Source organism: Sarcophilus harrisii, chromosome 4 (genome assembly GCF_902635505.1).
Source record: "Sarcophilus harrisii chromosome 4, mSarHar1.11, whole genome shotgun sequence".
Classification (NCBI taxonomy): Eukaryota; Metazoa; Chordata; class Mammalia; order Dasyuromorphia; family Dasyuridae; genus Sarcophilus; species Sarcophilus harrisii.
In genome coordinates this window covers 452,400,027-452,544,205 of record NC_045429.1, presented here as the reverse complement: position 1 = coordinate 452,544,205, position 144,179 = coordinate 452,400,027, and the positions used below count along the sequence as shown (strand labels likewise).

The following is a 144,179-nucleotide window of genomic DNA, read 5'->3' as shown; positions in this document are numbered from 1 at the left end:
GGAAGGGAAGAGTGTTTGTGCTTAATGAGTCTTTGACACAGAGATCTGGCTTCCTGGGGACCAGCTCTGGGGAGTCAGAGTGGGAGGCCCTTAATGAGAATGAGAGAAGATGGTCGGGATTGGCTGCCTCCCCTGGGGATCGTTAGTTAGCCTCTAAAAGCACAGACTCAGGGTCAATAGGATAGGAATATTCAAGAATTTAAAAGATTGTCATGTGGAAGAAGGATTAACTTTATTCTCCCTGGCCTTGTTTGGGGAAAAGGTGCAAAACTAGAAGCACTGGGAGGTAGTTGCTAAAATGTAGATCTCTTATTGATATGGGGAGGTGGGGCAACAACAACATCTTAACATAGTCCAGTGTAAAAAAAAGTCTGATTCTGAAATCAGAGACGCTGAGAGCCAATCTTATATCTGCCGTTCCCCATCTGAAAGACTTAAGACAAGTCTTCCTTGGTTTTCCATTTCCTCATCTGTAAAATGGGGTTGGATTAGATGGCTTCTAAGGATTCTTCTGGTTCTAGTACTCACTTCTTTCTGTGCCTCAGTTTCCTTGTCTGAGGGATGAGAGGGTTGAATTAGATAATCATCCCTTAGCAGATAGAGAGGAAATTCTGGTGAACAATGTGTCTCTCCAAAAGATATTAATGTTTGGAACTGTGCAGACCCTTTGACCCAGCAGTGTTTCTACTGGGCTTATATCCTAAAGACGTATTAAAGGAGGGAAAGGGACCCACGTGGGCAAAAATGTTTGTGGCAGCCCTGTTTGTAGTGGCCAGAAACTGGAAACTGAGTGGATGCCCATCATGAAGAATGGCTGAGTAAGTTATGGTGTATGAATGCTATGGAATATTATTGTTCTGTAAGAAACAATCAGCAGGAGGATTTCAGAGAGACCTGGGGAGACTTAGATGAACTGATGCTGAGTGAAATGAACAGGACCAGGAGATCATTATACACAGCAACAGTAAGATTATACAATGATCATTTCTGAGGGATGTGGCTCTTCAACAATGAGGTGATTCAGGCCAGTTCCAATTGTTCAGTGATGAAGAAAGTCATCTACACCCAGTGAGAGAACCATGAGAACAGAGTGTGCATCATTACATAACATTCTCACTCTTTGTGTCATTGTTTGCTTGCATTTTGTTTTCTTTCTCAGTTTTTTCCCCTTCTTGATGCAATTTTTCTTGTGCAGCAAGATAACTGCACAAATATGTATACATATAGTGGATTTAACATATTTTAACATGTTTAACATATGTTGGATTACTTGCCCATCTAGGGAAAGGAGTAGGAGGAAGGAGAAGAAAATTTGGAACACAAGGAACATATGCATGGGTAATTTTTCAACATTGCCCCTTGCAAACAAGGGGCAATGTTGAAAAATTACCCATGCATATGTTTTGTTAATAAAAACCTTTAATAAAAAAGAAAAAACGAAAAGATATTAATGTATCCCTACAAATCTGTGATAAGGCTCATCTTTGGCCACCCTGCAAACACAGTAGGACTATAAGATCAGGACCACACGGCACCTCAGGAGTCTGAGTCCAATCCCTTATTTTACAAAGGAGGAAACTAAGGCACAGAGAGAAGGGACTTGTCCAGAATCACACAGCAGGTAGGTGAGGGAGCCATGGTTTGGACCGACAACTTCCGATTTCAATCCCGTCTCCTTTCCATTGTATCTGATGACCTCGTGTTACAATACATTTTATTAATTCCCCTGATTTGACTATTTGTTGTCTCCTCTCTGCCACACTAAGAATTTTCCTTGAGGTTAGCTCTAACATCAGCATTTGTCTTGTCCCTTTATCCTTAAAGGTAATTCATAACACAAGGACTAATTGATACATGTAGTGAGTGTGAGTGTGTGTGTGATTGTGAGTGTGCATATGCGATTGTGTGTGCGAGTGTGTGCGTGTGTGTTTTCCCAGTCTTCCCTGTTTCCAAGTCAGCATAAAACCTCCTTTCTAAAGCAGGAGGCATAAATGTCCTGGCAAGGCTGGTAGTTTCCCAGAGCCCTTGGCCACCGATGTTCCATCCTAACAGTAGAGAGATATGATTGTTGTTTGTCCGTCATTCTCAAAGTCCACCCCATCAAGGAGGCGATGACATGAGGTACGAGTGAGGACGGCCTGTGCAAGGCCACCGGCTCACTCTCACTGCCTGGGTCCAGTGGCCAGATCTCGATCAGGAAGACTACAAATGGCCCAGGATCATTGGGAGACCCCGGCCTTTCTAAGCTAAAGTCTTCAGGCTTCAGGCAACACCCATTCAGTGATAAGGGCTGGGTAAGAATCAGAGGCAGAGGATGGCCTCTTATCTTAGTGGGGAAAAAAAATATATCAATCTGAGAAGAAAAGACAGTTTCTGGCCCAAACAGAAACATTTGCTGTTTACATTCATTCTGAGTGAATCCCGGGCCAATTTGGGTATATATTAGAGGATTAATAAATGTGTTTATTGCTTTATTGACCTCAAATAAGCATTTATTAATCACTTACTCTGTGCCAGGCACTGTGTTCAACTCTGGGTCTACAAAGAAACAAACAAAAGGTGAAAGCAAGCCCTTGCCCTCAGGGAATTTATATATTAATGAACACACAATTCTCTCTTCTTTGACTATACTTCTGATTGTTTACCTTGGGCAGGAGGTAGAGGTTGGGGGCAGGGAAGGAAAGAGAAGTGGAGGAGCAAGTGGTAGGAAACGCTGCTCTGCTGGAAAGGTCCCCAAAGCACAAAAGAGCTCGAGGCAGTTGCTAATCCTTCTCCTTCCCTCCCTTCCTCCCCTCCCTCCCTTTTCTTCCTTTCTCTCTGTCTCCCTTCTCGCCCTCTCCATCCCTCTCCCTTTTCCTTCTCTTCCCCTCCTTCTCTCCTCCCCACCTAAATACTCCTCAAGCTTTGTTGCTATGAAAGGAAGGAACCCATTGTGCCCAGGTTGCTAAGGGACAGCAGCTTCGTGTTACCAACTAGATTTTCCAGGATGCTCAGGGAAATGCTCCCCCTCCTTTCCCCATTGTGGTGCTCATGCTCGCGTGTTCTCTCTCTCTCTCTCTCTCTCTTCCTCCCTCCCTCCCTCCCTCCCTCTGTCTCTCTCTCTCTTTCTCTCTCTCTGTCTCTCTCTCTCACACACACACGTTCAACCATAGACAGATACACTCTGATATACCTGCATGTTTGGTGCTCGTCCCCACCCCCCACAATCCTTACACATGTTTACACAGAAACACACATTCACAATCCATGTCCTCCAAGACACATATTCCACAATCATGTGCAGACTTCTATATCCCTTATGGAGTATTATAGATCCTAGGAACAGATCTAGATCGGGAAAGAACTCAGATTAGACCCCCATTTGACAGATGAGAAAACTGAGGCTCAAAGAAGGGAAGATACAGGCAAAGGAAAACTAAAGGATCGTTGAAGAGGTCACCTCATTCAAGTCCCTCTTTTTACAAATGAGGAAACTGAGGCTGGCAGAGGTGAAGAGTCTTGCAAGTAAGGTCATAGGATGCTCTGGAGTTGGTCAGAGACCCTCTCATTGAACCTTTTCATTCAACAGATGAGAAAACCGAGTCCCAGTCATTTGCCCAGGAGCACACAACTAATAAATGTCAGAAGTGAGACTCAAACTCGGGCCTTCATGATTTAGAGTCCGGCGACCTTTCCTTTTCAACAGGTCCCTCACAGACACACCATTACATACATTCAAACACAAACAGTCCCTTGTACACGCGCTCAAGTACACACATGGCGGACTCCAAAGAAACTGTATGTTTGCACGCTTTTTACTTCTAAAAACGTCACAAATTTGGGATTGAAAGGGCATGGGAATCATTCACGAGCCCACCCTCTGCTTGGGACAGGATCTCCTAGTGGGAGGCAAATGCTCTGGGCCATCAAAACTCTCCTGTGGTGGAAAGTCTCCCTGATGCTTACTCGACCGTCCCATTGCAGAGAGAATTCTGCCAAAATTCTGCCAAACGCCAAAGGTTCCTCAGACGGCTGACCTCAGACCTTGACTGTAGCCACTGAATCTCGTGGGACTTAGTTTCCCTGTCTGTAAAATGGGGGGGGGGTTTAGCTCAGATGGCCTCCCCCAAGTCACTTCTCTCCCTGGGCCCCAGTTTCCTCATCTGTTAAGTGAGGGACTGAGCTTGTCTATCAAGTATTTTTCAGCTCGGGAGCCGTGCTCCCATGATATCCCCATTCAGGACTTTTCAACTGATGGCAACTCTTACTGTCTCAGAAGCAAAGAACTGGCTTGAAGCTGACCTTCACTTCCACACTGAAATAAATGAAAGAGGGAATTTGGACTATTGGTAAAGGCAGGAGCTTTTCTCCAATCAGGGGTCAGCTCTAGGATCCTGCAAGGTTTGGGGGCCCTTTGTTGCAGCCCAGAACTTTTTTTCCCCAACCTCCCTAATGGTCTCTGCTTGAAAACCTCCACTGGAGAGAACTTGTCTCCTCCTGAGGCAATCCATCCAACTCCGGGGCAACTCTGCCAGCAAGAATAAACGAAGTGCCAGCCTTTGAGCAAATTCCCAGGAATTTCCTTTCCTGAAAAACCAAGCTCCTCGGCAGAATCCTGTCCAAGGAGAGTCCTATCCAGGGAGTCTCCAGCTGGCAGAAAGTAGGACTTGGGGAATCTTCAAAGACGTGGTTGCCTCAATTCTTTTGAATATCAATTTATGTACATGTGGCCTTCCCTATTAGAATGTATCCGGCATACTACAGGTGCTTAATAAATGCTCACTGGTTAATTGATGGACGGGAGGGAGAAAGACATCAAAGAAATCCCACGAAGGAAATCTAGAAGAGGAAAGCAACCATTTCTGGCTTCTCAAAGTCCTCTCCACCTTCCCATGTGGGCAAGTCATTACTGAGGAAGGGAAGGAATCCTATCAAGAAACTGTCAGATTTTGTTAGATTTGATTTCTTTTAATCAGAACTATCTGGTTGTATGAGAGCAGAGTTGGCAGTGGATACACTGCCTGACCCTCCTCCCAGGGCTGGGCTGTATTAGTAGTGACAAACATACTGATAGTCTAGGGAGTATCATGGCATAGTGAGTATGAAGAGTACTGGACCTTGGGTCTAAGGACCAGAGGATCCGGGAGCTTGTCCTTCCACCCCTTACTATACCTCCTGCTCAGAACCCAGTTGGTTTGAGAGAGCCAGAAAGGTCTAGCCTGCCTGCCAACGTTCTTTTTCCTATTAGCAGCTGGGGGTGCAGTTGAGAGAATAATGAGCCTGGAGTTAGGAAGGCTCAAATACAGCTTCAGACACTTCCCAGCTCTGGGACCTCAGACAAATCAATTCCTAAAAGAGGGAAAATAACAGCATCTACTTTACAGAGAACCAAAATAAGATCGTCTGTAAAGCACATTCTGGTACCCAGTAGGCACTTAATAAATGCTTGTTCCCTTCTCTTCAGCAGGAAATCTGACTTTCATTCCCACCCCAGGTAGCTCCCATCACTGAGATGAGCAGGGAGTCACCAATATGATCCTTCTGGTAAGATGGAGGACCACTGGACTTTGCATCTGCCTTGGGCTGTTCCCTGTGGACTATCAGGCCTTTCCTCCCCTGATCCCTAAGGAGAAAGAAGCCTTGACTGTTTCTGTCATGATTCCCCAACAAGCTCTTAGAGTCAGCATTTAGTAAGTGCCTACTAATTAGTAGTGACTCATTTATCAATCTACAATTTTCTTATAGGTCCTGAAACTTCAGTTTGGGGGAAATGTCTTGTCTTTCCAAGATTAGTCATCTCAGGAGCCCGAAACTGGTTCTGGAATTTCCATGGGTAGAAAGCTGTGTGTGGTTCTGGAGGTGACTCTGAAGAGTTAAATCTGCCAAGCGGGTCCATTTCTGAGCACCTAATTACTGGGAAACCACAAGCAGCTTGGAGCAAGTTCAAAGGGAAGCCAGAGTAATATCGTCAAGAGTTACTGAGTCCGATTTAAAAAGAAGGATGCAAAGAAGGAAATCTGTGTCCCCTGGCCAAGTGGCTGAATGAAGGCAGGACAATAACCATCTGTACAAAGGATGCAGTCACCAAAGAGAGAAGGGAGAGGCTTTGAGGAACCTTACAGGAGACAACGGGGCGCAGGGGAAAGAGAACTGAACTCGGCTCCAGGATTCAAGTCTAATTTTGGCACTTATTGACTAAATTACTGATATGGCAATATCATTATTACATCATCATGATAATGTCTCTTGTACCGTCACATCCTTCACGAGGCTATTATGAGAAAAGTGCTGCATATACTTTAAACTGGAAGAAAAACAAGAATCATGATTTATTTGTGAATTTATGATTATATTTTATTGATTTTTTCCCCTTTCCACCTACATTTTTCAGCACTTTCTTTTTCTTCCAAGGGACCTATTCCTAAGAATAAAAAAGAAGGAGAAAGTTCAACAAAATTATCAAATATCCTAAAAGTTCAATGTGATTTTTAATATTTCATACTCATAGTTTGGTACCTTTTCAAAAAAGGATAGGTGATGATTTCTTATAACTGGAAGCTCTTCTTTTGGGCCAAACCTGGGTTATTCTAGGGCAGCTAGGTGGTGCACTGGAAAAAGTGACAAATATGGAGTCAGGGGCTCTCTTCTTCCTGAGTTCAAACCTGACCTCAGACACTCAAGCTGTATGACCCGGACCAGTTACTGAACCTACATCAAGACGGTAATGATCATCCTCTGAGAATGAAGGACAAAACAATAAAATGATCTGGTGAAGGAAATAAAAACCACAATCTTTGCCCAAAAAACCCAAATGGGGCTGTGTAAAGTTGGACATGACTGAATGACAACTGGTCATTCTAATTTATCAGTATTCAGTTTTAGTGATTTTGTTCTTTTTGTTTGTTTGTTCTTTCTATTTATATTGTTATAGATGTTTTCCTGGTTTACATCCTTAAGTTTGTATCCGTTCATATAAATCTTCCCATCTTCTTTCTATTTTCAAATGCATCATTTGGAGATGATTACTACAACAGTAATATTCCATTTGATGTACATTCCATACTTTAACCATTCTCCAAAACTTTGTTTCCTGTTCTTTGTCACTATAAAAACTACTATAATAAATCTTTTAGCGTATATGGGTCCTTTTTTTGGTCAGTGATTAATTTTTTTAATGGATGAAAGTTGCCATTTGGGGAGAAGTATGTCCCTAAAGAAGATTTATGGTAAATTCTAGAGCTCTGCAGTGGAGAAACACTAGAAGCCTTCCTAGTAAATACAAGAATAAAGAAAGGGTACTCCCCTTTCCCCCATTATCATTTGATATAATTCTAGAAACGCTAGTGATAACAATAAAATGAAAGAAAGATTCCCAGGGTTATGGCTTATAATCTAGGTCTATAGTCAATTGATAATTCAGCGATTTATAGATCATTTTTCACAACTATTGATACTCGATTTCCTAGGAACTTGGTCCTATTGAGTACACTCTAATTTTAAATATTTATATTTATATATTCTAATTACCTTGTACATGAAGCTTTTCCTGATCTTCCACCTGATTCTCTCCCTTAACTACCATAAATTCATTTTTTTGGTTATCTTATGTATCTGCTTATAGTCAGCTAATAAGTATTGTTAAGAACCTACTATGTATTGTTGTCTTCTTTAATAGAACATTAGTTCCTTGAGAGCAGGGAGCACCAAGTGCAGTGTCTGACTCATAAAAGTAGTGTAACAAATAGTTGATGAAAGCTTGCTTGTTTGATTTAAGATAGAATCTTAGTATAGAGCAAACATAATACATGCTTGTAGAATTAAGTTGGATTACCATAATCACATGCCCCCTCCCAAATAAAAGAATACAATCTAACTTAAATAAAGACATGTCTCTGCATTGTGAGAAAATGAGTAGCAATACTTCCCAGTGTCAGGGCAGTAAGAATGGGGAGAAAAAGGAAGAGAGATTCGAGGGACCCTAGAAGTCTGAAAGCCAGAACTGGAGGGAAGAAGAATAAGGAATGAGAGACAAGGACACTCTGCAATTAAATCTAGGGTATTGTTGTGGGAAATGAGTGTCCAAATGATGAAACTTAAATTGTACATATCAGATATAAACTCTTGGATTTCTTTTATAGATGCTAGAGAAAGGAAAAAAAAATATTTAAAATAACCATATGATTATGTCAAAGTAATACAAAATATTTCTTAAATTCATAATAAAAAGAGAAAAGGAATTATAATTAGTCACTTAATTGATCATCACTTATGGTTTATTACAGTAGTCATTGTAATTAGAATTTATAGGGCATGTCTAATGTCTTAATGGAGTTTTAAGTCTTAACAACTGAGAACTTCACTAAGGCTTTAGGGACATCTTCTAATGAAAGTATGAATAACTCTGTTGTGAGCTTTTTCTGATGAGCACATTAGTATTTATAAGTACAGTCTTTTGTTGTTCACGTTATCTTGTTTGCATTAGGGAAAAACACAGAGAGAACTTTGGATTTGAGTGTAATCCTGGGAGAGAAGTAGTGGGATTCATAGATCAGAAATATTTCCTGTCCCACTACTCCCCCTTTTTTCTTCTGTCCCCTTCCCCTGCCATCATGTAAAATGTCCCCTAGAATCTATGAGCTTGTTCCTTCCCTTCCCTGAGCTTCAGTCTTCCTCTGTAAAATGGGGGGAGGTGGGGTTGGGGTAGGGGACATCCCGCAGGTGATTCCCCCCCAGGTCTGGACTTATGATAAATTCTACTGGATTGAAATTGTCTAGTCAAACAATATGGTTGTTAGCAATACCCAAACCAGGTGCTGAGAGAAGACACAGAGTTGGATAGACTCCATAAATCAGGCTGGGAGAATCTTCACCAAGTGCCATGAGGCAAACCAACAGTTCAACCTTGGCTCTGCTCCCGCTCAAAAGAGGGATGGAGCTCACCATTTCTATCCTCAGCCCTTTGGGAACTGAGAGGAGCTATTTTTTGAAGCCAGATAAAAGACTTTACACTTATAAAATTTTATCTTTTATAGATTCAGTTCACTGTTCTTATCTTTAAAATTTTTTTTGCCATTTAATACTGTCATTTTTAAATGAAAAATCATTAAAAATTACATTGTTTTTGCTAAAATACTCTGTAAATATTAATATCTTATTATATATAAGTAATCATAATTCTATATAAATAATATATAAATGTATGAACATATAATATATTAATTATATTAATATCATTAAATATTTTAGCATATTTAATATGCTGTTTGTGAGCTTATGCAAATCACTGATAAAAATTTTAAACAGGTCAAGAATAATCCCTGGGTTACTCCACTGGAGACTTCCTTCCATATTGCCATATCTTAAATAACTCTTTGGTTCAGATCGTACTGTTGTCAAGCCTGGGTTTCTCAATCTTTTCTACAAGGACAGCATAAGCATCTTTATCGATCTAAGCAATATTCTTCATCTCTACTGTCAACAGCAGCACAAAAAAAAATGGAAATTAGCTAGAAGGAACTTTAGAGGCCATTGAACCCAATTCCTCATTTTACAGATGAGGAAACTGAGGCACACTTACACAGGCTCCCACAGCTAATAAGTGTTTCACATGGTATTTAAATCTAGATTAGCTCTTGAAACCTTGCAGAGTCACCACCCTCACTTTTTTCTCCAGAGCCATCTGGGTCCAGTGACAAGATATAGATCAGGATGACTAGAAATTACCATGGATATAGTATTTATCATCACTACAGATTTATGAGATGATTATCATTATCCCTATTTTACAGATGAGAAAATTGAGGCAGAGAGAGGTTGACTTTTATGTGACCATGGTTTGTAAGTATCTGAATCAGGGGCTCTTCATTGCACATTCATATGTTCTCCCCATCTTCACACCTCCCTAGCTAATGGCTGGAATAGGAATAAAGACCATGATGGAGATAATAGCACCTACCTCTTACTAGTTTTTTGTGAGAGTCAAATGATAAAAGTACAACATTTAGTGCTACATAATTCTAAATCTCAGCCCTCAGTAGAGTGCTTAGCACATAGTAGGTGTTTCATAAAGAATTGCTGACTTGACTTGAAGGGACCTCCAGTGATTGAAGTGAATACATATTCTCAGCTGCCCCCAAGTCTGACAATCCCCTGCCTTTTTTTTAGAATCTCCAAAGCTTATAAACAACACACAAATTTAGAAGCACAGGCTGTGAATTTCACAGCTTGTATTTTATAGCAGGGACCCTGGATTAGCCAATATTCTTCACCAACTGAAGTTCTCTCAAGTGTTGGAACATTAGGCTAAGAAATGTTAAAAATGAATAAGTTGTGAAGTCATATCCTGGTTAATAATTACCAGGATAGTAAAACAGATTGATCTCGTCATTCTGATCTGTAAAATGGGAACAGTCCCACTTTCCAATCTGTAAGATGGCAATAGTCATCCCAGTTAGGGAGGAGCCTCAGCCTTTTCTGTGGGACAACAGAGACTGAGTGGCCTTCAAGACTAGGCAGAAGGTGAAGGGAGGATGCTGGTGGCTGCTTTGACAGGAGGCCAGCCCCTGCACGCAGAGAGCCCTGTCTGTCTCTGCCTGGGCTGGGAGGCAGCCCCCACGGGCTGTCCTAACCCAGCTCTTCATACACTGAAAAGGACCAGGAGCCTTTGCCATCTGCCAGGGATTATGCTGTCAAGAGAACACAAAGCTTGGCTGCTTACTCCGGTTCAGGGTTTCCAAATAGAGTCCTGGTCCCGCGGGGAGAGGAGCCCCAGCTAAATATAGCCTTGACGTTGGAGAGTTGATTGTTATTTTTTTTTCTCCAAGAGTTCACCTAAAATAGCCTGCCGGTAGATCTGTGCCCTTTAAGTGGAACAGGAAAACAGGCGGGAGGGTCAAGAGCAGCCACTTGGAGAGGAATGGGAGGATGAGAAGGAGAAGATAGGAGAGGAGAGAGAGAGAGAGAAGAAGTGAGATGGGCTGGTTGGCTAGAGAAAGACAGAAGGAGAGGAAGAAAGAGGCGAGATAGAGAGAGAGAGAGAAGAGAGAAAGTAAAGAGGAAAGAAGAAAGAAAAGAGAAAGTGAGGAAAGAAGAATGAGAAAGTGAAAGAGAAAAGAAGGAGAAGAGAAAGAGGAGGAGAGAGAGAAGAGAAAGGCAAAAGGAAAGAATGAAGAAAAGAGAAAGTGAGGAAAAAGGAAAGAAGAATGAGAAAGTGAGAGAAGAGAGGAAGGGAAAGAGAAAGAGGGAGGACAGACAGAGCATTTATTAAGTGCTTACTGTATGGCTGTCTTATTTAAAGAGATTCCATTTAAATGGGAAAAGATTACAGATAAAGGCCAAAAATGGTACTTGAAAGAAGGGAAAAGAGTTTTCAGGAAGTATCACAGTTGTTTTGTGCTAAGGTAGATAAGAGGGAGAAAAAAAGGAGAGGTTTGGATGGATGTGTAAGTATGTATGTATGTATGTGGTGGGGAGAGGGAAGATCCAGGAGTGGGGATGCTCCCCAAGATCCTTTCCAGTTTCATCCTGCACCACACATGAGGTTAATTTGTGAACCAGGGGGAGAAGAAGAAATTGTTGGTTATAGCCAGTAATAAAAATTCACCTCTGTTATGATGATAATAATAAGTTATATTGAAGGCTTACAAAGCCTTTTCCCACCCAACTCTGATGCAGGTAGTCAAACTCCTTGCCTGGGAACACTAGGCTGAATTAGGAAAACTTGAGCTTGCATCCTGCCTAACCTAACCTACTAGCTCTGTGACCCTGAACAAGTCACTGAGTTTCTTCTTCGTCCTTTGTAGAATGAAAAGAATGGACTCAGTGGTCCCATAAATCCCTTCCAATTCTACACCTGTGAGCTGCAGAGTCACAGGGTTAGTTAAGGTAGGGAGTGTACCCACTTCCATTGCTACTAAGCATCAACAACCAAGTCTTGAACCCAAATCTCCCATTTACAAATCTAATTTGTAATATTTTCTTTAAAAAAAATGTACCACATTTTTTTCTTTTTTATAATAAACTTAACAGTGATCAACAAACACTTCAATAAACAATTAGGAAAGAATGTTGTATATAAAAACTGAACTGTTATTTATAGTTGTTAAAGAGTACATATTAAAGTATATAAAAATAATACCAAATCCTTTCTTAATCCTTTTTGGCCTTTTTCTGTTTGTTTTTGTTTTCTTCTGTGTGTTTTTGAAATTTTTCATTTATGCCCTTTTTTCTCCTCTATGTTTATATGTATATATGGAGGGGAAGGAGGCAGGGCTCCCCATTGAGCTATCCCCTTGAGTCTCTGGAGCTCTCCCTTGCCATAAACAAATAGAAAGATGCTTAATCCATTGGCCAGAAATGAGTCAGAAACTGTGGGTCCCTTTTCAGACATGGTTTGATGTGTTCTGCTAGGATTATATCCCTGTGTTTCGAGTAAGTTTGTGAACTTACTTTCCCTTGGTCTGACTGGAGCCCAGCACTCAGACCCAGCTCGCCATCCTAATTTTCTGGTCAGTTATCCTTAATCTATAGTGACCCTCACACCCAGAAAAAAAAAACCTGGGATTCCTCAGGTTCAAAGGGGAAAGTTCTGGGACACCCAAGCATCTGGGTAATGTGGAGAGATTTTTCAGCCAATAGTCTTTTCAAAGAGAAGGCCTGGGCAGCTGGAGCTAGAAGAGAACCCAGAGGCCGATGTCCAGGCCCTTTCCAACTTGCAAACACAGCCTGGGTTCCAGAAGTTAATTTCTGAATCCACTGTTTGGAACTCGAAACACATTTTCCCAAAGAAACATTTGGTAGTTAGTTCCCCAGGTGAGCCCAAGAAAGTCCATTTAACCCCATAATATACCTGAATGGCTAGATCAATAGAAGGCCAAACACTGATCCCTTCTGATCTAGATTTCTGGGATCTAGATATCAGGTCTATGTGAGATGGGCTGGTTGGCTAGAGAGAGACAGAAGGAGAGGAAGAAAGAGAGGACCTTCAGAGAACATGGAGTCCAGCTCTTCCATTTTAAACATTAAGGTACTTTCTTATATAAAGACTTTATTTATGGATAAGGGAGATACTGTGAGAAACAGAGAAAAGAACCTTGAGGAGAAACAGACAGCACAGGGGGAAATCTAAGAGAAAATACAGTTCCTCCCAGTTACAAAAAAAAAAAAATTGAGGAGAGGCCCTCAAGGTTCTGAAAGGAACAAAGAGAAAACATAGTCCTTAAGGACAAACGTGCAGCCTGAGGGACAAGATGGCTGTCCCTACACTAATTTACAGATAGTTACTTTGGAAGTTCTTGTTGGAAATTTTAATTCAAATAGCTGCTTGAAGAAATTAGGATTATTATATTTTATCAACTATCTACAACCATGGGATTATTATATATAATAACTGTCCACAATTATAGGATTGTGGAGTCATTGGTTATATTAATTATGGGTAGTGAGGTGGTGCAATGGATAGAGTGAAGGGTCTCAAATCAGGTAGACTCATTTTCCTGAGTTCAAATTGACTTCAGACACTAGGGTGTGATCCTGGACAAATCATGTGGAGACTCAGGTGTTATTATAATACCTTAATATAATATAAATATATAATTATCATATATTTATAATATATCATATTATTAATATATATAATAATACCAACATTATTACTAGTATTGAAAATATAAATTAGCCATCTGTAAATTAGTGCCATTTTGTCCCTCAGTCTGCATTTTTGTCCTTAAGGACTATGCTTTCTCTTTGTTCCTCTCAGAACCCTGAGGGCCTCTCCTCAAACACTTTTTTTTTTAACTTTAACTTTTAATACCTGTTATGATACAGGAGCTACTTGCCAGTGGCTGCCGGAGGTCTAACTCATACCTGTAGAATGAATCTCTTCACGTGAGAGGATGATAATGCTACACAGAGACTGAGAGGCCGTTGCTCCTGACCTCCCCATTGAGAAGCTGTTGTGTCATCTGACCTCTCTCCTCTTCCCTCTGCCTCCAATTTATTTCATTCCCAATCCACAAGCAAAACCTGTTTCAGCAAAGGCTGCCTTGCCGCTCCTTCAAATGCTATGATCCACAGCTGTGGAGGCTCTCGGAGAACTGACCCTTCACTTAGGCATGGTCCTTAACAAATACCCCAAACTTAACTGGAATAAGAAATAGAAAACTGTATTCTCTCTTCGGTTCCCTCTGTGCTATCTATGTTTCTCCTCAAGGCTCTCTCTGTTTCACACAAAGTATCTACCTTTATCCCTAAATAAAGAAAATCATAGTACTTTTAATATCTAAAATGAAAGGGCTGGATTCCATGTTCTCTGAAGGCCTTTCCAGTTCTGAATCTGAACTTGAGATCCCAGACCCGAGAAATCCAGATCAGGTTCTTCTCAGTGGTTCAGTGATCCAAGGCAATCCCAATAAACTTTGGATAGAAAACTCCATCTGCATCCAGAGAACTATGGAGATTGAATGTAAATCAACACATGCTATGTTCACTTTTTTCCTTTTTTTTTTTCTGTCATGTTTTTTCCCTGTTATTTTGATTTTTCTCTCCCAGCATGATTCATAAAGAAATATGTATTTAAAAAGTTAATATACATGTAAATAAAATAAAATACATATGTGGGGGGGGGGAGGAGAGAGAATCATCACAGACATGACCAACAAGATGGAGAACTTCAGTTCTCATGATCTCTCAAACTTCTCCAAAATAGGAATTACTTATAAAAGATAAAGCAATGTTAGTTGTGTCTATAGTCTAAGACAGTGATGTCAAAGAAGGAGTCACTATAACATACATAAGAATCCCTGCAGGTCCAATATTAACTTTAAAAATCACATTCACATTAACTATTTTTCATTATGTTTTTATTTATTTTGTAAAATACTTCCCAATTATATTTTAATCTAATGTGGGCCCCACTTGGGAGTGTGGTGGGCTGTGTGTTTGATACTTCTGGTCTAAGACATCAAGAACCCAAATGGGGTAAAAAAAATGAAATAGCAACAAAGAAAGTTCATCCCTAACCTCTGACATGCTTATTCACCTTCTCTCTCACCAGACATCACATTTGGGCCGATCTAGAGATTTCAAGAGAACTCTACTCTGTTCCCCTCTCCTTGCACCATGAAAAACCTAAAAGCTGAAGCTTTCTCTGGATATCAGCATGTCAAAGCTCCTTGATGCAATGGGACTCCGCCAGAGAACTGAGGTGAAAGAAAGTAGGACAGGGCACAAGCATGTGTAGCACTCCACCAGACCTGAGGGAAAAGGAATTTTTATCCAGCTAGGACCAGTTCTATCCATCCAGAAGTTATTTGCAGCAGAGAAATGTGAATTCCCTAGTATGAGAGGAGTTTGAGACACCTTTTCCTGATTTTGACCCTGCTGCTCTATCTGCTGTGTCACCTAACTGCCCATAGATCCCCAAGATCCAAAACATGTGACTAAATCCTTTCACCAATAATACAGTTTTCCAGTTAAACGTAGTCTTCCGTTGAGTCAAATGAGCCTTATTCACACCTAGCTCATACCTTTGGCTGAATCATTCAAGGAAGATAGGATTTCATCTGATAAAGGTAACAGGGCTAAGTGTAGATTGACTCTATCACCACCACCCCCAGCTGTGCTATGACAATATGACCATGGCTTCTTTGTCTCTTCTTCCTCCCATTTCCCCCTTTCTGGTAATATTATTTCTTGTAAGTGACTTTCCCAAAGGGTGAAGAATGAGAGATTAGTAAAAACCTTGGTTTTTAGAAACTCTAATTAAGGACCTTACAATGGATGGGGGAGGAGGTTAAATTGTCAAGTAAAATGAGATTAACTGTGGAATGTCTATGGACTTAAGTTAATTCTGTTCTCTGCTTGGCTACTTCTGGCCTGGATAATCAAGGGTTGTAGATGTTTTTCCAAAGGGGTCAGCCAGAGTTCCTTTATTATTTGGGTCCTTCTCAGAGCACAAATTTAATTTTTCAAAAAAAATGGGCATAGTCTGATTTGGGATGTTCATCAAATTGACTTCTCTAAGCAAAAGCAAGACTTTTTCCCTCTCGAAGAACTTCTGAGCCTTAGATGGTCCATAACGACAATATGATTCTAGGGGGGAAATTCTGAATAGGTTTGAAACTTGTAATTCACATAACCTCACTGGGATTCAGTTTCCTCAGTTGTAAAAAGAGACTCTTGAAGTCAAATTTCTTTTCAGTTCAAAATTTATGATCTTATAATTCTCTTTGAAATTCACTTTCCATATCTTAAAAAATGGAGAAATCATATTAATAGTAACTACTTCATAGAGTTGATATGAAGATCAATTGAGATAATAGCTATGTGGGGTCATAGATTTGGAGCTTAAAGGACCTCTAAGAGGCCTTCTACTCCAAACCTTTTATGCTCATATGAGAAAACTGAGGTTGAGGTCCAGGGAATTTAAGTAATTTGCTCAAAATCGTAATATCAGGGGCAGGATTTGAATGCAGTTCTTCTGACTCATGAGGCAAAGATTTTCTTGCTCTACCATGATTCCAAAGGTGCTTGTTCTAGACAGGAAAAATCTTTAGGTTTCTGACCTTCAAACTCCCTGTTCCTTAGCTATGCCCGCTTCTTATTGGAACCTTTGCCATTCTGCTTCGCCCTTTTCCTGGAACCACTCCCAATTTGAAAGTTTCCTTTCTAGACTAAAAACTTCCAAACTCCTAATAACTTATGTCTCCCTATATGGGACCTCAGAACTGGGAAATAAATTATATCCTCTAGAAATGGATCTTACCTTTTGCTTATGTACAAACATATAAAGTTCTAGGGATCATTATCTCAACTTTTACTCAAATTGATAAGTTATATCCCCTAGAACAAGACTATACCCTCCCCTAGAGATCTTAGGAGTACCATTTAGAGATGAGGGTATCTCTTGAATGTCACTGACTTATATCTTGATACCAGTGTGTCCTTCCCATTATTATTTGCCAGTTACAGTGAGTATCTTCCTCATATCATTGCTACCTTGGTACTATCTAATCAATTAATGTCAATTAATATCTACAAAGGGATATTTACTGAGAAAACATAGCAAGAACAAATATATAAATGTTTTCCTCCAACACTGGGAGCATCATCTTTCTTGATGTTTATAATTTCATAGCATGCAGTTTCAATTTTCATTATTGTTATCATTTAAAATTATTGTGGTCATTTTGTATGTCATTTTCCTGTTTCTGTTCACTTCATTTTGTATCTGTTCAAGTAAGTCATTCCATGCTTCTCAGTATGCTTCAAATTCATTATTTCTTATACAACAGTAATATTTTATTATACACATGTTCCGAACATTTGTTTAGCTCTTCTGCACTCAATGGGCATATAAAGAAAGATTTCTTCATAATTAAAAGTCTTTAAAGAATGTAGTCAAAGAAGATGAGCAAACAATTCTTAAAAGAATTCAAACTATAATCAGCAAATGAAAGTTTGATACAAATCACTAACAATAAGGAAAATGCAAACCAACAACTCAAAAGTTCTTCAGTTTTTAGTTTTAACTTTTAAGAGTTCTATAGCTAAAGTATCACGAACTCAACAAAATTTTCTTTGATATTTGTATTTCAATATAATTGATTTCCTTTGAAACCCTATGTATTTTTTTATGCATTTAAAAACAGGATTCTGAGCAATCCATAGGCTTTGCCAGATTGCTACCAGGGGAATCCATGACATGAAAAAATGATTAAGACTCCTTGGGCTAATTCTGGAGGAAAGTAATTTGGAACTAACTAAGCCCAAAGGGCTATAAAACTCTACACACCCTTTGATCTAGCAATATCACTACAAGGTTTGTATCTCAAAGTGATCATAAAAAATGGGAAAAGACTTATATGAACAAGGACATTTATGGCAATTTCCTTGTGGTGGCAAAAAAATTAGAAATTGTGGGGATGCCCACCAATTGGGGAATGGCTGAACAAATTGTGGCATATGAATGTAATGGAATATTATTATTGTTCATACGAAATGATGAGTAAGCCAATTGCAGAAAAAACTGGCAAGATTTATATGAACTGATGCGGAGTGAAGTGAGCAGAACAGTAATTGTGTGATGATCAACTAGAACAAACTTGGCTCTTCTTAGCAATACAGTGGTCCAAGACAATTCCAATACACTCGCAATGGAAAATTCCATTTGCATCTAGAGAAAGAACTATGGGGACTGACTATGGATCAAAGCATACTATTTTTGCCTTCTTTTGTTTGTTTGTTTTTTCCCTTTCTCATTGTTTTTCCTTTTTGTCTTGATTTTTCTTTCATAGTATGACTAATATGGAAATAGGTTCAAAATGATTACATATATATATATATATATATATATATATATATATATATATAAATATAAAAGCTATATCAGATTGCTTGCTGTCTTGGAGAGAAGGGAGGGAGAAAAATATTTGAAATTCAAAATCTTACAAAAGTGAATGTTGAAAATGATCTTTATATGTATTTGGAAAAAAATAAAATACTATTAAATGAAAAAAATAGGTAAGAAAAAAAAAAGATTCCTTGGGTTAGAGAATTGCCTGACACTGAAGGGTTAAGGGACTTTCCCAAGAGACCTTGCCTATGTATGTCAGAGATGAGGTTTTGAATACAGATTTTCCTGGAGCTGAGGTTCCCTCTATGTTACAATGTTTTTAGTAATATTTTAAAATGGCTTTATAGGCTATTAACAAGAAACCAGATTTGATACTCCATGAAATCTGAGAGCCAATGACTCTGTTGATCCTCAAGGGAGGGAAGCTCAGTGGAAGAAAAGGTCACATTTCATTTGGAAAAGCCATTCTTTTCTTCTCTCATTAGGCACAACTGAAACATCCATGATACACAACTATCACCCCAAGCTACGTCATTCATACCACTTGTTTTGTTGGAACCAAACAAAAATTAAAGTTGACAAAATTCCCAGGCATATGGAACCAGGGAGCCCTTACACTAAGAGAATGACTCGCCTGCCAGCCGTCCATCATCCATGATACAGAAGGCACTGTCTAAACTTCAGAACAGATTTAGACCTAGAGCAGCCAGTGTTGCTAAAAATGGGTTGGACCTTTTTCCATTTGTCTCTTTTCCCGGAGACTGAGACCAGGTTAACCTTGCCTAATATTAGCAGGACATTTTCTGATAAAAGTTAATATTCGTATCTTTTTGATTTTAGAAATCGTCAAAATACATGAGTAGATTTCTCAGATCTCAAGGGATAACTAGGGTGGAAACATCATGACCAAAAGCATGAATGGGAGTCCTTGGATAATTTCCTTGGTAACTGCCTAAAAGCGTAGCTTGAGCTGAAACATCATCCTGGAGTCCAAGATGGACAGAGGAGAAGGGAAAGTCCATGGTCTGTATCAAACTTGGAAAAACAGTAGCCTTTTGCATTGGTAGGAGTCTAGTTAAGTAGAAAGATCACTGGCATGTAAATAAAAGGCTCCAAGTTCAAGTTTCACCTCTGATGGTTACTGTTTGTATAATGTTGGACAAGTGTCCTTATGTTCTTGAGCCTCAGTTTCCTTGTCTATGAAATGAATGGAGTTGATTAGATACCCTCCGAGGTCCCTTCCAGTTCTAGTTCAAGTATCCAGTGAATATCATCATTTGGATATAGAGACAGATGAACACATCATTTGGAAGGCATCCCTTAAAGTGTATTAGAGTATCCCCCAAGCACCCCAAAACAGGAAGCTTCTCCATGGAGTTCCCAAAACCTTTTCAATTTTTAGCTCCTATTTCCAGAAGAAAAGCTAACCCAACTTAATATTCAATAATATTGAATTTAGCTCCTATTTCTAGAAGAAAAGCTAACCCAATTTATTATTCAATAATATGAATATTCAATAATAATAATCACTGCTGGATAGCTTATCAGAGAGATAGAATGGGTAGACTTGGAATTATGAAGATCTGAGTTCAAATTCTATCTCAAACACTACTAATTGTGTGATCCTGGGCAAACCTCTAGGCTTCTGGGTTTCTGCTTTCTCCTTTGTAAAAGGAAATAACAATAGCATTTGACACAGGATTGATGTAAGGTGTAAGAATCAAATGAGATAAATGGAAAGTTCCTTGGCTCCTAAATAAATGATATCCTTATCATCATCTTAAATGATGAAACCTTGGTCATCATCAGTTGAGAAGCACCAGAGGCCATTGGCCAGGATAGAAATCTCCCTTGGATTGAGGCCATTGAAGGTTTCATTGGAGAGGAAAAAGGATTCTTGGGTAGAGTCTGTGATAATACTTAGTCTCTTCTGAATCTCCTCTATTTCCAAGGATTTAGGGAGAGATATTATTATAACAATTCCTCTAAAGAACTGGTTAATTCTTACCTCCTTTCAGATGAGGATTCAACACTGAGAATTCCAAGCAACATTGATCCAAGAACATGAAGGTCCATTCAAGCAGAATCCTGTGGTTTCTTTCATAGGTTGTTTTTGTGATGGACAGGCAGATTTGCATTCTGGTTCCTGTTCTGAGGATGGGCTAAAAAGGAATAATAGAACCATAGATTTAGAATTAGAAAGAACTTCAATAACTAAGCAATCCTACTGAAGGCCAGAGTAATTGTCCAAGTTTAAATGTGTAATAAGTGACCAAAGGAAGATTGGAAACCAGGTTCTCTGAGTCCTAATCCAGCCTGTTTCCTATTGTTCCTATGACAGTGCTTATAAATATTATCTCAGTTTATCTTCATAGTCATTCAGCAAGACCTTCATTTTCCAAATTAGGAAACTGAGTCCAGATAGATGAGTGGCTTGCCTAAAGTGTCAAGGCAAGTAAATTGGGGAGCCAGGACTCCATTACTTTAGCTCATGTTTCTTCTCTAAGTAAATATAAATCTACTTAATTCCTGAGGGGGACTTGAAGGCACTGAAAATGTGAGACCACGTTTTATGTACTGAAATGGATTAATTTAAATGTAAATAGTCACTAAACTAGTCTAGCTGTTTACATTGATGTTTGGTATTGTGTGTTTAATAAAACATTTAATTAAAAATATAATCTCCTAAGGGAAAAATATCGGATTCTATTTGAAAGAAGCCATGCTTAACTAATGTATTATTGTTCTTTCTGGAGAAATATATGTGGGAATGAACCAATGGGCATAATGTGTTTATCTTTTCAAAAAGTCCCTAACAATTTTCATACCAAAAGGCTATTAAAATAAATGACTTACTACTAGTTTGCAAAGAATGTTTTGTCATAACCCAGGGTTACTTCAGAGTCATAAAACATCCTGAATGAAAAAAAATAAACTTACCATTTTATTTATATATTTGATGCTGTGAGAAGCAACATGACATAGTGGATAGACAGACTGAAGCCAGGAAGATCCAGATTTATGTCCTGCCCCTGATTTCTGCTGGCTGTGTTATCTTAGTCACTTAACCTGCCCAGGTTCTGGGCATCTCACATAGACTAGAAGATGCAAGGTGGTTGATGAGTATTTTTTTACCTCTGAATTCCCTAGACCAAAGAAATCATATGTCCAAGCCCTACCCCCCCCCCACCTTAATGTAATGCCAATCAAAATATCAAGAGTCTTAATGGAAGTTGACAAGATAAATAATGACATAATATGGAAAAACAAGTAGACAAGAATGTGAAGAGATTCTTGGAGAAGAGGGTAAAGGGAGTCTTAAACTCTTAGACTTAAAAGCTCACAATACAAGGTTATCACAAAGGTTATTGACAAAACTGTTTGGTCCTGGGGGGAATGGAGAAATAAATCAATGGAATAGAATGAAAACACAGACATAAAACCAAATATAGATATAAGAACAGCATTTTTAAAAAACTACAATTAGACAGGAAAGGAATTTGGACCCACATCTTATATCATATCAGCAAGCATTTGCTGAGTTTTTACATGAGTCAGGCACTCAGCAAAGTTCTGGAAAATATACATATAATTATTATTATTAAGTATTAATAATAATAATTGAAATAATCACTACTCAGAGAAATTTTTATTCTAATGGGATAGGTAGTGATAACATATATAAGTAGATGAAGAATAAATATAATAAAATAAATTAAAAAATAAACATACCCCTAATGAATTTATCTTATTTAGAGCCTTAAACATGAAAAAAAAATTCCAGAAAAGATGGAAGATCATAATAACTATTTGCAGCTCATTTACCCAACTCACACCACCATGGGTCAGTTAATTGAGCAGTGACTATTAATAATCTCAGGATTCTAAGATAATGCTGTGGGTGACTATCCTCCAGAATTCTAGATCATGGGCCCCTACCTGTGTGCTTTTTCTTAACAATCTTTAGTTTACTAGTTTAAAAAAGGTACATTGAGGCAAAGAGTTCTGAGCACAATCAATTTATTAATAAAGTACAGATTAGTAAATAGGATCTCAACTCCCCCAGTAAAGATGAGGCTTTGAGAGGGAGAAACCAAAAGACTTTTTACAGTTTTTAGGGAAGTATAAAACAAAAAAATCCAGAATTTCATAGATGTGGAACAAGTTATGATTGGTGGGAAATCCAGCTCTCACTCCACCACACTCATGTTTCCTGGATGTTTTTTACCTGTTTGATGAACATCTTCACTAAGATATCAGTTTTCCTTTATGGTCTCTTTAGAGGTATTTCTTGAAAGCATCATGCTCGATTATCAGGTTAAGATGACAAGTTGGATCCAACTAAACAACCAATCATTCAATCTATCAATAAATAATTATTGGCCACCTACTACTATGTGCCGGCCATTGTGCTAAGCCTTGGGGATACAAAAAATGCAAGACAGTCTCTATTCTAGAGGAGTTCATAGTCTAATATATAAATAAATAAATATATAACTACAAGCTCTATACAGGATAAATTGGAAATGATTAGGAAATGATTACTAATAAATAGGAAATAATAAATAGAAGAAAAGCACGAGAATTAAGAGGGGTTGGGAAAGGTTTCATGTAGAAGATGAGATTTTATTTGGGACTTAGAGGAAGCCAGAGAAGTTAGAAGGTAGGGAGGAGGCAGGAGTATTCCAGGCAAGGGGGACTACTGCAGATAATATCCAGAGCCATGAGATCGAGAGTCTTGTTCACAAAACAGCCAGGAATATAGTATTAAGTCATTGACAAGCTAATGAACATTTACCAAGCACTTGTCATATGCCAGGCACTGTGCTAAGACTTAAGAATATACAAATAGGCAAAACCTTGGGACTCTGTCCTCAAGGAACTCAAAGTCTAATGGGAGAGAAATGCACTGTGCAAACAGCTATGTACATCCAAGATACATCCAAGGTAAACTTGAGGTGATATCAAAAGAAAGCACTAACTTTGAGGGGGTCGGGGAAAGCCTCTGAAATACTTATTATGTACCAGATATTATCCTAAATACTAGGGATACAAAGAAGAAGTGCAAACAGTCCTTGATCTCAAAAACTTTACATTCTAACAAAAGAGACAATATGTACAGAGATTAAAAGACACCCATGTTGTGGGCATAAGGCAATCTTTTTGGGGAGACAGCAGCTGGGGAAGCTGGGGAAGCTGGGAAAGATCCTGCAGAAACTGGCTTTTGAGTTGGATTTGGAATACGTGGCTTTTGGGATAGAGAGGGCCCCAAATGGGAGGTCATGGCATCTTACTTCCAAATCTAGCTCCTCTGGTGTCGCAAGGGAAGGGCATTTACCCTTATCCTAAATGCCACATTCCCTCTAACTCCAAACAAAGAGATCAAGTACTAACGTATAATGCCAGCCTCTTGGGGATCCTGGGCTCAGAGTCTACATAGGTCTGAACCCCAGGGGAGAAAAGTCCTGTCTAACTATGTGAGAGGATTAAAAATAGAAAGAAAGCAAATCCGTCCAAGCCACCAATATATTTTTAGATTGTCAAGGCCCTAAACTCCTATTGTAGGCACTGTGGCATGTATGGCCCTCTTACGGGAGTCAGAAGGGAATTTGGTTAAATTGAGGGACTTATAAGGGAGAACCGAGGCTCAGACCCACCAAATGCCATGCAGAATGCAGAAGAAGGGTGTCTAGGAGAGGAATCTAGCTCTGGAGGACTTGGTCTTGGTCAAGAAAGACCCAACTTTAGATATTTCTTCTGATACATACTGTTCTTGAGTCCCTGATCAAATCACTCATCGTCAGAGTTCACATCTTGCTTCTGATAGCTACTGTGTGCTCCTGGGTAAATCATAGGTCCTTTGGATTGAAATCCTGCCTTTGATACCTATTAGCTATGTGTTATTACATGAACTTCCATTGCTCTAGGCAACTCTATAATACACTGCAGCATATGATTATCACTCCCATTTTGCAGATGATAAAACCAAGGCTCAGAACTGCAATAGGCCAAAGCAGGGCCATTAGTGTGGTTGAGCTTGAACTTGAACCCATGTCTTCTGCGTGCAGTTTCTGCAATGTGACATCCCTTCCTCGAGACAACGAAGCTTTCATCCTTTCTAAGCCGCAGCTCTTTTTGCCATCTGGAGACCTCAGGAACGCCTCCGTGGGCACAAAATAGAATAACTCCATGTAATTAGATTTGAGGAATTTTAAAAATCCACATGTATCTACATTGAATACCAGGGGATTAAGTGGCAGGACTTTGGTGGTGGTGGTGGGGGCTATTGTGCTTGATCTCACAAATGAAGGAGGTATTGTGCCTGGAGGGCGGGCTAAGATATGGAAGGGAATCAAATAATAATGCTCGCTTCTGTTTTCATCAAGCTTTCTGTTTCCATGGTTTTTTATACACATCATTATCTCTTCTCCACACCAAATAATGACAGCCATTTGAGTAGCTCATGGAAGGATTATTATTCCTATTTTACAGGGGAGGAAACTGAGATTCAGAACCAGTTTCCCTGAATGCAAATTCAGTTCTCTCTTCCCTGCACTAGTCTTTCTCATCACCTCAAGGTTCAATTAGTTCATCCTCTTCATTTTATGGATTTAGTATTCGAAGCCAAGATCGGCCGAGTGATTTGCCTAAAAATCGGAAAGATGGAAACCCCAGCCCTTTGCCTTCATATTCTCTATTTTTCCCTCTTGTAAATCATTGGCTCTCAAAGCACATACCTTTCAGCCAGCCAGGAGCACTAGTTTACCTTCAGAGATGATGATGGTTCTCCATTGAAGATTCTTGGAAATGATAAGGAGGGGACCCAGGAGGTCGGGGGATGAGAAATGACATGTCCACTTCCTCTCTGGGCTTATGCTCATTCTCAATTATTACTAAACCCAAAGACTTCAGTTCTTACTTTTATCATTTGCTGAAGAGTTTCTACTTGTCGCAGCAGCAGCAGGAGGAACACTAGTAGCAGCCATAGGAGTAGAGTGGTAGAGTAGCTAGTGGCAGCAGTAGCAAAGGAACCCCAGCAGCAGCAGCAAGAGTAAAAAAGCAACAGCAGCAGCAGCAAGAGTAAAAAAGCAACAGCAGCAGCAGGGATAGTAGTAGCAGAAGCAGTGGTAGTAGGAGTAGGAATAGTAGGAGCAGTATCAGGAGCAGCAGGAGAAGTAGTAATAGTAGTAACAGAAACAAGAGTAAAAAAGCAACAGCAGAAGCAGGGATAGTAGTAGCAGAAGCAGTGGTAGCAGGAGTAGGAATAATAGGAGCAGTATCAGGAGCAGCAGGAGCAGTAGTAATAGTAGCAGCAGCAGTGGTAACAGTAATAGTAATAGCAACAAGAGTAGTAACAGCAAGAATAGAGAATGACAGAAATAGTAGTAGCATTAGTAGTAATAGCATCAGGAGTAGTAGTAGGAGTAGCAGCACAGCAGCAGCAGGGATAGTAGGAGCAGTATCAGGAGCAGCAGGAGCAATAGTAATAGTAGTAACAGAAACAAGAGTAAAAAAGCAATAGCAGCAGCAGGGATAGTAGTAGCAGAAGCAGTGGTAGCAGCAGTAGGAATAGCAGCAAAAGTAGCAGTAGAGAACAGCAGCAACAGTAGTAGCATTCATAGTAATAGCATCGGGAGCAGTAGTAGGAGTAGCAGCAGAAGTAATAGCAGCAAGAATAAAGAAGCAACAACAGCAGCAGCAGTAGTAACAGCAGAAACAGTAGTTGCATTAGTAGTAATAGCAGCAGCAACAGGAGTAGGAGCAGCGCAGCAGTAGTAATAGTAGGAGCAGTAGCAGGAGCAACAGTAGCAAGAGTAGCAGTGGTAGAGATAGAAGCAAGAGTAGCAGCAGTAGTAACAGCAGAAATAGTAGTAGCATTAGTAGTATTAGCAGCAGCAGCAGCAGGAGGAGTAGCAGCAGTAGCAGCAGCAGGAGGAATAGCAGAAACAGTAGCAGCATTAGTGTAATAGCAGCAGCAGAAGTAGTAACTCAAGACCCTCTGACTATTAATCTGGCATTTTTCTACTACTAATTGTAGACAACGACCCAAGGAGGCTACAGGAAGGGAGCCTGGGGTGAGGAAAATAAGATTCGCTGTGACTTCCATGCATTCTTCCGGCATCCAGCTGCTCTCCAGCATCTCCAAATATGGGGGCAGAATTGTGTGTCTCTCATCTACTCACCTTCCCCAGGAGGCCTTGGGGGATTCTTTTGGGCTTCCAGGCTGCCATTGGTGTTAGGGAATGGGGATGGGAGGAATGCAAAGAGATGCAAAGGAGAGAAAATATACAGAAAGGAAGGCTTCTCGTTCTCCAAACTCTCACAGGGAGTGTCCTGTGGGAGGCTATTTTTAAAAGGAATGATTCCAACTTCGAGGCATCTCTAAGGTCAGTGGGAGGATTTCAGAGGCCTCCGGGTGAAGCAAGGGCTCTTGGGGAAAATCAAGAAGGCATCTGTTCAGGTTTGTTTGAGCAGCTCTGGATCCAGAGGAGGGGGCTTCTGAAGGAGGAGTCTGGGGTTATTCAGTATCAGTGCCACCTTTGGAAATTGGAGCCATCACCTGTGAAATGACCAACTAGGACCTGGTACACAATATAAAGTGTATCAGATTTGGAGAAGGGGATGCGGATGTTCTGGGTTCTTTCACTTTCTACTCATGTGATCTTTGCCAATCAATTACATTTTGCAGATTCCTATTTTCTCAAAAGGGGATCAGAGACTTAATGATTTCGGAGGTTCCTCTTAGCTCTTCAGTGACGATGCCGACCTTTGTGATCTTGGATGTTAGAAGGATAAAAACAATCAACTGGCTCCCATTAACTGGCTCATCGTTAACTCAATCATCATCTCTATACTGATGACTCCTAAATCTACAATCTAGTTCTAGACTCTCTCCAAGACTCCAAAATATATTGCACAATCATCATCTCTATACTTATGACTCCTAAAATTATACTTCTGGTTCTAGGCTCTCTCCAAGACTCCAATATATATATATTGCTCACTGACTAAGAATATCTCCCCCAGGACATCCCATATATGTCACAAATTTAGCATATCTAACCCATTCTCATGGAAACCCACTTCTCTTTCTAGCATTTCTGTCTCTGTCAAAGGTATCTTCAATCTTCCTGTCATCCAGGATTGTAACCTCAGAGTCAGCTTTAATTCTTCACTCCCCTCCCTCATTCCCCAATCAGCTGTCAAGTTTTGCTTCCTTTATAGAATCTCTAAAATGTATCTCTTCTATTGTCTTTCAATTTATCTTCCTCTCAACATCTTTACATAGACTATTGCAAAAGCTCCCTCTCTCTGGATTTTAGCAAAACTTTTGGTAAAGTTCTCCTTCTATTGGCTGTGAAAGAGAAGGAAAAGAGAAAGATTGAACAATAATATAATTAGATAGACAAGGAACCAGTCAGATCAAAGACTAGGCATTAATAGCTCGATGTCAACTTAGAAGCAAGTCTCCAGGGATCTGTGTTTGGCTCTGAACCATTGGATATCTTTATAAATAACTTGGGTAAAGGCATCCTTCTAAATGACATCCTCCTAAAATTTACAAATGACACAAAACTGGAAGAAATGGCAAAAATAGAGGATGAAAGAATTAGAATGCAAAAAAAGAAAAAAGATCTTGACAAGCTAGAGATTCATTAGACTGAATCTAAGAAAATAAAATTCAGTAGGGATGATTACAAAAGTTTAGACTTGGCATCAAAACTTATCTCTTCAGAGAGAGACAGAGACAGAAGTACCGGGTCTAAAGACCGAAAGACTCCTTTGAGTTCAAATCCAGCTTCAGACACTTACTACTTGTGTGATTTTGGGTAAGTCACTTCACCTTGTTTGCCTCATTCTTGAAAATAACAGCACTAGACTAAATGGCCAAATTCCCTTTTGTCTCTAAAATTCTATGATTCTCTTATTTTCCTCTCAATTAGAATGTAAGCTCCTTGAAGGCAGAAACTACATTCACTTTTGAACTTATATTGATGCCTAGTCTTCCATCCAGCGTTTTGAATAAGAATGAGCATTTCTTTAGCAATTTAAAAATCTCAAAACATATATATACTACAGAGGACTAGTTTTGGTTACACTGACCCACTCCAGTCCTTTAATTGTAGAAAATGCAGGTTTCTCCAAAGCTTCTAATTCAAGTATTCTTGCCCTATGAGGAATGTTATCAAGCTTTGCATTGAACCAGGGCTGTTGGGTGATTAAGTAACTTGTCCATGATCATACAATTTGTAAATGCCTGAGGAAGGATTGGCACTCAGAACCTCCTGATTCAAGTCCAGTTGCCACCCATCACGCCATACTGCACAAGAACATCAATGAATCTGTGACTTCAGCAAAGTGGATGCTCAAGTCCCAGAAAAGCTGGTGATCACTCATCCATGTCTTGTCATTCTATATCCCTTTTCTTCCTGTGCTCTCCTAACTCCTCTCCAAAGTACCTGTACTCAACAGTAGACAGGATGAGGAACTACCTCCAGACATCCTGGTTATTGGTGCACTTTACATTTATAATCCTGCACTCTTCTCTATGCTTGTCTGGGGATGTCTCCAAAGCCATCTTCTGACAGAAACCTCCAATCCCTCTTGATCCATTCCCTCTTCCAGATATACTTCTCTTGGATGATGTCACAGAATGCCACAATCACAAAATCATAGAATTTTAAAGCTGGAAGAAATTTCAGTGGCCATTTAGTCCAACACACACCCAAAAAGTACCCCCACTACAACACACTCAACAGGCAGACATCCAGCCTGTGCCTAGAGTTCATTGCAGAAGCTGTATCTCTAGCTACATACATTGTACGATTCTTCATCAGTAACACACATAGCCAACTCACACACACCTTGCATCTGTCCATTACCTTTTGGGTGACCTGTGACTTTAATCCATTTAATTCAATTCTTAAATTTTTTAATTTATTCTTTAATCATGATATTCCATGGTTCACAGTCAGAGGCATCCTCTGGAAGATCATTCATCTTAAAAAGATGGACGTTTCTTTTCAGTACCATCTTGGAGTTATTAGAAGAAAGCATCAATTTACTTAAGGCTTCAGTCCTCTTCCTTCTGTTCCATTCCAGGCCAACTCACTAGCCATTTGCTGTCCATCCAAGATATAGATATTGAAATAGTGGTAGTAGAGGCTATCCATCAGCTGTGGATATGCCATGGCCAAAGGAATGGGCATTAATTATTCACTTGGTTTAATCCTCTCTGGCAATTATGGAAAATATAAAAATAGCACTATACATTTATGTAAATGTAAACTTCTATTATAAATCATTTTAATTATATATAAATGTAAGCTTCTTTATAAATAAATCCATATATATTTATGCAGAGAGAGACATACAAGATAGACAGAGAGGGGGATGGAGAGACAAGGAACAGAGAGAGAGGCAGGAAAGAGAGGAAATACAGAGAGAGAGAGAAAAAAAGGAGAAGCAAAGAAGGAGGAAGGAAGAGGGAGGAGGAAAGAAAAACAGAAAGAGAGAGAATGAGAGATGCTGAGAAAAATGGAAAAAGAGACAGAGAGAAAAAGGGGCAGGAAGAAAGAGAACGAGAGAGTGAGAAAGACAGAGAGAGAGGGGAGAAAGAGGGAGAAAGAATGAGAGAGAGGGAGAGAGACAGACAGAGACAGAGACAGAGAGACAGAGGTGGGGAGAGAGGGAGAGAGAGAACAAGAGAGAGAGACAGAGACAGAAACAGAGAGAGAAAGAGTAAGAGTCAGAGACAGAAGGAGAGGGAGAAAGGGAAAGGGAGAGGGAGAAAGACAGATTTTATATAACAAGCTAAGGAAGAGACAAAGCTATTCAGAATCCGGTGCAGCCTGGTGCCTTTACCCTCCATTCATTAAGTGTGAAATGCCTTATGGAAGTGTTTGTATGTGTTTATCAAACGTGTTTATAAAAATGTAAATTTGTGTTTCCTAACAGTTTTTTTTTTTACTCCCAAATGGGAAATAGGGGAATGGAAAGATTTAGGCAGAGGAGGGGTTGTGAGTGGGGGAGACAAGAAACTGTAGCAAACAGAAGTGTTTATTAACATCACTCTTTCCCATGTCTGTAACTGTCTTGGGGATGCTCGAGAGCCAAAGATTTGACAATTCCCACTGGCTACAATGGAGGCTTCTGTCAGAGGATGGCTTTGGAGACATCCCCGGTGAATGTCAATCATGGACAAGGTCCTTTATGATCCATGGAACCTAATTATATACAGTGATGGTGTCCAGAGGATTTTTTTAAAAATAATAGCTTTTTATTTTCAAAACGCAAAGATAGTTTTCATTCATCCTTGCAAATCTTATATTCCAAATTTTTTTCTCTCTCTTCCTCCACTTCCTCCCCTAGACAGCAAGTAATCCAATGCATGTTAAACTTATGCAATTATCACGCTACATAAGAAAAATTAGATCAAAAAGGAGAAAAAATTAGAAAGAAAACAAAAAACAAGAAAACAACAACAACAAGGTGAAAATAGCATGCTATGATCCACATTCAGTCCCTATAAATTTTTTCTGGGTTCAGATGGCTCTCTCCACCCCAAGTCTATTGGAATTGGTCTGAATCACATCACCTTGCTGTTGAAAAGACCCACATCCATCAGAGTTGATCACCACATGATCTTGTTGCCGTGTACAATGATCTCCTTGTCCTGCTCATTTCACTCAGCATCAATTCATATTAAATCTCTCCAGGCCTCTCTGAAATCTTCCTGTTGATTGTTTCTTATAGAAAAACATTCCATAACATTCATATATCATAACTTATTCATTCATTCTCCAGTTGCTGGGCATCCACTCAGGTTCCAGTTCCTTGCCACTCCAAAAAGGGCTGCCACAGTTTTGCACATGTGGGTCTTTTCCCCTTTTATATGATCTCTTTGGGATTCAGACCCAGTAGAGACACTGCTGGATCAAAGGGTATGCACAGTTTGATAGCCCTTTCGCCCATAGGATTTCCATCTCCCCCTCCTAAAGCTTTCTAATAGACAACACTAACATGTTACTTAAAGTTTACCTGCACCTTTGCTTATGTTATCTTATTGGATCTTCTTACTGGGCGCTATTCAAGGCAATTCCATAAGCATTTATTGTCATGTGCCAGGCACTCTGCTCAGCACAGGACACATAGAAAGGATAAACAACAACAGAAAACCCAGTCCCTGCTCTTAAAGAACTCTGTTCTACTGGGGAAGGCAACATGCAAACAATTCTACACCAAAATGAGATATACAAGTTAATTTGGAGATAAGCTCAGAGGGAAGGTACTAAGATTAAGGAAGTCTTCTCACAGAAAGAGGATTCTAGTTGAAATTTGAAGGAAACCAGGGAGTCTGGGAAGAGTGGGTGAGGAGGAAGAGAATTTCAGGCATATGAAAGAGGTAGTAAAAATGTGGAGAATCTCGAGTTGGAGGGTTGTATATGAAGAATAGCAAGAAGAACAATGTCACTGAATCACAGAGGATAGGTGGGGTGAGGAGATAAAGAATAAGAATACTGGAAAGGTAAAAAGGGTCCAGTTTGTGAAGGACTTTAAAAGCCAAGCAAGATTTTGGAGGTCATAGGTAGCTGCCAAAATCGAAATATCAATGATGTATTAGACATGAGTTTTAGGAAGAACAATTGATAACTGAGTGGAGGTTGGCAAATAATGAATCACTGCCCATGCTTCATACATACACAACAAAGGAAACCATTAATTTCCTAAGAAGAAATCAAGAAAGAGATAGCAAAAGTTCAGGTCTCTGACATCTCATTATCAGAATATGGCAGATTTGCTAAAAATGTCGATGACAAAGTCAAAACACACATATGAACTGTTTATTGAATAAGCTGGAAATAACCTATATGGAGCAAAAGGAGTGGAAAGGCATTTTATTTTCAAGTATAAACAAAACTATCCCCTAAATAGAATAACTATTTGGTCACCGAGAAGCCCTTGATAACCCACGGAGGCAGAAAATATATGTGATGAAATTATAAATCACAAGGCACTAAAATTAGAAACTTTCTAATTGAAAATAACAGAGTCTTTTAACTGTTGGATATGAGTTTGACCTTGACTGCTTTGAAAGTTTTTGAATAAATATTTTAGGGAATTTTTCCTACTCTCTCAATTGAAATCTCATCTTGAGGGGGATCAGAAAACCCCTTTAAATTCTAAATTATAATCCCACTCCCAAAGGCTCCAGTTAGCAAAATTGCAGAGGCTTTGAGTGAGGCTGTGATGAGATGTCTCTCACTTTCTGTTATCACAAAGGCTAGCATCAATTGATGAATGGATAAACAAACTACAGTCCTTGAATATATGGAACATACCTGATCTGCAAGAAATGACGGATGCAATGGATACAGAGAAGCATAGAAAGAACTATTTGAACTGATGCAGTGATTTCAGCAGAACCACGAAAACCCTATGCATGTAACTACCACATAAATGCAAAAAAACACATCAAAAATCAAAACTGAATGTAACAAAGTTATAAAGATTAAGTGGAACCCAAATTGTTGTTGTTTGTCTTTTGTTCTCAAATAGGACCAATGACATCAGAAGGAGGATGTCTTGGCTTGCAGATGAACTGGACTTAAGTGAGCCAGAGTTTCATTCTCTACTGCAGAATCATCCGAGTCCAGTGGCAAGATGTAGGTCAGGATGACTGGGAATAACTTATATTACATGGGACAAAAGAGTTAATTGTCTCAGTTTTTTTTTTAATGATGGGACCCAAATGAAGAAATATGAGAAGATATCCCCTGCTTACCCTGTGGGTAGAAGTAGGAGGTCCACAGTGTTACACATGTCACAGTTTTGCAGAATTTTTCAATATAATGATCAGTAAAGCTGATTTTTTTCCTCTCCAAACCCGCCCCCCCCCAAACACATAATATTTGTCCTATGGGATGGCTCTCTGGGAGGGGGAGAAGAAGGGACACATGGGATACTATGGTGATATAAGAAGAGGTTGCCTGTAGAGCTGGTGGCCCTCTCTCTCATTATTCGAGGCTTTCAAGTAACCAGAAGAGAGAATGAGAAAAGACCATAGATAATTGGTAACAAACTGGGCTTAAAATCCTCCTTTTAAAAGGCTACAATGCTCACCCTGCTACTATTTTGAATTATATTAAAATGCCCCAAAACTTCTCTCCATAAAGAGGATTTTTTTAAACGTTAGTTTTCCCAAATTAGAGATAGTCAGTTCACTAATACACGACACAATCAATCCATTCTTCCTTAAGCACATCAAAAATGTCCCATATTTACAAGACAGGCAAAATTAGAAAATGATTGTAAGTTTTGCAAAGTGATTTAGTTAACCAGTGCCTTTAAAGGAATACCCTTAAAGCATTTAACCTGGGATTCAAGTAAATCTATTGTCTAAAGCCTAGTAATTATATACAAGGGAAAGTGGATTTCTAGATAAATGTCACTCTAACTCCCGGGGTCCTGTTTTCCTGGGCTTCATCTCAGAAAAGTGTCCATCAGCTGCCTTGAGCAGATTGAGTGGGGTCTTAATTGGAGGAGTACCGAGTCATGGAGAGGACCAATATGGTCTGAGGTTGAAGAATGTGCCCCGCTGTGCTCAGAGAATCTGGTTGAGCTCATTATAAATTTTAAAATGAGTTTGCTGTCATTTATTGCCCAGTACATGAAGTTCTGTAATTAGCAGAGTGGAGAAGAGAATCGAATGGGGATGGGATTATTGGCAGGGGTGGATTTCAGAGGTAGGCTGGGAAGACAGGCAGAAGGACACTGGGGGACCCTTGGGTCAGAAGCAAAGACAGAGGCCAGATGAGGAAATGAGCCTGAACCAGAAGAGACCAGCAGGGGATGGGGAGAGAGGAAAGGTTCGACAGAAGGCAGATGAGCAGCCAAAAAATGAACAGATGCCTGAAGGAAGGAAGAGAGCCCCACGGTTGTCATGCCTTCAGGAGGAATGGGACCTACTAAACCACCCAAACTCAATTCTATCACATCTGGTGGATCGATCCCATTCAGGTAATTTGGAGCAAGGGTGAGTTTGGGGGAGGGGGAAGGCCATGACTTCATTTTGGATGTTAAAATTTCCTGTGAAAGAACCAATCTACCAATGAACTTCAGCACTGAGGCGCCATCCAGTTCTATAGGCAGAGACATATAGTTTCTAAAACCTTAGGCTTGGACTCAGGAAGATTTGGATTCAATTCCCACCTCAGATACTTGGTACACCCCTTAATTCTCTGTGCCTCAGTTTCCCCCTCTTTTAAAATGAGGGAATTGGACTTACAAGTCTCTAAACTCCCTTCCAGCTCTTGATTTATGATTTAAAACAACCATGATTGTGAGGAAGGGATTCCCAGTCTATCCTCACTCACACTCAAATCTCTTGCATTGCACATTAAAGAATAAGCTGAAGGCAGGAGAAATCTGTTATCACCTCTTCTGACGCATGGAATGTTTGTTTTGTCTTAAAGATGATTAAAGATCTTTTCTTAAACCTCCTGCACAAAGTCTACATGAAAGTAAACTATTTTCAGAACAGAATGTGGACACAAGTTTCCTTCCTGTGCCTCATCCCATCAGGCGAGTGACACTGAGCCACGGAAGGGAAGCTGAGTCCCAGAAAGGATGGAAGCCCCAGCAACTCCTCCCTAGACGGCTTCACCGGTGGTCTTGGGAGCTGAATTTCTAAAAGCCGACCTAAGGCAGTCAAGGATGAAGAAGTTCAGCAGGAGTGCCCTGCTTCCTCTGGGTGGAGAATCATGAGGTAGTGTCAAGAGATGGCAGGCACCTCATAGGCCATATGTATTTAACAGAAGAGGAAACTGAGGTCCAGGCATGTTAAGATAACATCACAGGATCATAGATGGAAGAGTCCTTTGAGGCCATTTGTTCCAACCCCTCATTTTACAGGTGAGGAAACTGAGACCCAAAGAGGTTTATTGACTTGTCCATGGTGGCAAAGATCTTAAAAGTCCAAGGTAGGATTTGAACCCAAGTTCTTTGGTTTTAGAACCAGTATGATTCCTGCTGTTTCATCACTTCTTCTGGGCTTATTGTTGTTGATGGTGTATTGTGGGCCATTGTGCTTGATCCATGAATGGATGCTTGTAGCACTGCGTCCATTCCCCCACACATCTTAGTATACCTTGTGCCTGAATAGGGGATCCACTGATGAACCCCATTATTTCCCAAAGCTCTATAACTGGGTCACCTCCTACTCCTGCTCTTGTTAACCAGGGCTTTCTCTGGTTCCATCAAGGCTGATCTTTTGAGATCTTGATGGGAAGATTTCTAGGTTTCAACACATTGTAAACATCTAGGGGTGCAGAAAAGAGAGATGAATGTGAGGAAGCCAGGGCTCAGGGACCTGAACCGCCCCCCCCCATCCTTGTGCTGTCCCATCTGCATCTCCGTCACTGGGACATGACATAAGAGTTGGGGTGGAAGGAAGAAATGTATAGTTAAAAGATGTGACATGAGCTCTGCTTTTTGTTCTTAAGTTTCTCCTAGATAGGAACCAACCCATTTTAATCACTACCACATGACTTTATGCCATTGATAGTAAATTGACAGGTCAGAAGAAGATAAGCTTCCTGATGGCAAAGACAGCTTAATTTTTTTCATCTTCATATCTTCAGCAATTCTCACAAGTCATTCCTTGCACATAGTAGGCCTTTCCTAAATACTGGTTGGATTGAATTTAATTGAAACAGTTATTTTGTGGAGGTGGGGACTCATAAACATTGATTTGAGTAGACGGAATTCAAACTAAATTTCTAAAGTTTGTGAGTGGCTAGGAAGGGGTAAGCAAAGAGAATAATCATGTTTGGAGCATTTACTATGTGCCAGACATTGTGCTAAGCGTTTACAACTATCATCTTGTTTAATCCTCAGAACAATCCTACGAGGTAGATGCATCATTATTGATAGGATTTTGATTGTTGCTCCCAGCCCAGAACTGCCCCCCTCTCCAACCTAAACAGAAATCCTCAATCGCTAACTGACAATTACACTTACAGGTCTCCATGGTCTCTAATTCCATCCAACTATGATAGACTTGGCTCTTCACAGCAAGGCCGTGATCCAAGACAGTTCCAATAGACAAGTGGTAGAAAATGCCATCCACATCCGGAGAAAACTATGGAAACTGACTGCAGATAAAAGAATACTATTTTTGCCTTTTTTTTTCTTTCTTTCTTGTGACTTTTCCTTTTCATTCTAATTTTTCTTTGACAACACGACTAATATGGAAATATGTTTAACATGAGTATACATGTATAACCCATATCAGATTGCTTGTTGTCTTGAGGAGGGGGAAAGAAAAGTAAGGCGTCTTTTCTCCCGACTCCTGTCAGTAAAGAGAGCAAGAGGCTGGGGCAAGAGCCTGGTCACTCTGCTCTCTTCAGAAAGAGGAGGCTGGGCTAGAGTTAGGTCTATCAGTCCCCTTAAATAGTACTAGTTAGAAGTAATTTTATGTTCAAGCTACAGTCCTGATTTCTGGCACTTCACAGGAAAGGAGTGACCCAAGCTCCAGATTCCAGACTGGACTCCCTTCTCTCCAAATGCCAGTTTCACACTGAATACACATAAAAAAAGCAAATAAACCCATTTATCCAAGCTGATAGCAAAACAGAAATCAGATAAAGTATACATATACATATACACAAACATGTATGTGTGCTTGCATGTGTGTAGGTATTAAATATATATATAATATATGTTTATATATATTTATTTATATAGTTATATATTATTTATTTATATTATTTTATATTATATTATTTATATACTTAGATATATATTTATAATATATATATATTAGGTATTTGTATATGTAGTTATGTGTGTGTATATATATTTGTAGGCATGAATATATTTATAGTATATGTATATATTTGTAGTATATATATATATATATATATATATATATATAAGTTGGTATAAGATATATGAGTATAAAAAAGTGTGTGTATATACATATATACACTCTGAGCCTTCAAAATCCAAACAATGACCAAGAAAGGTTTGGACTGGGACCTATTATTAGCCAAATCCCTGAAAGCCAGAATGATTTGAGTTTAAGGCATGGTCAAGTAGCTCTATTTGAAATCCAAAAGACTTTATCAAAATCAAGTTTTCCAGAACTCTGTTTCAAGAAATTGTAAATGACTCTACATGAGACAAGTTTTTTTTTTTAAATAATAATAAATTGTCCCAGGTTTTAAAAAATAATAGTATTCAAAGGAAGAAATATGAGAAGATGGCTGTCTCCCCAACTTGCCCTGCGATGGAAGTGGGAGATCCATCGGTGTTACATATGGCATTGGTTGGCAGCCTTTTTCAATATATTTTTCCTCTCCAAAAGATACCATTTGTTCTATGGTCTGGCTCTCTGGGAGGGGGAGATGAAGGGATACTGTGGCGATGTAAGAAGCAGAAAATAGTAATAAAATCTTATTTTTAAAAAACCACAAGGGCTGAGATGATTTCTCTACTCCTCACCAACAAGGGTGCAGTGGAGAAGGGGGAAGAGTTAAGGAGAGAAAATTACAACAATGACCAAAAAGAAGAAGAAAGGAAAGAAAATAGCATCAATAAGCATTTAGAAAAACACAGATAAGAAGAAAAGTCACAAAAGGCAACAGGGAAGGCAATACTGTTACTACAACAAAGTTACTGCTTCCAGCTCTCATTTCTTTACCTTTGCACTTGACTGTCCCCCAGGCCTAGAATTCTCTTCTCCCTTACTCCTGCCCCAAAGGATCCTTGGTTTTCTTTCAGCCTTAAAGGCACAGCCTGAAACAGCTCAAACCTTTGGGTATAGTTTAACAAGCCATTTTTAAACATTTACCAACACACTCCTAGCCCCATGTTATAAATGTAGTATAATAGAAAGTGATGAGTTTGGAATCAAAGAGGCTCTTGGTTCACATTCAGGGACCACCATTTTGGATGAGTTGCTGAACAAATTCCTCATCCCTATGTGAGAGGGCTGAAATCAACGGCTTCCAATTTCCCTTCCAGCTGAAATCTATGATGCTGTTTTAATGTAAATCACCTTCAGACATTATGTTTCAGTTCATTAGAATCCAACGAGGAATGAAGTAGAGGAATATGGGAAACGTTTGTGATTTCAGCATTCCCAGCATGAAAACTCTCTCCCTTAATGCAAATCTCCCCCCATCAATATGACAGTCAGAGCCAGAAAACCAGGTTCAGCCCAAAACTTTACCTCCTGCTACTTGAAGGAATTAAATATCATTAACCTCTCATGCTTCATTTTCTTCATCCATCATCTGGGGGTTGGACTAGAAACATACTAAGTTCCCTTCTAGATATTAATCCATGATCCTAAGACCATCTTGAGACGTTTAAGAGATGACTTAAGCCTGTGACAAAGAGGTTGAATGAACTACTCAGGATCACCCGGCTAGAAAATATAAGTGGTGTCTTGTTCACTTCGAGCATAGCAGTTTATTCCCTGCCCTTTATTCTGTGGTTAATGTCCTGCATACAAATGTAAACACCTCCCTATAGAGGATATGGACATAGAACAAGACCCTAAGAATTATTACAAGGACACTCAAAACTGACTTTTTTAGGTTTCGACCTGAGGGCTTGTGGAGCATTAGGAAACTTTGAAACCTTAAACACACACACACACACACACACACACAGAGAGCAAAAGAAAGAGAAAGACAGGGAGAGACAGAGAAAAAGACACAGAGCAGGGAAAGAGAGAGGGAGAAAGAGGGAGGGAGGAAGGAAGAAAGAGAGAGAGAGAGAGAGAGAGAGAGAGAGAGAGAGAGAGAGAGAGAGAGAGAGAGAGAGAGAGAGAGAAAGAGAGAAATGATTACCTTGCCCTATTTTTTAGAACCAATGTATATTATTCTTTGGAATTTGTGAACAAAAGAATAACCCTTGGCTTTTATTTCAAAATCCTACAAAGCAAAGTAGCTCATTCTTTAACTCATGCATATTGTCAGCTAATTCAGCTTCCCCAGCTCCGCCAGGATCCCACCCCCATCCCCAGCATGTCCTCCCACTTGTTCCAGAGAGGCTTAGAAAATAGCGCGTCACCCACTCAACTCCCTGTCTCTTTCTTCAAGGAAAATATTTATATGATACCACAGAGAGGGTTTCCATGGCAGTGATGACTTTCACACAGTTGCCTTGACAACTGCTTGAGACTGTCTTGAACAATTCGAAATATTCTTCTTGGACAAATAAGGAGAACCTGTTAAAAATGACATTCAGCCTATGGAAGAATCTAGGGCCTTGAAATCTCTCCATTCTATTTTTTCTTTCTTATTCCTTAATTCATTTTTTTGCTTTCTCTTCCTTTTTCTCATCCATCCCTTCCAAGTATCATTTTCCTGAACATTTTCTTTTTATCTCTATTATTATTTTTTCTTCCCCTCCCCCAGGATGCTTCCTGAGCATTATGCTTTAATTCACCAGGGAGGCAACTCCTTAGAGTCCTGGGAAGGGTTAATGACATGGCATTTAGGGATTGTGCCAAAGATAACAGGAGGGAGAATAAATAGACACATGGCTCTTTTTATAGAGCTTGGAGATCCTGCTGGTGGGGACAGGAGGCAAACTTCTTCTGATGGGTCTCAGAAGCAAGCCTGAGGGGAGAGTCTACAAAAGAAAGATTGGAAATGTCTTTTATAGGGACTAGGCTAAAGACCCCCCCAGCTTCTAATATGGTATGGTCTCTTCTGCATTAAGACAATTCCCTTTCCTTGCACTGGAGGAGGAGAATTTTGATGCAAAGAAAGCACTTTGGGCTGGGACTTGAGACCTAGGCGTAGTCCCAGCGTTGCCATGGGCTGGCCTTTTCAAGTTGCTTCCTTTCCCTGTGCCTCAATTTCCTCATTTATATAATGAAGTATTTTTATGATATCATAGGCCCCTCCAAACTCTGACAGCCCTGGTTCATATTAACCAGGGTGGGGCTCCTTTTTCTTTTACTGTCTCTAGAGCCTCATACAGAGCTGATATATAGTAGGTGCTTAATAGATGCACATTGATTGATTGTTAATTGATCAAGAATCCATACTTCTCCCCCACCAAGACATCTTACCCACCTAATTCTTCAAATTTCTCCTCCAAGAGAATCCTGCTTATGAGATGACTTGATAAGTAGGTGCTTTGAAAATGGAGATATAGAAAGCTGACAAATAAAGAAAGAAAGATCTCTGAGAATCAGTAGTTTTCTCTGCAAAGGAAATCTCTTTGAAGGAGATCATTTACTATTTCAAGAGTTTGTTTTTAAACTTTTCTCCATTATGGATATAGTTCAAGACAGAAGCCACACCCAGAGGCACTGCTGATTTGTTTTGCTCCAATTGCTCCAACAATTTGCAAATTGTTTAGATAATTTCCTTTTTTCATAAAAGATCTCAAAGTTAAACAGGATCTCAGGGGCAATTCATCTGATCCTGGACGTGTTAAACTTTTTCTATTTGCAACCCAGGAAATTTTTATCTGACCCTATGTATATAGGGATGCAAAATGGGCATACAAATCAAACATTTAACTGATAGTAAGTCATAATTTCACAACTTCTATGTTCAGTTGCAAGACCCCCTTTGGAGTCACAGTTCAAGAAGCTGGGATCTAGTCTATGCCCTCCACATTATCCCTTACAAGAGATCATTGATTTTCAGCTTGGAAACCTGAAACCCTGAGTTTTCCAGGAATGGAAAAAAAGAGATGCAATATACTTCCAAGCAGCCATAATTGTTAGGCAAATTTTTTTTTCTTGTGTCAAGGCTAAATTTGCTTTTTAAAACTAACACCCATTCCTCCTACTTTAGCCCTTTGGGGATAAACTGGAAGGCAAGGGAATCATACTCAGATGCTTCATGTCTTGGGAAGTAGGAAGTCTTAGAATTTGAATATAATAAGGGGCAGATGGGACTAACCAATGAGGGCCCAATGAAATCTTCCCTGTCTGATTCCAATCTAAAATGTGAAGGTGTGATGAATTTACTTCCTAACATGAGGGACTGATACCAGGGCAATAAAAAAATCTTCCATCAAATTAAAGAGCTGAAACATAAGAGCACTTAGAACAAATTCGAATGGAAAATCTCTTATCTTTTCTATTGGTTCTTAAATGAGGCAGACTGCCATGAAACACTGGGTGGAGAAAAGGCAGGCTGCCCAATCTCCTAGCCAGCAAAGGTACATCTCTGAGTATATGCCAACCCCATTTCTTTACTGATTACTTCTCCCCTCATTTTAGATGACAGAAAGGATACAGATGGACTAGCCCAAGTCACAATCTCATGAGAAGATCTGAGAAGCCAATGGAGGTGCCTCAGCACCCAGAATGGTCAATAGAGGCCACCAAAGATGGTAACAGTAATCTGAATCTACTGAGTAACCCAAGTGGCCCAGAACATTAGTGTACCAACCTGTCAGTTGAGATGCTATGCCCTTCAAAGAGATAGCCTGACCAAGCAATGGAGCAACTCTTCCGTCAATGATGCCATACCCAGAACTGTAATCGCTGGGGACTCTACAAAGGGCCAAGAATCACAAAGTATCCCTTAATCTCATGGGACTGAATTATGCATAGGGCAGAATGTGCTCCTTGTCCAAAGGATTTTTTAAAAATAGTCTCCACACTGTGAACGGATCCTTCTGGAGAGCACTTTGGAACTATGCTCAAAAAGTTATCAAGCTGTGCATACCCTTTGTCCAGCAGTGTTTCTACTGGGATTATATCTCAAAGTGATCTTAAAGGAGGAAAAGGGACCCACATGGGCAAAAATGTCTGTGGCAGCTCTGTTTGTAGTGGCAAGAAACTGGAAACTGAGCGGATGCCCATCAGTTGGAGAATGGCTGAATAAGTTATGCTATATATGCTATGAAATATTATTGTTCCATAAGAAATGACCAGCAGGATGATTTCAGAGAGGCCTGGAGAGACTTACATGAACTGATGCTAAATGAAATGAGCAGAATCAGGAAATCATTGTACACGGCAACAAGAAGATTGTACGATGATCAATTCTGATGAACATGATTCTCTTCAACATTGGGATAATTCAAATCAGTTCCACTTGTTCAGTGATGAAGAGAGCCATCTATACCCAGAGAGAGAACCATGAAAACAGAGTGTGGAACACAACATAGTATTCTCACTCTCTCTGTTGTTATTTGCCTGCATTTTGTTTTCTTTCTCAGTTTTTCTTTTTCTTCCTTCTTGATCTGATTTTTCTTGTGCAGCAAGATAACTGTATAAATATATTGGATTTAACATGTATTTCAACATATTTAACATGTATTGGACTACCTGCCAGCTAGGGGAGAGGGTGGCGGCAAGGAGGGGAAAATTTGGAACAAAAGGTTTTACAAGAGTCAATACTGGAAAAATTACCCATGCATATGCTTTATAAATAAAAAGCTTTAATAAAAAAATCATCTCCACTTTCTGTATCTTCTCAGGAAACATTTCTTTTTAAAATCTGATAATAGCTGGTTGATTGATTTTAGCAAAAGCACATTGGATGGGAGCTTACAAGCAATAGTTTTACAAGGCCACAACTCTTGTTGAGTTATCCCATGAATACTAAGGAAAGAATAGTTAGCTTACTCCAGAAACCATTTCCCAGAGTTAACTGGGGCATGGAGACCGAACCCAGAGGGAAATGTTACAAAGCAGAGTGGGTAAAAGTTGGTTAATCATTTTCAAAGATAAGAGAAAGAAGATGATTCACTGATTTCTACAGAAGGCTTTCTTGGCACAAAAATCTCCTTAGATCTCCTACTTCCACCACTAATTAGGGCCTACAGACTACTTTCTGGAAGTAAGGCTGGCAGAGCCCCAATAATTCCCTCCTATCATGGAAACCAAACTTAAAGGCACCTTATTATTCATAAGTATGGTTGATATTAATAACAATTTACGGATATGTAGTTTAAAAAGCACCTCCCCCTTTTAAGAACAAAACCTAATGAGGTAGGGGATAAAGATATTGTTATCCCATCTTAGAGATAAATTGACCCTAAAAGAAATTAAATCACAAAATCACAGATTCTGAGAATTGGAAAAACTTCAGTGACCATCAAGTCCAACCTATACCTAAAAGGAATCCTTACTATATTATACCCAACAAATAGTTATCCAGCAATGATGAAGTGTTTGCTATGTGTCAAACACTGTGGTAAGCCCAGGACATACAAATAGAAAAGCAAAGACAGCTTTTGCCCTCAAATAACTGATATTTTAATAGGATATAATGCTTAAAGAAGAGCAGGGAACAGAATGGAACAGACCTGGAGAGTGGGGCCATAGGCAAAATGGATTAGCTTATGGAGAGGGAGATGACTGGGACTGTGGCCCAGCCCAGTGGCAAGACAAGTGACACAAAGATGGCCAGAGAAGCAGTTGGAATTAAATTCCATTTCTTTCACGCTATCTCATCCACATCCTGGGAAAATCCAGCTATTGATTTTAAATCAAGCCTTCCCTGATGTGAGCACAGGCTTTGTCACTAACTCTCTCCATGTACTGAAGACTTTGATAAGGCTCACTGTATGTTTTGATCTTTTCAAGTGACTAAGAATAAAAAAATAGTTTGGTGACTGGTTTTGGATGAATGATGGTTTAAGGAAGAATTAGCAAGAGAAATTCTCTTCTTTCCAACAAACCGATTCTATCCATTCTATAGAGCACTTTACTTGGAGCCAGGAAGACCTGCATTCAGAGCCCTTCTTGGACCCTTCAAAGCTGTGCAATCTTGGGGAAAAACCTTTTCTTCTCTGAACCTGAGTTTCCCATCTAGAAAATGAGACTCTAAATTCTCTTCCAACCCTAAAGTAACTTATCTGAGGAAAAAGATTTGGAATAGAAGAGGGGAGTCTATGGGTCACAGACTAAATAAAGACTAAAAGGAAGGATTTAAATGAGAAGAATCAAAACTGAGCAAATGACAATGCCCAACTTCCCATATGGCTGCTTTTCTGCTGGAAAAAAATCTCTCTATAAAATTATACCTATATTTGCGTATATATACAATACTTACATATACACACATTTATGCACACAAATACATGCAAACACACACATAATTATGCACATATATTTATGTATATATAGGTATGTATGTATATAAAATATCCCTTTTCCTGCCATCACCAGGGCAGCTTATATTACCTTAATCAAAGCCCAAGAAAGTCAATCACCAATCCTCGGCTTAGCCATGGTCATTGCCATCTGGGTGGTTAGAGGAGAATCTGACAGAGTATAGGAGTAAATGACACCTTTCCTTTCTCTCTCAAATCCTAGCTGGACTTGCCTGCAATGAGGGACTATTGGAGAGATGAAAGTTACAGAACAAAAGCAATCTCCCCCTCCACCCCCACCTCTAGCATCCTATGATACACATCAATGGTAGCACTTACAGGGCTCTATTCTTCCACTCACTAGAGGCTACTTCAGGAGACCTGGGGGAGCCCCTCCCCTGCACCCTCCCTTCCCCCCATTTCCTTTCTAGGTCCTAGAAATGAATGGCGATTCTTCCCACCTGCTTGTGAACCCTGATGGACAATTTTGGGAATAAGTGTTCTATTTTCCATGTCACCCATATCACTCTTAGAATCATAGGATTTCAGAGCTGGAAGGGATCTTGAGTTGAATCAGTCCAAACCCTTTCATTTTCCAGAGGAGAATGACTTGCCAAGAGCAAAGATATCCATCTCTAAGTATTACTAGCTCCTTAAGAGAAAAATGTCATTAAGTTAGCCCGCCTGTGCTGCTTCCCAGAAGCAAACAGTTCTTGGGAGGAGACATTTCTCCTTTCTGATAGCCTAGTATTTGAGAGTCAGAGACCTTGTGCTTTAGGCAGTTTCAAAAAGGTCTACTGAGGCACCCCTAGACATTTGGGATGAGGTAGAAGAGGAGAAATAATAGCTCTCTTCAAGTATATAAAGGACTGTCAAATAAAAGAGAGATTAGACTTTGTCTATTAGGCTTCAGAGGATAAGACCAGAAGTAATGGGTGGAAGTAGGGGAGAAGCTGATGCCTGGAAACCATTTGTAATTTGTATGAAGTCTAGTCCACAAACAATCATGGTAGCTCACTTTTCCTTTTGGTGAGTCCTACATCCCCAGCGACCTCAGCAGTCTGCCTCAGAAATGGAAATTTTTCAGGTTTGCCAGATGGCAATCCCCTTTCTTGGGAAAGTCCACATACTCGGAACACAAGAACTGAATATGCTTCTTTTCACTGTAACTGTTACTACTCCCCTCAATCTCCTTCTCTGGCTTTCTCTTGGCTCAGGAATTCCTTCACTTGGTGCGAAGATTTGATGTGGTCCAGGAAGTCCCCTGCTTGACTCAGAGACATCTCCATTTGGTCCAAGAAGTTTAGTCTAGGAATTCTGCTGTTTTCAAGATGCCTTTATGATTCCATCACCTCTATTCCAATTCTGTTGATTTAATTCCCTACAGTTTCAACTTCATCTAGGTTAAACAATGGCATCTTTCCTGTGTTGATGCCCTGGAACCTTGGGTGTCCAGGAAAGACTTCATAGATATGTAGACCTCCTTCAAAAAACTAGTTGGCGTCTATGTGCAGCACTTTTTCTTTCATAGGAAGAATGATACAAGATCTAGTTCCCTATTTAGCCCGCAGAAGAGATTAACTGCTCACCTTTTTGTTAACAACAATCTTGTATGGAAGGGATATGCTACTCTTGGCCTGTACCAACCCTCACTCTTCAACCTCCTTATGTCTAACCTTCAGTCATACTACCTGATTGATATTACTCTTCCTAAAGTCACCAATGATTTCCTTATTTTTGTACAAAAAGGACTTTTCTCAGGCTTCCATTAACTTCCTATGGAAGATTCTATAGCCCACAAGTTCTAGCAAAATACAAGCTCCTTGAGCAACTTGGAAGTACGCACAAAGAGTTATAAAAATGTTCATACCCTTTAATCCAGTAGTCTCATTACTAGGTCTGTATCCCAAGGAAATCATAAAGGAGGGAAAGGGACCCACATGTGCAAAAAATGTTTGTAGCAGCTCTTTTTGTGGTGACAAGAAACTAGAAATCGAGTGGATGCCCATCAGTTGGGGAACGGCTGAATAAGTTATGGTATATGAATGTAATGGAATATTCTCATTCTATAAGAAATGATGAGCAGGCTGATTTCAGAAAAGCCTGGAAAGACTTAGATGAATTGATATTAAGTGAAGTGAGCAAACCCAAGAGAACACTGTATACAGTAATGACAAGATTTTGTGACGATCAGCTGTTAAGGACTTGGCTCTTTTCAATAAGGAGGTGATTCAGGCAATTACAAGAGAGAACTATGGAGACTGAATGTAAACCAAAGCATAGTATTTTTACCTTTGTTGTTTTTTGTTTACTTCTTTTTTACTTTTTTTTGTTTTTTCTCCTTTTGATCTGATTTTTCTTGTGCAGCATAATGGATATGGAGGAATTGCACATGTTTAACCTATATCGGATTGCTTGCTGTCTTAGGGAGGGGGGAAGGGAAAGGAAGAAAGAAAAATCTGGAACACAAGGTTTTGCAAAGGTGAATGTTGAAAATGATTTTTGCATGAGTTGGAAAAATAAAATACTATTAATAAGAAAAAGAAAGAAAGAAAAGAATAGAAGCTCCTTAAGTACAATGATTACTATTTTTGTCTTTCCTTCAGCATCCAGTTAACACAGAGCTTGGCAAATCTCTTGAACTGATTTGAAGTTGCTCACCGAGGGAAGGAATAAGCAAACAGGTGGTGAAAAGTAAGCCAAGGTCCCTCTGGTTCCTGGTTACTTTCTCTAAAAGGAAAGGGAAGACCATTGATAGGCACACCACACAACCAGTTTTATGTTTTATGGAGCTCATGGCTAATTACATACTCACCAACTATAACCAAAGCATAGGCTATGTATGTAACTTATAGAACGCTAAAGAATGGCTCCAAGAACACTGGAATATTGCAAGAAGATATGGATTCAAATCCCGTCTCTCATGTTTACCACATAGTGATTCTAGATGAATTATTCAAATATGTTGGACCTCAGTTTCATCATCTGTAAGGTTCAGGCTACATCCTTTCTAGTTCTAAATCTAAATCTATAATCTTCTATCTATCTTCACTGGACCCAGTTTACTTTATAAAGGTCTTGTAGTCAATTTCCTGTGCAAAAATACAATTTCCAGACCATCTAGAGATTTCTTATCTAAATGATGTACCTTCTACTCTTCTTTGAAAATCTCCACATTTGATAGGAAGTTCTTTGAGGGCAGGAATTCTTTTGTCTCTTTTTGTATCCTTAGCACTTAGCACAATGCCTGGCACACAGCAGGCATTTAATAAATGTTGATTGATTGATTAAAAACAGATGCTTCTCATCCAGTTAGTGGATACTACTCATAATTCCCTTTTTTCTATACTTCCATTTGAAGATTCCCCACATGCCCACGGTCCCACTCTTATCCCAGCACTTTTATTCTCTTTGCTCCGTCTGAAGCATTTGATCCTGCTTACCGCTTCCTTTCTGGCCATTCTTTCCTTCCTTAACTTCCATGGTTTTACACTCCCATGGCTTTCCTCCTATCTCTGTGCCCAATCCTTCTTTCTCTAGTTTGCCAGGTTTCTTTTCTTTCTACCTGCAGGCATTGATCTCAAGGTTCCAAAACTGGCCCCATCCTCTTTCCTCTCTAAATTTCCCTGGAAAATTTCATTCCCTCTCATGGCTTAATTTCTGGGAGAGTGACTCCAGCTCTCCTCCCTTCCCTTAGCTTCAGTTTAGGCTCTCCAATCTACAGCCAGAGAGCCCCACCTGGACATCCCACCTGCCCTGCAAATAGCAGCTCAGACATCTTTGATCTCATGGTCTTTCCCCCCAGATCTGTCCTTCCCTCTAACTTTTCTACTGTTGTGAACAGTGGCCAAATCATATTTCTTTTGCTTATCTCCACTCCTGTCTTCCCTGCCTCCAATTTTTTCTGCTTAAATCCATCTTAAACATTCTAGCTTGAGTAATTTTTCACAATACACAGCTCTGATCATATTTCTTGTTCATTCTTGAGCCTTTAATGGTTCCTGATTGCCCATTGAAAAAAAAATAAAACTCCCATCATTCAAGGCTCTCCATCACTAGGTTCAGCTAATCTTTCAGGTCTTACATCACACCCATCCCATGCATCCTCACATTTTCCCTTCCTGAAAAAAAAGAAAATTGCGGCTTGAATATATTCTAGACCAAAGACCAAGAATATACAAAGACATGGAGGGCGAAAGGGGGAGGAGGAGCTGGAGGCAGTGACGAGTCTAAACTCCTTTGCTAATTCCTGGCCTTTCACCTGGAATATTCCGACACCACATTTGGTCAGCCAATCGGAAACACTCATTGTCCCTCACGCCCATCCTCCTTTTTCTGATGTCTACGTCTAGGCCGTTGTCCAGTTTGTGCTTGTGCCCTATCTTCTGGCAAAATCTCCTTTAAGTTTCCTTTTTCCTCCACGAAGCACTATCTGTACAATGTCAGAGCTGGAATGGACGCCCAAATGGGTCCCTCCCCTTCATAAATCCTGCAGCAACTTCTGGTTTACATAAGCTTGCCCAGGGAACAAGTCACCATTCCTCAGATGGACCTTATCACTAACAACAGATTGAAATAGGCAGTTACTAGTCTTACTGTTCTTTTACCCTCTAGAAGGAGTTATCTAATGAATATTATATTTATGTTAAATTGTATTGTGTCCTATCATATCCTATTCTGTTGCATTATATTATATAATATAATAAAAATAATAAATTCAAATTGGAGAGAGAAGTCACTAGCAGTTGGAGAAATCTCTCAGTCTCAGTTCCTCATCTGTAAAATGGGGATAATAATAGCATCTACTTCCCAGGATCAAATGAGATAATATATGTGATCCACGAAGAGCTAGCATCTCTCTGGCTAGGTTTCCCAAGAGGAATAGAATAAAGGCATGAGAGTGGAAGGAAAGCCCCACAAAGTAAAAGGCAATATAGCCTAATGGAAAGAACACTAAACTTGGAGCCCTGAACTCAAGTTCCCGTCTCATCTTTGCCCCTGAGTACAAGTGGGCCCAATGCTTTCCATCACTGGCGATCTTTTTCTCCTTGTAAATTTTTCTCATGAGTGTAGGACCTCGGGGCCTCTAAGGTCCCTTGTAACTCAAAATCTAGGATCTTATGGCCCTACGACATTAGGCAACCCTTTCTAGGCCTGTTTCCTTTTCTAAAACATGAGAGCATTGGAACAGGCGACTCCTGGGATCCCTTTCCTCCGGCATTATGTAAGAATACCTGCTTCAGCTCACGGTCTCCACGGCCTCCAAAAATCCCAGAGGAAAGGGGTCTGGGTCTAGATTTACTTGCAGAATTAATTACTGAGATCCCCAGACACAAGGAAGGTGTCGACCAATAGTCCTCCATGACTTCTCTTGGAAGTCTCATTGGCTGCCCAGAAGGGTCCTGTTTTTTAAGGTTGTGGCACCATCTTGTGGATATTTCCTTTGCCTCATTGGCTCTTTGTCCAGTTCATGTTTCCAGCTGGACCCCCACGGCTCCAACCCCATTCCAGCTCTGTCTCTAGTCTTTCCCTCTGTCTCTCCAGTGGAAGCTTAGAGAGGTTAAGGTCACATGAGTAAAGGGCAAAAATGGAAGGAACCTTTGTCTTCTGACTCGCTTTTGGGCTCTTTTAACTGTAGTCTAGGAGTGACCTTATGATTATAGTTTCAAAAGTTTTAGAGAAGCAAGAAATCTTTGAGTTCATCTGGTCTAGTCCCATAATTTTATAAATGAAGAACTTGGGGTTAGTTGGGTGGCGCAGTGGATAAAGCACCAGCTCTGAAGTCTGGAGGACCTGAGTTCAAATTCTATCTCAAACACTTAATACTTACCAAATGTGTGACCCTGGGCAAGTCATTTAACTTGAAAAAAAAATTGAAGAACCCCAAATTCAAATCAGGGGTGACTTTCCCAACCTCAGACTCACAAAACTGGAGAATTGGAAGTAATTTTAGTTGGCTTTGGGTCCAAGTTGTACACAAAAGGAATTCCCATTGTAACATCGGTTATTCAGCCCAGTTGGGAGACCTCCAAGAAATGAGAACCTATCACTGCACAGGCAGCTCATTCTACTATTGGACAGCTCCCATGTTTAGGAAGGTTTTTCCACCCAATATCAAGCCTTAATTTTCCTCTACAATTTATCAGTCATTGCCCTTGGTTCTGACCATGGGGGCCAAACAGAACAGGTTTGACCTTTTCCCCATGTGACAGCCTTCAGTTACTTAAAGTCGGCTACCATGTTCCCCTTGAATCTTTCCTTCTCCGGGAAATCTCAGTTCTTTGGCCAATGGATTTTTTATTTAAAAATATTTTAGGTACATATAATATAATATAACCCAGGTCTTCTAGTTCTCCAGCTGTTGTATTTGGAGTCAAAGGTCCTAGGTTCAAATTCTGTCTCTGGACACTTTTTTCCTCCATAAAATAAGGGGAGGGAAGAGTTTAGCCAAGATAGAGTTTAAGGTTGTTTCCACTTTGAAAACCTATGCTCTGATGAGTCTATGATTTCTTTGTTTACTTGGAAATTAATTTGTAGGTTCATAGAGTCATGATCCTAGAGCTAGAAGGGATCTGGTCATCTTCTCCATTCCTCCCATTCTGCATATGAAGAAACTCAGTTCTATGCTGTGGGCCTTAACTAAGACACTTTCAATCACTGAATGGAATAATCCTTAAAATAAAACTAGGGACTAGAGTGGTTTCTTCCAGTGTCAGCACCTTAAGACTCCATAATGCAGTGATATGTTTAAAATCATCACACGTATTAACCATGTTTCATTAAAATAGGACCATGAGCGGTTTTATCTCCCTGCTTCCAAAGCTCTTCCAGCCTAATCTTCATCAATAGCATTCCATTTCTCGAGGGCTTCCGAGCCTTCCCACCTGCCAATAGCCCTTTGTGGTTGCTCCTCACTCACTTCCAACTTCAGGCTTTCTTCTAGACTCCCCCTTTCTGAAGAACATCAAGCCGGCTTCAGCAAATAGCTCTTCAAGTCTTCCAAGTGGATTGGCCACTCACTGGTGTGCATCAGCACCGGATTGACGACAGACAACAGAATCATCCACTTTGGCATCTGTCTGCTGTCTCTCGGGAGCCAGGAAGGCTCCAGACTCTGAATTGGGGACATCTCAGTGTGTGAGAGGAGGGATAAGGGAACATCCACACTCCCTTGCCCATCTGGACTGCAAGCAGGAGCCTTTTAATCATCTGAGTTCCTCATTCAGGCAAACCATTCATTCACAGGCAATTTTAGAGTTTAGAGGACCTTAGCAAGCAAAGAAACAATCCAACCCACAGCTGAAAATCGATTCTCATGCTACTCTACCTGACAAAGGGACTGATCTCTAATAAGGGGGGATCCAGCACCTCCAGAGAAGTCCATTCCATTTTTGAATAGCCTTAACTATTCGTATTTGAATATTGGATAATGATTAGAAAGTTTCCATTTATTCTTTCACCTCTCTGATCATTATTACTGTCCTCTAGGACCAATAGAATCATGCTGTGTGGAGCCCACAGCCACGGAGGCAACTATGATCATCTTCTAGTATCCTTGGAAGACCCAATAACCCCATGGAAGGTGAAGTCCCATCCCCACGCCTCCTTGGATGACTGGTCCCTTCCTTACGTAGCCTCAGTAGGAGGAGGAGAAAGAACAAATTGGAGTGGCTGAGTCACTCCTGATACTATTCTGTGGCTGGGAAATTAAAGGCGTGGGGGAGCCTAATTCCAATGTGAGAGGGAGATTTACTGTGGACAACTGGATTGGGAGGGAGTGGGTTGTGAAGGTTCGAGATCTATACATATAGTGCTTTTAATTTTAACCTGCTTTTATCCAACCTAATTCGTCAGTTTAATTCAATGATGATCTTTCCTGGGGGTGAGTGGCCGAACGATGCTGAATCTGGAAAAGAAGAGATGTGACTAAGGAGGTGGGGAGAAATCATATGGGTTACCGATGGCTAGATAGGAAGCAAGGATGAACCGGGAAAGGAGTAGAGGGTGTTTAATATATACCTGCCTTGGGACCCTACTTATTGATAACTCCTAGACATTTCTACAGTAATAGTAATAGCTAACGGGCAGCTAGAGGGCATCATAGAGAACATCGTCTGATTCTGGCGTTGGGAAGATTCATCTTCATGAGTTCAAATCCAGCCTCGGACATTTACTAACTGGGTGACCCTGACGAAGTTAATTAACCCTGTTTGCCTCCGTTTGCTCAGCTTCAAAATGAGCTGGAGAAGGAAATGGCAAAGCATTCCAATATCTTTGCCAAGAAAACCTCAATGGGGATTATGAAGAGTTGGACATGACTGAACAACCACAATAGCTAATATTTTAATAGCCTTAAGATTTGTTAAGCCCTTAGGAAATATCATCTTATTTTCTCCTCCAACAATTCTGGGAAAGCCATATGAGGAAGCTGAGGCTGAGAGAGTATCCCCCAGGAACACGTAACTACTAAATGTCTGATGTTGGGTGTGGACTCAGGTTTACTTAGTTACAAGCCTAGTGCCCTACACAGCTGCAAGATTTGGAGGATTGTTTTTATTTTTTTCTAGTAAGAAAAACCCTTCTGGGCCAGCTAGGTGACATAGTGGATAGAGCACCAGCCCTGAAATCAGGAGGATCTGAGTTCAAATCTGGTCTCAGACAGTTAACACTTTCTAGCTGGGTGACCCCGGGCAAGTCACTTAATTCCGATTGCCTCAGCAAAAAACAAAACAAAATAAAAACCCTTCTACCAACATATGTTAGCACCAGATAGGAAAGCAAGAAAGGTCAATGAAGTGCCTAGAGCAAATATTGGTGCCTCTGTTTTGGAAAGAAGGAAATTTAAGGGTGAGAGCTAAAATGACTTGCTGAAATCACATGGCTATCAGAAACTCAGTTTGGAAGGCAGATCTTCCAACTATAAGATGGTTATTTAATTCATATTCATTTAAAGTTTGAAAGATTTTTACTTAAATGGAGAAGAAAAGTTATTCCAAACTGGCTTGGTTTACTATGCATTTCACTCTGAATGCTGATGGACACCTAGAAAAATAAAATGCAAAATAATAAAACTAAAAATAATTCATTTCAAATTTGAGAGATAAGGGAGATGTAGTTCTACAGGACTGAAAATTTAAGACTTCAAACCAGATCTCCAAGAGAACTCCAAGCACACGAATCTAGTCATTGTGTTGTTCAGTCATTTTTCAGTTGTCTCTGTGACCTCATTTTGGGGGTTCTCTTGGCAAAGATACTGCCTGATTGGCCATTTTCTTCTCCAGCTCATTTTATAGATGAGGAAACTGAGGCAAACAGGGGAAAGTGCCTTGCCCAGGATATACAGCTAAGAGGTATCTGAGGCCAAATTTGAACTCAGGAAGAAGATGAGTTTTCCTGACTCTGGGCCTTGTGCTCTGTGCACGATGGTGCCACTTGGCTGCCTCCTTGTCATTGGACTAGGCTTCCGAAATATGAAAAACATGATCCTAGGGGTGAGGAAAGAGAAAGATCACTGTTGAATGTACAAAGCAAAGAAAAAAATGCTCCCAGACAGACCTTCGTTTGCTCCATATAAGGCTCAAGGTGTGACAAGGACTGGTTTCAGGTTAAGTTTTGAGAACTATTCTGTCCAGGAGTGTGCTGATAAATGTTTAATAATCAGCTCTCTCAGGACAAAATACACACAGCACACTTATAAATTTAATACTCACAAATAATATTTATCCATCATTTTCTTAAATTAGGAAATCAATAAAACAATAAACCAAGCCCTGATTTGTAACATTTGTTGATTTGTGAGGAATAAATGCTCATATCAAAATTTTAACTCTGAGTCCTAAGAGGTTTGCAGGAGCTGATCTCAGTGTATCCCTGGCCCTAATAATTCCAGACATAGGGCCAGGGATACACTGAGATCAGCTCCTGCAAACCTCTATCTCTGGAATTATCTCCACCTTGTAAAAGTGATTTGTCACAATCTATGGTAGGGAATCATAACTAAAGAAATCAAGCATAGATTTCAGGATGTCCATGATTTTGGATGAAAAAAGTCTCATTTTTATTTTAATCTAATAGATTTTCTTTTTAGTATTTTAACAGATAACATCTAGTGTTATACATTTAAAAGCATGATTGTGAGAAGGAGCCTCTAGGTATCACCTAATTGCTGGGAAAGGGATCCAGGACACACAACTAGTTAAGAAGCCTTGATCTTGGGTTTGGATCTTCACCAACAGCTAACACCAGCTCAAGCTTTATCCTGTACAGGGGCAGTTTTGTACAATTGTTAGATTACGGTTCTTGAGATCAGGAAATTTCAGGGTCAGAATTTGCTTCTTGCAACACTAGTTGAGCGATTCTTGGCCAAGACTTTTGTCTCTGTGAACCCAAGTGTGCTTGTCTGCAAAATGGGTATAATAACACCAGTCATACCTACTTCACAGAGTTGCTCAGAGGTCTAAATTGTGGTGATGAATATAATGTGTTTCACAAAATTGAAAGCGCCGAGAAGCATCAGTTAGGAAATTTCACCCTCCTTTGGCCCAGTATGGGGAAATGACTGTGGTAGAAAGTAGAAAAAAGGGCTAGACCTTAAGTTATAGGACTTGGGCTGAAATACCAGCTCTGTCATGTTCTATCTGCGACTCTGAACAAGGTCCCTTAATCTCCTGAGGGACTCAGTTTCCACATCTGTAAAATAAAAAGGTAGGACGAGATGGCCTCCAAGGTCTCTTCCAACTCTAAATCTCTGATTTAGATCCTGTCGTGATCCCCCTTTTCAGTCCAGGATAAACCCACCTTCATACAAGTTCATAATTTGTCTTGGTTTGGGTTTTTTGGCTTAAAAGTATAAGGAAGAAATAAAGTAATATATATTGTGTCAGGGGTTCCTTTATGTCTTAAAGGGACTCACCCAGGTTTCCTTTAGGAATTGCTATGGCTCTGATTCATTAGATGGCTTAATCCGGAGACTGAAACCTGGGTCTGACCAACTCAATTTGCAAACAGTTCCCTCCATCATCCTGCGGTTTCTTTAATACCCAGAAGATGGCGGCAGATCACTGCCTCCAATCAGAAATCGGTCAATAAGGATTTCCCAAGCACTTATTAATGGACAGTTTGAGTCCTTCGGGGTCTGGAGTCAAGACTTGAATTCAAATTCAGCCTCCAACACTTACTAGGTGTTTATCTCTGTTTGCTTTAATCCACTGGAGAAGGAAATGGGGAACCACTCCAGGAGTTTGCTAAGAAAATCCCACAGTCAGTATTGGGGTGCAAAGGGCCATGGGGTCATAAAGAACTGGACCCAACTGAACAACTTCCTGACTGCTTTGGGGGCTGTAAGACCTCATCGCCAAGGGCAACCGCCCCTGGCACACCTGATCCCCTTGCATGTCCTCTCGCTTCTTCACTGCCATAGTTCTCAAACCCAAACTTTCCTTGTTGCTCTCACAGCCATCACCCTATTTTAAATCGTGTCTGCCCAAAAGGGAATATGAGGAAAGCGGAATGAATAGACGATGCTTGATGGTCACAAAGTTCTTTTAATTACCCCAAACTTCCCATGAAACAAAAGTGAATGCATTTAACATCAGTGTTCATCTGACAGCTTTGAAAAGTAATATTGAAGGAAGCCCCGAAACTCTCTGAAAACTCCTGGCAGGAGAGATTCTCCTTGAATCCTGGCCTCTGGAAGAGATCCTGAGAAATGGGCGCCACCCCCATTGATAATACTCACTACTGATTAAGCTTCCTATTGAATTAAAAAGACTCATTCAATTCTATTCAAATTCAACTCAAGCTGGACTCAGCCCTATTAAGAACTGCCCTCAGCTTATAGCCAAAAGCTTTTATTATAAAAGAGCCAATCTTAAACTCTCTCCTTGCAGAGGATCTAATATGCCAAGGGATCTCTCTTCCTGGTATAGCAGGCCTCTGCCTGCTGGGATGATATTCTCTTTCAGCGTTACCCTCTCTTTATCCTCCCCTATTTCCCTAATGAGACTTTATATCTCTCTGTCAGGACCTTACTTTATATCTCTCTGTTGGGACTTGCCACTAAGGAATTCAGTCTTTCTGTTCATGCATAGCAAAGGCTGACTTCCCAATGACTATGATAAACTTTTTATCAATCTAGCCTTTCGGGTTCCTAATTATGAACAACCTCTGCGCTGCCAGAAGGGGAGTTCTCAAAACTCCCTACCCATGTACCGAATCCCAAGGGGATTTAGGGGAGCCAAACCTCTTTATTTGGTTCCCTGAACCCTGAACCTGCCACTCACCTCATCATTTAACTCCCTGATCATCAGAAACCCTAATCTCCTCATTTGGTTCCCTGAATCTAGACCTCATCATTTGCTTCCCTAACCAAATGGAACCCAAAATCTAGACCTCATCATTTGGTTCCCTGACTGAATGGAACCCTGAAATCTAGACCTCATCATTTGGTCCCCTGACCAAACGGAACCCCAAATCTAGACCTCATCAATATTTAATAAGTTCAAGAGATATTGCAATAGTTTTATTAATAATACTAGCACGTTATTAATAAAAGAGGTTAGCGGCCCTCTCAAATGCCAAAAATCTGGCAATGGGCTTGCATTTATATGTCCTTAAAAGAACAGGTGCTCCTGAGGGTGGTGATCAACTCTTACTGAAAATTGAATATTATAATGAGATATGGGTTTGGGGGTTACAGGGACTTAATCACCCAAATCTTGTTGAAAGACACATCAATATCACTTGTCTGACAAAAGGGGAAATCCATGTTTTCCCAGACCAGGCTGAGTAAATTCAAGGAGCAGGAATCTACCCGTTCACCTAAACTTAGAATCTCTTTTCCTGACTTTGGTCTTTGTCTTCGTGAGTCTGCCCAAGATTTTCGAACCCCCTGCTACTCTCTCAAGTCCGATGGCTCCATCTCTCCATCCTCTTACAGCTTTCTAAAATTTTCCGCAGAGAGTTTTGGCATCGGCAGCCATGGCATCAAGGAAGTGCAAGTGTAAGAAGTAGGTCTTTCCAAAGTGGAAGCCAGCACCCAGGGGGCCTCCCTGAAAAGAGCAGAAGCCTTCAACCAATTTTAGGAGCTTTTCCATGGCGTTCTTCTCCTTAATGAGTGCTAGCAAATCCAGAGACTTTACAGAAACCTTGATCTTCTCCAGGGGCTGCCCCAACTTTTGCGCCATCTGGAAAAGAGATTTATCATCCACCCCCAAATGTCTCCATAACGTTTCAGACACTTATCCAATGTATCTAAGTCATTAATAATGAAGCCCGTAGAATGGCCTTCTTCCTCTCAATTGTAGGCTCAGAAACATTAGGCAGGGCCAACACGAAGGTGTAGCGTTTGGGAGCCAGCTGGGTTGCCTCCAGCTTTGGGAAATCATAATCAGATAAATCAAAGTTAGAAATCAGGAAGACTTGGGGCTAGAGGTTTTCAGGCAGTTTTCTCTCATTATCTGCAGCATTCTCTCCCTACAGAAAGACTTGGGTTTGGACTTCCTTTCATTATCCAAATCAATATCTACCATGGTTCTAACAAAGAAAAATTTCTTGTTTCTCTCTCTTATTGCCCGGACCAGCTTCACATCATTGGCTGTGAATCTAGAAGATGAAAGGATGATGAAGAAATCATAGCAGTCGAACTCCACTTGATCCAGATAAGTGTCAGGATGGAAATTAGGGATCCCAATGCCCGGCAGGTCCCATAGCTTCATGTTGGGGTATTTAGGGTGCTCGTAGGGAATAGCCGTCGTGGTGGTCTCTTCTACTCCAGTGCTTGCAGAGTCCACTTCTTCATGCCCAATTCCTCAAAAGGCATTGATGAAAGTGGACTTTCCAGACCCAGACTCCCCTATCACAGCAATATTCAAGGAGGCATTTTCTAACATTTCCAGTGTCTCCTCGATCCTGAAACGCACCTCTTTTAGACTTCCCTTATGCAAGGCTGACTGGATTTCCATAACTACATCTCCAGGCAAGAGACCACCATCCTTATTGGCTATATTCCATAGTATGTTGAAAAGTAGGGGAGTAAGCTCTTAAGAGTCTCAAGAATGAGGGTGGTATCCATTGCCTCAATGATACCAAATTGTAAAGGGACCTGAAAGGGAAAAAAAAATGGCAGATTAGTTCAGCTGTGCCGGTGTAGGATTTTTAATTTAGTCATGAGAAAATTATTGGATTAGAATCTCCCATGCCCCCAGGAAAGCTCTTCATCAGAAAAATCATCATCCGGGAGATTGAATCAGCTTTGGTACCCAAGTCTCATTAGCAATTTAGGACTTCTTGTCCTTCTGATTGGAGAACTGAAGGGTAGAGTAAAGAACTCCTCCCAAAGCCTCCATTTAAAGAGAGCTCCCAGGACAACCAGATCTTCATTTTTTTTTTTTAACAGCTTGCACTCATTGAACCGTCCTGCTCCTCTGTTGAAGACCTTCCCCAGCCATTCCACCCTCAAACCATAACAGCTTGTGTATGTGTGAGTGTGTGTTGTCTTCCTCCATTAGACTGTGAGCTCCTTGAGGACAGGGACTGCCTTTTTTCATATTTGTATCCCTAGTGCTTAGCCAATGGCTGACACATGGTAAGCACTTAATGAATGTTTATTGACTGAATGGCAAGCATTCAAGGCAGCTGAATTTTACTAATGATTCTGGGTCTTTAAGCAAGATTTTGACCTTTTGGGACCTCAGTTTCCTCATCTGTGAAATGATTAGATCAGTGGTTCTCAAACTTTTGTTCTCAATATCTTCATGTTGTTAAAAAAAAAAAAGTATCGAGGATCTGTTCAAAGAGTTTTTGTTCACGTGGGTTATATTTATAACTATTTACCATATTAGAAATAAAAAATAATTTTGAATTTGTAGACTCTCTGAAAGGGTTTCAGAGACCCCCAACCATTCTTTGGACTACACTTCGAGGCCCACTGGAGATCTTCAAGATCACCACAGGTCAAAATAATGTTGTAAACAACATTAGACACAATTCTGTTTTCATTCTGATCCCAAGACTTAAAGGTCTTCATTGTTAGAGACCCAAAAGTTAATCTTTCAGTTATTCAAATTGGTTATGGTCTCCATTGTATTTATAGAATTTCACAGTTGGAAGGGCTCTCATGGGCCCTCTCATCTGACTCCTATTGACCTTAGGTCCCAATATAACCTCAAGGCATCAATGACTGGTCTGTCTTTATGGTCAGAAATATACAATCCTAGAATACCACAGTATGCATGAATAGGAATCCCCTTATTTACAACAGACCCAACAAATCTTTACCCAGAATTCCTTTCCTTTCCCTTCAGCACATTAATGCTGAACTTAGTAAGGGCACATGATCAGCTTAGCCTCCTGCAACTAGGAATTCCTGAACTAGGAGATCCTCCAGCCACAGCATCCCTGCCTGTGGGGATTATAAGTGGGCAAGGGCATGGGTGACCTTGGGGAACTCTCGTTGCCTCTGGCCTTATATGTAAAAGAGGGATAATAATAGCACCCAACTCTCATGGTTGTTGAGATGATTAAATGAGATCATTATGAAGTACTTTATACTCCCTTCCAAACAATGGACATTCTGTAAATGTTAGCTATTATCACTGTTCCCATTCTTCACCATGAGTCTTGAGTGCTCTGGTGGGACAATGTGACTCGGATTTATGATTGGATTGTCGTATTTTGATTATTCTGATTTTTTATATTGAATAAATATAATCAGTCCTGCTTTTATCTTGTTGGAAATTAATTTCATGTCAATGGGAAATATATCAATGGGGGCTCAGGACCTAGTTTGTCAAGAATAGGAGTGAATCTGGCTCTGTCCTTCACCACATTGACTTTCTCTCATGATACACCAATGTTATGCCTGAGATTCTGAGAGAAAGAGACATTATAATCATATTATCGTAGCCACAGCCAGCTCTCCCACTGTAGGAATATAAGGGTAAATTGGGGTGAGTCAATCAGTCCAGATTGAAAGGGGGGAGAGAAAGAGAGAGAGAGAGAGAGAGAGAGAGAGAGAGAGAGAGAGAGAGAGAGAGAAAGAAAGATGGAGGAAGGGAGAGAGAGGGAGAGAAAAGAGACAGAGAGATGGAGAGAAGGAGAGAAAGAGAGAAACACAAAGCTTATCAAAAATAGAGAGGGCTACTGTGCAAGATGTGGGTCTAAGACCACTCTTGAGCCACATTTGTATGAAGGCAGAGATGCCATATTTATTACATTTATATCTGACAAAAAACTAAAAGGTATAACTAAAACACTGGCTGATTAAACAGATTAAAAAGTTCACAGCAGACTACAGTAATGGATGAATTCAAATAGCTGAAATTTAATAGCAAGACATAAAGTGATGCATGAGATAAAAAAATCAACTGTATCAAAAGAGAAAAAAAAAACGGAGATGGTGTTTAGCAGGACAACGCCTATAAAAGAGCAAGAAGAAGGCACTTAGGTGTTTCCATTATCTCCAAGCATAAAAAGAATGGACGATGCAGTTGATTTAGCAAAGCAACCATTTAGCAAAGTCCTATTGGTGCATAGCATGGAGGTAGGCAGTAGGAAAAGAAAAGCATGGGGTAAAGCCGAGTCCCTAACCTCATTGTGTTCCCAGGATGGGAGAAGCATAAAATATAGAGCAGAGAACCGTAAAATAAAATCCTAAGTGACTGGAGCACTGGAGTATTGCAATGTAAAATGCCCTGTGAACCTTTTCTGATATTAGCCGATACTATCTTAGGGTAAATTAGGGATGACATAGTGTCCCTAGTGAGAGAGGTGATAGTGCTACCCTGCTCAGGTCCCATTTGGAATGCTGTACACCAAAGCTTGCCACATTTCAGGAAGGGCATTTCCAAATGAAATTCCAAATGAAAAATACTAAGAGGACGACAAACAGGGTAACAAAGAGGCTTGAAACCATGTCATTGAGAGAGAAGTTGAAAAAAATAAGAGATTTGGAGCTTAAAGATTTCTAGATGGCATAAAAGGTAACTTCAAGGATCATCATGTGAAAGATGGATTCTGGGAACAGAGATTAGGAATAGCAAAGAGAAATCTTTGTTCTCCTTATAAGGAAAAACTGTCCAAAAGATGAATGAGCTGCCCCCAAAGTGATGAGTTCCCCATTCCTAGGTCTCAAAATAGGCTGGATAAGAAGAGGTTGTAGAGGGGATATGACCTCTAAAATTTTTTTCAACACAAATTCTGGGCCAATGATTCAGAAATGCAAGGGCATGAATAGTATGGAAAAGATCTTTTCCTCTCCTCTTTCATTCCTTCTTCTCCTTTCTCCCCTTTGCTTCCCACTTTTTTCCCCTTCCTCTTCTTTTCCTTTTCCAGTTCCCACTTCCCTTTCTTTCCCCTTCCTTTTCTCTTCCTTACCCCTTGATTTTGAACTCCATTTCAGATCCCATGATCAAGTTACTTAGAACCAATTCATGGGAGGAGAAAATAAGATAATAGGGAACTGTCTCTAACTTTTTTGAATCTTTAAATAAGATTTTAAAGTCTTCAACTTTTAAAAGTGTTTCCTAACTCCTTATTGGTTTTTCTCCCCTTCCCACTTTCTATGTCCCCAACTATGTGATGTACCAGATAGAATGTTTGACTTAAAGTCAGTTAGACCTGAGTTCAAATTGTATTTTGGATACTAACTAGCTATGTCATCCAAGGCAAATCATAATATTGCTTTGAGCTGCATTTTCATTTGTAAAATGAGAATAATAATTGCACTTGAAGAATTGTTGTAAGTTAATATATGAAACATTTTACAAACTTTAAAATGTCATAGTAGTAGTAGTAGTAGTAGTAAGAGTAGCAGTGGTAGTGGTAGTAGGAGAAGTAGTAGTGGCAGTAGTAGTAGTAGTAGTAGTAGCTCCACATCTGTAGCTGTGACATTACATATTGTTGAATTTAGGTAAGTGGTTATGTGCTATTATCTTCTCCTTCCTTTGTTTATGTGGGGGTTTGTGAGTATGGAACACCACATATTAAAAAAGCATTTTTGTTAGTTTTACTGAACTTTGTTTTCTCTCTCTCTCATTTATTCTCCTTTGCAAAGTATGGCTTATTGGGAGGAGAAGTGGGAAGGGATGCATGGAAATATGGATCACGTTATCAATAAAAGTCATTATTCAAAGAAATGATATGCCTTTGAAGAAACAAAATGAGGACGATATCAAATTAACAAAGCAATGCAATAAGCATTTTTATTTATTTGATTTATTTTTAGCATTTAATTTTTTTTTTTTTGAGTTTCAAATTCTCTCTTTCCCTCTAGGCCTTCCCTCACCTATTGAAAAAGCAAACATATGAGATCAATTATGCATGTCAAATGACGCAAAATATATTGCCACATTAGCCATGTTGCCAAAAAAATAAAAATGAAGAAGCTAAAACAATTATACTTCCATTTACATTCAGAATTCATTTGTTCTTGCTGGAAGTGGATAGCATTTTTCATAATGAATTCTTTGGAATTGTCTTGGGTCATTGTACTTATCACAGTATGTAGAGGGCCGAACTTTAGAGAAGTTACTTGAAAGAAGGTGTTAACTCAGTGGAACTGATGAGATAATAGTTCTCTAGTTCACATATATCTAGTATGATATAATGATATAATCGCTGTAGTTTGATATAATGATGTAATCACTTTAGATTGGCTTAAACTCAGTAGTAGGCTATGTAAACTGGGGACAAAGTCAGACTTGGAGTGAGACTGGTTGAGACTGGCAGATGTCAGACTGCTGGAGGAGATTGGGTCAGACTCAGAGTGGGTCAGTCTATACCAGACCCAGACTATGAAGAAGACAATAAAGACTTTGGACTCTATTCTTGCCATCCTCGTGGTGACTATCCTGCTGAGACCAAGGCCCTTCCGGAGGACCTCCAGAAAGCTAGCCCGACCATTACAATAGTAGTCAAGTCATTCACAGTTGATCATCATCACAATATTGCTCTTACCATGTACAATGAACTCCTAGTTCTTCCCAGTTTCTGCTTCAGATTCTATAGGCCTTCACGGGTGTTATTTTCTGAAACCATTCCCCCAATCATTTCTTCTATTTTTAAAGAAAATCTTTTTATTTCATTAAATATTTCCCAATTAAATGTAAAATTTTAACATTCATTCTTTAAAAATTTTTTGTGTTCTGAATTTTCTCCCTCTTACCCTTGAGAAGCTAAGAGATGGGATATTGATTACATGTAAAGTCATGTAAAATATATTCCCATATTAGTCATGTTGCAAAAGAAAACGCAAAAACCCAAGAATAAGAAACTTGAAAAAGTTATATTCCAATATGAACTCCGAGTTCATCCATTTCCTCTCTGGAGGTGGAAAGCAATTTTTATCATGGATCTAGAATTGTCTTGCATCATTGTCTTGATCAGATTAGTTAAGTCTTTCACATCTAGTCGTTGTTATAATATTGCTTATTGTGCAGTGTTTTCCTGGTTCTGCTCACTTTATTTTACTCTGCAACAGTTTATATTAGATTTCCCAGGTTTTTTGGAAACTGACTTCCTCCTCATTTCTTATAACAACCATTTATTAAGTGCTTGCTATATATGATCAATTTTATATAGGGAAATTATATAAGGGAATCATATATTATCATATACATATATAATTATATAAGGGAAATGAAATATGAAGATAGCCATCAACAGTTTAACCCATGATTAGAGTTTCTATGGTTTCTCCCCCATTAGAATTCAAATCGAATTCAGATTAATAAGTCTGGAAGGAAATGGGCCTGGCCAGCCCTGCCAAAGGTCATTGCTCTAGGTCTACCTGCTGCTTTATTTTCCCAGAAGGCCCATGTTTGTCCAGTGTTCTTCCAACAGTGGTTTCCCATAGTTTACTGAGGAGTATTTTGCTATCATTGGCCACTGTCTCAAGGAAATATAAATACGTATAGAAAACCTTTCTGATGAAGCATTCAGTGCCAATGCCCTTCATTGAACAGAATATCTCAGTATCCTTCAAAAGTTTCCTACTGATGCGTTCATCCTTCTTAATTGTCAACAGATGTGGGGACTTGATCAGGGTATTCAGCTCTTCCACAGGCCTGGGAGATCTTAAGGAGAGATGCATCATCTACTCCAAATAGTCTTCAACAAACATTCAAATGAAGCTTTAATAGAGAAATATCATCTTCATTAAAAACATTTCTGGAAAAGAGAGTGGACCACGTGCCTAACAACTTTCATACCATAAAGTAACAAAACCAAAGTGAAACCATCTTATTGCTAATTATATCCTCAGAAATATTCAGAAGGGCCCGAAAAAAAGACTTGGCGTTTATACTCTGGAAGTTCTCTTGCCAAATTCTCCTTCAGTTTAGGGAAATCATAGGATTCTAATTCAAAGCTGGAAATCAAAAAGACTTGTGGCTCCTCAATCCCCGCTTCCTGAAGATGATGTCGGCAGTTCTTTTGTATCTTCTGCAGAACATTTTCCTTCTTGAAGGTCTTGGGCTTGGACTTCTTTTCATTATGCAAATCAGTGTCCACTTTGGTTCTAATAAAGTAAAACTTCTTTCCCATCTCTCTGATCTCTTGGACAAGCTTCACATCGTTGGTCTGAAATCGTGATGAGGAGATGATGAAGAAGGAATCATAGCAACTGAAATTCACCTGTTTTAGATAAGTCTCTGGTTGGAAATTAGGGCTCCCAATGCCTGGTACAGCCTTGCGGTTACAAATTTCGGAAATCCCTGATACAGTTTCTCGTTTACAATAGGGAAATGTCTGGATGGGAGTGAGCACACAACGGAACTTGTCAACATGTTTTGCAATGTTGTCCTGACTCCGTTAGGTACATACTTCTTGGAAAGTCTGGGACTTCAACCGTTTCTGGGAAAATCTAGGGTCTCATGAGCCAGGGGATGGGGTCCAGTCTGAACATAACACTTCCCTTACTTTAGTTTCAGCAACATTTTCCTATAAGCCTGAGGCCTCTTGACCCAGGGATGAGGGAGCCAGTCTTTTGTCCATTTCAGGATGATCAACTCTGATCAAAACAATGATCTAAGAAAATTCCAGAATAACCATGATGAAAAAAATATTATTCACTTCCAGAGAGAGAACTGATAAACCCTGAATTCAGATTGAAGCATACTTTTTAAAAATTTTTCTTTTTTTTGTTTTATATTGTTTTTTCTTTTGCAACATGGCTAATATGGAAATAGGATTTGTATGACCTTACATGTATAATTGAAATCAAATTGCTTACATTCTCAAGGAAGGGAGAGTGGCCAGAAGCAAGGAAAGAATTTGGAACTTAACATTTAAAAAACGATTGTAAAAATATTGCTTACATGTAAATAGAAAATATTTAATTAAATAAACAAAAAATAATTTATTAAAAAAAAAAGTCATGTGGCTAAAAAAGAAAACAAAAACAAAACAGTAGAAAATATAAGGTTTCTCATGGCAAAAACAGAAAACAGCTTCAAGGAAAAAAAATTTAGGAATCATTGGACTTTCTAAAAATCATGTTTAACAAAAAGAGCCTAGAAATATTTAAAAGAATACTTTCCCTTCCCCCCGTTCTTAGAATCAGCAGCCAAATTGGAAATAGAACGAATACGTTGGTCACCACCAAAATAAAAACTCTCAGGAATGGCATAGCCAAAATCCAGAGCTTTTTGGTCAAAGAAAAAAGATTGCAAGGGACCAAGGGGCTCCAATCAGGAATTTCACATGATTTAGCACCCATAATTATAAAGGAGTGGAGAACGTGGAGTGTGACATTTCAGCAGGCAAAGCATATGGACTTACAGGAAAGAATAACCTACCCAGCGATACCCAGTATAATGCTATGGATCAAGATGGACTTTTAATAAATAGACTTCCAAACTTTTCTGATACAAAGTTCAGGGTTAAACAGAAGCTTAAAAGTTCAAACACAGGAGTGAAAAGAAACATTAAAAAAGTAAAATTAGTGAATAATAAAAGGATTAAACAAGGATGAAAGGGTCTCAAAAGTAGAAATCTATTTGAATGAGAAGGGCGAAGAGCAAGCGACTGACACTTGAAACTCGCTCTCCTCTGAACTGGTCTGAGGAAGGAATAATGAATGAGTGTGCACACACACGCTCCCACGTGGAGACTTGCACACACCTAGAGTGGGCTACAGAAAGGTCTTTAAGTCAATGGTTAAATAGGAGGGAAAAGGAAGATGTAGAAAGGGAATTAGAGGGAGAGGAGGTTAAGGGAAGGAGTATTCCTATGGTCAATGAGGATGGAAAAGTAGGAGGATGAGAAGGCAGATTTAATATATATTTTTCAAAATAATAACATTGTAAAGAAAAACAACTTAGAAAGATTTTAGAATTTTAATGATTGAATGTGGTGAAATGTGCTACCCATCTCCTGAGAGGGGGAAAATTCAGAATATATATATATTATGTGTATATACATATATGTATATTTATATTATTATGGACATGGCTCATGCAGGAATTCTTTTGGCCTGACTATGCAAAAGCCTTGTAACAAAGGGCTAGTTTTCTTCCTTAATGTGGGTGTCAGGAAAGGTGGGAGAGAGAGAAGTCAATTTTCTTTTGAAAATAATTTTTAGTTTAAAAAATAAAATTTTAAATTAATAAAAATTAACTAAAAAAAACAGCTCCAGACTTACCTCTGGGGTTAATGGGCAAAACCTCTGGCCAGTCTTTTCAGTGATCCAAAACTTCTGTGGTTTTCAAAGGCAGGGGCAGAGAGTAGAGCTTTGGAAGCTCTAGAGAAAGTTTTCAGTTTCACTTTCTCAGAAGAGACCAGTTTAAAATAAGTGATATTATGAAAGAAGCCCTAGAAAAGGATTTTGAGGTGACTGATTAATCATTCAAAGCTTTTTGGTGATGATTGGACAAATAATCATTACCTGGTTACCATCTGGTGATCAGAGATATCTAATGGTCACTAATTATTAGGGTGAGGTTACTGATAGAAGGAACCCAGTTCTGGACTTAGAAGAGTTAATCAAAGCAAAATTAGTATTCTCCCACCCCTGATCTGGGGTATAAAAATCCTCAGAGTCCTTGAGGGAGCAAAACTGGAGAGGATATTCTAATCCATGGTAGCAGCCCCCAGCTCAAATCCCAGGTTTCATATTTAAGTGCAAGTTGGAGTTGTCCCAGAAGGGTATGTTCTGTAGCATTAAGATAACCCTATTAGGTAGGAATTTCACTAAATGCTCATGAGCCCCCACCGCTGTGCTTCCTATTAATAATCAATCAATAGAATCAATTAGCCCTTGGAAAAGGCATTTTATTCACATATCATAGGAAGAAAAAAAAGTTGCAAAAGCACTATCCTTTCAGAACTAGAGTGGATTCTTCCACAAACACACTACATCCAAGGAGAGAATGAGCTAAAACTTAAAGGGAAATGGTGGAATGGCAATACAAAAAATACGTGACCAAACCAGTCACAAGTCCTGGTATTCCAGGGCCTTGACATCCTTTCCTTCTCCATAGATTCAGGGCCATGATGTATTTTCTGCATCTGGAGAGTTGTTATGCTCAGTATGGCATTTGTGCTAGGCAGGTGCTATCTGGGCTTGTTCCTCACTGGGCAACTGTCATCTCTATTTCCTACAATTTCAAAAAATAGTTCTGTCATATATTGAATTTAACATATATTTGTACCATATTTAACATATATTGCACTACTTGCCATCCAGGGGAGGCAGTGGGGGAAAGGGGGGGGGAAATGGAACACAAGGTTTTACAAGAGCTAATGTTGAAGAATTGTTCACACATATGATTTGAAAAATAAAAAGCTTTAATAAAAAAAGAAAAAAAGAGCTTCTAATGGTAAAAATAATAATAACTATTATTATTATTATTTGAGCTTATAGAAATGCTACATTAAAAGCTGAATTAAAAAAAATAATGCTCTCTTGTCTTAGTGTTTGAAGAAATGACCTATTGTTTCTAGGATTTCTTACTTGATCTATCTGTTCTTTACTCTGAGTTATTTTCATTTAAATCATATGATAAATATATTAAAGGGCCATGGAAAGAGATATTTTTACAACAATGGATAAGGGAAAAAGCTTTGATTATGGAACATTACAGGAGATTAAATGGGAAATTCTGATTACCTAAAAACTTAAAGTTTCTGCACAAAAAAATCAATGCAGGTAAAAGTATCCTCTAAATTGAGAAAAGTCTCTCTAGATGTTTTCTTGCTAAAGGTCTGATGTCCTAAATAAAAAGAACCAATTAACACTTAATTTTAGCATATAAAATAAAAAATTCCCAAATAAATAAATGGTTATGAGATTATTAAATGAAAGTCTTCAAGGGAAGAAATAGAGGTTATCAACAGTCAAGTGAAAAAGTGCTACAAATCAATATTAAAGAAATTTAAAATAAACAATATTCTCATCACAAACATCTAGAGAATATAAATTTTTAAAAAAATAGAAAATTACAATTGTTGGAGAAGTTGACCTTAGAGAGGGAAGGCACATATATATCTTGATGGTATAATTTATATGATATAAATGGTATAAATGAGTCTAGTCATCATGGAAAGAAATTTTGAATTATATACACAAAGTCATTAAAGAGTTTAAATCACTCTTTGATATAAAAATGCTACCTCTAGACATTACTCCAAAAGTGATCAAAGAAAAAGGGAAAGGACAAAAACTTTTATAGTAGAACTTTTTGTAGTGGCAAAGAATTGTAAATTAAAGGGTTCCAATTAAAGGATCAGGTAAACTTGGGTTGTGGTTGTGGTGGTGGTTATTTTTACTGTTGTTTGGCAGAGATACTGGAACAGTTTGCCATTTTTTTTCTTTCATCTGTTACAGATGAGGAAACTGAAGCAAATGGGGTTACAATGACTTGCCCAAGTTCACAAAACTGGTTAAGCATCTGAGGTCAGGTTTGAACTCAGGAAGATGTATTTTCTGGACTCCATGTCCAGCAGCATTCTCTAGGAAAAAAGAGGAAAAAGAAAAGAGAACAATTGAAGAATTTTTAAAAATGCACTGAAGAGAACAGTACGAAGTTCAGAGGGCAAAGAGAAAAATAGGACAGCTTTCAGCATGCTGAATTTATTAAAAACTATTTTAAAAAACAAGCTAAAGGTAATAAGAGAATTGTGGTTTCATATAATAATCCTCTTTTTCTTTCTTTTTTGCGTATGGATATGATCGTGTTTGTTAGATCTGTCAAGTTTAGAATAACAAAAAACATAAAAATATATTTTTTACAAAATTTTGGATATGCTGAATCATACCAGACCAATGTTACTTCCTTTTCTTGGCCAGGTTATCAAAGTAGTGTAATGCCGGAGAAACTGAGGCAAGACAGATATTAGAGAGTTTTTAATATTTTATTTGAAAGGGAGAGATTTACTGGGAGCTAAATGGATCCATGGTTTGGTCCTGGGGCTGAATGAGACTTGTCTCCAAGAATCCAACATCCAGCAGAAAATGTGAGTTCTCAATGATATATTTACACACAGTAGCTAAACAAAGGCAGGGGGGTGGAGTCCAAATTCTGGTGAGTGAGAATCTCCAGGCAGGAACCATCAATTTGGTTTTGACAGGTTGGGAGGTAGGACTATAAATTCTTACTAATGGGGAAGTAAGAAAGTGTCTGGCTAGAGACAGAAAGTCTGGATTCCCCCTTTTTGAGTTCACACATCGACAATTTATAACCTCTGAGTTATACCAGTCTTAATGAACCGGAGGGGGGGGTTGCAATAAAGGGGATTGAGGCAGAATAATTAAGGAAACTGAGGACCAATTAGGGAAATTGAGGCAGAACAATTTAGGGAAACTGAGGCAGAACAATAAAAGAGAACTGTGTCACAACAGTAGCAGATTGGGGAAAGGCTTCAGGTTGGATTTAACAAGATGTAAGCAAATAATATGCTAAATCATTTCAGATGATTCTGGAGAAAACGGATTCAGAGCTCGTTGGACCCCCAGACAGAATCAAAGAATAACGTTAATGGTTCACGGCCAAGATGGCGGACATCCCCAGGGACTTGAACCATTCTTTACAGGGGGAACCTGGCGGGCCAAGTGACCTGAAGAATGTGACCTTTCCCCTTCAGCATTCATTTCTCCACGTTTTATCCCAACTTGCAGTCTCTGATTCACAGCCTCCTGGAATCCCCCAAGATCCATATGATCTCCCAGGTTAATCTTAAAGATCATTGGGGGCTTCTCCTTCCCTTGCTGGATTGCCCTGATCCTCCTCCAGCAACTGCTGTGTAAGGCACAGATTCCTGACCCCAGCAGCAGCATCTGGAGCGTCCCCAGAGGCCCCTCTGTTATCTGGGGGAGAGAGCAGGGCAAGGCCTCCAAGCCCACCATCCTCACAGAGTAACCCTTCAAATTCCCACCTTGAGGGGCAGCCGGGGCCTCTCAAGACAGCTTCAGAGCCTTGGCCTCCGAGAAGCAGCATTGACAGGGAGAGTCACCGCTCTGGCGGCTGCCCAGACTTGGCCCAATGGTAAGGAGGCAGAACGAACGTCCAGGGGTATGTGAGTGTGTAATCCTCCCCCTCCCCCCCGCCCCCTCCCAGGGGTCAGAGCACTGACCAGCTCCCTGCTCCGCTATGAACCTGGCTTAAAGTCCTCACAAGGGCAGCCGAAAGCTCAGGCAAGGACATTTCCATGGGACCTGAGGCCTGGGGCCCACAGGCTAATAACAGAGACAACCACTATAACAACAACAATAGTAATAATAATAATAAAAGCCTCCAAGGTCCATAAAGTGCTTTGCGTCCATTATCTCACTGGAGCCTCACAACGGCCAGTCACGCCTCTGGGATTGAGCCATCAGGCTGGGGAACCACCTTGGCAGGGCAGCTATCAAGGATATCTGGGGATCCGCTATCTTCCCCAAGCAGGGCCAGGCTTACTTCTGGCCTGCCCCACTGCAAACCCCTATCAATAATGCTTTAGGTCTCAATCAGACCTGATGAGATAGAGAGAGAGAGACAGAGACAGAGAGAGAGAGACAGAGAGAGAGAGACAGAGAGACAGAGACAGAGAGAGGCAGAGGGAGAGAGACAGAGAGAGACAGAGAGAGAGAGAGAGAGAAACAGAGAGACAGAGAGACAGAGACAGAGACAGACAGTGAGACAGAGGGAGAGAGACAAAGAGAGAGACAGAGACAGACAGAATAGGTTTTCATCTGACTCCCCAACCCCATATTCTTGCTTCATGCTCAACATCTCCAATTTGACCTCTATGCAGGTGGAAACTTAGGTCAGGTTAAAAAGTTTCTCAGTAAGGGGGGTGATGAAGTCCTCTCAGGGTTAAAGGGATGTTTATGCTGGGAAAGTCTCTCTCATTCCAAAGGGCCCTCAACATCCTGTATCCTGTCCAATAATAGAGTTCATCATGACCACGTTATCATACTTCCTCTGATCAAAACTAAAGTGTTGTTAAGATCTCCAAACTAAAAGGGAAGGAGGCTGAAGATGCAGCCTGACCATCTGGTGAGATATATTATGAAAAACATCCATTGTTTTCTTTGCTTTTGTCCTGGGGTAGATTTATGCAAATAGGTTGTACCTCCTGAGACCCCCCAGCAGATGGGTTAAGGGGGAAGTGATTGTGGTTAGGGTCTATATAATCTGATTTACTGAACACACAGGTGCACTTCTCTGTTAACACTATCTTTGGTGTTCAGAGTACCCTTTCTCAAGAAAACTAATAAACTTTCATTTTTACTACACTTTATTCTGAGGCTCTGGAATTATTGATAAGGGTCTGCACGTCCTACGCAACTGGGGGCTCATCCAGGATTTTTGACTCCTTTCTTGGGGGTCCTCCTGGCCCGAACTCAAAAGCAGGTATCATGCCAGAACTTATGGTAGCAGTCCTGTTTCTGGATTTGGGACTCTCCCTTGAAAGAGAAAAACTTAAAAAGAAGAGACCTCAGAGTAGTAAAATAGAAGCTCCCGGCTTTCTCTTTTCCTCTTTCTGAAATTGGTAATGAGAAAGCCATTGTAAGCAGTCCAACAAGCAGTTAACAACAGTCACATAGGTTTGTTCACACAAACCCAGGTAAATGAGATCTGGATGACCAGGTTCCCTGAGCCTAAGCAGGTAGAGTCCATAAGGTGTTCAGTGAGCCAATCTAAGTGGTTAGAGTCCATAAGGCATTCGGCAAGCCAGTCTAAGAGGTTAGAGTCCATAAGGATGGCAAGGATAAATTCAACGTTGGGCAGAAAAGAACCATTACTGGAATGTTGACCGATAGCCTCTTAGGGTCCAAACTTAGTGACTGGGATGAAGCACCAAAATATCAAAGGAAGAAAACTGGGAGGATGCTCCCAAGACTAATCGAGTACATCAGGTTTAAATCAGTATAGAAAAGCTGGAAATAGATTTCTGTGTGTGTCTGTGTGTAGAGATCTGCTTTGCTCTGTGTTCTGTGTTAAAAGTTATCAGACTTGTGAGAGAGAAAAATTCAGCCTCTGTCTTCCTGGCCTGGACAAATATTGGGCTGAATGGCTGGAAGTCCTTCAGAATAGTGATTCTTTCAGAGTGGCTCAAAGAAAGATCTTTAGAAGTTTCAAACCATCCTGTTGACCCAGTGTGAGGGCTCCACGCTTTGACTCAGGGTCTTGAATTCCTCCACATCAGCCTCCATGTGAGCTGAAGGAAGTGTCTTTCTTCATTCCTTTTAAATAGGAGATTGTCCTAAATCTGGGAAAAGTAGTAGAGCAAGGGAATGTAGGGGAATAGATTGGAATATCAGATAATTTAGGGAATAGGAGCCTGCACTTTTAGAAATAAGAACTAGCAGGTCTGATATCTCTTCTGTTTCATCTCCTATGATAGCTCATGTTTTATCTCCTATGGAGATAACTTTGAGATTGTGATTCTTTTGAAACTGATAATCTGACTGCAGAATGAATGAAACTGAATCACTTTGGATGGATGAGTGTATTGGTCTTTGATCAAGGTAAAGTAATCTGGGATCTAATTCTGGGCTCTTTAGGGATTAGAACCTTTTTCTTTTTCTCTCCCTCTGCCTCTAGCTGACTGCAGCAGCTTTGCAGAGGAGGAGAAGAGAAGAGGAAAATATATTTAATACAGTAAAAATGGTAAAAGCAAGTGGAAGAGGGTAGGCAGAGTGAGAAAGAAATGAAACATATATGGAAAGGTTAGTGAGAAAGTTTAAGCATGTAGAAATGAGAAGAGTATAGACTGAAAGGGATTAGAAAGTTTGGGAACCTTTGGGAAAACAGAAAAGCAATATACTATCACTTTAAAAAACTCCTGTAAGCAAGGAGCTTATAATTTTGTTATCAGAACCCAGGCTAGTGGAACCGTTCCAGGGAGAATCTCCAAAAAAAAAACATTTGAAGCAAAAATTGGCACTTAATCTTTCCTGAGTTATAAAAGAGAAGAGGTTTGTGTGAATTAGGAAAACAACTAAAAGGTGATTTTCCTTGAATGGAAAATCTAGGTAGATTTTAGGGAATCTCACAAACTCTAAGTTATGGTTTATTTTTAAATGACTTTAAATTGGCATGTGTGTTAAAACTGGAAACTTAATTGGTTGTGATAGATTTTATTCAACCTGACCTGATAAGTAGTGGGGTCTTTCTGGGACTGGAAAACCTAGATTTGGTTTGTTATCTAGTATCCTGAACATTATAATATAAACCAAAAAATTAATAGGAGGTGGAAAATGTGTTAGAGAATCTATTGTTATTATCAGCCTTGCGAACTTAGTAAATTTAATTTAGGAGATTGGGTATTTCCACCTTTGCTTGTGAGTTGAAGAAATTACAGCTAAGACCATTTGGCTGTTACTTAGGAAAATTCTAAGATGATTCATTATGTTAAAACTTACAACTGGTAATTATTATGTGTGTAGAGAAAGAAGATTTAGTAATTACTGGAGTAGAGAGATCCTCACTCTGTAAATTAGGAATTTCAGAAATTGTTCATGGATGGGAGTAAAGGAAAAGATTTCTATGTACCTGTTCAGAAGTCACTCCTGTATATGGGAAAAATTAAAGGATAGATGTAAATCCCAGAAGTGGGAAATTATACAATTATACAATTGGTATTGGAATTAAAAGATTGAACCATCAGAGAATGCTGATTAAGGCCACTACTGGGGAAATTTTAACTATGTTGGATTAAGGAAGCCATTGGGGTGCTTAAGCAATATGTGATTTTTTTTAAAAGAAAATTTGATTGTACAGGAATATGTATAGTGGCAAAACAAATATCTGAGAGGTATGTAATATGTCTAAAGACAAATAAGAGATATTGAGGAGGCGTCCCTCCGGAGGGAGGGGGCCTGGCTTCAGAATATTAGAGTTAGGCTTTATTGAAATGACACTGGGGGGAAATTAAAATATTGGTTATAGGGGACTATTTAAAATGATAGGTAGCCCTGAAGTCAGGAGGACCTGAGTTCAAATTTGACCTCAGACACTTAACATTTCCTGGCTGTGTGACCCTGAGCAAGTCACTTAACCCCAATTCCTTCAGGGGAAAAAAAAAGCATGGGTAGACTTTTCCCTGAGCTCTGTTACCTTTGGGGGTTAGTAGAATAACATTGGAATAAATTATAACTTGATATGGGAATTCTGATAATGGAATATACTTTATTACTAAAAAAAAAATTTTTTTCCCTGAGGCAATTGGGGTTAAGTGACTTTCCCAGGGTTACAAAGCCAGGAAGTATTGAGATTTGAACTCAGGTCCTCTTCAGGGTTGATGTTCTATACTACATCAACTAGCTGCCCCACTTCTAAGGTTTTATAAGAAATAAGGGAGGGGGGTTGCAAAGTACCTTGCAGAGATAGTTGCAGAGTACATCTGTCCTCATCAGGCAAAGTGAAAAGAATGAATCAGGTTCTTAAGAAACAGATTGCTAACTAAATTGCTTTGGACTAAATGTTTGTTTATTGCTTTGCTAAAAAATTAGAACTGCCCCCAGAAGAGATCTGGGGCTTTTTGCAGAGGAGATGTTGTTGTCTGGTTTATCTTATAAGGGAGGAGAAAGGGAACTACTCTTTTTTGAAATAACAAAGAATAAGTTTTAAGAAATTAAAACTTATCGTGGCAGCGTCATTATCCTTGGGAAACAAGACTTGCTGGCCCAGACAATAGGAATTTGTAATTCCAGGAGACTGGGTGCCTTTTAAGTTCTGGAAGGCTCAGAGTGGGAAAGACCTTATCAGATATTACTGAAGCCCTAGACTCTGATCCAAAGGCTGAGAAAAGGTGGACTCATTACACCAGGGTTAAAAGAACTGTGAAGGAACCCCAAGAATGGATTGTTAAGGACAATTTATTACCTCTAAAAATTGACTTTGCACCAGGGCAATTAAAAATGTTTTGCTGGGGATGGAGGTAATTAAGGTTAAATGACTTGCCTAGGAAGTGTCAAGTGTCTGAGGCCAGATTTGAACTCGGGTCTTCCTGACTTCAGGGCTGGTGCTCTACCCACTGTACCCCCTAGCTGACCTAGTCTTTTTCTTTCAATGCATCTTGGTGGTCTTGGTTTGGGGGAAGTTGGTAGAAACAGACCTGACTGCTGTTAGCAATTTTGCTCCCTGTTTGTTTACTTTACACAATATAGTTAATAACTCGAATTGTCCAAAATGCTGTATCTCAAATGGTTTAGAAGGAAAGGCAGAAGATTCGGTTTGACTTACAGTTTTCAAGGGAAATGGATGGATCCCAGTTAAGCCAGAAGAAAGGCTGAAGGGGATGAGGATGACTGTGAGAGTATTGCTGAAAAGATCTATCAACACTGGTATCAAAGGACTTCCAGTAGTAAGGAATAAAAAAGTGGGGACTGAGAGGTCTGATGAAGTCCTCTCAGGGTTAAAGAGATGCTTATGTTGGGAAAGTGTCTCTTATTCCAAAGGGCCCAGAAAATTTTGTATCCTGTCTAATAAATCGAACTGTATTTGACAGCTAGAGTACCATGTCACCATCGAGTGTCAGGACCATGTCGCCATACTTCAGGACAGCATGACGGTGCTGCCATTATTCCTCTAGTCAGAATTAAAAAGTTGTTAAGACCTCCAAACTAAAAGGGAAGGGGTCGTCGCCTCACCATCTGTTGAAATATATTATGAAAAACATCGATTGTTTTCTTTGGTTTTGTGCCAGGGTAGATTTCTGTGAATAGATTGTACCTCCTGAGACCCAGAAGATAGGTTAAAGGGAAAGTGGGGAAGAGGGAATTTGTGGTTAGGGTCTCCATAATCTGCTTTGCTGAGCACAGGCCCATTTCTCCATTAACACTACCTTTTGTGTTCAGAGAGTGTCCTTTTTTGAGAAAGCTAATAAACTTTCCTTTTTACTACACTTATCCTGAGGCCCTGGAGGATTTTCAGGTCCTACACATCAAGTTGCCACAGGCTTGAAACAACTTTACCTGCAGAAGGTACAGGACACTCTCCCGGCCACGGGGGAGTCCTTTTGGATGACCCCTTCTCGAAACTTACCCTGTTAAACTTTGCAGATTTCCACTAGCATCCAACCTTCGCATCTACCTCTCCAAACTTTCGCTGATTTCTGTTTTCTACACCGCCAAGAAATAAGAACAAAACATTTTGTTGGGAAAATTAAAACAAAATATCTGAGGGCTCAGCCATGTTTACAAATAGCAAGAATCTTCAAAGCAATAACAAATTATACTTCTCTTAATACATCTTATTTTCTGCTGACGACTGGATACTGGGTGCAGGACCAGTGCCCAAGGCACCTGTTGGTTTTGTGCTGTTTTCATGTCTCACCCTGAATTCCTCTCACTTAATAGTATTTAATTTCTCGCTCCCCAATTACATATATCACCCTGTATTTAGCTCCTTCTTGCTTCACTCTTAAATGTCTGCCAGCCCTGTCCTTCCTCATTGGATTTCCCCCCTCTGACCTGTCTGGCAGCTGCCCATGTTCTAGAGTGACCCAATACTACTTTGCTGTGATCTCCCCCTCAAAACAATTTATCAAATTGTTAAGAGAAAGTCTGTCCTGGGGAATTCCACTGTGTGAGTGTGTGTATATGTGTGTGTGTGTGTGTGTGTGTGTGTGTGTGTGTGTGTGTGTGTGTGTGCTGCTCTAAGCAAATATTTCCCTAATTACTCCTCTGTCTCTGTCTTTCTCTCTCTGTCTCTGTCTCTGTCTCTCTCTCTTGTCTCTCTCTCTCTCTGTCTCTGTCTCTGTCCCTCTCCTCTCTGTGTGTCTGTCTCTGTCTCTGTCTTTCCTCTCTGTCTCTGTGTCTCTGTCTCTGTCTCTGTTTCTGTCTCTGTCTCTCTCTGTCTCTCTCCTTTGTGTCTCTGTCTCTGTCTCTCCTCTCTCTGTCTCTGTCTCTTTCTCTTTCATTATACATATATATATATATATATGTATATAGATAGATAGATATAGATGCTACTTGCTGCTCTAAGCAAATAGTTATCTAATTACTTTCCCCCCCTCTAAGCCATGTTATCTTATAATATCCTAAATATTCAACTTTTTAAAATGTTTTATTTGTACTAAAAAAACCAACAACAATAATCAGCATTGTTTTTTGAGTCTCCAAGAGTCAGATTCATTCTGGTTTCTACCAAAAAGCCTCCCTGATCACAAAGAAACAAATTAGAAAAAAGAAACCCTATATGACAATAAATGCCTGATTCTACACACTTAGCCCACTTCCTCTCCACCAAGAAGAGATTCACTAATTCTCTAACAAAGGAAAGTCTGGTGATCTCATAGACCTTGGCTTTCAAGGTCACTTTTTTATCTTCAGTGATTGTAAAAATCGTTCTCCCGGTTAGGCTTTTTTCACTCTGCACCACTTTATACAAGCCTTCCCACATCTCTCTGCTGTCGTATTGTCCCTTCTGTTAGGACAGCTCTATTCCTTCACATTTATGTGACGCCATTTATTCAAAATGATCTAACAATCATTCACTGTGTTTCCTTTTATTTGCTACCACAAAAAGTGCTGCCATGGATATTTTCCTGTGTGTCTTTCCTGTTTTTGATCTTTCCTGTAGATTTCATTTTTAAAAATTGAATGTAAGAATATATATATATATATATATATATATACACACACAGACATATATATATATGTGTACGTATATATATATATATATATATTAAAACTATGTGTGTGCACACATGTGTGCAGTTAAGAGTAGGATTTCTCACAGTTACACGCCTGATTAGTCCTGGTGAAATTTCAGTTGAGAACTCACATCCCCTGTTAACTAGCTGTGGAGAAGGCCTGAACATCACAAGGTAGTACCGGACTCTTCAGGATGGCTGTGGAAATTGGCCACACCTTTTGGGCCAGGGGTCCTCAAACTACGGCCCACAGGCCAGATGCAGCAGCTGAGGACATTTATCCCCCTCCCCCAGGGCTAGGAAGTTTCTTTATTTAAAGGCCCACAAAACAAAGTTTTTGTTTTTACTCTAGTCCGACCTCCAACAGTCTGAGGGACAGGGAACTGGCCCCCTATTTAAAAAGTTTGAGGACCCCTGTAGGCCCTGTATCAAACCTAGTTAGAGTTAAGAGACCCAAGCACTTGAAGGGAGAGCAGAAAGAGAGCTGCCACTGAGATACTCTCTCTCCTCCTCTAACCCTCTCACCTTGTCAGAGGCCGACCTTGTAAAAACTTGGACGTTCCACAGGACTTGGAGTTTCCCATCTTGCCATCAGAGTCCTAAAAGCATCCCTGAAATAACCGTTTTCTGTTTGCAACAGAAAAAGATCCAAAGCTCTAAAAGATCACATCAAATTATACCACACCCAAGAGGCACATCTTAAAGACTAAGCCAAAGGACTTTTCCACCCCCCTTGACTACATGTGCTATTCAAGCTTTAGCCCACGTTCCACTTGACTCTGTAGGTTTTGGAGAAAGTGTTTGTATAATTTCTATCTGCTGTGTTCATTTATAAATACTCAAGCATCTAACACCTCACATCTCTCAGATTGGCTAAGGTGAGAAGCAAAGATAATGATAAATATTGGAGAAGAAATGGGAAAAGTGGGACACTAATACATTGTTGGGGGAGTTGTAAAGCGATCCAACCGTTCTGATGTGTAGTCTGGAACTACGCCCAAAGGGCTATAAAACTGCATACTCTTTGACCCAACAGTGCCATACCTGGGTCTGTATCCCAAGGAAATCATAAAGGAGGGAAAAGGACCCACATGGGCACAAATGTTTGTGGCGGCTCTTTCTGTGCTAGCAAAAAAATTGGAAAATGAGTGAATGCCCATCAATGGGGGAATGCTGAATAATCTGTGGTGTATGAAGGTAATGGAACATTACTGTTCTATAAAAAATGATGAACAAGCTAATTTTAGAAAGGTCTGGATTTATGTGAACTGACGCTGAGGGAAACGAGCAAAACCGGGAATACATTTTATACTGTAACAGAGATTGTGCAATGATCAACTAGGAAAGGCTCGGTTCTTCTCAGCGGTTCTGAGATCCAAAGCAATCCCAATAAACTTTGGCTAGAAAATGTATCTGCATCCAGAAAATGATCTAAGGAGACTGACTGTAAATTAACACATACTATGTTTACATTTTTTTTATGTTTTTTTCTCTCCTGTGTTTTTTTTCCATTTTGTTCTGATTTTTCTCTCTCAACATGATTCAGAAAGACGTGTGTATCAAAAAGTTAATATACATGTATGATCACAAAAAATGTTAAAAAACAATAATCGAGCACCTAGCTCACAACTGACCTCAACTGATAATCATGGTGGGAAGTACTGGTGGGGGCTTGTGACTCCTAGTGCTAGCAAGACAGTCCCCAGCTCCTGAGAGCTCCCTCTGTCCTCACAAGGGGCCCACAGTGTTTGTTCCGGGGACCCAATCTGTCAGGATATATGAGTTGGGGGAGAGTAGTAGAATCTGAACCATATGTATTGTCATTTTTTTTAAATTAGAGATTATCTAATGCTATTACAAATGGTGCTATTAGGAATATTTTATACAAATAAATCTTGACAAGAAGAAAAGGCACAAAAAAAGGCAGCACCATCTATAATAGCAAAAAGTTGCAAATAAAGTATTTGCCCAGTGGTTGGGAGCAGGCTAATAATATATCTATTTATTTTGCTGAGGCCATTGTGGTTAAGTCACTTGCCCAGGGTCACACAGCCAGGAAGAGTTAAATGTCTGAGAGCAGATTTGAACTCAGGTCCTCCTGACTTCAGGATCAGGGCTCTATCCACTGTGCCACTTAGCTTCCCTGGGAACAGGCTGATAATCAGGAGGAAGAGGAGGAGAACAAAAAGAAGACCAAGAAGAAGCCCTTATGTGGTACTTTAGGATTTGAAAAGAACTTTATAAAAATTATCTCCATTTGATCCTCACAATAGCCCTGGCGGGGAAAGGGTATTTACTACGGATAGGGGGCTGTTAGCCTTACTTTACGAATGAAGAAACCGGGGCAACAGAGTCTGAGACTTCCCTGGGTCACACGTCTTCCTAACTCTGAATCCAGAGCTTGAGCCTCTGCCCCATCTCACTGCCTCAGCAGGTATCAGTGGCACATCATGTAATGGAGTATTTTTGTATCCTAAGGGATGATAAAATGTGAAAAAAATCAAACAGATCTGGACAAATCTACTGGACGTGATGCTGAGAGAGGAAACCAGGACCCAAATCACAACGTAAACGCTCACGTCCATGATTCCATTCCATATCTTGCACTGAGTATTGCTTCCGAATGCACAGACCTGAGGCGAACAAAGACCCCAAAATGAAATCGTCCCTGTTCTCAAGGAGTTTACAGTCTATTGGGAAAAATAACATCCATAAAGAAAATTACACATAAAATATACCAATAACGGGGAAAGTTCAAGATAAGATTATTGAATTGAGGGGCAGCTAGGTGGCACAGTGGATAGAGTACCAGCCCTGAAGTCGGGAGGACCTGAGTTCAAATCTAACCCCAGGCACTTAACACTTCCTGGCTGTGTGACCCTGGGCAAGTCACTTAACCCCAATTGCCTCAGAAAAAAGGTTATATTGGGTTGAATTTGGAAGGGAGTTGGGGGTCCAGGAGATGGAGGGAGGGAGTGTGTTGAGGCACGGAGGATGGCTTAGCCAAAGGCTTGGAGATTGAAAATGAATGCCAGAAAAAGCAAGTGTGCGTGCAAGAGGGTAACAGGCCATAATCCTGGGGAGGGATTTATAAACCAAACCAAAGAGGAGGCATTTGTCTTTGGAGTATATTTACCCTGGCACCTTTGGAACTGGGGGACAGTCCAATGATAGGGTCCCTTCATACACTGACCATGCACTTTGAGCTCTGTGGGATCACGTCTCCAGGCTGCAAGGGACGTCCCCAGTCACCTAGGGATCATCTCTCCTTTCACAGATGAGGAAATAAAGGATGGGATGTTAAAAGATTGGCTCAAAGTCCCACAGATAACAAGTAGGGGGGCTAGTACCCGGCCCCAGGCCCTTTCCCTGGACAGCCGAGGCACTTTTCTCCTGGGCCACAGTGTCTCCTCAATGGCTTAGAAGGTGGAAGACCGGCTTTATAACCACAAATAACTTATCAAATCAACTTCTGACACTCCTGAGCATGTCTAAATTTAAAATTAACCCCTTTTAAGCCCTAGGAGTTGCTTTAAAGTTCTACACTTTGGGTGTTGAACTTGCCAATTTAACTCTATTTAGTTCTTTCAGAAGGAAAACTCTCACTAACAGCCAATATGAGTTTGTGGGACTCCCAAGGCCAGGGGGGAGAGGGCAGGTTCTGCAGCTGGACGCTGAACCTGGAGAAAGGAGTGGCCGATGCCCTCAGGCCCCGGGTGGCAGCTCCCTGTTGGAGCCAAGAAGCGCCGGACAGAACCCACTCCAGGCCATCCGCGGGTGCTTCTCATTGCTTTATTTACAGTTGGGGTTTTGCCCACCAGACCGTGGCTCCAGCCTCAGCTCCCAGTCCCCGGGCACCCTCCCTCACTCCATGATGCGGCGGAAGGACTGAACGGCAGAGCATGGGCTGCCCCAGTCCACAGGCTTCCGGTACTCCTTCTTCTCCAGGAAGTACTGCCGGCCATGATAGTTGGGCTGTTCATAGAAGACCCAGACCCCATCCAGGACCTTACAGGACTGGATCTCCCGGATGTGGAACTGTTCCATGACGGAAGGGCAGTCCTCGGTGGTTTCATACATCTGCCCGCCGAAGTCTCCCCTCTCAAAGATCTGAAGCTTATATTGACCTCCGCTCGACTGGAAGACAGAGGCAAGAATGAGCACAGGCCCTTAGGGAAGCCCTCAAAAAGAGCTACAGGGTCCGTGACCACTATTAAGAAGCTCATTAGCTCACTAATTCCTGACTCCCACAATTCACTGACTAGAGTTAACGAGACAGAAGTGACTTAGCCTCCCATGAAAAATAATCTTAATAATAAAAATTAATTACTTTTTTTTTTTTTTGGCTGAGGCATTTGGGGTTAAGTGACTTGCTCAAGGTCACACAGCTAGGCGGTGTTAAGTGTCTGAGGCCAGATTTGAACTCAGGTCCTCCTGACTTTGGGGCTGCTGCTCTATATCCTAAAATTAATTACTCTTATTAAGACCAAGTTTGAGTCAGAAGAGATATGAGGCTGTAACCCCTTTACATTTTGGCAGAGGAGGGGGACTGGATATAATGCTGAACTTGGTTAGATTGGTTAATTTTACTAATTTCCTCTTTCTTTTGAATTCTTGGTGGTACAGTAACCAGAGGGTTTGATTTGGAGTCAAATCCTATCATGAAATTTATTAGCTGTGTGATACTGAGTCAGCCACTTGATTGCTCCCAGACTCAGTTTCCTTGTCTGTAAAATGGGGATAATAATACCATCTACTCTTTAGGATTTTGTCAGCATCAAAGAGGTACCATGTTCACCTTCGTCAATATGCTAAATAAATATTGGCCATCACCATCATTCTTTGCAATAAGAGATGAGTCTTTGGGTGGGAAAAAGGTTAGGTTATGTTGAGAAGTAAAAAATTAAAGATATTAATACAAACTAGGGAAAAACAATTACTTGTCAAACTTGGCAACCCAAAAAGGCAATGGAAATGAATGGGAACTTCTGTCTCAAATCTAGGCCCAGAATAGGCCCAGAGAGTATTATTGGTTTAATATATACTCTAGTATAAAATGGTCCTTAGGTTTTTTTGAATTGAAGAGAACAAATATTAGGTTTCCACTCAGGGTAAACAATTATGTTAGAAGCCAGGATAACAAAGACAAAACATGAACCATTCCCTGCCCATAGGGAGCTTCTAGTCTACTGGGGAGGTAACAGTGGGTTTACAAGAATATACAAGGTAATCCAATGTCATTTCAAGAGGAAGACAGGTAAATGACTGGAGGGATTCAGAAAGCCTTTGTATAGGCATCAGCAGCTGAGCTGTGCTTTGAAAAAGACTGAAGGAGGAAGGTGGCAGGGAAGAAGTGAACTCCAGAAATACTGGACCACTTGGGCAAAGGCATGGCGTGTAATTGTGTGATCATAAGTAAGAGACGTGATAACCCGTGATAAGCTGGAGAGTCGAAAAGAAGGTGTATCAAATTGGGAACCGTTCGACACACTGCCCACCCATAAGACCAAAGACTCATGATGAAAAAGGCATCCCCCTTCAGGTTAGGGGACAGTTGACTTTGTGTGTGTGCTGAAGCATATTTTCATTCCTTTTCTAGCTTTTTGACTTTTTTTTTTTCATTTTCTTCCTGGACAAGCCTAATGTGACGATTGTTGCACATGACTTCCTATTTATAATAGGTTTTATTTTTATTCACTTCTCATTGGGTAGGGGAGTGAAAGGAAAGAGAAACTCTGGAATTGAAAGTAAGATAAAATTGAATAAAAAAGGAGGGGCAGGAGGAGGAGAAGAAGAAGACAATGAAGAAGGAAAAGGAGGAGAAGGAAAGAAGGAGGAGGAGGAAAAGGAAGTGGAGAAATAGGAGGAAGAAGAGGAAGAGGGGGAGGAGGAGAAAAGAAGAAAAAGAAGAAGGAAGAAAAGAAGGAGGGAAAGAAGAAAAGGAGGAAGAGATGATAAAGGAAGAAGAGTAGAAGAAGAACACAGTGAAAGAGAAGGAGGAGAAGAGAAAAACAAAGGAAGAGGAGGAGGAGGAGAAGGAAAAAAGGAGGAGGAGGAAGAAAAGGAAAAGGAAAGAAGAAAAAGAAGGAGGAGGAAGAAGAGAGAAAGAGAAGGAAAGAAGAAAAAGAAAGAAGAAGAGAAGGAAAGAAGAAAGAGAAAAAGGAGGAGGAGGAGGAGGAAAGAAGGAAAAGAGAAGAAAAAGGAGAGAAGCAGCAGCAGCAGCAGAGACTTACCAGATGGATGACCTTGCAGGAGCTAAGCCGGTCATTGAGCCCCTTCCAGTGGTGGTAATCAGGGTATTCGCCCTGAGTTAAGATGTACATGTTCCCAGCAAAATTAGGCCTTTCATAAACTACCCAGGCCCCACCGGCCACTCGGATGGAGTTACAGCAACTCAGATAGGTGTGGAAATCAGCACAGTCACTGTCACAGTCATAGTGGTGACCTTGGAAGTTCTTGTCATCATAGAAAGTAATCTGAAACACAATGCCCACCAGGCCAAGAAGTAAGGGACGGGCCTGACTCAACCATAATACAAGAGTAATTCCTTTTCCTAAAAAGCAGCCAGACAGAACAATGGGTAGAGAGCTGGATTTGGAGCCAGGAAGACCTAAGTTCAAATACTGCCTTAGACTTGCTCCTTGTACACTCTCAGCCTCAGTTTTCTTATCTGTAAAATGGAAATAAAATAGCATTTACTTCCCAGAGTTGTGAGAATCAAGTGAGATAATATTTGTAAAATGCTTTGCAAAGCCTTAAGATTTATTTAAATGATAGCTACGGTTATGGAGATAAGTTGGGGATATCAGAGGGGAGCACTAAGATTAAGGGGGCCTGGAAAAGCTAAGATAGCACAGATCTGGCAACAGCAGCAACAACTTACTATGGCGTGGGGCATCACAACACCTGTCCTCAAGGAGTTTACATTTTGCTGGAGGAATCTTTAAAACCAAAATCTGTGGCAAGGAGCTGGCTGTCTGGGAGGAACTCCTCAGACATCGAGGAGCATCTCATGGCCTCCCAGGCAGCCCTCAGGGCTGACTTGCCTAGTGCTAGGATGGGTCTAAGTGGACCTGGCTCTGAGTTTGAGGCCACTTTGCCGTCTGTAGTGCCAGGCTGTCAATGCAGAAGGGATGCTGTCTGTATTCAAATGATAGGTTCTCAATGATTGGAGGAGGGAGAAGGAAGGGTCCACTGTGGGATGAGGAAAGGCTTTTGGGAGGAGACATCAGAGCTCAGAGATTGAGGGCTTGGAAGGGTCCCTGGAGGCTATCTGTAAAATGAGGAAATAGGCCTCGAGGGGCCTAGGATACAGGTCTCAGGACCAGAAGAATATGGGAGAAACCTTTGTTGGATGCCGGCCAATATTAAAGATGAGGAAACTTTGTCAGATGACGTAGCAAGAATCCTCTGAGGTGGACGCTTTCTCACGGGATGATCCTGGACAAGTCACTTACCCTCAACTGCCCCAACAAACAAAACCCCCGAGAAAGATGGTTCTGGCAGCTGAGTGGAGGAGAAACTAGAGTGAGGAGACCATGGCGACAGAGAACAGGGCTGGTGATGGAGGGGTGTATCCGGGAGATGTTACCAACGTGGCAAGAGACTGGCTATGGTGGGTGAGAGGAGTGGGGATGGCAGCTAAGTGGAGCTCTCGACCCTGGGCGTGGCGGCACCCCTGACAATAACAGGGAAGTCTGGGAGAGGGGAAGGTTTGGGGAGAAACATAATGAGTTCTCGCCTGCACATGCTGAGAATAATATGTCTACAGAACTTCCAGTTTGATCCAATAAGAAGTCGGAGGTGGGAACCCAGAGGTTGAGAGCGAGGTTAGGGTGAGGACATCTGAGAGTCCCCTGCATAGCTGGGTCTAGAACGGGTCTGGAAGAAGACGAGAGGGCCCAGGAGAGAGCTCAGGAAAACGATGTGTCACAAAATGCTAGACTGGAAGTCAGACCTTTGTGGAAAAAGAATACATAAGATCCTATTGTGTTCCTGGCCCAAGTTCTCCTCCAGCATGAGGTCCATAAGCCCTCTCTTTGGACCCGATCCATGAGAAGAAGCTGATAATTTCTATTTCCAAAGCGATCGCCCCATCTGGTGGCAGGCTTTGTTTCACTGAACACAGAGCGGTAATTCTTCAAAATTGGGTTCATGTTCACTGGGGACAAATCCAGGAAAGGGGTGGAGGAAGGCACAGCAAAAAGCGGGGGAAGGAGAGAGAATGAGAACAACCTCATTTTAAAGGGCCATTTCTTTTTAGTTGACACAAGGCCCTTGTGACTAAAGACACGAGTCTTTAGTAGACTTGAAAGAGGACACGGTATAGTGGAAAGATGGCTGGATTGATTGGGAGGCAAATCCTTGCTTGGCCACTTATTGCCTGGGTACCATTAGGCCTCCGTTTCTCCATCTCTGAAAGGAAGAGATTAGGCAAGATGGTCTCCGAGGTGCTTTTGAAATCCAGGACCCTGTGTATCTGCACTCTGTGTGACGGTAGGAAAATGGCTTCCCCTCTCTGAGCTAGCTCTAAATCTTAGGATCTGTAAAAACCCTCCATGAAAGTAAAGAAGATAATAACCCTGAAAGCCAGACCTGACAATAGATGTGTCTAAATACCTATCTAATAGTAATAATAATGGAGGAAGAGGGAAAAAAGGAGAAGGAAGAAGAGAAAAAAAAGAAGAAAATAGAAGAAAGGAGAAGGAGGAGCAGTAGGAAAAGAGAGATAGAAGAGGGAAAGAAGAGAAAAAGAAGAAAAAAGGAGAAGAGGAAGGAAGAAGAGGAAAAAATGAAGAAGGAGGACATTGGTTCTATCTCTTAACTCACTTTTGCTTTGTGTTCCTGGACAAGTCACTTAATCTCTGTTTGGCTCAGTTTCCCCATCTGGAAAATGGGAATACCTCTCCCAGGGTGGTGTGAGACTCAAATGAGATAATAATTGTAAAGCATGTAGTCTGGCATAATGTAGAAATGTATAAATATGTAATATATATTATATCTACATATATAGTAAAGTATATAAATAAATAATAGCATATAAATGCTAACTATTAGCTATGAAACTAGTTTGCAAAGCAGATGATCATCTAAATTGGTAGAGGGAGTTTACTCACTGGGAAGAACCCATATGATCCAATCACAAGCCTAGTCCTTAATAATAAAGCAATAATCATAATAATTCAGTCTAAAACTTCTGCTCACTCATTCCAGGTGAACGGCATTAAGATCAGAAGCTGGATTTGAAGATGGAGGATCTAGGCAAGTCTTGCTCTGGCACATCCTGGTCATGAGACTTTTGGATGAGCAACCGAACCTCTTAGTGCCTCGGGCAACTCACCCAGATTCCATTGGTGAAGTCAGTTTCTACACTGGGGCTTTTCCACACTAACAAAATACTATGATGAAATAACATGGCACTATTTAAATAAGGATCATAGCAAGCATGTATGTAGTGTTTCCAGGTTAAAGAGTACTCACCAAATAGGTAGATACTGTTATTATTCCCATTTTACAGATGAGGAAACAGACCTTGAGAAAAGTGACTTGCCTAATTAGTGTCTGAGGCTGCATTTGAACTCAGGCCTTGCTGACTGCGAGCGCTTGGCCACTGCAGAAATACCCGAGAACGTTCTCAGCTGAAAGCTGCGCTCCGACTTTTGGGACGTTGTTTTGGGTAGTTATGATTAAAGGCTTGAAATATCAGAACGTGGGCAGAGCAACTGAGTTGAGGATAAGCCTGAGAAGGGAATGGTCCTGAGGGAAAGAGTAACTCAGGACAAAAGGCCCCAAAAGTGGGAGAGGGAGAAACTGGGGGACTCAGCTTTGATTTGAACCCAATGATGCAGAAGCTTCCCTAAAATAATGGCTGGTCTAGAAGAGAGAGGGGCCCTTTCTTAGCATCTCTCAAGAGTTGTTCACAAATGATACACCAATGAGATGAGTGGATTTGGCCCGAGATGAGGAAGTGTCATGTCCTTCCTTCTAGCAGAGGTGGGGGGACTGTGGGTGTGGAACTGTGGGAGGTTATTGTTGGCCATTTTGTGCTAAATGTTTTTTTTTTTAATTTTGAATGTTTTTCTGACAAATGGTTTTCTGGGTGGGGAGAGAGTATGTATTTGAAAATAAAGATGATAGTAAAACAAAAGATATCAATAATATTAACATTTTTTAAAAGAGGAGATAATATTTCATCTATCTGGGAAGGTTTCCAGAAGATGAGGGAGATCTTTAATCCCATAGAAGTTTATGATAACCCCAAATTCTCTGGCACTAAGTTTCACACAGAATCTTTCTTTCAGGTGCTAGAGGGCGCTTATAAAACACATATATTCTCCCACCGTCCCTGTAAACTGAGTTACACTTAGGGTGCTTATTCTCATCCCAGAGATAGCAACAACAAGCACTCAAAATGGTGGCTTTCTGTCCCTCCGCAAGGCGCCCCAACTCCCAACACCAGCCAGCTCAGTAAACATAAGGGGCAGTGGGAAGAACGGGGGGTTTAGTCAGAAGACTCCATTCAACACAAATTCCAGTCTTGGAGTCATTCCCTCTCTTCTGAACCCGCTTTCTCATTTAAGAATGGGCAGGGTTGGCAGCCTGGACAGTATCCAGCTCAAAATTTGTGTTCCTACGGTATCCCTGTACCTCCTTGCACCTCAGTTTCCTCTTCTGTAAAGTTGGGGGTTCTGCCACATTCTCTCCAAGGTTCTTGCCTACCACGGAAGCAGCCTTTCTTAACTTTACCCAGGAGGATGAGGGCAGGGGCCGGAGCTCAGGGCGTCGGACCAAATCCGTCCGCTCAGTGTCTCTTTGCCCAATCGTTTTGGGAAGTTCACGGTCAAGAAATCATTTAAAAAGTAGTACATCAAATTGTCTGACCCATACGGATTTTAACCAGTTTATTCCCGTCTTGGGTAATACCCAAGTACATGAGTCTATATTAATTAGCATACCCAAGTGGAGCCTAGAAAAATAGCAGTGGCCTATTATGGCTTTTTTTCTCTAACTCCTGATCAGGATGAGGAGGCAAGGTCAACAAATGAATAAAATCCCTCATTTAGGCCCTTTCTCACCCCAGAGGCCCAATCCCGCCCCGTGGGCGAGGAGAGCAGCCCCAGTTGACCACTGGGCACCCCCAAGAAGCGGGTCTGCCTGCCACTTACCTTGGCTACACTTTTAGACATACTTGTGGCTCAGGGCGATTTTTCCCAGGAGGACAGAAATTCGGAAACAGCTACGGTCGGCCAGGGCCACAGAAATGTTTTATACTGGCCTGGATTCAAACCAAATATCTGCTTGCTCATGAGAATGGGATGCAAATATTGAGTCAGCGATTGGAGGTTACGGATGCTTTCTAGAAATCCTCCTGGGATTATCAAATAAAGGCAGGCTTCAGTCCCCACTTTGTTGCTTACTAAGGCCCGGTGCATGGCGGGCCATGCTGAGTCAGGGTCCCTAAAGCCAGCTCTCCCTAAAATGAAAATGGAAAAAACCCAAGATCCCTCTCGGGGATTATGGGAACATCGCCCCCCCCCCCCCCAAGGTGAGAGGTGAGCAAACTGACCCATGGAGGTGGATGGGCCCCGGAGCCACAGCCCTTTCCACTGTGCCATACTGCTCTAAAATGGCCAGTTCCACAGAGCCCTCCCTCAGTGATCCCAGCTCCTCAGGCAACTTAGGGGACAAGATCAGATGTATCCCAAGCCGCAGGGTCTTCTCACAAGGCCGCAGGACTACAAGGATGCCAGGCCCAAGTACCCACCGAGATCCTCACAACTGGACTGGATGAAGGGTGCTCTGGGGGCCACAGCAGGTCTCAGAGACCTCTAAGTGAGAAAGGAGCCATGAATCCCCCCGGACAAACTTGAGGAGCCCCAGAGCCGTGGCATTGGGAGTTGGCAGGGGGTGTCACTGACCACTTGGTTCAACCCCTCACAAAAAAACCTGGTATATAGGATGGCGATGACCTTTTTCTGGCACCCTCGAGTTTTCTGTTCTGAAAATGTCCACAAGACTTAGTTGTCTTTGGATGAGCCTCATGAAAAATGCAGGAAAATGTCTCTCCATTTACAGCTTAAATGTTGCTGTTTCCTGGTGAACACAGGCTAGGCTTCCTGCCTGCTCCCCCCACCCGCCCAGTGCCCAGTCTCTGTATCTATCTCTCTGTCTCTCTCTCTCACACACACACACACACACACACACACACACACACACACCATGTACTCACACACCATCATAACCTACATCTAATCTGTACAAAATTTGAGTATAGCTTTTGTGTCATTTTCAATGTGTTTTTGTCCAATCTTTTTCCCTCCAAAGAGACCGCGTTGGAAGCGTAGTCTATTTGGGGCTCGGCCCTTCTTCGGACCATAAGGTCAGATGCAGAATGCTGCTGGTATTTAGGACCCAAAACGGGCTGCAGTTAGCAGCCATGATGGAGACGGGGTCTCCCTTTGCTCTGTCTCCGACCTCCTCCCCTCACACAGACATTGTGGCTGCCCAGTTACTCTTTCTCCCTGAGGTGTCCATGATATTGGCAAATTGAAAAGTCCTGGTGGGAGTCAGTAGTTAGGTAACACAATTGCTATTAGATGGAAGAACAAGAGAACTGTGCTTAGTACCCAGCATCCTCCCAATGTGAGAGTGACTGACAAAGGCTTGGAATCTGAATCTGGGATGGAAGGGATCTTTGGGGTTACCTTGTTCAACCCCTCATTTTGCAGTTAAGGAAACTGAGGTGAAGAGACTTGCCCAGAAATCACAAAGGTAGCCAGGGACATAATAAGGATTGGAACCCAGGTCCTCAGAATCAGTGCACGTAGTCTCATTAAAATAAAAACCCAAATATAAAGCAAAATTTCTACCGATCATCAAGCATTTATTACTTGCCTAAAAGCAGAGGAAGGATCAGACCTTCTAATTCGTGGAAGGAGCTCTGGGGGGAGGAAAGACCCTCCTGGGAGTGTAGATGAGCGTGAAACCTGCCAGGGCCTGAGTGTCACCTCGAGCACTGAGCCTCAAAGGACTCATCTGTAGCACTGGCTCTCCACCTGCTCACCAAATGCTCTCCGGTTCACATTCTTATACAAAGAAAATAAACAGATCATGGGGATCCTCATGCCACAGCCTTAGTCCCTCAAGCACATCAAAGTCTGAGCTAGTTTCTGGTCCAACTGGAACACATCAATCAGTTACTTAACTGCTGCCCAGATTTTTTCAGCCTAGGTCCTCCGCCACATCCACTCCTGCCTTGACCAAGGTACAAATCCACCCCCATTGTCCCTTCACTCCCAGGTTGGGCCCAGTTCAGATCACCTAGTATGAAGGTCCCAATCTGGGTCTGTGGCAAGCCAGTTTAACCCCATATTTGGGATAAGAGCGTGAAATATTCTCCATTCTCCCTGGGAATTGCCATTTTCTTAATGAAATGTCTTCTTTTCAAAGAATCAAATTCCCTCATCAAACAGCCCACTCCCTAAAAGCATTTTTTATTAGAATACAAAGATAACAAGCATTTATGGAATGCTTACTGTGTCCTGTTTGATTGGCATTGTGGAAGCCCTGGAAAAATGGAAAAATGAAGCTATCATAGGGTCCTAGAGTCAGAGCAGGAAGGGCCTTTACAGATGAAGAAGAGAGATTGTGATGCCCTGATTCACACAGCCAGTGGCAAAGGTGGGATTTGAAGTCAGGTCTTTCTGGCTCCAAATGAACATCCCACCTGCTACACCAGACTGCTTATGCTATCCCAGGGCTCCCAGAACTAAATTTCAATATTGGCTATACTTTGTAAACATCACAAGTTCTGTATAGTGAGAATGACTGGGAAAGATTGAAAACAAGAGGAGAAGGGGATGGCAGAGGATGAGATGAATAGATAGTCATGGAAGCCTTTTGAGCTACGGTCCATGGGGATGTGATCAAACAACTGAACACTCACAGCCGCCCCTACAGCCTGAGGGAGGTGGACAGCAGAGGTGAACTTTCCAAACCATGCACCAGAATTACTCTCACAGCTCAAGTCTAGTTTGTTAGAAATGGTCTACAACCCCACCCAATAGCTGATGTGCAATTGCAAACTAAAGTGTTTGCTTTCACAATACCTTGTGAAAACCTCACCATTAAAATGATGAGTCCACATCCTGATACTCCCTTTATTCTCCATGGCACAAATGTAATCACCCAATCCTGAGTTTTACAAGGCAGTTCTAAGACATTTGTGTATACATCTAAACTCTATTATTTTGAGGAGATTACAGCAATATACTGCAAAGATCTTACACTGTGATCAGGGATACAGGGCTGGTTCAATATTAGAAAAGCTCTAAGCATATAACTGACCATATCAATAACAAAAATCATAAGATTACATTGATAGCTACAGAAAAACTCTAGACAAATGACCATATCCATTCCTATTAAAAACATGAGAAAGCGTAGGAATCAATGGAACCTTTCTTAAAAATGATAAGCAGTACCTATCTAAAACCAAAAGCAAGCATTATCTATAGGGGGGATAAACTAGAAGTGCTTTCAATAATATCAAGGATGAAGTAAAGATGCTCACGATCATCATTATTATTCAATATTGTGCTGGAAATGCTAGCTGAAAGTCCGATCAGTACAAAGTTCTTAGACAATGCCAAGGGATCCAGACTGAAAAATGCTACCCACCTCCAGAGAGAGAGAGAGAGAGAGAGAGAGAGATCTGATAAATGCTGAATGGGGATACAAGTATAATATCTTTATTTTATATTCTTGGTTTTTTTTTTCATATGCCTAATATAGAAATATATTTTGTTGGATTTCACAAGTATAATGGATACCATATTTCTTGACTTCTCAATGGGTAGGAAGACTGAAGTGAGGAAGAGAATTTGGATATCAAAATTCTTTTAAAATGAATGCTAAAAAAAATCCACATTTTAAAAAATACTAAAAAAAGAGAAGAAAATAAATGCTAGCTAGAGCAATGAAACAAGAAACAGAAATCAAAGGAATGAAAGTAGGGAAATGAGGAAACAAAACTATTACTTTTTAGATGATATGATGATATGTATTGAGAGAAGTCAAGAGAATTAAGGAAAAAAAAACAAACTGGAACAAAAACTTTAGCAAAGCTGCAAAGACATACCAGATGTCCTCAAAGTTTTAAAATAGGGGGCCAGGTCACTGTCCCTCAGACTGTGGGAGGGCCGGACTATAGTAAAAACAAAAACTTTGTTTTGTGGGCCTTTAAATAAAGAAATTACATAGCCCTGGGGGAGGGGGATAAATGTCCTCAGCTGCCGCATCTGGCCCGCGGCCATACTTTGAAGACCCCTGACATAAACACACAAATCACCAGCATTTCTACATACTACCAAGAGTTGGTAGAGGAAGAGAGAGAAAGAGGAATTCCATTTAAATTCACTACAGATAATATAAAATCTTTAAGAGTCTACTAAGGCATATTCAGAAACTATATGAACACAATACAAAATGCTTTTCATTTATTTATTTATTGTTTATATAATATTTATATAATATGATATTATAAAATATCATATTATATTATATTTAACATTATTTCTTTATAATATTTAATATTATATAAAATATATAAATAAATAAGAAGAATAGAGCTAAACAATTGGAGAAATATTAATTGCTTAAGGGTAGACTGAGTCAATATAATAAAAATGATAATACTACCTAAATCAATTCATTTATTTAATACCATACTAATCAAACTACCAAAGAATTACTCTATAGAGCTAGAAAGATAATAATAAAATTCATCTGAATGAAGAAAAGGTCAAGAATATCAAAGAAACCGATGGAAAAAATGTGAAGGAAGGAGCTCTAGCAGCACCATATTTCAAATAACATGACAAAACAGTTATCATCAAGACAATTTAGTACTGGATAAAAAAAATAAAGGAGTTGATCAATGTAATAAATATACAACAGAAAGAAGAGAATGAGTAAATGGCAACCTAATGTTTAATAAACAAAGACACAAAGGAACTGAGAACAAGAATTCACATTTGGTCAGAATTTCTGGGAAAACTGGAAAGTAAACTGGCAGAAATTAGGAATAGGCCCACACTTTACACCATACACCAAGATGAACTCAGAATAGACATATGATTTAGATATAAAGAGTGATATTATAAGCAAATTAAAAGATGATAGAAAAAAATTACCTGTCAGATCTACAGATAGGGAAAGAGTTTATGACCAAACTATATATAGAAAGGATCATGGGAGGTAAAATGGATAATTTGGATTGCATTAGATAAAAAATTGTTTCACAAACAAAACCAATGCTGCCAAATTTTGAAGGAAAAATAAAGAAACCAGGAAAAAAATTACAACGAATTTCTCTGATTTCTGATTTCTCAAATATACAGGGAATTGAACCTAAAATTATAAAAATAAAAACCACTCTCTAATCAACAAATGGTCAAAGAATGTGAATAGCCAGTTTTCAGAAGAAGAAAAACTATCAATAATCATTTGGGGAAAATACGCTAAATCATTATTAATTAGAGAAATATACATTAAGACATCTCGGAGATATCATCACACATCCATCAGATTGGCTACGATGACAGAAAAGAAAAAAGGACAAATGCTAGAGGGGATGTAGAAAAACTAGTGGTGGAATTGTAAACTGATTCAACCATTCTGGAGAACAATTTGCAGGTATATCCAAAGGCCATAAAACTGCATAGCATTTGGCCTAGCAATACCACTACTGATCTGTATTCCAAAGAAATCAAAGAGAGGGAAAAGGATCTATTTGTACCCAAAAATACTTACAGCAGCTATTTTTTTTTGTAGTGGCAAAGAATCAGAAATCAAGGAGATGCCCATCAATTACGGTTTATGATTGTGACGGAACATTAGTGCTATAAGAAATGATGAGCAGGATACTTTCAGAAAAATCCAGGAAGATTTACGTGAACTGATGCAAGATGAAGAGAGCAACGCCAAAATACTGCACATAGTAACAGCAATACTGTAGCAATAACCAACAGTGAGAGACTTACTTATTATGATCCAGGACAATTTCAAAGAACTCATGCTAAAACAAAAATGCTGGCCACTTCCAGAGAGAAAACTGAGGGATTCAGAATGAAGACCACACTATATTTTTTTTCCATCACTTTTCTTGCTTTTAAATTTCACAACATATATAATGTGGAAATGTTATGCATGACTTCATGTGTATTTCTTGTCTTCTTAATAGTGGAGGAAGAGGGAAAAAATTTGTAACTGAAAATAAAAATAATTTTTTTAAAAACAATTACTTTAAGCATTTGCCCCTCTTCCTTAAATAAAGGAAAGAAGCTTCTTTAACAAAATGTAAACTTTATTTTGACATCACAGAATAGCTCTACTTGAAAATATCAGGCATAAAGGTAGAAGCTCTATATTCTCACAAGAAAGCAAAAATACTTTTTACAATTAATTACAACTTTGAACAGAGAATAAACATTATTTTTTTTAAAAAAATTTCATTGTTTCACAGATTAAACGCTAGAACAATCTCTATATAAAAATATTTCTTCTGACTTTTATACACCAAGAAATGACAACATATATACATATGCATATTTCCATCAAAAACGTTTTAAAGGCATCCAAACTGCAGTAAATAAAAACTATCTTTCATAGCTCTACAAGGAGAACTTCTTTGCTTCCAAATAAAAGCTGTTCATTTGTAACTCAACAGTCTAATACTTCAGTATAAAAATAATAACATGGAACTGTTGCTACTAACTTTGTCATCTTCAAAATGGTAAAAATTGGCATTCTTTGGTTTGTGATATCCTTTATTTATATGGCCAATTTGTTTCCAATTGCGTTTATATTGTAAAAAGAGAGTTAAGAGACTTAAATCAAGCAAAAGTTTCAAACAGGACAATTAACCCCAATGGAGTCCAGTGCTAATAGTTGCCCTGATAGTTCCCATCTTACCTTTGAGATGCTAGAATTTTTTAATGTGTCATGTGTCCTGTACTGTGCTGGTAACAGAACATCAACATTTTAAAATCAGTCATTCTGCTTCATATTTTCTTAGAAAGCACAGGAACACCCCTGAATCATTAACATTGGTTTTTGGTGTTAAAATTCACAATGAATTTCAATCTATTTTGAGGTGTGTGGAAAAAGAGACTGGGCTCACGTGCAATTCCTTTTCTTGCTGGGCTTGTCCATTCTCTCCAGCTCCCTTGTCTGCTCCCATCAGATATTCCCCTCTTGATACCTAATAGAATAAGACAAAAGAGTATAATAAATATTCCAGTTATAAACCCTTTCCCCCAGACATCAGCATATGTTTCTGTCTTGTATGGTCTTCCATTTAGCTCATAGGCGGCCAGGAAGCAGGAATCAAGCGTTGTTTTGGCTTAAGTCTGAAAATATACTGGATATGTATGTGTCCCTGAGAAGCATTAGTTGTCTCTCTGGAGCAAACTAAGGAAAAGAGGATTGGAAAAGGAGCCATAAAGGGGAAATGGGACCCAAAAGGTGTGTGAGAGACAAGTAGGGACAAGAGAAGCAACAGTCTGAGGATGGAATTTAAAGAAGAGAGCTCTCCTGTGATGTCCAGCCTTTATCTTGCCAGCTTGTTGGGGTTATTTCTTGTTAAAATAGAGAAAGTACTTTGAAATGCCCCCGTATAAAAATAAAAGTCCCACCATGGCTTGTAGCACGTCTTATCCTGCGGCCTGTTTCGACCCTGCTGCAGGAGGCACGAGGCTGTCCAGCTGCTGGCTCTGCCCTGTGTTAATCAGCCATTCGTAAAACTTGTTCTCAACCAGCACCTGGAATTGCTTCCTTTGATCCCTAAAATGAAGGATATGAGGATAGGGAAGAAGAAAAGCCATGAGGGCATTACTAACTCCTCAGATAACATTTTTTATCCTAGATCATCATCAGTCACATGCTTCTCTCTATCGGCTGAATTACTTTCCATATTACATTTCCTCTCCCACTGAACAACCCCTATAATTGGAACCTCTAGGTCATAAAATTAAAAAAAAAAAACCCAACCCATAACCCAAACAAAATTCCAACATGTCACAGCCATTTCTTCTTCCCAAGGTCCATTACCTCAAGTGCTACAAAAAGGAAATAGGCCGGGCTGAGAGGATTCTTTACAAAGAGATGGGGATGTGGATGTTACTACTGTTTTTTGTTCTGCTATTTGTCTACAGAAGATCCTGTTCTAGTATCTCTCCAGACAAAGCAGTTCTTTGTCTTTTCACTTCTGTTCTCACTTGGGACTACTCAAGACAGAAAAGTCTTGTCTAACAAGATGCCCTGAAGTGGCCCTTTCAGTCCTTTCTCTGGACTTTGCTACCAAGTCTCAGCAGCTTTCTCCCTCTGTCCTTGCAGTTCCCTTCTCATCTGGATGATTAGAGGCACCTTAAGCTCAACATGTCCAAAACAATGCATCCTCTTCTCCCCGACCTGCCTTCCCTCCCATCAGCCCAGGATCTCAGACTCCCAAGCAGGGAATCATCTTGGACCCCTCCCTGTCTCTTCTCCCCCACATCCCCTCCCCCCCCAGACCTGTCCGTTTGCCTCTGCAGACTCTCCTGACTGCCCCCTTCCTCGTCACTACTGCAGGAGTCTATCCTCTCAGCCACTGAAGGGACTTTTCTCAAACGTGGGTCCAATCATGTCTCCCCATGGCTCCCCACTGCCCATTGCCCTTTGTCTGGAGCTGAAGGCCCGTCACAGCCTCGGCCCTTCTGACTTCTCCAGGCTTCTCACCCCTCATTCTTCCACACCTAGTCCTTCATCCACTGCAGTTCCAGGCACTCTTACTGGCTGTCTCTCCTGACTGGGATGCTCTCTCCTCTGCTCCAACTGCTAATCTCACTCATTTCTTTTAAATCCCAACTAGCTCCCCCCAAACCTTCTAAATCCCAAAGCCTTTCCTCCATTACTTATCTCCAGTTTATTCTGCATAGAACTTTGTATATATTTGTTTCTTGTCTCCCCCAACAGACCATAAGGTCCTTGAGGGCAAGGAAAGTCTTTTGACTCCTCGTAGCACCAGGACTTAGGCCAGAATCAGTGCTTCATAAATGCTTGCCTGACTTTTTTTTCCATTGAGTCCCTTGCCAAACCTTACTGCGAGAAGAGCCCAGACCATGGTCTGCGTCAAGTGTCTACAGAGTCCTTTCCTTGGCCTTTCTTTGACATCCCAGTGCTTAGCATGGTGCCTGGCATGGGGTCAGCATTCCCTAAATGCCTGCTGACTGACGACCGCCCAGTGACAACTTCAGGATGCTGGATTCAGCAAAAAGCAGGGGCAGATGCATATTTAACAGCTGCCAACTGCTGTCCAATGTCATCCAAAGTCTCCAAGGTAACTCATCACAAAGTCGTGGAAATCCATACAAAGAGAAGCTGACTGGGTACCAAGTGTAAATGGCCCAGCCCCGGAGCCAACAGTCCTCTGACAATGGGTCCCACCTTCTTTCTGTTTATCCCCCTCCCCATATTCTTACTTGGAACACTCTTCTAACCCCCCTGCCCCAGCCTGCCTTTTCTCCTTAGAATGTGAGCTCTCTGAGGGTGCGATGCACTGTCTCGCCTGCTCCTGTCAGCACCTCCAGCACTCAAGAGCACCTGGCACACAGCAGTAAGTGATTAATAAATGCCTTTTTGGCATTTATTTTTTCGTGCCCAAATTTTGCAGCTCATGATCTGATTCAAACCCACCACAGGACATCTCTGATGATCAGGCTCATTTCATCAGCTGGCACTGTCTGCACCCCACAGCCCAGCACCTGGGTTTCTGATGTCTTGTAGTATTTCCTGGTTGCTTCCTGGGTGCCCCTCTCATTTCCCCAACCCCATTATCAGCCACTCTAGGGCAGGATGCAGGCCTCTGGCGGCTCTGGCACACTACACACTGTTTAGGAGACATAGACTTTAAACAAATGGCCACAGAGAAGCCTGGACTCCAGCCCTCTGAGGGAAGACTCGGGGGCCCGGAATAGGAAGATTACAATACTGATGGTTTGCAAAGAAGGGGGTTTTCAGCCATGTTTTATGCACCAAATCTATTCTTGTTATTAGGAAGGAGCCACTCACTTTGTCAAACCCGCCTCCTTCACTGTCTTCTGCCAGATCTGTATCTTCTGCTCGCGCTGGCCCAGGGCCTTCTGGTAGGCTGGCGGAAGCCCCCCTGGAATCTCGGTCGTGTCCCCTTCCATCTCAAATGGAATCACGAACACATAGAACTCACAGGGAGGCAGCAGCCGGAAGATCCTGGCGTCGTTATTCTCCCTGCACACGACCATCGGCTTGTCCCAATAGTTGGGCACCGTGGCGAGCCCATTCTTGGCCATGTGGTCTTCCAGCATGGGGTAGTGGGTGTGGAAAGGCGCGAACGTCACCATCTGGTTGCCGGCGAGGAGGAGGGGGCGCGTGGGCGTCAGAACGTGGAAGGTGCAGCCCGAGGTGGAGGAGACGGACAAGCGGTGGCAAACCGCGATGACCTTCACGTTGTCGCAGCCGTGGAGGTGCAGTGAGGTCTGCACGGGCCCCAGCACCAGCGTGCTGTTCCTGCACTTCTCCACGGTCACCGACCTAAGAGACACAAGGGCGGGACATGAACGGGAGGCTTCCCTATCCAAGTGTCCCGAGAGCGCCTGGATCCAGGGAAATGCAAGCACGTGCAACAATCCCACTTACCGTAAAGGAGACAGCAGGTATATGAAAGACTCATTGCAACGGTGAATCTTCACATGGGCCCCAACCAAGGTCTCTGAGCTCTTGGCCAGGGTCTGCTTGTACACCTGGGTCATCACCACGATGCGGTGGATCTTGGGGGCCATGTGTGTGTTACAAGCAATCTTGGCTCTCTTCGTGGTACCTTCAACTGCAAACACAACGTGTACACACACACACACACACACACACACACACACACAAGAATTAAATACAGTTTAATGGAATAGTTTAGAGTGGAGCATCAGGAGACATTCACATGTGAGCAACAAGTACACCAGACAAGTAGGTGAAACAAGGCCACAAAATGTGTCCCAGAGCTCCCCAGAAGCCATGTCCCATTTCCCATCTGAGCTGGACAGTATCTTCTTAAAGCCCGACAGTCTCTAGTTGCTGGAGTTCCATCCTCCCAAGGCCTATCTGACAACCAGGGTCAAATCCACCATCTGTTTTCCCCGTCACTACTTAAGCATTGCTGGAAAAAGCTGCAAAGTCACATGGATTTGGCACATGACAAACTGATGCTCCTGAAATGGACCTTGGCTGCTTCCAGATCTTTTCTATGGCCTATTACAAGCACCTTCTTTATTCCTAAAGCCTCTAATCCTCCCCTCCCCTTCCTCACACTCACCTCCAACTTTACTGAGTTGCTGGTCCTCTAACCATGAGATCCTTGCTCAATAATCATCAAGTGAACATACTACTATAGGAAATGAATTTGATCAACTTCAACATGCTTGGTAAAAACAAGACCAGGAGACAAAAGCGAGCAGCTAATTAAATACAGGATGGTCCACATTATCTGCAGGGACAAATCGAGGAGCTGAAATGCCCCAGTGCAACAAGAAGCATGATTTTCTGGGACTTTTTGATCCCTTAGAATTGGAAAGGGTACTCCCGCTAAGTGGCCACCAGGAAAACAACTGCATGGATTAGTGCACTGGCTGATGAGAGGTCACCTGCCTACCACAGGTCTTTCATCACTCCAGTCCATCCTCCATTCATCCACTAAAAGGATCTGTCTAAAGTACAAGATCTCCAGGAACAAAGAGAAAACCCTTTATTTGGCCTTCAAAGCCCTTCACAACCTTTTCATTCTTTTTACACATGACTCCCCAACATGCACTCTTGGGTACAGCACCATTGGTCTCCTGGTTGATCCACCAACAAGACTTTCTATCTTTCGACGTTGGGACTCTGCAGTGATAGCCCTCCAGGCCCAGAATGCTCTCCTTCCTCTGCTGACCTCACTAAATCTCACTAAAATCTCACCTTAAGTCTTCCTAGCTAACCCCTCTTAATTCTAGGGCTCTCCTTCTTTTAATGACTTTCTACTTATCCAGGATGTACTTTTTGTCCCTCTTTGTTTGCATGTTCTCTCCCTTATTAGATTGTGAGCTCTATAAGGGCAAGGACTTTGTGCCCCCAGGGTTGACCATAGTGTCTTGCACAGTTTCATAAAAGTTTATTATTGATTCTCTACACATATCTAATACAGCAGATGAAAAAGCAGCGGATTCTGCAAAGAATCCAAGAAGAATTATTCAAATTAAATCAACCTATCTTATAATACTTGGTAATATCCATTTAAAGAATCCATTTAAAGAAAAATGGATAAAAGTAATGACTGAGAAATAGTGAGCTAGAAAATTTAGTCATGAGTACAGGAAGGGAAATGTCACTGTAGAGAAACCTCAAATCTAGACACTTTAATAACTCATTACTCTGGTGGAATCAGCTACCTGTGTACAAAAAGACTATTGACTTAGAAAAAAGATCAAAATTAATGTGAAATGAGCTTCATAAAAATGAGAAAAATAAGATGTAATGAAGGCACTTGCAGCCTGACCTATTTAAACAGATCAAAGATACTAAAAAATGGGAAATGGATGAAAGAAAGGATATAGATACCAATTACACATTTCAAACAATAGTTTAACCAGTACCTTAAAAGGGAGCCCCAAAGTGCCTCCAAAATGGCTCCCAACGACAAAAATCATGACCTACTTGCCAGGTCAGGAAACCCAGAATTCAATGTCATAGAACAGAAGCTTATTTGCAAAACCTCCAAGGAAGACAGAGGATTCTGAACATGATAACTTCACAAATAGGAAAAGAGAATGAAGGTGATGGACACGATTGCTTCAAAAGGAGGGAGAAACATGGGAGATGAGGGAAAATTAACTGAAATAAAGGTTGGTGAGAGAACCAACAAGTAAAGTCATCTCAAGGTCACCATTTTTACAGATGAAAGTTTAAAGATCAACTAAAAAAATGTTTTAACCAATTCATTTCAGCATCAAGGGCAAAGCAGAACATGTCACATTTGAATTCTAGCAGCACAGTCCCAGAAAAGCTTCTTGAGGCAATAGAAATGACACCAAATGAAGAAAAACAGAAAAAGAATAAGATAATTTGTTTAAACATTTTAGGCCATTTCTTTGAGGATGATGTTACTTTAAGACAAAAGAGAAAAGAGACAGCCTCCTGTTCTCTGACTCTTTTCTGAGGTAGACAGAAGACACAGAATCATTCAGATTCCAGAAACAACTAGTCATCCTGCTAGAGATGTGCGAGGACTTAGAACCTACCTTGCTGAGCCCAAGCCAGCTTCTTCCCAGTCTTGAGGCAAGCCGATGTACCAAACGGGTTGGCAGTCAAACAGCACCTGAGCCAGGCTTCCAGCTTCGAGAAGGAGAAGGTTTTGGAAATCTTCGAGAAGCCGCTCTCTGAATGCAGAGGCTGCCACAGAGCGAGCTCGTGGATCGGATAGACCTTCCTGGCTTTGCTGACGGTGCCCTCAATGAGAAAGCTGAGGGCCTGCACAGCCTCGGGACAGACCTGGCTGTTGTGGGTGCAGTGGGAGGAATCGGAGAGCTGCTCTGGGTCCAAAAGGAGCTCCAGGAGATCGGACAGATGGTTATAGACAAAGGCTTGGTGGCTGCAATCATTCCAGGTCTAAGAAATCAAAAGAAAGGAGTCTTAGTTAAGAGAAGGCCTTTTCTAAGACCTTAACACTGGATAGAAGGCAGCTAGCTAGCTGAGTGCATAGAGCACCAGGCCTGGAGTCAGCAAGACCCGAGTTCAAACCTAGTCTCAGATACTTGCTGGCTGTGTGACCCTGGGCAAGTCATTTCATCCTGTTTGTCTTATCAAATGAGAGGAGAAGGAAATGGCCAACATCACTTCATTGCCTCTGCTAAGAAAACCCCCTGGGCTATACTATCCATAGGACAGTTGGACATGACTTAATGACTCAACAACAACAAAACACTGGATCCAACACATTCTTTTTAAAGAGTATCTGCAGGATAGGGAAGAAAAGGAACCAGCTGATGGAGTTTATCTTTACTCAGTTATTCAAAAGTATTCTTAAATTCTCAGGTTAAACACACTGCAAAGGCAAACAACTAATAACAGACCCTTGTGTAGTTTAGGAAACACATGCCTTAATCGTTTAAGAGCAGATATTTCACCAAACTTTGGAGCTTAAAGAAGGACAAGGCTCCCCCCTGAACAAAAGAGTGCTTCTGAGAGGAAGCCCCAGCACCATGGTGTGTGTGACATAGTGCTTATCCAGTTGCCAAGAACAACATTTCCCAATACCATGCAATCCCACCTGGAGCATCCCTGCATTTTTTTTTTCAGGAAGATCTAAACCCCTAATTCCATCTGTGCTGCTACACACCAAGACCTCATGAAGAAGCCATGTTCTGAGAGAGTTCGTTATGGGAGTGAGGGAGGAAATGATATACCCACACTGCTGGTATGTGTCAGAAGCAAGATTTGAAACCAGGTATTCCCAGTTCTTCTAAAGCTGGCGCCATGTTTTGGAAATCTTCGAGATTCAAGGTCTCTCACATGACCATAAAATGATGGGTTGGATGGACTCTTAGTCATCCACAAAATGGGAGTTTTGCATAAAAGATAATGCAATTCCATCCCTCTTCATGGTCTAACACTGGGAACCTGTAATACTCAGCCCCCAAGCTGCTCTGTGGGGCTGTCCCACCCGGCCTACAGGCTGACTGTCCATAAAACAAGGCAGTGATATTGGATAAACAAGCAAAGCCCTACCTTGTGCTGCTTATAAGGAGCACACTTCAAAAACCAAAGCCACTCAGAAATTAAAAATGAGGGGGGGGGGGAACCACTCATATTATCAGACAAAGCAAAAACAAACATTCCCCATGTAATTAGAGAAAACAAGGAAACTACATTTGGGCAAAAAGAGCCACAGATCTCATTGCTTCTCCTACAGCATTTAAAACTTTTCAAAATCTTTTTGGAGACATAGGTAACCTCTCTTTAAAAAGGGTAATCACATAACACTTTTTAAATGCTTTATGTTCACAATGAGATTGTTAAATTTACCTTTGGACTGCAGTTTCCTGGCCAGTCACCTGATGATTTACACCATCCAGTTTATCCCAGCATCTGGCATACAGTAGGTACTTAATAAATACTTTTTGAATGACTTGTTATTGATAATAAATGCATTGGAGTTCAAAACATTTTGCAAATAAAACAATAATCTTACCAAAAATGCAAATAGCAAGGGTTCATGTATTTTTAAAGGATGAGAAATTTAACCACAAGTGGGTATCTTCTCCATAAGCACATACAGGAAAGTTGAGGACTGACAATCCTCCTCCTCTCTCACCAACAGGTTACCGACTCAAAATGGAATCCCAAACTATGGGATCCTGGGCTCAGTGTGATCAACATGTGGTCTGTTTACAAGGCTATCATGATGTTTGAATCACAATAAGTACCTTATTATGACAGATGGATTTTCCAGTGAAGTCCGGAGATGGAGATCTGTTTCTGGGACTTGGCCATTCTTCCCCAATCAAAGACGTTCTTAAGGAAACCTTATTTAATTGTTGTATATACAAAAATAGCAGGAACTGAAGAGTGTCCACTGAAAGCTGTCCAAGAAGGAAATAAGAAACTATTAACATTTCTATCTCCACAAAATCAACAACCAGGATACAATTAAATAGAGAAGTCACATTTCATTTCACCAGAAGATAAAGAACTGAAGTATAAGATCACTCACTACGTGTATGTTAGTTAAAAAGCTAGAGATGGTTAGGTGGCGCAATGGATAGAGCACCAGCCCCAGAATCAGGAGGAATATGAGTTCAAATTCAGCCTCAGATGCTTAATAGCTGTGTGATCCTGGGCATGTCACTTAACTATAATTGCTTCTAGAAAAAAAAAAGGCCAAACTGTAAGGATTTTAAAAATTGAATCAATTACCTAAAAAACATGCAAGAACACAGTTGAGGAGCTTCTGTAGTCACACTTAGAAATGACAAGACAATGTTATATTTAGTAATTTTTCAAAATTACTAAATTAAAACTTTTTTAAAGTTCTTTGTTTCAAAAGTTATAAATTCAACTTTATAGGTTTTTTTTAATAAAACCTAATTATCATTTTAAAATCAAATTCTATATTATCCATAGTTCACAAATCCCATTTATGGTTAAATTTAAGCAGAACAGAAAAAATATAAGGAAGTTTGAATTTTCTGAGCTTTCCTTCCTAAGCATGTAAAATCCTGTTAGAATAGAAACAAAACAAAAAAATTAAATTATTTGAAAAACATCAGTACAAGTGAACCAGGAGAAGATGGTTCAAATGCCTTATTTTTTATGATTTATTCAAATTCTGTTAGTCACATGGTGAACCAAATTTGCTTTAGTCCTTCATACTTTGGTTAATTAGATGCCCTGCCCTGGATAGTGTGGAACAATTTCCTGTTCCCTGGTCTGCTCTTCTGAATATTCCTTTTTGCTCTGTTTTCCAGAAATGGTGACAGGGTCATACAATGTCATTCACAAATGTGCCTGGTGCCCTCTAGAGACTAAAGGCTGACACCTGTAAAGGACACAGTCCTTCACTGAAAATTTAAAGGGAACAAAGAAGAAAACTGAACATTCTTCCAAGAAAGCAATCAAAAGATGTTATACATGGGATAGCCCTGAAAAGTTAGGAGATATTTGGGAAATGGGATTTTCAAAAACATAAGTATCTCTAATCTCACTTGATTTACAGAATAGCAAATAAACGACACAAATCCACATAAATTGTCTATAACATCTGAGTGCATCATAGTCCAGATGCTACTTGATCTAGGGCACTCCCACTTTCCCCTCAAGTTTTCTTCATTTCAGTTTCTGGGTCAAAATTCTAAGTGCAAATCCTGTTTTGTTTTGGGGTTTTTTTTGGTACCTTTTTTGGTTCTTTAGATGAGTCTGCAATGTGAATTATATCATATATGACACATTTTAAAAAATCTGGCATACTAAGCCACAGGGGAATTTTGTGGATGTTAGGAAAAATGGATTATACGCCCAGCTTGGTCACGACCTGGCTGGGCAGCCTTGATTAGGTTACCTCATTGATCTTTTTTAATTGATCTCTAAAAAGCTGGCCCACAGAATTCAAAGATCCCCTCAATCTGATATTTTAGGCAACTTGGTTCCTCTACCACAACTAAACTTAGCATTTTTTGCTTTGTGTCATTTTTAAGCTTATCCACATGATTATATGACAGGCTACAGGCTGAGAGGCTGTGGGGAAAAGTGGATGGAAAGATCTGACCTGACTTCTCTGTAAGCTAAAAGCCTCTGTGCTGACACATTTGCTTCTACAGGGAAATCCACATCTTGGTGCCCTAGGAAACTTAGTTTGAAGACAAAGTTGCACAAAAGTTTCCTACATGAATGAAATCACAGCCTCGGGCTTGCTCCTCTACCAAGGATGATGTATTTAAAGCCATTTAACCTGAAAAATTAACTAAGGAAGAACCATCTTCCCTTCTGGGCTGGCCCCCACCTGCTTCCCTTCCCTGTGGGATCACTGTTTTGCCAGGGAGGAGCAGGTGGTCGGGCTGCAGGACTAGCAGCAGATACCGGGCACTCATTGCTCTGAGCTCAGAGCTTCTGCCCTGCTGGAACCCCCCCAAAACGGGGCACAGACTCTACCTTGCTCCTCTGCTTCTCCACGTCTTCCTCACACACGCAGCTCGATATCAGTTCGGCCCATTCCAGCCGCTCCTCAGGGGTCCTCACCACCAGACTATCGAAGATTTCAAAGTAAAGCCAAGCTATGTCCTTGGCCAACTGCAGCTTGCCACAGGCGATGTGCTTCCACGTGGGCCAGAAGAGGCGCGGGTAGCCTCCCTCCCTGGCTCGGGTTCGAACATACGTGGAGATCTTTCTGAGATAGTGAAGGCTGAACTTGGCTGGAGGAGGGAGAGGCAAAGTGCCCACTATAAACGGTTCTGTTCTCACCCACAGGTGGACAGCCGACTGCTCCATTTTAACTCAGACACCATCTGTGTCTCAAGCGGCTCCTTTGCAAACCTAGGAAACAAAGTTTCTGTATGAATTAACTGAAAACAAAAACATGCATACATTTCTCAGTGAGACACCAACAACATATTGAACTATTTTTAAATGAACAACAGACAAAAGTAGCACATAAGAGACCCAGAGTTTTGGCAAAATGAATTATGAGCAGCTGGTACGACTTAAAAACAATTCCTACCTGTATGGCTTATAGTATTTTAGAGGAAATTAAGGGCAGGAAGTATGAATTTGTGCCTAACTAATTAGGCTCACAAAAAACTACTCCACTTGGCTGAAATTAATGCCACCATTTTATAAGATTTTAGAATTAAGACTGGAAGGGAACTCAGTGCTGCAATCTACTCCCTTTATTTTATAAGAAAAGTGAGGTCCAGAGTTTAAACGGTTTGCCTAAGATCAGGAGAGTATTATCAAGTCCTGTAGGGTTAGGAGAAAATATCAGATTGTATAAATGGTTTAAAAGCAATTTATGTGGAACAGCCTGGAGAGTCTCCTATGATGATATGCTTGTTATAAGACAGTCTCCCAAAGGAGAATAACAGAAGATTCTTGGCAGTAAAACCAGTCCAAAAGAGAGCTTGTGAGACAATAACACAGTTATCCCCAAGACCTTTAAGGGTGAAAATAAAGGGATGACAAAACCAAGGAGACAAATGGAAAATCTGCAAAGATTTTCACAACCAAGTGTTTTCTCTATCAACAACAATGGAGTCGGTATGTCTGGCCCCTGAGAATGACCCCGGGTGGGCTTCTGGGGGGGGCGGGCAGAAGCCAGAGAAAAGAAAGATGGTTAAACGTGAGATTTAGGTAAGAGAGCCTGAGGTCTGTACCAGAGGAAACACCATCAGGAGGTTCAAAGGAGGACTGATTCCCCTCAAGGAGAGGAAATGGCACTGGTGGGAAACATTCTGGGACCCAGTCAATACTGGGTACAGCTAGGCAAGAGGACGATGGCTGCTGTTGTGCCCACCCACCTGCATGCTGCTTTGCTATCAGCCACATGGGCACCATTGGCACCCTTGGAGACGAGGGTATCAGCAGGAAATCGGCAGCTTTTTAACTGCAAAATTTCCCACTGAACCGCATCTTTACCATCACATGCATAACTGGAACATGCAGAGAACACATGGACAATATTGTTGGCTTTTAAAAAGCATGTGAATCCACCTGTCAGATTGGCTAAGATAACAGGAAAAAATAATGATGATTGTTGGAGGGGATGCGGGAAAACTGGGACATTGATGCATTGTTGGTGGAGTTGTGAACGAATCCAACCATTTTGGAGAGTAGTTTGGAACTGCTCAAAAAGTTATCAAACTGTGCATACCCTTTGATCCAGCAGTGTTACTACTGGGATTATATCCCAAAGAGATTATAAAGAAGGGAAAGGGACCTGTATGTGCACGAATGTTTGTGGCAGCCCTTTTTGTAGTGGGTAAAAACTGGAAACTGAATGGATGTCCATCAGTTGGAGAATGGCTGAATAAATTGTGGTATATGAATATTATGGAATATTACTGTTCTGTAGGAAATGACCAACAGGATGATTTCAGAAAGGCCTGGAGAGACTTACACGAATTGATGCTGAGTGAAATGAGCAGGACCAGGAGATCATTATATACTTCAACAACAATACCAGATGATGACCAGTTCTGATGGACCAGGCCATCCTCAGCAACGAGATCAACCAAATCATTTCTAATGGAGCAGTAATGAACTGAACTAGCTATGCCCAGAAAAAGAACTCTGGGAGATGACTAAAAACCATTACATTGAATTCCCAATCCCTATATTTATGCACACCTGCATTTTTGATTTCCTTCACAAGCTAATTGTACAATATTTCAGAGTCTGATTCTTTTTGTACAGCAAAATAACAGTTTGGTCATGTATACTTATTGTATATCTAATTTATATTTTAATATATTTAACATCTACTGGTCATCCTGCCATCTAGGGGAGGGGGTGGGGGGTAAGAGGTGAAAAATTGGAACAAGAGGTTTGGCAATTGTTAATGCTGTAAAGTTACCCATGCATATATCCTGTAAATAAAAGGCTATTAAATAAAAAAAAAATAAAATAAAATAAAAAAATAAAAAAAAATAAAAAGCATGTGAATCAGCAGAGAAAAAGGCCCCCTTGTTCTACTCTCTCCTGCAAGGTGTCTCCCACAAACAATCTTCTCTCAGTCAATGAGCACATTTTAAGCACCTCCTGAGCGCCGGGCACGGGGCCAAGTGCTGGGGATACAAAGAGAGAGAAGAGTCCTTCAGGAGCCTTTGACAAACATAGGACAATCGTGTTTGGCGACCCAGTATCACAAGTGGGGCCGATGCAGGACGAGGCAAGCTCGCCAGCAGCGTTAGCTGTGGTTGTTGTGGGTCCCTTGTTCTCCAAGAGGACATGACATCAGGGAGCTGATGCTGTGATGGGCAAGTGTGCTGGCTGGTCACCAGCTCCCCGTCCCCTCCCTGCGGCCAGAGGCAGAGCAGGACCCACTGTGATGGAGGAGTTCGGCCTGACCATCCCCACGGCAAAAGCCAAATGGATCTCAGAAGACGATGTGCAGTTAATGGACAGATCAGAACACCTGCCCCTCAGTATAGGTATTAAGGAAAAATAATACAAATAAAGCAGTTGGGTTCACAATTAAATAACAGGCTGGAATGCCTCCAGGAAATGACAAAGTCCTGAGCTTCTCCCAGAAACAAAAGTTCCTCTTGCTAACAACAACTAAAATTGTTAGTGCGGATTTGTATGGTTGTGAGGCACGTGCACAATAATCCCTGAAGAACTATGAAGGCTACAGCGCAGACACACGACATGAGCCAATGAAGCTCTCCGAAAGCAGTTGGGCTTCCATCAGGGAATGTGCAGCAGGAAAGGAAGACAGGTAGTTATGTGGTGAGGAATGAGACAGCCCGAGGCCTCCCGGGGTCCTCAGATGTCAGCACAAAGCAAAGGTGCCCTTCAGCAAATTAAATGGATCCCCTGTAGCAAATTAATGGAAGGACACGGACGAGAGTCGTCATGACAGGGTGACAATCTGCAAAGCAACGAGACTGCCTGGAACTATGAGGACCCAGAGGTGAGAGAAAATGCAGATGAGACTGGAGGACTTCAGATGATCCTGATCTCAATGTAATACAAGAGACCAAAAATGAGGTAAGTCCTTCAAAAGCTCAGACCGTGGGCCTGCTGCACACTAACCACCGGGGGTGCTACGAAAAAACAGTCCTTGCCCTCCGCGAGCTTATACTCTTCTGAGAGAGATACAATGGCTGGAGATGGGGATAAGCTAATTTGAAAATAAGATAATTTAAAAGTATGATGGGTGTATGTGTGTGTGTGTGGGGGGGGGGGGGAGGAAAAAAAAAGATAAAGAGAATATTAACAGTAGAGGCGATAAATTGTGCATCAGTGATGTCCGAGGGAAGCCTGGAAGGAACAAGCCCCTGCCCTGCTTTATCAAGTCCAGAACATGGATGCCCACAGTCTGTTGGACTACCTACTATGTCCCATTTTAAAAGGGATACTGAAAAGCTGCCATGAATTAGAAAAAGTCAGTCATTGACCTTTTCTTGCTAGTTAGGAATCATGACCTTGTTCCAAGATCCCGGCAAATCTCCTGAAGTGCATCGCCAGGACTATGAAGATACAGGGAAGTATTGTGGAAGGGACATGAGGGGTCTTACCCTAGACGGGCTCCCCGAGGACCTCACATGGCAGTGATGCTAAGGGAAGCCACGTCCCTGCTGACAGGGAGAAGTCAGTGAGACCCGCAGCTATCTACAAAATGGAAATGGCCTGAAAGATCGAGCTTGATACACAAAAAGTGCCTGGTTCCACGACAGCCTGCAGAAGCTAACTGGAGCTAAGGCGTCCCGAGGGAAAACTTGCTCCACTCCGTCTAAGAATTCAGGGAATGGGAAGTTTGTTTCTCTTTCCCCATCCTGTTTTATCTTGCTCCTTCTCAGTCTTGCATATCCAGATGCCAGTGTTCACCCAAAAATCTGCTGTCCATAAGGAGTATTTCTCCTGGCTACGATTTCCTGGATGACTGGAAGATGCCACAGGGCTGCACTGGTCATTCTGAGGAAACTAAGGGACAAAAACATTTCAAAAACCATTGATGGAAGATTACGGCGGGAAAACAAAAGGAAAAGGTTTTGGGGGTTTTTATTCATCTTTTCCTCCTCGCTGAGGAGGGATAAATTCTGCCTCTGAAACACATTCTTGTGTTTCTACGCTGCCGGACTCCTTCCCCTCGGGGATCCTGGGAAAACAAGCCAAAGAGGGCAGAGGGACCACAAGGAGGAGATAGAGGTGCAGGCGGGAACGAGATGTTTATTCTGGACGGAGCGGGGACTATTCTTGAAAGGCTGCAGACAGAGCGACACTGGCTCTCGGGCTTCCCGGCACAGGCAGCCCGGAATAAGGGCCCGGACTAGAGCAGGTCCGGCCCCGGGGCCCTCCAACTCTCTCCTCCTGCAGGGGAGAGGGGCTTTAGGATTAGGAGGCGGGGCCTTCCGAGACCCCCATCTCCTGCTGCCGGTCCCAGAGAGGGGAGAGCTCAGCTCCCAGTGCGGGGGGGGAGGGGGAGGGAGACCCCCCCCCCCGGGAAAGCTGTCGGACCCTCCCCCAGGGAGGCCGTGAGCTCACCCGCAGCACGACGGCATTAACCCCCCCTGCCCCCCCACGAGACCTTTGCATCGGGGGAGAAGCTGATGCCCCTGGAAATGAGGCCGCAGGAACCTCCTCAATGGGGTCACTCTGGGGCCTTCCCTCTCAGAGAGAAGGGACGTGGCTCCCCCTCGGGGCGGGGAGGACCCCCTTAAAGCGGAGGCCGTGGGTGACCCCGCAGCGGGGAAGAACCTCCCCCCCTCCAACGGGGGGTCCTGAACCCTCTTCTGCCAAACGCGGAGGAGGCATCACGGGCCACCCGGAGCCGCCCCCGGAAGGGGTGTGCGGCCCCCACCCTCCTAGACCCCGGTCCCGGCCGTTACCTGCAGTCAGCGCCGGGTCGGAGCAGGGGGCGGGGCTCGGGGGACGGCCCTGCCACCAGCCCGCGCCTGGGCAGAGCCTTTCCCTGCGGAGGCTGAGAGGGGCCACGGCGCAGGCGCGCAGGCGCAGCCGGCGAGACTAGAGTCCGCCGGGAGGCCTAGAGAGGCCGCCGCCGGCTTCTTCCCGGAACTGCTGGAGATTCGGACCGGCTGGACCAGGGGTCACGTGACACTCCTCGGCTCTCACGTGACTAACCCCGGCTTCGGAAGTAAAACACTGGCTAAGATTGATGGCCAGGGCGCAAAAAAGATACAGTTGTAGTTGTCCCCGACTTGGAAAAAAAACTAACCTTCTGTTCTCTAGGCAAGGACGGCCGTAAAACTCCCGATGATTGGCTCGGGATTAGGTAAAAGGAGCTACCGCTTTTAGGGATTGGCAAAGCCCGACAGGAGGCGGGGCTCACAAAAAGCGCTACTGCCCGCAATTGGTCAGCAGTCCTTCATTTTGCTCCAATCCGAGAGCCGTTTCTCTCTGTCAGGAAAAGAAGGAGGCGCTGCGACTCCGGTGACGCTGCTGTCTGTGATTGGTCAGCTCTAGGATGCCGCTCTCCCGGTCCGTCCCTCACGGGAACGCGAGCTAGGCGTTGAAGTGTCCGTCGGTGATTGGCCGCCACGCCGGCACGCGCTGATTTCCTGTGCGTTGATTGGCTCGGAGCTGCGCCGGCCCCGCCTCCCGCGGGGAGCGGGGACTCCCGGGATAGGGGAAGAAGGTGCGGGTTGTCGCTGAGGAGACTGACCATGGCCCCGCACAGGCTGGGCGGCTTGTGCCTCCTGCTGCTCTACATGCTCGGAGCCGTGATGGCGGGGTGAGGAGAACGGGGCCTCGGCGGGAGGCCGCGAGGAGGCGGGGAGGAAAATCGGGGAGACAGGGGAGAGGGAGGCTGGCGCTGCCGGGGATGGGAGATGGGGGATGGGGAGGGGACGAGGGGCTGAGGAGGCAGGCTGTCCTGCGGCGGGGAGGCGCGAGGGTCCGGAGCCGTGTCTGGGGAGCAGAGGCTGGGGGCCTGGCGCGCCTGGTGGCCGGGGACCGCCCAAGGGAGGGGCTGAGGAACGAGGGGGGCAGGGCTACCTGTGGGGGTGAGAGGAGGGCTGAGGGGCCGTCAGGAGGAAATACGGGGCTGGAGGGCCCGGTGGGGGAGCATTCGGCCTGTCAGGGCAGGCGGCGGGGGAGGGCTGCTGGAGCTGGTGGTCACAGGGGGAGCCGTGGGAGGGGCAGCGGGGCTCCTGAGCAGGGCCCAGCGTCAGGTGCCTGTGGGGGAAGGGCCGGGAGAAGGCTGGCCAGGGGCGTGCAGGTGCATGTCGGGGTCCCAGAGGGGGCCCTCGGAGCCGGCCGATGGAGGTGGCGGCGGAAACCGCGGAAAGGGGGAGACCAGAAGCCACAGTGGGCATTCTCCGCGGGGGCCCGGGCCGCCTCGGGGAGACTCCGCGGCCCGTCGTGTGCCTGGCCTTTGGGGGCTGCCGACTCCCGGCCCGCGGCTCCGGGCCAGCTCGCAGCGGGCAACGATGGGGACCCGAGGCCGAGGCCTGCTCGGCTTCGTGGAGGCCGCTGCCGCCCCTTTCTCCTCGGGCCTCGGCGGCCTTTTAAAGGGCTGACGGAGGTCTCGGTGAGATGGCGGCGTCGGGTCCCTGCCCGCGTCTCACGCGCCCGTCCCTCATTCCCTCGTTCCCAGGGTGGGCTGCTCCGGGCGCCGCCTGGCCCCGAGTGTGCCTCCAGAACGGGGACAACGAGGCGGCTGACGAGGCTGTGCGGTTCCGCAGCCGCAGCAGCTCTCGCTCTGGGCCAGATACCCGGGCTCCAGCAGCCCGGGAAAAAGTCTCCACGTTGTCAGAACGCCCTCCCCGGAGCCTCTGCTCCCAGGGACTCTGTTCTCTGGGGAGTAAGACCTGTGGAGAGAAGGCAAACGGGATAATTGGAGGAGGGCGGCAGTGTGTGAAGAGCCACAGGCCGGGAAAGGCTTCTGCTAGGAGCCGGGCTCCGCGCTTCCAAGCCCCTAAGGCTTCTTGTCTTGATATATCAGTTATCGGTCTATCCACAAACTGTTTCTTGTACTTTCCGTCAGTCACACCTACTGGTTAATATATCAACTACCGGCTGCCTCATAATTGCATTTTTTGAAGTGTAGCTGCCAAAATACCCTTCCGGAAAAAACGCATGCTTTGTCTCAAACCATTTTTATTTGCATGCCCCGCTCAAACTTAAAATAGGATTAAGATTTGGTTCGTTACAATAATATTTTTGATTTGTAGAGTTCTTATCACTGAAAAGGTTAAAACATTTTTACAACTTTTGAGATAGGTTACTCATTAATATTTTAAGCACCTTTGTGGATATTTTACATTCTTGAGACTCGTTCAGTTCTTTTACCTAAAGGCTAATGAGAAAGAGAGCCTCCTATAGGATGCCTGAATTCCAAGGGTTCTGGGGGTACAGCACTAGGATCTACCCTTATGCCTTCATCTCTGCTTTTCCAGTGTTATTGTCACCCACAGCTGTCAAGAAAGGCCTTACTCACCCCTGGAAGATTCAGAATACCTTGTACTGGGAGAGGAAATGATTCCAGGAGGAAGAACTTTTTTTCATGAACTTTGTCCCAGAGTATCTCTCATCCCCAGAAATGAAGTCACTGACTTTAAGAGTTATTCTTTCCTGAAGCCTTAGACTGTACTGATTCTTGTGAATTGCCTTTGATCTACTAGGAGTAAGTTAAATCATTCCTTTTTATAAAGATCTATATAAAGGTTCTTTCAAAACCTTTATAAAGATCCTTGTCTCACGAGGCAGGAACTATTAATCTCTTTTTATAGATAAAGCTTAAATGGTCCAAATCTGCAACCCACACACGGATTTAGAAAACCACAAATTAATGTTACTTTTGCTGTATTGTATTTTCATTTACTTTCTCAAACATTTCCCAGTTACACTTTAATCTGGTTCTGGGTGGCACTGGGGAGTTTTGTGGGCTGTTTTCAGTGACACTTCTGGTTTATATGACTTTTCCAAGGTCATATAATCAGTATTAGAGCTATTGAACCCAAGGTTCTCTTCACTGTATCTAGAACACTGTATCTGAATTGACTTGTAGTAGACTGACCATGTCAACAATCCTATTCCTTTTTTTGATGAGGTGTGATGAGACTGGTGTTTTTTTTTCCCCCTTTAAACAAGAACATAAAAAAATCATAAATTCAAAAGAATGTTGTTCCTTTCACAGTAGCCAAGTCACCTTGGAAAGCTCCGTGTGGATTCCATTGCTCAAAATTGTTTTGCATTTTCTCTGTAGGAATTGCTTTCAGAGCCTGCTACATGTTCTTTGAAACACCCTCAGTGAGGGTAAATTGTTATCCTTGGGTGATGGATTTGATTTTTGGAAATAGCCAAAAGTCATTCTGGGCCAAACATGGTAATAAGTTGGATGGTTATCCTGGGTAATACTGGTTTTGGATTTAAAAAAGAAGAAGAAGCATAGCTATAAAATACTTGATTTTCTTGTGTAGTTCCCCATGAAGGTAATTCCCAAGGAGAATTTCTAAGTAGCATTTGAGCTAAAGTAGAATTCAGGGGCTCAGTAGTAGTAGTGAAAATAGCACTAATGATGTGTCATGTAGTATTTTATTTTACATTTTTATTTGATCTCACAACAACCACAGAAGGTAAATAGTATAACTGATCCCCATTTTATAGATGTGGAAACTGGGGCACAGAAAGGTAAAGTGAGCTAGTAAGTGTTAGAGCTGGAACTTAGACACAGGGCTTCTGACTCCATTTCCATTGTTCTCTCCAAATGTGTAGCCTCTCAAGGAGACTACTTTGAAGGAGGCAATGTTCATTTGTATGTGTGAGTTCTGGTTTCTTAAAAATTAAATCTTATAGTCACACTCTTCTCCTATATTCTTTTGAGTTTTCTGAGTTGTTGTCTTCTCTGTTACTCAAGCACAAACCTAAGATAGAGCTTTGGGGGAGGGTATTTTCCACAAAATGGTTGAAAACTCTTATTATAACCAAGTGATTTCTTCTCCCCAGGAGAGATTTCTATAAAATCCTTGGGGTGCCCCGCAGTGCATCTGTAAAAGATATTAAAAAGGCCTATCGGAAACTGGCCCTCCAACTTCATCCTGACCGGAACCCTGATGACCCACGAGCACAAGAGAAGTTCCAAGATCTAGGAGCTGCCTATGAGGTCAGTCAAGAAAGTGTTGGTGCCACAGGTGTGAGTAGGCCCCCAAAGCTCTTCAGAAGCTCATCTGGCACTGTTAAGTAGGTTAGGTTGAAATGTAAGAAGGACTTAATGCTAAGTTATATGTGATCACCATAACCATCTTCTTAGATACAATATTTTTCCTTCATTTCCTTTGGAAAAATAAAGGTGAAGAAATGAATGAGACCCAGGTACACATCTGTGGGGAGCTGAACTAGAAAGCATGGCAACACCTCTGACTTACTTTTCCTCCAGTGAAGGTATAATGCTGCATCATGATGTGGTCACTACCCTCAAGGATCCTTTTCTCCTAGCAAAATGGTCCAGGTAGAAACTAGGTTTTCTTGAAGACCTAAGTCATGGAGTTATAATCCTCGATTCTCTTTCCTCCCTTCTTCCTAGAAAGGAAGGAAAGGAAAACAAACATGAAAACTAACCTTAGTGGTAGAAGATGCTTGAAGGGGAAGATGTTAACAGCTACCAAGCTTTTTGGTGCTTATGCTTCTTTGTAGCTTAAGAGAAGGTTTTTTTGTTTTTTGTTTTTTGTTTTTTGTTTTTTTTTTACTGTGTAAAAAGCACACCCCAGCTAAACAAACATCTTCTCAAGCTTCTGATAATGATTTGTTCCTCAATGAAGCTCAAGGCAGATCAGGTTCCTTTAACATCACTTCCTTTAACTTGGCAACCCAGTTTATTTAAATCATCTTAAGTGCATGGCACCAGTAACATTTAAGGGTTCAAATCCTGGTCTTCCCCTCTGCCAGCTGTGTGTAACCCTGGGCATGTCACTTTGGGACCCAAATTGTTGGACAAGAGGCTTTCCAAGGTTTCTTGCACCTGTTAAACTCCTGTAATCTCCTTATTACACATAGAAAATTATATGTTATCTGTTAAATTAAATAAGCACTTTTGTCCTTCTCTACAACCCTGCTTACTTTACCTCAAGACTAGAAATCAGTTAGATAAATATCTTTTTGCAAAAATTCCAAAGAAGCTGACGATAAGCCTTTCTCAGGATGATAATTTAACATTTATACAGTTTACACCTTTTCCTCCAGTCCCATTAAGTTACCTGTGTTATTGATGCACAGTTTGCCACATTTCTTCCAATTCATTACATGACTTCATTGTTCCTAGGAAAGTAGAGAGGATCCTGTTTAAGAAGATGCTGCTAGATGATCAGCAACTTTAGGGCAGTACAGCTGGATAGTTCTTGGGCAAAGGGATTCTCTGTAAATAGATCATTCCCTGAACCATAAGGTTTTAGAGCTAGCAGAGACTAAGTATCCCTTATTTTTCAACCCTCTCCTTTTACAACTAAGAAAACTTGTTGAAATATAAGTAATTACCCTTGACATCATCTTATAGCTGATCTAATTTAATTCTGTATTCTCATCTCCTAAATTTAGTCAATTTTATATTGATTATTCCCCTAGTCCAAGCTATATCTCATTATCATTTTAATAATCTCATGTCTGACCCTCATTAAAATTATTAGACATTTTTTTTTCTTGAAGATCTTCTTGATCCTTAATTTCTCTGTTCCCAGAGTAAACACCGATGTTTTTTAATTGGAATCTTCTGGACTAGATACATCATCTTGCACTAGGTGCATTTAGTTTTTGAAATTCTGCTTATCCAAACTTGTTTCCATTCTCTTTCTATTATATTTTATTCAGCCATGATTCTTGTTCATTCTTAGTTCACAAGACAGAATATTATAGAATCCAAATAATTGAGTATTGAACACATGAGTTTATCCCTGACTAACTTTGGGTATGCCACAAGCAATAGTAATTTTTTACCTTGAGAAGGTGTATATATATATATATAGAGAGAGAGAGAGAAGTCCATAATAGTCCCATTTATTCAGTATTGTTATTGATGCAAAAACAAAATAAGATCTTCATGACTCATTTGCCTCTAGTATTTACAGGCCAGATATATACTCATTCATTTGTGAAATGAGGGACTTAGCCTAAAAAAAGCTCCCTTTTTAGGAATGCCCTTTCCTTACACCTCTATTCTGTTATAATTTTTTAGATCTAGAAGGCCTTCAGTGCCCTTCAAATAAAAACCCCTCATTTTTGGATATGGGAACTGAGTACAGAGAGTTTAGCATCAGGCCTAGTGTCACACAACTAGTCAGTGTCAGTGGCAGGACTTAAATCCAGGCCTTCTTGACTCCAAGACTAACCATGTTAGGCAGTCTTTAGGCCTCTTACTTTTAGACAGTGCCTTGGTGAGTTTAGGAAACACAGATTGAAAACTCAAGGCATAAGTTAAAGAAACTGGGACCACCTAAGGCTTGAGCAGGTAACATGATAATACTTTGGTTAGCAGGTCTCTGGGAGGTCTTTTGATCTCATCATGAGTTAGCTCATCCACTAAGTGAGAACCATAACAGGAAGGGGGAAAAACAGAGGGAAAGGAAGGGAAATAAATGACTGTAGGCACAGATTCCCTAGTAATTAGAATAGCAAGACGGTCATTGGGGTGTGGGAGGAGGGGAGATGTCACCATTTTGCAGATAGGAGTAAACTAGGGGAGAGGGAGGAAAGCTTGTCCCAGGTCACCAGCCGGGTTGCAGCAGAACCTGCTGTCCAGGTCCAGGTCCAGGCCCAGCTCAGAAGTGCTGTGATTCTGTTAATGGAACCAAAAAGGAGGACAAAAAAACCCTGTAATTTAGTACAGATTTCTCTTGTTTATTGAGATGGGATCAGTGATAACATTTTATTAAGTTGAATATTTGTGGTTTGGTTGCCTAACTTGTAAAGAAACTATTTCCCCTTTTTTTTCTATATTAATAGTAATAAAGAGTTTGTAAGACTCATTATTGTGAGGTAACATGACCTTCGAATTTGGAAAACTTAGATAGAGGGTCTATCAGTGAATACACAATTGGCCAGAGTCAGGAAGGCCTGAGTTTAAGTTCTTGTGGTGTAACCATGGCCAGATCAATTCTCCTCTTCTGGTGGTTTGGGCTGCCATCTTGTGCTTTTCCTCCCTCAGGATGCTTATGGTCTTCATGTGTCTTGAAAGTCTATACAATATTTACAGTTGTTGCCATGTTCCTCTCTTCTCCATCTCACTCCACCTCTTTCAGATGCATAAAATGACCTACCATTTGTATCTTCCTTCACTTCTGCTGGTGCAACTTTTCCCTTTGTTCTTGGGCCATTGAAAGAAAAGATTGGGCATAGTTTTCCCTTTTAATATGCTATTTAGTGGTAACTATATTAAATTGAGAAGATTGTATAACATGTTTCAGCAACGTTTGTAAATAAAAAGCAAATACTTATCAAGAATAGGAAAAAAATTTCAGAAGTTTATGGAACCATCAGAGGATTAATTCTAGCTAATATTTATAAAAACCTCATATTTCAATGTGCTTTGTGTCCATTATCTCATTTAAGTAGATACATAACTGTACTAAAAAAAAATTGGAGGAAGATTTCTGTGGCTTCTGAGGGGTTTCAGTGGAAGACCCTGAACCACAGTCATCCAGAATGAAAAGCGGGAGTTCTTTAGGCACTGCAGCTGTAGAAAGAAGGCCCTCACTAATGAAAGCTTTTGCCTAAAATGAGAAAGCACAGTAATATCCAGAAGGGGAACTAGAATCCTGCCTCCAATGTGTGAAGGACTGAGTAGAGGGTGACACTGTGAGCCCTGGTGACCTCCACCATGATAGGGAAGTTAGGAAAAGGAAAGGGATTGAGGGGGAAAGTAATCTTATTCTGGCTCAATGATTCAGTTGTTTGAGGGAAAGTACCATATTTTCTGTCTCCTTCTCTATCCGGCTTCTTTGACCATTCTGATTCACTTTTCCTCATGTGATCATTGGTAGTATATGTTCCATTCTTCTGACTTTGCGTTTTTTTTTTAAACTTTTCATTCTTTGATAAAGGTCTTTCCAGTTGCTTTGTATTCCTCATACTTGTCTATTTTAATTGTTTAATTAATTAATCTGTTCCATTGCATTCCCATTTCTCAGTTTTTCTAATCATTTTCCTATTGTTCAACAATTAAGTTGCTTTTTGTTTGTTTTGAGTTTTTGTTTTGTTTTGTTTTGTTTTTGCAATTTACATATTGCTCTTTTGAATTTTTTTTTTTAACAGATCACTCTAAAAAATCCTAAACACTGACAAGTATATTCCTAACAATTGAATTATCAAAATGGGTTTCATCCTCTACTTCTCCCTCTCCCCATATCTAATTAGTTGCCCAGTTCTGTCATTTCTAAATTTATAGCATCTTTGTTTTATGCCTTCTTTTCTCTGACATGACACCAGGCTGGTCCAGGTTCTTACCACCTCCTGCCTGGATTGTTGCTGTATCCTGCTGGTTGACCTTCCTTCTTCAAGTTTTTACTTATTCTAGTCTATCCTCTCTTAAATTGTGAAATTGAAATGCAGATTTGGGGCTGTCCCTCTTCTTCCTCTCATTTGTGCAATTCCAATAATTCCCTGTTGTCTCCAAGATCAAATATAAAATCTTGTATTGGTTTTCAAAAGCCCTTCATAAATTTGCCCCTTCCTGCCTTTCCAGTCTTCTTTCTCCCTTATTATTCTGCCATCTAGGAATATAGATCTTGCTGTTCCTCACACTAGACACTCCAACTTCTAATTCCAAATATTTTCATTTGCTGTGCCCATATTTGGAACTCTGTCTTTGGTCCCAGCTAAAAATCTCACCTTCTGCAAGAAATCTTTCCCTTGATTGTTCTTATTGCTAGTGCCTTCCCTCTCTTTTATAATCACTTATTTATTTTGTCTATGCCTTTTTCATAATAGTTGTTTGCATGTTATCTCCCCATTAGACTGTGAGCTCCTAGAGACTAGATACCTCTCTCCCTTTCTTTCTATCTCTGGGGCGTATCACAGTACCTAGCACATAGTTGGCATTTACCGAGTGCTTGGTGACTCATTGGCTGCTATATCCTACCAAATTGCTTTCCTGAAAGTTTCTACAGGTGATTCTACCATGGCTCCACAATCCTGCCAATATTGAGTTTCATTATTATTACTTTTGCAGGTTTTTGAGTGAGAAGTGGTACCTTTATCATTGAAAAGTTATCATTGAAAGTTCTTTGAATATTAGTGAGTTTGGTATTTTTTTAAGAGACTATTAATAATTTATGATTCCTATTTTGAAAATTTCTTATTCATAGTCATCATGGACCATTTGTCCGTTGTGGTCTGAGAATTAGTACAGTTTTATTTTAACATCAAGTTTTTTGTTTGTTTTTGTCATATGCAGAACATGTCATCGGATCTATAATCTTAAGCGACTGACATTGTTCCAGCAACACAAATTATAACCCATTCATGTCTGTCCATCCTGTGCATCCCGAGGCCTCGCATAAGTTTGCCACAGCAGTTTACCCAGTATACTAAAGTATAAAGGCCTTGCTTGCATTTTTCGGAAAATGTAATTATAATGGTGGAACCTATGAGTTGTCCATCAATTATTCTTCCCTCTCATCATGTGATTAACCCATCTTATTTTTCAGTCATACATTTTTTAAATAACATACCTTCCTCCAGTCTTTCCAGTTTCTTATTCTGTGTTGCAGCCTTCTTATGCCCACTATGCACATCTGCATGGTTCTTTGAGTGATACTTGTTTTAATTTTGTTGGAGATTGTTGTTATAAGACTTTATTTGTTATAGTAACAGTATAGCATATTGTTAAGGGGTTTTCCCCTTAAATCTTATATTAACTTTTCATTGCTACCACCCAGGAACACAAAGGATTTTTTTTTCCTTCAGAGCTATTTCCAAGAGTTAAAGTCTATTCTATACTTTGTCTGATTCTCTAAAAGTACCCCTTTTAGTCCATAAATCCTATTTGGGGTAGCCTATTTCAGATTTCAGGTACATGACATCTTTTATATCATGTGCATGAGGAATTGGGATCTAAACTGAATATTGTGGGTAGAAATCAAAAAGAGTCTTGGGTTACTCACTTTGCCTGGTTTAGCTTTGGAAGTATCAACAGAAAGAGAGCCTGGAAGAAATGACATCAGCTATTTACTAGCTGTGTGAGCTAGTTTCTAGCTGTTTCTAAGGGCTTTTTTCTCGACCTCTATTTTTATGGTTAAAATTTTTGCTAGTTAACTCTTGCCATTCTTTTATGTCTCTAGGAACTTGGTTCTTTTCTGTTGGGTTCCTATTTTTTTTTTTGACTTGTCTGAAACTATCACCCAAATGACCAAGCATCTCATTTATATAGCTAGAAGGAGGATTTTTATTTGTGGCTATATTTTTTAATACTCAAAAGATTCTGGTATTTTCTGTTTGTTTGAAGGCCCCCAGTTCAATTCACCTAGCATTATTAAATGTTTGGTTTTTTTCAAGCACTATACTGGAGCTGTGCATACAGATATAAAAAGAAAATGGCCCTGACCCCGGGGAGCTGATAATTTTGTTGGGAAGAAACATGAAAGTGATTTGGTGGGAAAATAGGAAAGCACTAACATCTGAGAGAAAGGAGGGGAGCAAAGTGCCACTTCATTTAGGAGGGAGCACTTGAGCCAAAACTTGAGAGGAGTTAGGGATTCCAGGAGCCAGATTTTAAAAGATTTAAATATCAGAGCTGTTTGCATTTTAACCTAGTAACAATAAAGAGTCACTCCTACATGGAAATGACATGGTCAGACTTACATTTGAAGATTATCGGTTTGACAGCTGGGTGAAGGATAAGTTAGAGATGGGAAATGGTGGAAGCAGAAAAACCGATAAGGGGTGGAAGCAGAAAAACCGATAAGGAGGCCATTAGTAGTCCAAGTGAGAGTTGATAAGGCCCTAAATCAAGGTGCTTTGTGAGTAGAGAGAAGATAGCTGCAGGAGATAACTCTGGGAGTAGAATCAATACTAGCTAGTGTTTATATAGCACTTTAAGGTTGGCAAAGCACTTTATAAATTTTACAAGTGAGGGAGATGAAACAGAGAGAGGTTCAGTGACTCACACAGCTAGTAAATGTCTTAGGTTTAGATGTAAACTCAGATCATCCTGACTCCAGAACTAGGGCACTATGCACTGTGCTACCCCACTGGCAGTAAAACTTGGCTATTTTGTTTATGGAAAAGAAGGAAGTGGAAAGTAGGATTCCTTGTCCCTAAAATTGCAAACCTGGATGACTTAGAAGATGCTGGTACCCCTGGCAGAAATAGAGAGATTAGTTTTAGATATGCTGAATCTGAGATTCTGTCCTATCTCATGGAGTTGTCCAACAAGCAGCCACTGGGGGATTGGAGTACTGGAGAGAGGCCCAGCATTTGAGCATTTTTTAATCTGTTTCTAATGAGTGATAGAAACATACCATTGTTTAAAATACGAGCCATTACTGATAATTAGAATGTCATTAAAGTCATCTGAAAAGATAATTCCTTGCTCATTCTTTAAAATTGTCAGGAAAAAAAAGACACCATAGCTTCCATTCTTTTTCTAGGGCGTCAGAGACTTAAACTCTGTACTTTGAATTACAAAGTCATAGAACTGAACAGCCAGACATGACCTTGAAGGTTTTTTAAGTCCAATTTATTTTATAGATGAGGAGACTGACTTGCGCACAGCCATACACATCATGAGCTGAAGAACCCAGGACAAAATGAAGGTCCTTATGATCCATTGTTCTAGTGCTTCATCTATTGCTATATCCTTTGTTTAAGTTTGTTATTCTTGTTGCCATTTAAATATATCACTCTTGTCAGGAGAAACTTTAAATGATTTATAGGATAGTCCTTGATCTGTTTTTGCTAGATGGTAAAGTTCTCTGTCAGCCTTCCATTTTCTAGGTAAAGTAAGTCTGACTTTGTTAGCCTTCATTAAGAGAAGAAACTGGCTTCCTAGGAGCCTTAGTGTAAAGGAAGAAGCCGAGTATGTGTGTGTGCTCTACTGGCAGGACTTTGAAAGAAGCCATGTAGAGGAAGTGAGCTCTTTAAGACAACCCATTCTACTGTCTCCTAAAATGTGCATTAACCCTGCATCTAATTGGGGGTTTCCCTAGATGGTTAGATGAGTGATTTATCGTAGGATGAATATAAAAAGTTTAGATGAAGGTTTCTTTTTATCAGAAGTCTAGAAGTCAAATATCACTGTGGATCTATTAAAGGCCAGCTATTCAAACTTTCTGTTGTATGTCTTTTATCCTTAGGTGCTATCAGATGAGGAGAAACGAAAGCAGTATGATGCTTATGGTGAGGAGGGATTGAAAGATGGTCACCAGAGCTCCCATGGGGATATCTTCTCACAGTAAGAAATTTACCTGTTTACAAATCATCCTGCTTATAAAAATTAATCACTTCTTGACACTGGGAAATAATTTTCACTCTTAGCTTTTAGAATGTGTTCTTTCTCTAAAAAATCAACCTTATAAAGTAGAGAAGAAAGTCTACCTACATATACCAATCACTTCTTCCTCCACCCCTACTCTAATCCCATGCTATACCTATCAGAAGTGTGGGGGCAATGATTATAGCCAATAGTGGACAGTAGAGACATATTCTAGCATTTACTATTGTCTTCTCAGCAGTTTGGATGTGTGAAGAAGGGCTGAGCAACACACCACTTCTATTGAGCAATAGAAATATCATGTTTCATGACAAGATATTAGTATCCTCTTTTTAATCTCTGAAAACTGTAATGTATGCTAATATCACCTAAGAAGACTGAGAGATTCACCTTAATATGGAGCACCAGGTCTAATTTTTGACTAAGGGAGACAGACTGTCAAATTGAGAGGTTCTTAAGAACTACAGTGCTTCTGGGCACTCAAAAGTGGCACCAGTTATCTTTGTGGGTTTTAACTTTGAAAGATAATACTGAAGGATTTGTGTGTATGTCTTTAATCCAAAATGATGCCTTTGTTAGATATTTGTTATTTTTGCTTATAGATTTGCCTTTTAAAGACCGCATTTCAGTGGAATTATCTTTAAGATTTTTGGCTCCTAATCACAAAAGAGGAAAATGTGACATTCACAAAATTCAGTCACCTCAGAGTGAGGTGACTTACCATAAAGGATAAAAAGTTTATTACCATCTTAAAGACATTGTGTGTTTTTATCTGGAATTACAGATGTCAGTAAAAAAAACTTTTGCTAATCCTCTTTAATTGCATCGCCTCCTTTTTGAAATCTGCAATTTATTCCATATATAGATTTTCTTTGCATAGAATTGTTTGCATGTTGTATCTCCCATTAGATTGTTAAAGCAGGAATTATGTTTTGCCTGTCTTTGTATCTCCAGCAATTATGATTTCTGGCACGTAATAAGTATTTAATAACTGCTTTTTGATTGACTATAGTTGGTCTGAACTTGGATTTTCCTCTTATCCTAATGATTCCATAATTCCTTACAGTTTCTTTGGAGATTTTGGCTTCATGTTTGGAGGAAGCCCACGCCAGCAGGACAGGAACATTCCAAGAGGAAATGACATTGTTGTGGACCTGGAAGTCACTTTAGAAGAAGTATATTCAGGAAATTTTGTGGAAGTGAGTTGAAAAGAATGGTTGCACATAGAGGTTTCAGGATTTGCTAATGGGACTAAGAAAGGTTCTTGAGTGCTTTCTTGTCCTTATGCCTTTCTTAAGGAAAAAATCTTGGTAGGTTAAGAGAAACCTTGATCGGCATATCAGATATCTGTTATATTTATGAGAAGAAAGAGCTATTAAACAATTATTCTGGTAATAAGGTTGGACAGCTCTTACAGATAACTAACTGGGTGACAAGAATCTCTGTAACAGCCTTGAGAAACAGGAGTTCCCTGTGATGCCCTTTAGGTTTGGGAAGAGGCCTGTCATCAAACAGTAAAAGACCTTACTAAGTACTTACTTACTAATAAGTAAGTAGACCTTAACGAATATAGAGAAATCAAACCCTACTTTAGGAAAGTGTGTGATTTAAAAGGTCATATTCTCAGTCTTTTTAGAAAGGAAATAAGTTCCTTGGAACAGTTACACTTTTTCATAAACCTAGGGTTTCACAAGTTGGGGCTACTTGCAAATAGTCTCTCCAAACACTTATAACATCATTTTTGCCTGAACTTTTGCCTTTCAGTTGAATATTAAAAATTTTTTTAACTTAATAAGAATGAAGTTCTTCATATAAACTCATGACTACATCCTTGAAGGGATTTGGACATATGGTTATATTCTGTTTTCAAAGAAATGGACCTTTTATTCTTACGGATTAAAAGTTTGGGTCTGGAGATTATGAGGAGGAAAAAATCCCGCGCCCAAAGTTCTGAAACAAGGAAGTCATTTCATAAGAATCATCTTGAGCTTAGGTCGTAGGTATGACTGTGTTAGCTTTCTGACAATTGTTAGTGCTCTCCAGCAGGGAGCGAACACATCCTCATGCCAACTTCTTTTCATAGTGATCCAGATTTTAATGGGCTTCCATATCCTTGATCTAATTATGGCTTCGTTAATTGTATCTAGTAGGCAGCCTTGTTTATAGATGAGGAAACTGAGGCTCTGAGAAGTTCCACTTTGCTGAGGTTACTTACCCAGCCAGGGCAGAGTCAGCCCTGGAAATTAAGACTTCTTATTTCTACTCCATGTTTTTTGACATACTAGTTCCCTTCATATCTCTGCAGCTTAAAATTATAGCTAGTAAATGAGTGTGAACTGTTTGCATTTTTTGTTTTTCTTTTCAGCTTATTTTTACCTTCTGAATCCAATTCTTCTTGTGCAACAAGAGAACTGTATGGTTCTGCACACATATATTGTATCTAGGATATACTATAACATATTTAACATGTATAAAACTGCCTGCTATCTAGGGGAGGGGGTGGAAAGAGGGAAAAATCGGAACAGAAGTAAGTGCAAGGGATAATGAATAAATATTAATTATTAAATAAATAAATAAATGATAATAATAATAATAAAGGGTCATTTTTTACCCACGCATATGTTGTTGTCAATAAAAAGTTATAATGATAATAATAAAAGAAAAAAATTTATAGCTAGTAATGTAATTACAGTCTTTTTCAAATTCTCTTTCGTCCCTCACACTTTTAAGAGTTGTGGTATTTGAGTCTGATTTGCTTCATTTATGATTCAAAATGATTGATAAAAGTTCTGAGGACTTATGTTATGTAGAGGACTATTATGATAGGAACTGGGGTTAGGATTAGGTAGTACAGTGGATGTAGGGCTGAGTGAAACAGAAAGACCTAAGTTCAAATCCACTCTCAGACAGTCTTAATAAGTCATTAACCTTTGCTTGCCTCAGTTCCTTAATTGTGAAATGGGAATAATAAAGCACCTCCTTCCCCAGAGTTATTGTGAGAATCAAATGAGATAATCTTTGCCTGGCACAGGTAAATAAGTAGGTGCTTATTTCCTTGGATAAATCACTGAAGCAACTAACTGTTCTTTTATTTGGTTTGTGGAACTCAGTAGCAGTGGGCTGAAACAGCGTGTTTGAAGATCTGCCTGAACTCTCCTCTGTCTTCCTTTTGTAGGTGGTTAGAAATAAACCTGTGGCCCGGCAGGCACCTGGCAAACGGAAATGCAATTGCCGACAAGAGATGAGGACAACACAGCTGGGCCCGGGGCGCTTCCAGATGACTCAGGAAGTGGTCTGCGATGAATGTCCCAATGTCAAGTAAGAGCTGGTGGGCTTAGCCATTGATTTCACTTTGAATTGCTATTTATTTATACTTTTGGTTTTTACCCCATCTTCATCCTAGGATCAATCCCTGCTCCCTGAGAGTTGTCCTTTGTAACAAATTTAAAAAGAAAGATTAAAAAAACAAACAACTAATCAACATATCCCAAGTCTGAAAATGAAGGCTTGTGAGTAGAAGGTAATCCCCTATCTTTGGAGAAGATGGCTGAGTCTTGAAGGAAGCCAGAAAGCAGAATTGAGGAAGGAGAGCTTTCCAGGATTAGGGGAGAACCAATGGAAGTGTACTAAGTTTGGAGTTGGACACTTTATAAGAGGCCTGCAAGAAAGCCAGTGTTGTTGGAGCCCAGAGAAGGTCAAAGGGAGTGTCCAAAGACTAGAAAGAAGGTCAGGAAGGAAGAGTCCAGGTTGTGAAGGACTAAAGACAAATAGATGTTTTTACCTTTCATTTAGGGGAGCCTCTGGAATTTGTGGTAAGGTTGACATGATCAAATTGGTACTTTAGAAAAGTCATATTGAGTGTAGAGTAGACTGGCGTGGGGAAGGGATTTGAGGTAGGGAGACCAACCAAAGTGAGGAAAGGGGAACCTAGACAAGAGATGTGAAGCCATAAACAACAGGACTTGCAACAGATTGAGATTGTGGAAAGAGAATGAGAGGATAACTGAAACTTGTGTGACTTAGTCCATTTACATTTATAGTTAGGACTTAGGCTTATATTTTCCTCCATTTGTCTCTAGTATTGTGCCCTCAATATCTCATTTGTCTCTAATATTGTGCCCTCTCCCCTCAACTCCTCTTCTGTAAAGACAGAGCTTTATTCACTTATTTTAGCTTAATCTTGCTATGGCTTGTTTTTTTGTTTTTGTTTTTGTTTTTTTTTAATCTACAAGCCCTCTTCTCCCCCTTTTGGAGTTTGACTTCACTATTAATTCCTTCTTCCTTTTATCTAGTTATCTAATTCTTTTCCTTTTTTTATTTATTCTCAGTTAAGTAGTCAAGTAAGCTCTTCTTTCCTCTCTTCCACTTCAACTTGTTTTGTTTGTTATTTTAAATTTCATTTTCTGTACCTTTTTCTAAATAAGGATTTATTTCCCTCATTCTCTTCATTAATTTTTTTCATACATATTTATTCTTTCTTAAGTCTTTACATTCCTTATAGAATTTTAGCTTCTTAGTTACTTGTTTTGTGTTAGCTTTTATACTTTCTGTTTTCACCTTATACATTTTGCCCCTAGATCCCCTTTTTCTGTTGTGCTTCACTCTTAGAAGAACCAATTCCACCTTAGAAGAAGAAAAGATTAGAATTATTGTCCAATGGTAGAAGTTTTCCTGTATTCACGATTATATTTTTCATCACTACCCTTTGTCCTCATTGTGTTCTTCTCTTTTCCCATTTGCCATGAAATCTCTTTAAATCTATGCCCTTCATCTCTTCTGGCTGTCACTTGCTCCCAGGAACTCTGACTTCCCTTATTCTGGTTCTTACAGATTGTATCCACTTTAAAATCTTGTTCTCTCATTACAGAATATTTCTTTTCCTTCGAGGAAGCATTCTTCAGGAAACCGTCCACTGAAACAAGATTTTCCTCTTATTTCAATCCTTCCATTTTTTTCCCCTCATCTATTCTCTTGTAGGTCCTCTTCTTCCTGAGAGACTACAAGTGTTATTTTTCTTTTCATTCTCAGCTTTTCAATTGATTAAGGTACATTACATATTCTCCTCTATCTTCTAAAATCCCTCTTGCCCTTGTATTCTGCAATTCTCTCTCTCTCTCTCTCTCTCTCTCTCTCACACACACACACACACACACACACCCATTTGTAGGCATGGCATTGTGAGGTTTAGTCCCATGATATTTCAGGTATTTTCCTCTGTCATCTCTTCTATCTCACTTATGCTTTCACCTTTTTTTCCTTATGTAACGTTAGAAGGAAATCTTGGATTGTTGATTTTAGCAGCTGTATTTGTATTTCTCTTGTCTGTGGAGTTTAAATTTTTTTTTCAGGCTTTGTTTTGTTTTGTTTGTAGGAATGCTTTGAATATCTTTTTTTCATCGAACAGCTAGCTTATCTTTTATGGTTAGGTTTAGGTTTTCAGGATATGTCAGCGCAGGTTGTGTATTAAGTTCCTTTGCTCTTCTGAATACATTCCATTCCCTCCTGCAATTTCTGATGGGTTTAGAATAGTTTGTGTTAATAGAATTTCCTTTCCTTTCTATTTGAAGGTTTTTTCCCTAGTCATTTGCTGAATTTATTTGTAATTGGAATTATTAAGTCTAATTATCTTATGTCTTAGAATTTGCAACTAGATTTATTTTCCCTTGGAGAGAACCATGGATTCCTTCAGTTGGCACTTTGTTTAGAAGGTCTGGGCAATTTTCTTATAATAAATATATTACAAATATATTACATAACAGTAATAAATATATTACATTATGATGTTAAGATTTTTTGATATGTTTCTCTGGGAGACCTATAATTCTTTAATTATCCCTATATATTCTTATCATCAAGATTAATATGTTTTACTTGTATGAAGAACATGTCATCTAATAACATTGTTTTTTTTCCTTTTAGATTATCCTTTACTTTTGTGTATTTGCATTCTCATTCAGTCACTCTTTTCTTTCTTTGGTGAAACTTGCCACCATAGAGTCATTTTCTATTTTGCCAATTATTTCTGGTGAACAGCCATAAATTCTATTTTTACAATTCTTGTTTTTCTTTTAAAGCATCTTTTCTTGACAATCCATGGTGTTTTCTGCCTTACACCTCAGGTGTTGATTCATTCCTTTGTCTTATAGTATTTAATTATAGCTGTCTAGGTTTGTTTTGCACATTTGTAGGTCATAGTATTTTCTATTATAAATATTTTCCTTGTTGGTATATGCTAAAACTCATTCTCCCCACCCACCCTCATTTTAAGTCTTTATTAAATGCAGCCATTTTTTCCCCCTTATATTCCTCTATTCTCTCTCTGACTCTTCCCCTTTAATGATGGTTTCTTTAGGAGCTGGACTTCAAATATATCTCAGCATCCCGCTGGCAGAGTTTACATTTCCTGTCTTAGGTGATTTCTGGGAAGACAAAATTGGTCCCAGCTGAATACCAGTCCCCTTTCTCTTAGGCTGGTATCTTGCTCCTCTTCCTTCTGCAGTATGATTGCAGTACAGAATACTGCCAGCATTGTAGTACTGGCCAGAGCAAGCAGTTGGGTTGGTTTGTACATCTCTGCCAAAGATTGGATTGCCAGTAGGTGAGAGAATGCTGAATGAGCAAATTAGAGATTTGCCTCTTCACCTGTTAATTCATCAGATTTTTATCTCATTCCGATTCTTTATGTCAGGGCTTCTTAAACTTTTTCTACTTGGTGACTCTTTTGTTTTTGCCTGAGAAATTTTTATACGACCCCAGGTATATAGGTATATAAAATAGGTATACAAATCAAACATTTACTGATAATGAATCATAATTTGTGACCTCCCAATATTTAGTTTAGAGGACCCATATGGGGTCTTAAATCAGTTTAAGAAGCTGAGTCTTAAAGCACAGAGACAATTGAAATTGCTTTATCTCTTGAATATAATTCCTGTTTTGGAAAGGTTTTGAAAGAGGTCATGAGAATCAGAGAAAGTATCTGAAATTCCAACTTGTTGGTTCTGTAACCCAGAAATTTCAAGTAACCAATTTTGTTAATGTGTTTTAATTTCTGTTTGATCATGTTTATAGCACAAATTTGCTTTAGCCAGAAGTATGTATGGACTACAGTGTGTTACAGACAGTTTTTATTTATTATCAGTGCTTGAAAGAACCTTGTAGATCTTGTCTTCAATTTGACTTTTGAGCAGTTATTCAGACTGATGAGTCTTCACTTAGCTGATTGGGATTGTACTTCTGAGGGTCAGTGATTTCTTTACTTTATTCTTTTAGAAAATGTAACAGGTCTAGTTCTTTACAAAAGAGTGTTACGGAATTTAAAAAAAAAAATTCCTGATCAGTCCAGCTCTCCATCATGATTCTTGAAAACAGAATGTTTGGTCTGTCCTTACTGAAGACCAAAACTTAAGTGGCTCTCTAATATTATTGATGTGAATATTTCTTCCATCAGTATAGATTTTTTTTTTTTTTTTTCATCCTGTTTGGTTCTTATCCGTGTTCTCGAAAAGATCTTTTATTACAGAGGATCTGCTTAGCATACCCTGGAGGATTTCCTCTTAATGCTTGTATTTTGTGGGTACCAATACAGCATTCAGATTGTTGTCTGTTTCCTCTATTAAGGGATTAGCTTAGCTTCTTTTTCTATCATGTATTTCCTTCCATAATGTCATCATTGAAAATGAACTGTATCCCATTGAGCCCATTGAGTTACCTGCGTCTTAGTTTTCCTCTTTCTTATTGGGGAATGTCTAAACAAACTGTGTTACATGAATGCCATGGCATATTATTGCCCTGAAAAAAACAGTGAGTGTAAAAAATTCTGAGAAGCTCAAGAAGTCTTCAGTTTAAACTGGGACAAAATGCAATAAAAACCTGAAAATCAATATCCATAATGACAGCAATGTAGATAGGGAAAAAAAGAATTGAATGCTGGGTAATAAGCAGCTTTGACTAAGATAACGGGAAGTAATGTACTTCATCTCTTGGCAGAAGTTGGGAAGATTCTGAGTGTGGTTAGTGCATATATCATCTGACATGATTACTGGTTTGGGTTTTGCTGAACTGCTAGGAATCTTTCTTTTCTTTTTTTTTTTTTTTTTAATTTAATCTTGGTTATAAAGTTTATTTTAGCTACGTGGGGAAGGAAGAGAGAGAGATAGGTCTTTGTTCTTAGGAGCGCTTTGGGATCATGTAAAACTGATATAGTTTCCCAAATATGGGAAATATGACTCTTTTTGTTTTTGCCTGAGAGATTTTTACACGACCCCAGGTATATAGGTATATAAAATAGGTATACGAATCAAACATTTACTGATAATGAATCATAATTTGTAACCTCCCAATATTTAGTTTAGAGGACCCATATGGGGTCTTTTGTGGGCACCTCCCATGTGTATGCTAACTTATTGGACTGGTCATGTAGCTGAATGTGTATACTATAAACAGTTTTAAATTCAACTCATTTTTTTTCTGCATGGATTTGTTAAGCTACTTGAGTAATCCTCTTGTCTCTTTAAGGAGTTCCTTTAATTTTCTGGGCTTAATCCTATCAGTGAGAGCAATTGTCATTAATTATGTCATTTGCAGATTACCATTTTACAATATTGCTATTACTTTATACACAGTACATTTTACTTTGCATCAGCTCATAGAAGTCTTGCCAGGTTTTTCTGAGAACATCCTGGGCATTATTTCTTATAGCATAATAGTATTCCTTCTTAATTACGTACCACCATTTATTTAGCCATTCTCCAACTGATGGGCATCTTCTCAATTTCCAGTTCTTAGCCCCAGGAAAGAGCAATATATAGATCTTTTTCCTTTTTATTTTTCTTTCTTGGCTTTTTTTCTGAGGGAAACTGGGGAGAGCTCGGGCAACTTCCTGGTTTCTCGCCACCTTCTTGGCCCTGCCTGTCCCTTTGGTTTTTTTTTTTTTTTTTTTTTTTTTTTTTTTTTTTTTTTTTTTTTTTTGGCTAAGGCAGTTGGGGTTAAGTGACTTGCCCAGGGTCACACAGCTACAAAGTGTTACATGTCCTGAGGCCAGATTTGAAGTCAGGTCCTCCTGACTTTAGGGCTGGTGTTCTATCCACTGCGCCACCTAACTTCTCCCTCCCCCCTCCCCCCACCCCTTTTTTATCTCTCTCTTAGGATTACAAAACTAATATTGGTATTGGGTCAAAGGACCCACCCATTTTCTTATTTTTATCAGAGATAGCTTTGTTATGTTTAGGTCATTCTCATAAAGAAGAAGAAAAGCACTTGGGCTGGTTGTTATTGAGGTCCTCTATTACCTTCTCTGAGTATTGTGATGATTTTTTACATTTCTTTTGTATCTTCATCTCCCCAAGACATCTTATAACATGACTCCATAAGGCTATTAAGATTGTATCTTCTTTAGCTCAAATTTCCTTGGTGGGTGCTGGGTTTAGTCAAGGACATCTTTCTGATATCTTCAGTGTTAGTTCTTCTAAGGGGGTTGTCATGAGACTCAATTGAGATAATATTTGTAAAGCTTTTGTAAATCTGAAAACAGCATATAAATGTCAATTGTCATGTCCTCATATGGTAGAAGATTGGGGCTGAGGTGTTTGTCTGAATTGGGAGGCTCCACTGGCATCAATGAGCAAAATTGATTATTCTAGAAATGAAGAGTAATCTGTTTCAGGAAATAATATGTGTGCTTCAGTGGAGGTTTCAGAAAAATTAATTGTTTTCAATTATTTGAATGAGTAAGATGGAATAATTTGTACCAGCTTGATACAGTTCTTTGAGAGGCTAGTAATGGAGGTGGTATAATAATAGAAATAGAAGCTGTAGGTGATGGGTGGCTTCTTGGTATAGTATATATTTGAGAGGTTTCTCTCTGGATATGAGTCCACAGGCACACGTGCCCAAGTTTGCTGAGCAAGATTCAGAAATTGTGCTTCTCTCTGATAGAGAAGCTTCAGCTGATCTGCTTACGAACTACCAAGCTCTTCCCTATTTGGTCAATCATCTTGTAATTTTTTAATTCTTTTCCATTTCAGATTGGTGAATGAAGAACGAACTCTGGAAGTAGAAATAGAGCCAGGGGTGAGAGATAGCATGGAGTATCCCTTCATTGGAGAAGGTGAAGCATTAATGTGCTTATAAACCCTTTGCTCACTTCAACCCAAATAATGATAGCTACTTTGAGCCATAATCTAGATATCCTTTTAGTGTAATGAACAAAAAGAGTCCTTGTGCATCATCAAAGAATTTTTGTATTTAGAGCATGGTAAATATATTTAACATTTGTTTTTAAAACTTTGAGTTTAATATTCTTTCCCTTCCTTCCTTCCCTCAACCCCTGTTGAGAGTATTCTCTTGTACATATTTAACATATATTGGATTATTTGATGTCTAGGGGAGAGAGAAAAATTTGGAATACAAGGTTTTGTGAGGGTAAATGTTGAAAACTATCATTCCATATATTTTGAAAATACAAAGCTATTGTTTTAAAAAGAGAATTATAATCTCAATTCAATATATTTCATTCAATAATTCAATATAGGTTATATTGTATAGTCATGCAAACATTTCCATAATAGGCATGTTGTTTTAAAAAAAAAAAAACATAAATCCAAAAAAAAAAAATTCTAATTAGCATAGTTTTAAAAGATGCAAAGCCACAGTTGATATCACTACAATCTTGCTTTTGAATCACATTTTTAGTGTTAATTTAGTTAAATGAAAATCTCCAAAAGGAACAATGTGTTTATAATAACATTTATACTTTACCATCTCAGTGAATTATTTTTCAAACTCTTTAGGAAATTGGAAAAAGTATTCAATAATTAGCTTAGCACTTTCAGCATATGTATTCTAAAGTTTCCAGGTTAATGTGCCCAGGTGGTTACAGCTAGCTTTTCAGCCATACTTCTTGGATACTAGGTGGTGCTTGTACAGAAGCTGTCTTCTGCCAGATGCTTTGCAATTGCTTAGATTGTGACATTAATCTACAACTTCCTGATTTAGGTGAGCCACATGTGGATGGGGAGCCGGGAGATTTGCGTTTCCGGATCAAAGTTCTTAAGTAAGTGTTGTGATCTCAAACTAAAGTTTTCTTTCTTCCAGAGTAGATTCAGGATGCAGAGGCCAAGCCCCCTGCCTTTCCTGAGAATTCAGCACACCAGTGTTGTGATTTTATTCTTTAACCTCATTGGTAATACCTCAAATTAGACATTTTAGAAGTAAATGAGGATCGAACCAGATAAATAAATCACTGTTCTTTGTTCTTGGAGGTGGGGGGAGAGGGTTAAAAAATACACCTGTGTGTAGTCTAGTTTAGAAATTATAATTTGTATATAAAAAATTAAAGGGGGAACAACAAGTTCTGGAATATAGGTGACATAATGCAATGGGATATTATAATGCAGCAGAGATTAGTGAAGTGGAAAATTAGGAACAATTCAGGAAAATATCTTTGTGAAATAATATAAATGGAATCAAAGCAAAACCAAAAGAATGGAATCCATAGTAAAATCACACAAGGCAAAATGATTGGAGATAAATGGACAACACTAACTCAGCACATTGAGATATTTGATGTCCATTGGGTAAGTTCCCAATGAAACCTTTTACTGGGAAAAGGGCGATTCCACAGAAAAAAACTTATCTAACCAAGGCAAAGGTAAACTTGGATCAAAGGACCTTTGGAAGTAAGATTGTTTCTTACCTTAAATGAGAAGTGTTTCCTGATTCCATATTAATGTTCCTCCTCCTATTCCAAGGAAGGGATTGTAACTCAAACTAAAGCCCGAACACTTCTTGGAAGCCCCGTCTCTGATCTCCTTTGCTCTGCAGGCACCCTTTGTTTGAAAGGCGTGGAGATGATTTGTATACAAATGTGACGATCTCCCTGGTGGAGTCACTGATAGGTTTTGAGATGGATATCCAACACCTGGACGGCCACAAGGTAAGGTCACCAGCTTTGGGGGCTGCCCCCTCCCACAGCCTTAATGCTGCTGAATTCACCACCTAAAAAGAGCCAACTATTGGGAAGCCGTTACTCTGTGGTCTTGTCTAGTGCTCTGTGACAAGATGAGCTAGCTAATCCATGACTAAGATGGCTTACAGTCAGGGATGGCAGCTGCTGAGAGCACATGTTTTTCTCTTCAGTCTGGAGATATTCTCCTTTTGATTTAACTCCACATGGTGATTTTTCCCTGTCCAGAACAGGGGGCATTGAGCAGGAACTGGCTGGGGTCTGCATGTGGCTACAGCAGGGTATTCTCAGACAGTCGTCCCGCCTTCTCATGGCTCCTCTTGTTTTCTAGGTTCATGTTGCCCGGGATAAGATCACCAGGCCAGGAGCCAAGCTATGGAAAAAAGGAGAGGGGCTGCCCAGCTTTGACAACAACAACATCAGGGGCTCTCTCATAATCACCTTTGATGTTGAATTTCCAAAGGAGCAGTTTACAGAGCATCAGAGAGAAGGTCTGTGCCCCCCACATTCAGTCTGTGTCTGTTGGTGCCATGTTGGCTTTAAGCAACCACTGACGCCTGGAGGGATGAGCCCTTAGAGGAGGACCTGGGGTGGGAGGTTTGCCTTGGCTTTTTTTGATGCTTGGCCTCATGCTTATGAGGGATTGATTTTCCTTTCAGTTTGCTCCTTCTTCTGGAAAATAAACATACATAAGTTACACTAGGATATGGTATGAGGGAGCTGTGGAACATGAATAGAAAAATGAGCTCTTTTTTGTGGGGGCGATTCAAAATTAAGGTCACACAGTAAAGATGAGGACAGATTTGAACTCAGGTCCTCCTGACTCCAGAGCCAGTGCTCTGTCCACTGCACCACCAGCTGCCTCCTTTCCTTACATATTAATGAAGCTTTAGAGCTGGGGAAAAGGTCAGAACCAGGAAGAGGAAAATCCATGATCCGTCCTTTGTGCTTGTGTGTGACAAAGTCATTGCTTTGGACGGTCAGTGATGGGCTAATTGTACAGAAACTACTCAGATAAGAAGGAAAGGGAGGGAATAAAGGCAGGAATGGAGAATAATGGAAGACAGGAAAAGGCATAGCAGGTAAGTAAACAGGCCTCTATCCAAAGGTGCCCTCTTTCTCAGAATTTCTGTCTCTGTCTCCATCTCCCTATTTCTCCTCTTCTTCAGAGGTGTTCCCACACTGACTGCTGGTCGGCCGCTGTGTCACTTAGCCACGGAAGGGGAGCAAGGCTTGTCCTTAACTGTTAAATCAAGTGCTTTCCCATTCTAATGATTCTTGGTCTTTTTCTTTCCAAGAGTTTGACATGTGTTGGGCTTGGTCCCAGTAACTGGGACACAAAAATAGCACTGAGATGTCCTTGTTTGTTGTCCTTCTGGCAAGTGAGCGCAAGCTTACACCAGAGTGCCAGGAGTGCACGCTTTGCACTAATCAAATCATTCCTTGTTTTTTCTTGCCCTCAGGTATCAAACAGCTGCTGGAGCAAGAATCAGTGCAAAAGATCTACAATGGACTGCAAGGATATTAAGTGGATAAAATTGGACATTGTTTAACATGATAAATGGATCAGAGATATTTATTATCTGCAGGTGTGCTTTTTGTAAAAGACATACAAGATTTTGTTTTCTAATGACCTTCATGGAGTGAATGAGAAAGTTTGCATTTGTCCATTTACAACCAGAAAAGGAGTATGGAGACTGACTGAAAAATTAACCCTTACCTCTTCTTTTGAGGAGCCAATGCCTGGTGCTCTTTGCAGAGTTCTGGAACCTGAAACAATAATGGCAGGTGGCACTTCCCAAGTGAAGAAAAAGCATCTCCAGAATGAGGGGTGGTGGTTAGCTCTTTCACTCTCAGAGTATCAAGTGGAGAGGTCTGTTTTTAAATACATTTGGTTGTTACTTTTTCCCGTCTCTTGTCTCTTGTTTTTAGTAATACAGTTGTCTTCCCTATTTTCCCTTGGTCTGCCCTTTATTTCTTTGTCTTTTACATTTGTGAACCATTCAGAATTTTTCCTTGTCAGAAGAATGAAGGAAAAAAACATCCTAGTGAATAATGGAAGTTCGTTTTCCACACCCACCTCAGATGAGCTCATTTAGAAATGGGTTTGAAGTTCTGATGACTCTGGAAATGCAAAAAATAAAGCTCAAGTGGTGCCACAAGATGAACTACTGTATGCCTGCAAAGAGCAAAGAGCATCCATTAGGTGAATTTGATGACAAATGACTAGAAATCATTTTCTTTACATTAGAAATTATGTTTCTTATCTTCCACAGTTTGCTCAAGTTGGTATTAGAGAACCGAGTCAGCACTGCTCCGCCTAGCTGGGAGATGTCTTTAAAATGCTTAATTCCTATCTGAGTGGTGTGAGACTTGAGCACTTGCAAGAAGTTCTTGTATCAACAAGTTAGCATTTCTGACCAACCCTAAGGATTGTTTACATTTGTCATCTATAAATGTAAAAGTGACTTGTTTGTAGGCCTTGAAGAGAAGAGTCGTGGGGCCCACAATTCCTGCCCGGTCTTGGACATCTCCATATGACATTCCTCTACAAAAGGAGTCTGCCGTTTCCCCCTTTGTTGCTAGGGGGTTTCTGGGTGGCACAGTCTGAAGCTGATGCCCAGAGCTGAGAGCACGGGCTTTTGGTGCAATACCCTAAGTGGAGCAGTGATGACCAGGAAGAAAGCTGGGCTGGGGGAAAGAATGGGAGTTTCCATGGAGATGAAGCATTTAAATTCATTTGCACATTTCACTTGTCTGTGCCTTTCATCCATAAAGAAATACTTAGTCAAGTTGAAAGGGAAAAATCATTTCCCTGTCATTTTGTAGTCTGGAGAGAAGTTTAAATAATTGGTTAGGATAGTGCAAAGCTTTTTGTTTTTTGCCAGACTTGTTCCCTTCTGGGTATTCAGGAATCTGGTAAGAAAAGTGTTTCCCCCAGTCTGTCTGACCCTTGTTCTGCTTTTTAATCAATCGGCAAGCATTTGTTAAACACCATCTGTTTACTGGGAACTGAAAATTAGAAAGATAAAAGTAGAGCACACTGTGTCCTCAAGGGGCTTATATTGTATTGAAGACATCATGTAATTAGATAAGCAGGAGTGTGCAAGAGCCAGCTCCTCACTCTGGAGAGCTGGTTGTTAAATTCCTAGTGTGAACATTTACACCTTAGAAAACGGCAAATGCTACAAATCAAGGCTTGATTTACTGTTTTGTTGGTTGTCTAGACTTAAGAAAGTATTAGAGAAAATGTAATGATGTAATTAAAGTGTGTTCTGCTTTAGAGAGCTGGTTGTTAAATATTTATCAGCATAGCCCTGTGTCTGAATTTATACAGAAAAAAGAAGAGACCCAGCATATGTTGAATGGAGAACTGGCTTTGAAGCCAAAAAGACTTGGGTTCAGGAAATTGTCCTGGCATTGATATGTACTGTTGTGCAAGATACTTAAAGCTCCTAGTGCTCTAGGGAATTCACTAAAACTAAAAGTTACAGAGGTGCTGATTATCCAGACTGATAAGGGAGCTTTCTCTCCTTGGAATCCTCACGTCTGGAGAGCATATACAAAATAAATATAAGGAGTTGTGAGAGGAAGGAACACAGGGATCAGAAAAGATTTCTTGGAGAAGGTAGAACTTGATCTGAATTAGGAAAGACAGTAATGGGTTCTGGGAGAGGGAAAAGGGGGGCAGTTGGTACAGAAGTGAAGAGAAGAAATACAATGTGGGGGAGGGACAGCAAGAAGGCTGGCTTGGGGTTGGGGGGAGGCTGCGAATGGGAAAGGCAGCCATGTCTGGGGAGGCTGGCATTTACTTGGCAGGGCACTTTGACATTTGAGACTAGAGGGAGCCCAATGAACAAGAAGAGTGATGACCAGGTCTACACTTAGGGAAAGACTTCTGTAGCTGTGTGGGGGTGGATTAGAATGGAGAGAGACAAGGCAGTTCTTCCACAATGGAAGGGGAGGTGACCTGACGAGGGTCCCACTGTGTCTCCCTTTTCAGTTCTCTGTAACTGCAATCCTTGCTTCCAGTCAGGATGCCGTCCAGCACAATCTGGCTCGGCTTGCCGGCCTTTTTTTTTTTCAGTAGATGGCAGTGGCCCTCTTCTTTTGCTCTGACAGTCTCTGACAGGGACAGTCTCTGCAGAAGAGAATACCAGGGCTCCCACACCTTGTCTTCAGCTCTTCATGGTGTGCCAAATAAGAGCCCTTGCTTTCTATTTCTTCCCTTCAAATTTATGAAAAGATACTTGTTCCCTACTCGACTGAATAGTGTTCATTCGATAGCCTGATATCCATCCGCCCAATGCAGCACTAACTGTGGTCTAGAACAGATTATATTTTTATGTAATAAACTCTTGTCATTTTAGTGAAACCAGCGGGTTCTATTTCAGAATAACAACTTTTAAATTAGTGAAGGAAATGCTAGATATTACTTAAGAGGTTAATGTATACAGAGATGTATTTTTCTTCCCATCCAAGACCCCCTGAAATCTATACATGAGCCACTTCCAGCTCCATGGATCCCTAGTTAGGAACTTATGATATGGAGACTTGGAATACACACATTTCTCACACCCCCATGTCTCGTTAAGAGTCTTGCTAATTATTTGGGGCCAGTTGGTTAGACATCCATCAGTGGAGCAACAGAAGGAAACCTAGTGCCTCTTGTAAACAACTTGACTGAAAGGAAAGGCTTTATGGCTACTGACTAAAAGAGCTATTACATACCCCTGCAGGGAAGTGGCTAATTGACTTGCCCCCATAGTTAGTGAACAGAGTAACCATCAGTCCTAAAGAAAACAACTCAGTGGAGGTGAGACCCAGTAAGAGATGAAAAAAACTAAAAGAATTATAGTCCTCTACTTCAAGAGAGTGGCTTCCTGAGCATAGCCTCCCCTGGTGGATGGTTGACAGAGTAAGGAGACCAAGGAGATAGCTAGAAACCATCTAAAACAGAGGTTCCTTAAGTTTGGCAGAGAGCAGCCTGACAGGGAGTCATAAAGGCATCACCTGTGACACAGGAAGAATGAGACTCTTCCTCCCCTTCTCCCTTTTCCCTACACCTCATTCATGAGTCCTATCTGCATGTGTTTCCCCACATGTGGGATCCCTATTCATATCTAGTCCTAGGTGATGTTTATATTTGGGAGAGGGAACAGGTTCGTGGGGGAGAACAGACTTTATTTCATTAAATGATTTTGCTTTGATCTCTGGGCCTCTGGATGATTAGTGTTTTAGGGTGGATTTGATTTGGTAAAGGCCTCTGGAGCACTGGACAGAATTGTGAAGTAAAGAGGGAAGCCTTGGCAGGGTGCTTCATTCTGCCTGACAGAGGGCTCCCTGGGAAACATCTGGAGTGAAGGATGGAAAAGGACAAAGGAATACGAGTGAACTATTTCAATTAATAGCTGACTGATACTAATCCCAGTCCCTTGTTTGGCCCAAAGAGGAACATGAAGATGAAATGGAAAAACCCACCTTAAGTCAGTGGGACGAGCCCAGCCAAAAAGGAGGGAAAGGTGACAGGATGGTCTAGAATAGAAAGTAGAACCTAACTACGTTATTTATAAGAAATAAACCTTAAGTGGAGAGAGTCACACAGCTAAAGTAAAAAGCTAGAAGAGCATTTACTTTACCCTAAGTGAATGGTTGCGTCACTGGAATGTAAAAAAATCAGGATTGGCCATCATGATTTCAGAAAAGTAAAAATAGGGTTAAAAGAGATAAGGAAAATATATTGACATTGTAAATAATACACTAATACTAAATCTCTGTACTGAAAAGCATAGCATCTGAATACCTACAAGAAAAATTAGTTGAACTTTAGGAGGAAAAAAAGACAAAAAATTAAACATTGCCGGGGGTAGGGCTTAATATGTTCTTTTGAGATTTAGATAAATCTTACAAAAGGATGAAAAATTAGAAGTCTGAAAAAAATTTTCGAAAGGTTAGATACTGTGCAGTTCTTAATGGGAATCATAACAAGTATTCATATTTCTCAGCTTTGCAAAGTAAAATGGCTTTACCTTTTATAAAAATAATGTACAGCCAAAATGGCTTTATCTTTTATAAAAGGCACACATACAAAAATGCTCTATTTACTAGAGCATAAAAAGCTTCTAAACAAATGCAGAAAAAACAAATTAAGCACATCCTTTATTGAACATGAGAAAAGAAAACAACTCAAGAATTTGTGGCTCAAAGAATAAATCCTTCAAAAATAGATAATCTCACCATATAAAAGGATAACAATGACACTATATTCAAAGTTAGGCAAAGTGCTACTTTGAGGAAAATATCTCTAAATATGTTAATTATAATAGATAAAAGATGAATGAATTGAGTATTTCACTGGGGATGAAGGAGGGGAGAATGAACTTCAAACCTTTTAAAAAGTAAATCCCCAAATAAAAATTTTGGAAATAAGAGATAAAATTTTAAATATGAATTAAATGAAGTGAGCTTTTTGGAAAAACTAATACCAGACAAATCATTAGCTAGGTTGATAAAGAAGAGAGAAAAGCCAACAAGAAAAATCACAATAGATGAAATCAGAAAATCTGTCTAATTATAAGCACACCTCCATTCCCCCCAAAAGACAACTTAAAAGAAATAGATGAATGCTGCCCAGATCATGTAATAGAATAAAAAATAGAATTTTTTCAGTGACTCAACCCTAAACCCCCGACTCTAAATTTGCACCTCCCGACTAACCCTAACCCTAAAATTAATTGAAACAATAATCAGTAAAGTAAAGATACAAAATACGCTCTCAAAAATCATAAGACTTTCTGTATGTTACTAACAAAATAAGTAGAAATAGAAAAATATCATTCAAATACTAGCCATCCCAAACTATAAAATGTATATAATATCTTAGAATCCGTGATTACTCTTGAGACTTATCTTAATGCAATCACAAAATGCATAGAAGAAATAAAACAATTTACAGAAGAAATAGATAAATAATTGGAGAGAGTTACTTGCTCCTGATTGGGCTATACTACTATAATAACAAGATGATTCTA

General features: G+C 40.6%; 3 protein-coding genes and 1 pseudogene across 6 annotated transcripts; 1 reads left to right on the top strand and 3 right to left on the bottom strand.

Moving 5' to 3' along the window:
• Positions 1-56,510: 56,510 nt before the first annotated feature.
• On the bottom strand, positions 56,511-67,144 carry LOC100924412 (annotated as a pseudogene).
• A 15,134-nt stretch (positions 67,145-82,278) lies between these two features.
• Positions 82,279-89,777, bottom strand: CRYGS (crystallin gamma S). The gene is made up of 3 exons (XM_003770172.3): positions 89,665-89,777; positions 84,733-84,975; positions 82,279-82,636 (listed from the first exon to the last, which is right to left on the bottom strand). The coding sequence occupies exons 1-3, from the start codon at positions 89,683-89,685 to the stop codon at positions 82,364-82,366; spliced, it is 537 nt and encodes a 178-aa protein (XP_003770220.1). The 5' UTR covers positions 89,686-89,777; the 3' UTR covers positions 82,279-82,363.
• A 6,071-nt stretch (positions 89,778-95,848) lies between these two features.
• TBCCD1 (TBCC domain containing 1) lies at positions 95,849-113,264 on the bottom strand. 4 transcript variants are annotated; one of them, XM_023503763.2, is made up of 8 exons: positions 112,983-113,264; positions 107,243-107,623; positions 105,022-105,177; positions 102,838-103,204; positions 100,211-100,397; positions 99,608-100,105; positions 97,195-97,342; positions 95,849-96,761 (listed from the first exon to the last, which is right to left on the bottom strand). In XM_023503763.2, the coding sequence occupies exons 2-7, from the start codon at positions 107,576-107,578 to the stop codon at positions 97,213-97,215; spliced, it is 1,674 nt and encodes a 557-aa protein (XP_023359531.1). In that variant the 5' UTR covers positions 107,579-107,623; positions 112,983-113,264; the 3' UTR covers positions 95,849-96,761; positions 97,195-97,212. The 4 variants fall into 4 exon arrangements, with proteins under 4 accessions (XP_023359531.1, XP_003770221.1, XP_023359530.1 ...); XM_003770173.4 differs by lacking the exon at positions 112,983-113,264 and adding an exon at positions 112,636-112,955; XM_023503762.2 differs by lacking the exon at positions 112,983-113,264 and adding an exon at positions 112,335-112,624.
• Positions 113,265-113,338: 74 nt separating this feature from the next.
• DNAJB11 (DnaJ heat shock protein family (Hsp40) member B11) lies at positions 113,339-139,054 on the top strand. Its single transcript, XM_003770174.4, has 10 exons — positions 113,339-113,498; positions 116,714-116,870; positions 125,047-125,144; positions 126,250-126,382; positions 128,359-128,501; positions 135,209-135,291; positions 136,179-136,236; positions 137,007-137,118; positions 137,480-137,639; positions 138,612-139,054. The coding sequence occupies exons 1-10, from the start codon at positions 113,431-113,433 to the stop codon at positions 138,674-138,676; spliced, it is 1,077 nt and encodes a 358-aa protein (XP_003770222.1). The 5' UTR covers positions 113,339-113,430; the 3' UTR covers positions 138,677-139,054.
• Positions 139,055-144,179: the final 5,125 nt, after the last annotated feature.

What these genes read in the sequence shown, in the direction of transcription:
- DNAJB11 (XM_003770174.4), top strand. Translation starts at nt 113,431, where the DNA reads ATGGCCCCGCACAGGCTGGGCGGCTTGTGCCTCCTGCTGCTCTACATG. An exon ending in GATGAATGTCCCAATGTCAA is followed by an intron (nt 128,502 to 135,208) that starts GTAAGAGCTGGT and finishes TTTCCATTTCAG; the next exon opens with ATTGGTGAATGAAGAACGAA. An exon ending in TTCCGGATCAAAGTTCTTAA is followed by an intron (nt 136,237 to 137,006) that starts GTAAGTGTTGTG and finishes TTTGCTCTGCAG; the next exon opens with GCACCCTTTGTTTGAAAGGC.
- CRYGS (XM_003770172.3), bottom strand. Translation starts at nt 89,685, where the DNA reads ATGTCTAAAAGTGTAGCCAAG. An exon ending in TGTCTAAAAGTGTAGCCAAG is followed by an intron (nt 84,976 to 89,664) that starts GTAAGTGGCAGG and finishes ATTGTGTTTCAG; the next exon opens with ATTACTTTCTATGATGACAA. An exon ending in CCTGCAAGGTCATCCATCTG is followed by an intron (nt 82,637 to 84,732) that starts GTAAGTCTCTGC and finishes TCTGTCTTCCAG; the next exon opens with TCGAGCGGAGGTCAATATAA.
- TBCCD1 (XM_023503763.2), bottom strand. Translation starts at nt 107,578, where the DNA reads ATGGAGCAGTCGGCTGTCCACCTGTGGGTGAGAACAGAACCGTTTATA. An exon ending in TGGAGAAGCAGAGGAGCAAG is followed by an intron (nt 105,178 to 107,242) that starts GTAGAGTCTGTG and finishes CTTCTTGGACAG; the next exon opens with CTTTCAGTGGACACTCTTCA. An exon ending in TACCTGCTGTCTCCTTTACG is followed by an intron (nt 100,106 to 100,210) that starts GTAAGTGGGATT and finishes TGTGTCTCTTAG; the next exon opens with GTCGGTGACCGTGGAGAAGT.